This window comes from Muntiacus reevesi, chromosome 1 (assembly GCF_963930625.1).
Source record: "Muntiacus reevesi chromosome 1, mMunRee1.1, whole genome shotgun sequence".
NCBI lineage: Eukaryota > Metazoa > Chordata > Mammalia > Artiodactyla > Cervidae > Muntiacus > Muntiacus reevesi.
Window position 1 is genome coordinate 91367761 of NC_089249.1, and position 143562 is coordinate 91511322.

The 143562-nt window shown below is 48.0% G+C and overlaps 1 protein-coding gene across 3 annotated transcripts; it reads left to right on the plus strand.

The window, feature by feature from the left end:
* Window positions 1-27112: 27112 nt before the first annotated feature.
* Window positions 27113-92843, plus strand: SYT6 (synaptotagmin 6). Of its 3 annotated transcripts, none has more exons than XM_065927234.1 (7): window positions 27113-27275; window positions 39453-39801; window positions 41153-41708; window positions 79063-79183; window positions 84021-84192; window positions 85370-85520; window positions 91358-92843. In XM_065927234.1, the coding sequence occupies exons 1-7, from the start codon at window positions 27113-27115 to the stop codon at window positions 91427-91429; spliced, it is 1584 nt and encodes a 527-aa protein (XP_065783306.1). In that variant the 3' UTR covers window positions 91430-92843. The 3 variants fall into 3 exon arrangements, with proteins under 3 accessions (XP_065783306.1, XP_065783310.1, XP_065783315.1); XM_065927238.1 differs by lacking the exon at window positions 91358-92843 and adding an exon at window positions 89291-89322 and having other exon boundaries at window positions 85370-85499; XM_065927243.1 differs by lacking the exon at window positions 27113-27275 and having other exon boundaries at window positions 39530-39801; window positions 85370-85499.
* The last annotated feature ends 50719 nt before the right edge of the window (window positions 92844-143562 follow it).

Below are 143562 nucleotides of genomic sequence, written 5' to 3' on the forward strand. Positions count from 1 at the left end.
AAGATAAAGCACTTGCCTTTGAAGTATATCTGCTCTCATCAAATATAGTATAACCTCCCACTGGACAAACCACAAATTTCCATGCCTCTAGAGTAGGGATTCTCAAACCTTAACATGCACACAAATTACCTGGGGATCTTGTTAGACCTGATTTAGGAGGTCTGGGATGGAGCCTGAGGTTCTGCTTTTCTAACAAACTCCTAGGTAATGTCCACAATGCTGGTCCTAAAACATAAACATACTTTGAGTAGTAAGATTCCTGAAAAGTGGTCCCCAAAAGTGATCACAAAACATTCCATTTGGGTCTAGAGAAGATGATTCTAAAATTTCTATTTCTTATATTTTATTTACCAAAGAAGCCATTATTTTGTGTACAGTGGGAAGAAAATTGTTAAAGCTATACCAATTAAACCATGACATGCTATCAGTTGTAGGATACATCCTAATTTCTGAGATATTAAAATGTAAAAAAATCATCTTTGAATCAATAAAATGCACTGTTTGTATTTTATTGTTAAAAAATAAGATATTACACTTATCATTATTTAATATTTTAATGACATCAGAACCCTTACATGGCCTACATGTTGGACGGTTCTGAATTTTGAATGGTCCAGAAAGACTCAGAAACAAAAGCGGGGGCCCCACACCCAGAGGGTCCCCACAGAAGTGGTATCCTCACCTGTCAATGTACTGTTTTGTTTTCCCATAATATTTAGTTTTTATTGAGTTAGAGATTATGATATCCAGTTTTAGCTAAAAGAGCCCTCATAAAACAGACAAATGGTTTAAAAGGATTCCTGTGGTTAGAAGTTAACACCAATAATAGAAGACTGAATGAGCAATAAGAAAGGCAGAACTGACATTTCTGCTCCTGATACGCATTCTGCATCTGCCACATTCCACTAAAACAGCGATGATCTAATCAGGTCTGACAAGACATTGCCAAAAACCAAAAGAAGGGACAAGAAAGAAATGATCAGGAACACTCTAAAATGCGGGTTCACATTCAATTTTATTAGGGATGAATCCCACCCCTGGGAACTTGGAGTGTGTGTTAGTTACAGTGATGCGTGTGCATAATTCACACTAGGAAGAGCGGGTCTGCTCATCACAGGAGCCCGAGGATCCTTACTGATGGAGCCGCCGCCAGCTCAGAGCTCTGGAGGCTCTCACACCAGCAATTAATTGCCCTGGTGTAAAAGTGTTACATGTTTCTTTGGTTTCCAACTCATTGGCCCAAACCACCACGTGAGCCCAAACACAAGGAGAGCTGGAAATGCCATCCTGGCAGACAGGGCCACTAACTGCCCTGGCTCCTGATTCCTTGTTCTTGTCCCATTGTGCTGTCTCCTGCACGTTTGAGGTCAAGATCATTGCAAAATACAGACAAGTCTGGAAGCTCTCTGCCAGAGAAAGCTGCCCAGATAAACCTGTATAGCTCAGAAAAAATCCTGCCTGGGCTAATAACGGTATTTGAGTACGAAGATGTCTAACGTTTGGAGAAATCTCAAAGTTTCTGAACAGATGATACAGTCAAATCATGAACACAACCTACAAGGCCTTCAAAACTTGCCTGTCTCCCAAGTCAGCGCTGTTCTGTGCCAGAAAATGACAGTCAGTTCAGTCGCTCAGTCGTGTCCGACTCTTCGTGACCCCATGAATCGTAGCATGCCAGGCCTCCCTGTCCGTCACCAGCTCCTGGAGTTTACTCAAACTCATGCCCATCAGGTTGGTGATGCCATCCAGACATCTCATTCCTCTTAGCCTACACCAAAACCTGAGCTAAAAAGAGATCTTTCCTCACCCTTCCCTTTCTGGCTCCAGTGGCGTGAAGAGTCAACAAACTTGGTCAATATCACACTGAAGAATGGATTTAATCAGTGAAGAGGATCATGTCAAGCAGAACCTGGAGGCAAGGAAAAAAAAAATCCCAGTGCAGATCATCTGTCCAAAGAGAATCCAGAGTTACAAGGGAAAGTTTTCCACCTACAAAGAATACATATACATTCTGATTTTTAAGAGCACCAGGTGGTATGATAAGCATCACAGGAGAAAAAACTTATTGGAGATGCCATTGGAAGGTGTCAGAGCTGAGTCCTATATGAAGCAAACTTCATTCACATTTAATACTGAATAAATGAGTGGGGAAAAAAGGCAGTGTTTAATTAGGAGGTAATTATTCATCCACAGTGGGATCTCAGCTCCATTGTGTTCATTAGAGGAACATCATCTCTTCATTAGCAACCAGATTCGTGTCCCAATTTTACCTGCCTGGGGGCCAGTGATGTTTGGAAGCAGCAGCAGCTGCTCCTCAGGGAGGAGACAGCATGATGGGCAAGGAATAGCAGCTCTTGAACTATTTACAGTGATGCTGGGGGCTGGCAACCTCGTGAACAGATGAACAAGCGAGTCTTTGCTTTGAGGAGTTGTGTTGGGCCAAGAGTATGACCAGTTTGGGCTATTGAATTACTACCAAAGCTGGGATTTAAAGACATTTATCTATCCTTACAAAGAAGAAAGGGACTCAGACTTAAAGAACGAACTTATGGTTGCCCGGTGGTGGGGGTGGGGGTTGGAGTGGGGGAGGGATGATGGGGGAAGGGATAAGTTAAGGAGTTTGAGATGGAGATGTACACACCACTATATTTAAAATGGACAATCAATAAGGATCTACTGTATAACGCAGGAAACTCTACTCAGTGCTATGTGGCAGTCTGGATGAGAAAGGAATTTGGGGAAGAATGCATGCATGCATAGGTATGGCTGAGTCCCTTTGCTGTCCACTGGAAACTAACACAACATTGTTAATCGTCTATACCCCAATACAAAATAAAAAGTTAAAAAAGATAAAGACATTTATTTAAATATGAAACTTTGGAGGACTTAACAGTCTCTTCTTAAAAGTCCTTCTGATATCAATGACATTTTCACAGAACAGGTAGCTCTAAAATGTATATGGACCCACGAGAGACCCAGAATGGCCGAAGCAATCCTGCACAAAAGGAGCAAAGCAGGAGGCGTCTCTCCAAACTTCAGACAAAACCACCAAAGCTACAGTAGTCAGACCAGTGTGGTATTGGCACGAAAGCAGACACACAGATCAATGGAGCAGGGTGGAGAGCCCAGAGATAAACCCACACACCTATGGACAGTTCATCTTTGACAAAAGTGGCAAGTATACACAATGGGAAAAAGACAGCCTCTTCAGCAAGTGACGTTGGGAAACTGGCACAGCCACATATAAGTCAATAAAACTAGAACATACCCTCACACTATACACAAAAATAAACTCAAAATTGCTTGAAGACTTAAATATAAGACATGACACCATAAAAGTCCTAGAAGAGAGTAGGCGCAGAACACTCTCTGACATAAATTGTACCAATGTTTTCTTAGGTCATCTCCCAGGCAATAGAAATGAAAAGCCAAAATAAACAACTGGGGCCTAATCAGACTTATAAGCTTTTACACAGCAAAGGAAGCCCTAAACAAAACAAAAAGACAATCTATGGATTGGGAGAAAATATTTGCAAACAATGTGACCGACAGGGGCTTAATTTCCAAAATATGTAAATAGCTCCTACAATTCAATAACAGAAAAATAAATAACCCAACCGAAAAATGGGCAGAAGACCTAAACAGAAATTTCTCCAAAGAAGACATACAGACGGCCAGTAGGTACATGAAAAGGTGCTCAACACCACTAGTTATTAGAGAAATGCAAATCGAAACAACAATGAGGTACCACCTCACAATAGTCAGAATGGCCATCATGAAAAAGTCTACAAATATAAACGCTGAAAAGAGTGTAGAGGAAAGGAAATGTAAATTGGTGCAGCCACTGTGGAAAACAGTATGGAGGCTCCACAAAACACTAAAAACCAGAGTTGCCATATGATCCTGAAATCCCACTCCAGGGCACATACCCAGATGATACTATAATTAAAAAAAGACATGTGCATCCCTATGTTCATAGTAGCACTATTTGCAATAGCCAAGACATATAAGTGGGCTTCTCTGGTGGCTCAGATGTTTAAGAATCTGCCTGTAATGCAGGAGACCTGAGCTTGATCTCTGGGTTGGGAAGATCCCCTGGAGAAGGGAATGGCAACCCACTCCAGCATTCTTGCCTGGAGAATCCCATGGACAGAGGAGCCTGATGTGCTACAGTCCATGGAGTTGCAAAGAGTTGGTCACGACTGAGCTGCTAACACACACACACACACACACGTAAGCAACCTAAATGTCTATTGATAGATGAATGGATCAAGCAGATGTGTTAGATACAATAGAATATTACTCAGCCATTAAAAAGAGTGAAATAATACCATTTGTAGCAACATGGATGAACCTAGAAATTATCATAATAAGCAAAGTAAGTCAGAAAGAGAAAAATAAGTACCATACAATATCACTTATACGTGGAATATAAAACAAATGAACATATCTGCAAAACAAAAACAGATTCACAGACATAGAGAACAGACTTATGGTTGCCAAGGGGAGGTGGTGGGGGAGGGAAGGATTGGGAGTTGCGATAAGCAAATGCAACCTGCTGTATACAGGATAGATAAACAAGGTCCTGCTGTATAGCACAGAGAATTACATTCAATACCCTGTGATAAACCATAGTGAAAAAGAATATATATATTTGTGTGTGTGCATGTATAATTGAGTCACTTTGCTACATAGCAGAAATTAAACACAGCATTGTAAATCAACTATCCTTCAATAAATTAAAAAAAAAATCCTCCTGGAAATACCCAGACAAGGTTACAAGCCTTGTTGCTATGTGTGCGACATCCTTATACCTCTTATAGTGTTGTTATAACAGCATAATTGTGTAAGCATGATTGCTTACTTGTTCTCTGCCCACTGGACTATAAACTTCCCGAGAAGGGAGATTGCATCCTATTCAGTGCTATCCCCTGGGGTGTGACACATGACACACAGTTGATATATTTGATTGAAAGGATGGGTAGACGGGGTGACTCATTTCAAGCCCTCAGTTGAAAACTCTTTTGAAATGCCATGGAGGACCTAACGCTGAGCTGTGTAGGCTTTGTTTAGAGCAGGACTCTTGGTACCCCAAGGGAGGTGGTGTGGTTAATGCATGGGATTCAGGGTGAAGTAGATAAATTTGATGAAGTTGAATACAATATTTTATGTATATACTCATTTTTTTTTTTTTTTTTTAGAGAAGGTGCTCAGAGCTTTTTATCAGCTTTTCAAAATGATTCATGACCACACACAAAAAAAGCATAAGAAATTCATGTGCTTATGTAATCTTTGGCCTTGACCCGTGTGGAGGAGGAGGGATGGGAATGAGTTCTGGTTTTGCAGGGCAGCACCAGCCATCTGCTGGAGATACTGAGCGGTAGACAGTCACTTTCAGGCCCTTATCCTCTGCAGATCATGTGTCACTCTGCCCAGTATGTCTTCTTCCTTAACACAATGAGATCAATAGAGGTCTAAAGTGGAGTTGCAATCTTGGAGTTTTACCATTTTGGATTTTAGAAGGCCATGAGCAGCAGAAGAGACCTTAGAAAATGGCAGAGAAGTAATCAGAAATGCTGGATGCAAGGGAGATGGAAAAGTTGCCTTGTGATCCATGAAGAATTGCTGTGTGGGGAAGGCTCTGGAGGATAAAACTGGAATCCAGAGGTGAATGTGGCAGAAAGTTCATTTCTGTCTTTATAGAAGAAGAACCTTCTCCTAGTTAAAACTGCTTAAAAACAGAATGGTCTGTCTTCTCAGGGCGTGAGTTCCTTGTCAGAGAAATTCAAGCAGAGGCTGAATGAACAAATATCAGGAATACAGTGGGAAGGGGTATTAATTCTAAGGCTCTGAGTTTTCTTTTCAGTCTCTGCTTCTCAAGTAATTCTATTCATTTTGAAAAGCATTTCATTTTTCTTAATTTGGTTTCCGTAAGAGATTCTCTTTCACCAGCCTCACCCACAGTTTCTAAGCTTTTGTCTTCAAGTTGAAGTCAAGGGCTTGTGCAGGCAAGCTGACTCCAAATAAACTGATAAGATTCTGAGCAAAATCTCTCTGGAAAATGTACTGAAATATATTTTTCTAAACTATGAAACAGATAAGCAAAATAGCTTTTATTTCAATGTACTGTTTTCTTGAACACCCTAAAAGCACCCACTTTTGAAGAGTGAGCTGCCAGAGCCAGTCTCTGAAATTAATAGAATGCAATTTTCCACCATTTGTGAAAAATTTTTGGCTTTTCTATGCATATGAAAGTCATAGGGATGAGCAGAAGCAAAACTACTAGCCAGGAGGTTATTTTGACAAGGTTCCTCCAGCCATCCCTCTATTGCCTTTTCATGATCACAGCTTTTTGTTTTGCACTGAATACCAATAAAATAAAAAATGAGAGAGAAGACCAATGACACAATGTTCAGCCAACAATGAAAAGAGAATAAAAATGTTCTTCGATTTTAGACAAAGAGAGAAGAATTTGGTTAAGGGCAAAAAAAAATGTGGAACTTTATAAAAAGCAAGGATTGGGAATACTGTAACTTTTCAGAGCCACACAGAAATTCAACTAGAATGTAATATATCCTGAAGCATTCTGGACAAACAACTCCAGCTCAAATCCTTGCTTCTTAGGGGCTCTGTTTGGCTAAGTTCTGCTTTCAGACTTAGAGTCTAGCCTCTTAATTCTGAAGGATCCTGATCTTTTCTGATCTTGCTTCAAGCATACCATGCTTTTGAACTTGTCTTTGCACTTGCTTTTTCCTCTTCCTGGGATATCTGATCCCTACGGCCAATTCGCTGAGACCACTCTCACTAGAAGACAGCTCCCTCCACTCCCAAGAACCAGATACCATCAATAACAACACTCTTTTCATTTATATCAAAACACTTCTCATTTTCTTACATTCTCTTGTATATTTATTTATGTACTTGTATATTATCTGTCTTCCTCGGTTGAAATTTAATCTCCATAAAAATCCATGCCTGTCCGGATCACAGCCCAACACCAGGAGTACAACACCATGTACCCTCCCTTGACCCAGACCTAGGGTCCGTGCCCTCACTCCTTTTGGCCACTTTCAGACGTTTTTCTCTCTTTCCTTCTTAGGCTTCTCAGCTGCCTTGGAGCACAGGTCATCAGATGACACTACTCAGTATCCTCCCTTTTTGCAGTTGTCACTGTCCCTCCTGGGCCTCCCAGGTATCTCAGCAGGTCAAGGATCCACCTGCAATGCAGGAGACACAGGTTCAATCCCTGGGTCAGAAAGATCCCCTGGAGGAGGGAATGGCAACCCGCTCCAGTATTCTTGCCTAGAGAATCCCATGGACAGAGGAGTCTGGTGGGCTACACTCCATGGGGTGGCAGAGTTGGACATGACTGAAACGTCTAAGCATGAATGCACAGTCTCTCCTAGAGACTGCTCCTGTTCACTGACTACTTTATCACCTGGCTTACTTGCCCTCTACCTGTCATGATTCCTGGTGACTTCCACAGCCATATCAAAGTCTATGGCCTTCCAGCTCATTGGCTTGTTCACTGCCCTAGTCCCGTCCTCCTCAACCACCTGCTCCCATTCATCTTTACCTATAATGTCACTCTGACTCTATCACTCCTCACTCTCCATTCCCCAGCTTGTGCCTGCCTCATGCCTTACCTGGCTTCAATTCTCAAGTCCATCCATAGAAGTGTCACCTTGCATCCTTGTAATAAACTCTCTTGCCCCTATCTCTTTCTTCGTTTTTGGCTGGCAAAATTCCAATCCTGATTAAATCCAACTCTGCCTACTCCTCCCTGCAATCATGGCTAAACACCCCCCCACCACACACACATATTGATTTGTCTCATTTTAAATTCATGACCACAAACATCAAGCGGGTCCTCAGTGCCTCTGGGAAGTGCTCCTACATTCACCTAGTTTGCTTATATGCTCCAAGAGGACTTTTTCATACTTTCTCCACCTCCTCAAACCCCGCTTTTCCCATGACCGCATCCTCACTCTCAGTTAATCACTTGGCATCATTAAAGAATAGAAATTCCCATGGCTGTGTCCATCTAGCAGCCTTCACAGTGAATGCATGGAGTCCATCTCCCTCCTGTTACCAGGTATGGAGTGGCCATGCTGCCATCAAAGGCCAAGCCCTCTTCCTCAGCAATGGATCTCCTCCATTCCCGCTCAAGGTCACCATTCCTGCACACACTCCTCTTTCTGCTGCATCATCACTTTCCCCTCCCTCCTGGCTCATCCTTATCAGCATACAAACATGCTGGAATATCTCTCATCTTAAAAATAAAGGTATCCCTTGATACCACAATCTTCTCCAGCAGCTGCCTCCTTTCTCTGTGCCCCTCTAAAGCAAAAACTCCTTGAAAAACTCGACCATACTCATAATTTCCACAACCCCACAACTACTCACTCTTATATGCCCCCAATCATGTTTTCTTCCAACCACTCCACCCATGGAGTCATGCTCCCCACTTGTCTCAGCTCAGGCTGCTACTTGAAAAATGCCAGAAACTGGGTGACTTAAAACGTTCATTTCTCAAAGGTCTAGAAGCGATAATGTCCACGGCTGAGGTGCTGGGTGACTCAGTTCCTGGTAAAGGCTTTACTCCTGGCTTATAGACAGTGGCCTTCCTGCCGTATCCTCATCTGGTAGAGGGAGAGCGAGCATGCTCCGGTGCTTTCTTCTTCTTCTACGGCACTAATCCCATCTCAGGGGCCCCACTACCATGACCTCATCTTAATCTAATCACTTACATCCAGAAGTCTGTGGGAGATAACAGCACTGGCCACAATTACTTGTACAATGTGGAAGATCCTGTGGGAAGTGCTGGCACCTCCACTGCAATCATTGAGTGCAGTGTAGTTGGGAGGTTCTGCACAGATTAACATGGAGAGCAAAAAGTGATGCAAGAGAAGCTTTCCTAAAGAAGAGTGTATGAGGGGCAGGACATGGTTGAAAGGTTTTAGGCAGGGTCCCTAAGCCAGGATAGCACCTTGAGCAAGGACACAGGCCATAGACTGGACTGGATGCCTTCCTCTCTCTTCATGTGTGAGACCTCCCTGAACTGAGGACCCATAGCTTCTCCTGGTCCATGCTAAGATAAACTTCCCAACATCACTCTCCAGGGTCCACTCTAATGAAGTTCTAACATGTTTACAATAGCATTTTACAAACTGCCTGTAATTTCTTTAATGTTGCATTCTGTTCTCTACATCCTCAATGCTTCCCTATTGCATTTAGCCTAAAATCACTCAGGATGAGGAGCAGGTAGCCCTTCAGGACTTGGATCTAAGCTGTTTTCTCCAATTCAGTGTATTGTTCCGTCACTAAGTCATGTTCGACTCTTTGCAACCCCATGGACTGCAGCACACCAGGTTTCCCTGTCCTTGGCTATTTCTTGGAGTTTGCTCAAACTCATGTCCATTGAGTTGATGATGCCATCCAACCATCTCATCCTCTGTTACCCCTTCTCCTCCTGCCCTCAATCTTTCCTAACATCAGGGTCTTTTCCAATGAGATGGCTCTTGCCATCAGGTCGCCAAAGTATTGGAGCTTAAGCTTCAGCATCAGTCCTTCCAATGAATATTCAGGGTTGATTTCCTTTAGGATTGACTGGTTTGATCTCCTTGCAGTTCAAGGGACTCTCAAGAGTTTTCTCCAGCACTGCAATAAAAAATCATTGATTCTTTGGTGCTCAGCCTTCTTTATTGAGAACCTCAATTCAGCTTCACCTGTATTAAAGTAGATATTTGATTCCTTTCTGATTTCCAAGTCTGTTTCTGATTTAAAATCTAGAGATTTGACTTATTGATTCTCTTGGAAACTTCAAAACCTCCAGAATCAGTTCACAGTGTGGCGCCTTCTGGAAGTCTTCCCTGACTCTCAGCAGACACAGGGGCTCCCTCTGCTCTTTGCACACACTTGCCAAAGGGCTTAAGACATTTCTTGTGGCAAGCTCCTGTAGCACCGTCTATGTCTGCTTCTTGTCTGTTCCTCAGCTCTCAGCTCAGAACACATGACCATAACCATCCCTTAAATACATGAATGGAAGACACAGATGCAGCTTCTAAGATAGGAGCAGCACAAAGGCTCTGGCAAAGCCCTCAGCCCAGTTTACAGTAATCATGTGATACTTAGCCAGAAGGTGGCTATTAAACTGATACTACGCCAAAGGAGTATCTCTGCTCCCAAGGCTCCAAGTCACACCCCCCAGCAACCCAAGCATAAAACAATTTTCTGGGGCTCAAGACTTATCTTTGAAAAATGTAAATTTTTCCCCATGTCTCCAGCCCTACCCTGTATTAATGACTACTGGACTTTTCTCTAGGTCATTCTATCAGATCACCAACTTTAAATAGAGAAAGTTATTGAAAACCAACCACTTTGGATCCTAATTGAAACAAGGCAACTATAAAAAGACATTATTTTTCAGACCACAGGGTAATTTGAATATGACCTGAGTAATACTAATTACTATTTTGTTAGTTTTATTATGTATACTTAATATATATGGTTTTATTAGAAGCACATGCAGAATTGGTTGACAGGTGAAATGACATAATATCTGTAATTTGCTTCAAAACACTTTAGGAAAGTAAGGAGTTGGGGGAAGAGATGAAATAAGATTGGGAGGATGTTGATAATCTTTGAAGCTAGGGGAAAGGTGCATGGAATTTTGTTTTACTCTCTTACATATATTTGAACTTTTCTAGTTTAAAAAAAAAATTCAACATCTTGGTTCTTTCCTCTCAAAGCTGCAAACTAACAGAATCCCCCTCAGGTTCCAGAGGGCCGTGGAGTGCCCTGTGAATTTTTTGTCTGAATGTGCTTGTTTCTATGCATCAATTCAAGAACCCACAGATCTATTAGTATCTCAGCTTCATTAATAACCTTCAGGTTCAACTTTTAAGAAATGAACTGGCAATGATATCAAGCTTAAAAGAATGATAAGCCGATTCTGCAAAGGTCAAGGGATTAGGAGAGCCCAAAGGGGGCCAGCTACTGACCTAGGGCGTGACCTTCATCACAGTGAGAGAACTTTCCTCCCACAGAAATAACTGCACAAACCAGAGGGGATGAAAGCAGAAGCTCTATGCCCCGGGCTTTGCTGACTGTGAGCAAAATTTGCCCCCCGGGGACGTAGCACCGGAGCCTGGACCACCCAGCAGAGGGAGTAATTAAACTAGGAAAGGTCACCGATTCATAATTCATGTCAAAGGGCTTGATTTAACCAGAAGCCCCCTCCTCCACCAGTGCCTATCTCAGTGTTGAGCGAAAGGGACAGTCTGAAGATTTCCAGACCTGCAAAGACACCTGCCTGCATTACCTGGGGGCAGAGTACTCCTGCTGGACGTGAGATCAGTCTGGGGCCAGGGCAGGAGTGTGCATGACTGTCCCTACGTGGTTAATGTGTTCAGTTGGGCATCTGGAATAGTGCACTTTATCAAGGCCATCCCCTTGTATTTGAGCTCACTCAGTAATCACTTACCGAGTCTGAATAATCTTCACAGAGCTACCATTTAATAAGCGCTTACTGTATGCTAAGTCTCCCAGGTATTACCACATTCAATCCTCCTGATAGTTTTAGCAGGTGGCCATATTATCCAGTCTTACAGAAGAGGAAAAGGAGGTTAAGTGGGGGGTGAGGTGGTTTATATACATTGAATTAACCAGATCCCCAGAATTTATAACCATCTTTGACTAACTCCAAGGCCCCTGCTCTTAACTTCTGATGGGTCTTGCCCAATGACAACTGTCTTGGGCTGAAAATGGAGGTCATCCAACTCTCTGGGTAACAGTTTGTTATTGTTTAGTCACTAAGTCGTGTCCAACTCTTTTGTGACCCCATAGACTAGACTTCCAGACTCCTCTGTCTATAGAATCTCTAGGTAAGAACACTGGAGTGGGTTGCCATTTCCTTCTCCTGGGGATCTTCCTGACCCAGGAATTGAACCCATGTCTCCTGCGTCTCCTGCATTGTTGGTGGATTCTTTACCATTGAGCCACCTGGGAAGCAGGTGAAAGTTTACTGTGGTCCTATTTATTTGATGTTTTGATTAGAGAGGTCAGTGTAGCCTGATCAGTTCATCCAAAGATGGGCAGTGGCTGGAAGGAAAGGAAGCTTTCTGCTCGGCGCTAAACTCTCTCATCTTGCTTAAACCACTCAACCACATAGCTCAACACCACCTCCCAGTAAAGGCGAGTTGTGAGCATTCTTAAGTGTCTGTGGCACTTGCCTAGGGCCCAGCCTGCTATGTGTTGACCCTACCCCTGTTGGCCTCTGGCATTCTGGGTCTACAGTGGGGGCCTTGGCTCCCTCTCCGGTCCTGGTGGCTTTTAGTTTTAGACTCTGTGGTTGGTTACTGCACAAGCAACCCATGAACTGCCGCTGCAGACCCTATATTGAATGTCAGGAACCATTCACTGGATGGGAAGGACTCATTCCTGGCATTTTGCTGATGACCCCTGAGACCCCAGCCCTACTGGCTCAACTCCACAAGCCCAGGACCTCTGTGAGTGCCAATACCAAAAGCACATGCTCTTTCTGGTTTAAGTGTGGTAACTCTTTTCAGAGGTTCTGCTTTGGGAATCTAACTACACAAAACTTTTTATATCATCTAAAATTCCTTCCTTAGTTGTTCTGGAGGCTCTTTTTCAAACTTCTGGACTGTCATTGCACCCTGAGAATTCTCAAGAAAGAAAATTCTGTCTTCATTTGGGTAGGGCCATTAAAGGATGGAGACATTCCTCTTAAAAGCACAACATAGAGGTGGCAGTAGGAATCTGCAACAGCTCCCAGGAGAAACTGAGCAGAAGAGATGAGGTTCCTGGTCCAAGAATAGGATTTCCAGAATGTGGAGCCAGGGTTTCCTGGTAGCTCAGATGGTATAGAATCTGTAGTGCGGGAGACCTAGGTTCAGTCCTTGCGTTGGGAAGATCCACTGGAGGAAGCATGGCAACCCACTCCAGTGATCTTGCCTGGAGAATCCACATGGACAGAGGAGCCTGGCAGGCTACAGTCCATGGGGTTGCAAAGATATCAGATACGACTGAGTGAGTAAGGGCTGAGTGTGGAGCCAGTCAGGCAGCACCCACCCTGAGTTACATCTCTGGAGGTACCTAGCATCAGAGCCAGTGAGAACAGGGGAGGGAGGCAAAGGCCTCCTAGGAAGGTTGCCCCTGGCTTTGGTCTAAGAGCTTCTGAGAAGATCTCAAAGCTTTAGTTGTTAGATCTTCAAAGCAGTTGCTCTCACTGTGCAGCCTATTGTAGGAATTTCAGGTTGTGGACACACCCTTCTCCCATCCTGTGGTTCACAACTATCCTTCGCCTTTAGACACTTCATGGCTATTCCTTCCTTTCCTGGCAAGGAGGAATTGATCAAATTAAAAACAACTCCTTCTATCACCACCACCAATGTTGAAACTCTTATGTCAGTTAACCCACCTGATTAAAATTGATTGAGCACCTACTATGCAACGGATACTAAGCAAGGTCTGGGAAAACAGAAGTGAACAAAACTGATGCATGATTTGCCTTCACATCACAGATGGTCTGGTCCCTCTCTGGTCTAGGAGTTGGATCATTAAGTAAATCATTCCTGTGAAGTCTGAGGGCAGTTAAGGCAGCAGAAATATAGGGGCTATAAAGGGCCCTCAGGAGTCTAACCAAGATAGGAAGATGGTACCCTTCTCCTAATGCAGAAGTGCAAAATGAGGAAAGCCTCAAGGGCCTTGTGGGGAGGGTGGGGGAGAGAGGAGCATGGGAGTTGCTTGCTTGGCCAAGGAACTGTCTGAGGGTAGCCAGAGGGGACTGAGGAAAGCGGGACCCACATTCTGGTCACAAACCCCAAGGCAGACTCCGGGACGATCAGGATGGCTTTCGGGGAGAGGAACTGACTTCCCTTTGTTGTGCCATTTGGCTGCTCTAACAATTAATCCAATGAATAATGGAAAGCCCCCTGCCTCCCACCCACCCCCTCTCAGCCACCTTCCACCCCAGGTGACCACAGCTGTGAGGAAAGCGATTGGTATTTGGCAATTTTCATGTGCCAGAATCACAGAGAATTGAAAGAGATGAGACAAGCCAGGCTGTCCACCCCCTCTCAGTCTGTGGACTCCCCCCGGGTTGCAGAGCCGTGGCCCCACTGCTAGCTCCATGTCTTCTCAATCTGGAAGTTTCCTCTGCATCCAGGCCACACTTCAGCAACCTCCCGTTCCTGGTTCCTCCTTCTCAAGCCCTAGGCTTAACATTTCCTCCTCCTGCCTTGTCTCTCCCTGGGGCTCCAGTGTTGAGCTCCATCAGCCACTGTTGGTTTCTGCTCACTGGGGTGGGTCAGTGGGTGGTTCTCCACCTCCCCCCCAAAAACCCCATGAAGAAGCTCACTCAGGAACCAAGACTTCAGTGGGCTCTGGGCCACTCCTCCATGATTTTCTCAGCACTTTGGAAGCTTCCCACTTCATCCATTCTACAAAAACTGCTGAGGTTTCCTAAAAGTTCAATAGCCTTCCAGAAGCAAGTCAGAGAAACTGTCAGTGCTTTCAGGAGCAGGGCTGAAAAATCCCCGAGTACATGCGTCTGAATGGGGCCTCTGTGTGTATGTCTGTGTGGTAGACTGCGCGTGTGCGTGTGTGTGAAAGAATTACTCAGAATGAAACAAAACATGTTCCTGTCAAGCTTAGCTGTTGTTCCTACCAGCAGCCTAGACAATGCATCACCTGGTTTCAGCACTAGGCCATCTCCACACTGCTGGGGTGAACCCCTTTAGTACCAGGGCTCTGGCACAACAGGTTCCTTGGTGGGGGTGGCAAATAGTCATTACGTACCCTGAGGGGCAGGCTGCCCTCACAGGCTACGGGGCCCCTCCCTTTTGAACTTTACAGATATTCTCCCTGAGGCCAACTTTTACCACCCTCCCCATCCTCCGCCCTTTGTTCTCTGCCACCCTCCCAGCTCTGGTGCACTTTTCTAATTTGGGAGGCCTGAGAGTCCCACCCTCAGCCCTCTCTTCTCCCACAGCCAGCTCAGCAGTTGGAGGGAGAGATGGAAAGAGAATATGTGTGCAGGAGTGAGAAAGAGCGTCCGAAGTAGAAAGGGAGGGAGGCCACAGGAGGTGCGAGGGTAGTAGGGGAGTGGACTCCGCAGTCCCCATTCAGTTCAGTTCAGTCACTCGGCCATGTCTGACTCTTCAAGACCCCAGGGACTGCAGCACGCCAGGCCTCCCTGTCCATCGCCAACTCCCGTTGTTTACCCAGACTCATGCCCATTGAGTCGCTGATGTCATCCAACAATCTCATCCTCTGTCCTCCCCTTCTCCTCCCGCCTTCAGTCATTCCCAGTGTCAGGGTCTTTTCCAATGAGTCAGTTCTTCACATCAGGTGGCCAAAGTATTAGAGTTTCAGCTTCAGCGTCAGTCCTTCCAATCAACATTCAGGACTGATTTCCTTTAGGATGGACTGGGTGGATCTCCTTGCAGTCCAAGGGAGTCTCAAGAGTCTTCTCCAACACCACAGTTCAAAAGCATCAATTCTTCTGCACTCAGCTTTCTTTATAGTCCAACTCTCACATCCATACATGACTACTGGACTAAATGGACCTTTGTTGGCATAGCCTTGACTAAATGGACCTTTGTTGGCAAAGTAATGTCTCTGCTTTTTAATATGCTGTCTAGGTTGGTCATAGCTTTTCTTCCAAGGAGCAAGCATCTTTCATGGCTGCAGTCACCATCTGCAGTGATTTTGGAGCCCCCCAAAATAAAGTCAGTCACTGTTTCCACTGTTCCCCTATCTATTTGGCACAAAGTGATGGAACCAGATGCCAAGATCTTAGTTTTCTGAATGTTGAGTTTTAAGCCAACTTTTTTACTCCCCTCTTTCACTTTCATCGAGAGGCTCTTTAGTTCTTCTCCACTTTCTGCCATAAGGGTGGTGTCATCTTCCTATCTGAGGTTATTGATATGTCTCCCAGAAATATTGATTCCAGCTTGTGCTTCATCCAGCCCAGCATTTCTCATAATGTACTCTGCATATAAGTTAAATAAACAGGGTGACAAAGTACAGCCTTGACGTTCTCCTTTTCCTTTTTGGAACCAGTCTGTTGTTCATGTCCAGTTCTAACTGCTGCTTCCTGACCTGCATACAGATTTCTCAAGAGGCAGGTCAGGTGGTCTGGTATTCTCATCTCTTTAAGAATTTTCCAGAGTTTGTTGTGGTCCACACAGTCAAAAGCTTTGGCATAGTCAACAAAGAAGAAGTAGATGTTTTTCTGGAACTCTCTTGCTTTTTTGCTGATCCAGAGGATGTTGGCAGTTTGATCTCTCATTCCTCTGCCTTTTCTAAATCCAGCTTGAGCATCTGGAAGTTCATGGTTCACGTACTGTTGAAGCCTAGTTTGGATAATTTTGAGGATTATTTTACTAGCATGTGAAATGAGTGCAACTGTGCAGTAGTTTGAGCATTCTTTGGCATTGCCTTTCTTAGGGATTGGAAAGAAAACTGACCTTTTCCAGTCCTGTGGCCACTGCTGAGTTTTCCAAATTTGCTGGCATATTGAGCGCACACTCTAACAGCACCATCTTTTAGGATTTGAAATAGCTCAACTGGAATTCCGTCACCTCCACTAGATTTGTTGGTAGTGATGCTTCCTAAGGTCCACTTGACTTCGCGTTCTCCATTAGCAGTCCTCACTAGCAGTAGTCCCCATTAGCAGCACTAATTGGACAGTAATTGGTATTATCATCAGAAACGTCCTGGAAAACAGTTAGCTGCCCCAGCAGACACACTTGCTTTCCAGTGATGCCTTGATACTTGGAAAATGAGCAATTTCCTCTCATGAAGAAACTTTTCAGGACTTAGACTATGGTGTGTTCACAGAGGGGCTTGGATCTTGTCCTCCCCAACTTCCTGCAGTTTCATCATACTCCTTCTGAGGGCCAGGTTCTGGTCTTCCTTGGCTGGCCTCCTGACTGGCCGGAACAACCTGGGCTCTTGGTAAAAATCCAGGCAAGTGAGACTGAGCTTCCAGCCATGAATGTGGGGATGCATGAGGGCTGATGGTCCTCTCTCCCACCTGTCCTTAACCGTGCTCCAGCCGAGGAAATTTGCTCACTCCTGCTTCACTTGGAGTGCTTATTTTTGCCTGAAAGCCTTGTCCCAGGCTGTACCTGGAGGGTGTTCCCACTCCCCTATTCCTTCCAGTCTCACCTCCCTAACAAACTCAAAACTCTCCTCCTCCAGGAAGCCTTCCCTGATTTGGCTATTTTAATTCTACTCTGGAATTCCTTCAGCACTCATACCCTTGCTTTACACCGTATTATATTCACATATCTACCTGCCTTCAGAGCAGTAGTCACTCACTGTGTGAATTAGGTTTAAGGTACTGAGGAGAGGAAGATAAATGAGACAGAGACCCCAGCTCAATGAGCTCACAGCCTACTGACAAGTCAATGATGTACTGTTGCTAAACTCTGTGGGAAAAAAAATGAGCATTGGGCTGATGACAAAGGGAACATCTGAGACAGCTTTGGAACTCAGGGAAGGGGCTGTTTTGAGTGCTTCATGTATTTCAATTCATTTAAACCTCTTGGTAATTGGTATACAGACAGGAGAGTGCACTCTGATACTACTATTATCAGCTCCATTTTAGGGGCAGGAAAACTGAAGCACAGAGTGGTTTAGTAACTTGTTCAAGGTCACACAGCTATTACATGGGAGATCTAAGATTCGAACCCACACAGCCTGGCTCCCAAACCCACAGTCTTAACCTCCATGCCCCACTATGTCCTCTAGGAACCAGCTGAATAATAAGCAAAAGAGAAAAGGTGTTCAAGGCAGAGGGACAAGCAATTGCAAAGTTCCAGAATCTAGAGAGGGCTGCAATAGAAGAGAGAGGATCTACAGCAACCATCAGCAAAAACACAGAGGTTGGGTGGGATGTGAGGATGAGAAACAGGGATTATCACTCTATAACCCTAGCACAAGCAGCCTGTAGGGGTATAAGAGGTCTCTGGGAGAGAAGGCTAAATAAGTGGACCGAGGCCAGGTTTGGAAGGGACTTGAGTGCTGTATTAGAGAGCGTCAGCCTCATCCTGAAGGCCCTGAGAAGTCAGTAAAAGGTTTTAAGTGAGAGGGTGACATAATTAGAATATCCCATAACGTGACTTCCATGATCCAGAAGAGGGATGTTGAGTGTCTGTGCTGGGGTAGTGACAGTGGTGAGGAGAACAGAGGTTCATCATTTTAAAGATTAAAACAAGATGATTTGGTGACAGAGTGAATGTGGGTGGATATGGAAGAGGCAAGAGTCAAGTAGCGCCCTGAGATTTACGGTGTAGTTTGGTTTAGTTATGTCCTTCTTTAAGGAAGCAGAGCAGGTTTGTGAAGAAAAATATGAATTCTATCTTGAACAGGTTTGATTCAGGAGGCCTGGGATAAAAGTGTTCACAAGAAGAATTTAGGAATGCAAGCCTAGAACCAAGGAGAGAGTGAAGAGTCAGATTCAGAATTGAGAGTCTTTACAGTCTGGGCTCTGGAGTGAGACTTCCTGGGTTCAAATTCTGGCTCTATCACTTGATACCTATAAACTGCAGATACTAATAGGGTTGTTGTAAGAATTAAATGATGCAATCCATATTAAGCAGCTTCCCGGGTGGCTCAGACGGTAAAGAATCCACCTGCGATGCGGGAGACCTGGGTTCAATTTCTGGGTTGGTAGGATCCCCTGGAGGAGGGCAAGACAGCCCACCCCAGTATTCTTGCCTGGAAAATCCCCATGGACAGAGGAGCCTGGAGGACTATCGTCTGTGGGGTCACAAAGAGTCAGATACAACTGAGCAACTAAGCACAGCACCGCACATGTTAAGCAAGCAGCATAGATTTGGAGACACAATAACTCTGTGTTTGATACTGTTAGTGTTATTTAGTATTTAAAGCCCTCGGAGTAGATGAGATCACTCAGGAGAGTGTGCAGGGACAGAAGGGATGAGAGTTGGACCCTGCAGAAAACGGAAGGGTTGGGAGGAGGCAGACAGAGAGTGAGAGAATCAGGAGAGGAAGGCGATCCAGAGGGAATCATGTCACAGAAGAGAATTTCACAGTCGATGTGGGCCTGGGCACCTCTGCAGCAAAGAGGTCAAAGAACTCATTTTAAACCAATTTCACGTGTGGCCTCTCTCCACAAGTGATTATGGGCATTCTCTCAGGACAGAGTGCGTCATGGGCTGAGGGCTCTGCACACTGGTGGTCGGAGGCCAGTGCTTACGGGAAACAACATAGGACTGTATCTCATGTGCCTGCTACAGAACTGGGTCTTAGTAGGACCTCAATGAACGCTGAATCAATGAATGATGTGAAAACACAGGCTCAAGTTCTGGCTCTGCCACTTGCCAGTGTGGTCCCGAGACAGTTATTTTTAGCCTCTCTTGAGACCTCACCTTGTAAAAGAAAGATAATAGTATCCACTTCTTAGGGCTGTCGCAGGTATGAAGTGAGACAACACATGAGAACGTGCTGTGTAAACTGTACCAGTTTACAAATGTACAGGAGTGGGAATGAACGTGGGGGCTGAGTCAGTAAAGTCATTCACGGCACCTCTAGCAAACAGAGACACATAGATGGGGCTTGGGAGCTGGGATCAAAAAGGATTTTTATTTTACTGAATGGATGGAGGCTACAATTTAGGAAACAGATTTGTTCCCTCCAGGGGGTACAACCCTTCAATTACACAGAAGGTGGTAGGCCCCTGACCCAAAACTCACTCTCTTTAGTCCTCCTGCTTGGGTTCTGTTGAAGTCAAGGATTAAGACTTTCTAGTTTTGACAGGACCTTTTGTGGATTTGTCACTTTAATTAGCTTTGGCATTTTATCTGGTTTCTTTTCATTAGTGGAACAGCCGGAGTCCTGAGATTGCAAACCCCATCCAGGCTCCTGGGGGGTAATTCCAGTCTTTGGGGTCCTGGTCTTACAAGAGTCTTGACTTGGCCCTTCCTGGAAGCTGTGCTATGACCACCGGACATAAGCCAGCTGCAGCAGAGTCTCCCTGAGCTGCCCTCGGAGGAGTCTTGTCTCTGTCAAGAGCGGAGCAGCGAAGCATGGCCCGAGCCATGAAGCTGTCTGGCCCCAGCCCTGTGTTCCATCAATGATGCTGTTTTCTCTAGACCAGCAACTGGGTCCAAGGGGTAATTGGATGACTAAGGTCAGAGGGCCAAGACCTTTGCAAAGAGACAGGAGTTAATCTTTCACTGCTCTGTAACTTCTTTCCAAGTATTTTTCTTTATTATGAAGTCAATTTTAAAATATTATAACCTTTTTTGTAAAAGAAAAAATTATTCATACTCTCACCAGGGATCAGAAGACCCAGATTCCAGTTATCTGTTACTTCTTAGCTTGTGTGACCAGGGACCAGTTACTTAATTTCCTCATTTACCAAATGGACTACCAGCACCCTTACATTCTAGCCTCAGGGTTGTTATAAAATTAAATGAATGAGGGGACTTCCCTGGTGGTTCGATGGTTAAGAGTCTGTGTTCCCAATGCAGAGGGCCTGGGTTCAATCCCTGGTCAGGGAAAAGATCCTATACACCACAATGAAGATCTGGCACAGCCAAAAAAAATTAAATGAGAGAAATTTTCTCTTGGCAATCTTCAGTTTATGGGTTAATCTCTAGACAATGCGCCTGCTGGCTTTCCCTCTATGGTCTGAAAGAAGAAGAAGAAAGAAGAAGGGGTAGGAACTGTTGTTTGTTTGAACACCTGCCATGAATCAGCCATAAAAAAATAAGCATTTAACTACAGGCATTTAATCCTTGTATACTATAAAGCAGACCTTATATGTCCCAATTTACAGATGAAAAAGTTGAGGTTCAGAGAGCTAAGATACAGTGCCTCAAGTGATACAGTTGGTAAGTGACAGAGCCAAGAGCTGAACACAGGTCTGTATGGCTCCAAAACCCATGCGCTTTCTTCTACACAAAGTCAGTGTGAAGAGGAGCACACTTGGATTCTTTCCTAGCCCTTCCCGTCCAATATCATTCTCGCTTCTCAGGTAATGCAGAGAGTGTCCTAGGCTCACCATTGTTAGGTCCAGCTCTAAAACTGCTTTCAATTCAGTTCTGTTCAGTTCAGTCGCTCAGTCGTGTCCGACTCTTTGCGACCTCATGAACTGCAGCATGCCAGGCCTCCCTGTTCATCACCAACTCCTGGAGCCTACGCAAACTCATGTCCATTGAGTCAGAGATGCCATCCAATCATCTCATCCTCTGTTGTCCCCTTCTCCACCTGCCCTCAATCTTTCCCCAAATCAGGCTCTTTTTAAATGAGTCAGCTCTTCTCATCAGGTGGCCAAAGTACTGGAGTTTCAGTTTCAACATCAATCCTTCCAATGAACACCCAGGACTGATTTCCTTTAGGATGTGCTGGGTGGATCTCCTCGCAGTGCAAGGGACTCTCAAGAGTCTTCTCCAACACTACAGGTCAAAAGTATCAATTCTTCTGCACTCAGCTTTCTTTATAGTCCAACTCTCACATCCATACACAACTACTGGAAAAACCATAGCCTTGACTAAATGGACCTTTGTTGGCAAAGCAATGTCTCTGCTTTTTAATATGCTGTCTAGGTTGGTCATAACTTTCCTTCCAAGGAGTAAGTGTCTTTTAACTTCATGGCTGCAATCACCATCTGCAGTGATTTTGGAGCCCCCCAAAATAAAGTCAGCCACTGTTTCCCCATCTATTTGGCACAAAGTGATGGAACCAGATGCCAAGATCTTAGTTTTCTGAATGTTGAGCTTTAAGCCAACTTTTTCACTCTCCTCTTTCACTTTCATCAAGAGGCTCTTTAGTTCTCCTTCACTTTCTGCCATAAGGGTGGTGTCATGTGCATATCTGAGGTTATTGATATTTCTCCCAGCAATCTTGATTCCAGCTTGTGCTTCATCGAGCCCAGCATTTCTCATGATGTACTCTGCATAGAAGTTAAATAAGCAGAGTGACAATATATAGCCCTGACATACTCCTTTTCCTATTTGGAACCAGACTGTTGTTCATGTCCAGTTCTAACTTGTTTCCTGACCTGCATACCGATTTCTCAAGAGGCAGGTCAGGTGGTATGTATTACAGATGATGATTTCTGACCTTGAATCTGTATCTGCTTTCCTGGTTCCCAGACTGCTTTGGCCTACAAGTGTTAGTTGCTCAGTCGTGTCTGACTGTGTGCGACCCTATGCACTATATATAGCCTGCCAGGTTCCTCTGTCCATTGAATTCTCCAGGCAAGAATACTGGAGTGGGTTGCCATACCCTTCTCTAGGGGATCTTCCCGACTCAGGGATTGAACTCATGTCTCTGTCTCCTGCATTGGCAGGCGGGTTCTTTACCATTAGCCCAACCTAGGAACGAATGAGAGAGGCAGATATACCCTTGGCTTAGGTAGTTTGAGGAGGCTTCCCTCATAGCTCAGTTGGAAATGAATCTGCCTGCAATGCAGGAGACCCTGGTTCGATTCCTGGGTTGGGACGAGTCATTGGAAAAAGGATAGTCTACCCATTCCAATATGCTTTGGGTTTCCCTTGTGGCCCAGCTAGTAAAGAATCCACCTGCAATGCAGGAGACCTGGGTTCAATCCCAGGGTTGGGAAGATCCCCTGGAGAAGGGAAAGGCTACCCACTCCAGTATTATGGCCTGGAGAATTCAATGGACTGTATAGTTCATGGGGTCACAAAAAGTCAGACACAACTGAGTGACTTTCACTTTCACTTTAGATAGCTTGAATTGTTGAGGACCTTTCTTAGAAGAAAAGCAAGAATGGACTCTCAAAAACACCTGGGCATTGACTTAGAGCTCTGCAATGTCTTCTCTATCTTTCAGCAAGAAGGAATTCCTGGAAACTCTTATGATGGCTTGGAAGGGCAAGGTTTGCAGAAGTCACAGAACTTTGCCTAAAGTTGCTATGTTGGTGTGGGGGTGAGGGGTACAGGGTGACATCTGCTGGAAATACTGATAAAGCTGTTTTGGCAGAAACCCCATTGGGATTCCATGGAAGAGTGTGTTCCAAGTAATGGTATAAAGTTACTCCCACTCCTCAATTCAGGACATCAACTTAATTCTTCACCAGCAGAACAGGTTGAGCTGATGTCTGTTTTCTTAGAGAAAATTGAAAACCTTCACAAAAGTGGCCAGATGCTTCAGTAAGCAGGAGATGGGAGAGGTGGAGAGAGGGGAAATCAGTGGTCCTCAAGGTTGGGTCAGAGTCCTCTTGGCTCCAATCTGCTTGGCAGAGTAGTGGGTCTGCTTGTGTCTATTTCTCTGTATCTATGAATGTCAGACTGCTCCCTTTACATCTCTGCTGGGGGTATGGAGGGGAGGAGGGAATGGGGAAAGGGTTCCCTATTTAGAAATTGCATTGAGATGGAAAGACAATATGACACATCGGCTCATGTCAAAGGAGCTCATTCTTCCCGCCTACAGCATTAGCAATTTCCTACTGAGGTTTAATTTTTTTAGAAATTATTATTTTGTTTTAATTTATTTTATTTGTAGCATAACTCAACAGGACATTGCAGCTCAGAGCAGGGTGGGAAGTTTCCAAGGGCAATCAGGCCACTGCCTAAGAGACTTGGGGTGGGGGGCAGGAGAAGTGTACTTCAGTTATTTCTGATCAGAGGAGAGCATAGGAGAGGGAGGCCGCTGACTTTTGCCTCAAACCTCTCACTTTGCCTCTTGCCTCACCTCCACCTCCTTCTCCTTCTTCTGAGCAGTCTGGACTGGGGAGTGGGATGGGGAATCCAGCTAACTATGCTCCAGCCATGACTGTACAGAAATGAGAGTAATGAGGGAGGAGAAGCCCAAAGTGAGTCTGGACATTTTAAACTCACCCTCTTTTTCAGAGCCAGAAAAACCTCACTCCCTCCTTCTTTTCTCTGCTCAGCTTTCTCCTTTCCTCTCATGTAAAATCCTAGAGTGTGGTTGCTGGAAGAAGCCTCAAAAAGCTTCTCATCCCACTTAGTCATCTTGTCGATAAAGAAACAAAGGCTCTTACAGGAGCGTGACTGTCCCAGGACTGGTTTGGTGCACCAGCCCTGGGACCCAGCCCCCTCGGGGTGGGGGGGCAACTCTGTGCCCTTGTTTGCCTATGCCTTGCTGGCTCTGTGCCTCCTTCACTTTCCCATCTTGAACCCAAACACTTCCTGGGACTTCCCTGGCAGTTCAGTGGTTAAGACTCTGAACTTCCACTGCAGGGGGTGTGGGTTGGATCCCTGATCAGGGAAAGGAGATCCTGCAAGCCAAAAAGAGGACAAAGAATAATCTTCTTCTGAGAGATAAGAGTTGAGGGATAACAATTTCACTTCTTTCTCTCCTTCCCTACCCGGGTCTGAATAGGACCATGGAGTCTGAATTTAGTCTTTTCATATGGAAAGAAACCTAGATGTGTTTTGGGAGTGGGCTTGCAGTAGAAAGGGATTCTAAAGAGGAAAGAGTTCCATCTTTACATGAGGATTTTTTCTTTCTGCTTTGTGACTGGTTATGTGACCAAATGTATCAGCAATTAACTGTGAGGGAGAGGGCAGGAAGATGACAACTAGGGCAGAGCTTTTCTCTTAATGTAAGAATTATTAAATAACTACTTTTCTCTTTTATCTCTCTTTCTGAATCAGTGTTTCTTCATGGGTCCCTTTATATACTTGCCAGTTCTATGTCTCTCTGTTCTCTGTCTCTCTTACATTCGTCTCAGTACATATCCCTTTCATCCCCTGCCTCTCCATGTGTCTCTCTTTCTCTTATCTCTGTCTTTCTCATCACTCTCATATACACACATGATCACTTACACAGTCCAAATTCAATAGTTATTGACTGAACGGGGAGCCTGAGACCCCTGCCCACAGCCCAGTCAGAGCGAACCTTTTTCTCCCAGTGTGGTTGAGAAATGCCAGGTCCGGAGCTGCTGCTGGGGCGCCAGAGACGCTGCAGAGCTGCCTGCCGAGTGTGGAGGCAGAATCCGGGAACAATGAGAAATTATCTGTTAATTTTCGGTTCCTGCCACCTGCTCTGCTCCGAATAGGCTCCTTTGCCTTCAGTTTAGATGCAAATTCCCCCACTCGTTGTAAAGCAAAATATTGATTTCCCTGCATCACAGGCCTGGGCCCTTGGAACGGGCCAGTGTTTTTTTTTCATTCTCTGCAAAGGCAAAACAAGGCGCTTTGTACTGCAAATTTCCCCAGGAACTGGAGAAGGGGAGGGAGAACTCGCTGCTGAGTAACAGAGCTGCCATAAACAGGGGCAAAGAGCGGTTAGTCTCCATTTGTTATTTTACATAAACACAAACCTACCCCCTCAGCAATTGCTAATGAGTGTGTGACAAGTCTGAGTGTGTGTGACTGGCCTCTGAGCTCCAGTCTCTCCAGGTGGTAGAGGGAAAACTGATGGGGCCGCTGGGCTCCTCAGGTGGGTTCTTAAAGCACTGGGAGAAGAATGGGGACTCGGCAGCCGCATTCGTTCTTGGCACTGCAACTGAGCACCTCTCACGGGAAGGTGGCCTGGATTGCATTGTGTGGCCGGGATCATGCCTTCTCAGTCACTCCCGCCTGAGTGCCAAGTCCTTCCCTATCGCAAGCTCCTGAAGTCAGAGTAGAAGTTTCCAACCCGCCGTAATTGTCCGGCCTACCTCCCTCTCCTAATGGGGTGCCCATGCCACTAGTTGCACCAACTGAGCCTTCAGCACCATGGACAGAGCTAGGAAGCGCAGGCGGTTTGCCAGGGTCCTCTTAGGCACCGTCCTGACCCTCCGTACCCGGGGCACCAGCTGCCCAGGGCTGTCAGGGGCCGGCTAGCGCAGATGGCGCACGATGGAGACCGCCAGGAGCTGGGGCTCCGAATCTCCTCTCTCCGGGAAGTGAGTCACCGCCGGGCCACTTCCAATTACCGTGTTAATTAGGAGGAAAGACCCTCCTCCTCCACCCGCCACCCGGACACACACACACCAGCCCCCTGGCTTCCAGAAACTGCAGCTCAAGTTTCCTTCTCAGCTCCGGGAAGGCAAAGGGACTTGAACCTGGAGTTTCGGGTGAACCCCACAGAGGAAGAGGCCCACCAGCCGAGAATGCAAGATTTTTGTGACAGGCCCCACAGGGGCCTGGCGGCTGTCCACAGACCTCCAGGTTGAAAGGGGCACCTAAGAGCCCCTCAGTCAACCTGCTTCTGGACCTTACGCCACAGTTCCGAGAGGGGAGTTCTGCCCAGTCTAGCCTCAATCCTTCTGTTTAATTTTCGGTCTTTTTGGCCCTTGTTATGCTTGATAGCAAGCGTAACATCGGTAGTGTTGCACCGAAGCGGGCAGATGGGTCTGGCGGGAACGGAGGGCCCTCTTGAAATGCCCCCCGTTCTTATTCGCCAGAAACTTTCCCCTCCGGTTGCCATGGAGAGAGACGGCCGCTGCCTCCCGTCGCCATAGTAACGTGCGGGTACCGAGGACAGCAGGAATGCGGGGCTCAGAAAGTCTTTTTGCAGTTCGCATCGCCCCACAGTCTTGGGGTCTTCTGCCTTCGAAGCTGGGACAGGGGGCGAGTCTGACTAACTTCCCCGATTAGGAACCTTGGCCAAGGTCCTCCCACTCCTAGCAGGGTCATCCATCATTCTAGAATAGGTTTCTCCATTTCGTTGCCACTTGTGTGGCATGTGGCAATTTACCGTGTTTTCACAACCACTGTCTTCACATCTCCCCGCAGCCCGTGAAGCACTCGTTTTCATTTGTACCCCTTTCACAGAGAGGAAAAATTGAGGTTCAGGGAGGCCCAAGGTCACACCAGGCCGTGAATGCGGAGCTGGATCCCAGGCTCTTTCCCAGGTCTTGAACCCTTCGGGATGCGGGACAACTCGGTCCCTCCGTCTTGAATCGCCCGGCCTCAGACCGGTCGCAGAGTGTAGAGGGGGCGGCCATGAGGCGCCAGACTTGCCAGCTGCCGCGGGATGCCACGTGAGGGGCGGAGACCCTGCGGGGAAGTGATTAAAAGCCGAACGGAGCCGGAGGGGGCCGCTGCGGGGAGGGTCTTCTTGGGGCCGCCTTGCCCCGCCCCAGTCCGGCCGCGGCGCGGGTTCCGGCAGCAGCTTGGAGGGCTGCGGTGTCCGGGGCATGAGTGGGGTGCGGGGGACCGGGGAGCCTCGGTGCCAGGCGGCGCTCGCGGTCCTGGCCTCTCTGTGCCGGGCCCGGCCGCCCCCTCTCGGGCTGGACGTGGAGACTTGTCGAAGCTTCGAGCTAGAGCCCCCAGAGCGGAGTCCTAGCGCTGCCGACTCAGGTAACAGGAAAGCAGAGGGCCCTTCCCTTTCTGGAGTCTCGCCCTGGCTGTCCCTGCTCTCCAAAGCCCCAGCCTCGGGAACCCCGGAGCCTCGGTGGAGAACTCTAGCTCAGGATCCTGGATTCGGATCCAGCCCCGGCTAGTGCACTGGCCATCGCTCGCAGGACAAGCATAGAGACGCGAAAGGGACCCGGGAGGGAGAGAATACCCCTGCTCCAGCCTGTGTGACTCTGCGGGGCCCCCGCGGAAAGCCGGGCTCCCAGGATGCGGCTCCCCGAGGGGCCTCAGTTTCCCTCTTGCTCTCTCTGCTCGCCCCGCGGGCGATCTTCCAGGGGAGGGGGTCCGTGGAGCAAGCAGGAGACCAGGGACATCCTGGCTGAGGAAGTAACTCGTCTCTTCGGAGGGTGTCGAGTTCCCTGGGTGCGTCTGTCGGTCTGTCCCGTCAGTTGGTCTGATCTCTCGGGGAACGCGGCCCCAGCTCCCTGGGTCTCTCAGGGAGAAACTTGGGTCTGCGCCCGGCACGAGGTCTTTGTGTCCGGTGTCTCCGGCTGCGAGTCGCTTTCTGCGTCTCCGCTGGGGGGCGGGGGACGGGGGGCGGGGTGGGGGAGGGTGTCTGGCATCCTCTCCGCCGCACCCCCCACTCCCCACCCCTATAACTCGCTCCCTCGGTCTCTCTCTGACTCACTCGGACTCGGGGCCGAAGAGCGAAGGAGCCGGTGTCTCTTGCCGACTTCGCCAAGCGGGCGCCTCCTGCCCGAACGGCGCGGACCCTGCGCCGGACGCAGTCCCAGGCGGCTGCCGAGCCCAGGAGGGAGCCCGAGCCGGGTCGAGCTCGCCGGAGCCGGTGAGTCCGGAGCGCGAGCCCCGCGGGGCCCGGGCCTGGCGCGCAACTGCGGCGTCTCCCTGGGAGTCGCGACAGCGGGAATGGCGTGTCGCGCCCTGGCGGCGGGAACCGCGGGAGGGTGGGCGGCGTCGCGGCCGGCCCCCGGCGGGTATTTACCTGCCTCACCCTCGCCGCGCGGCCGCGCTCGCCCCCGGCAGCCGGGCTTCTTTGTCCGGATCCCGATGTCTGGAGGGTCCTGGGCGGGAGGGAGTAACGGGCAATGGGGAGAGGCTGGGGGCAGTGTGAAGCCTCGAGAGAGGATGTGGAGTGGGGGTAGGGAGGTCCTGCAGGGACCCGGGCTCCGGGGTTCCTTTGGCTCCACAGACTCCATCCCTCCTTGTACCCCAACCCTGACCCCCGTGGCGCTGGGCCTAGAGTTACGCTGGGGTCGCCCCGCGGCGGCGCATCATCCGCGCGGGAGAGCGAGGAGGGGGCCCCAAGAGGCGGGAATTTCATCTCCACGCGCTTCTCCTGGGACCAGAAGCGGGGACTGGAGCCGCGGCTCTGGGAGGAGGTACAGGTGGGGTAAGCTCTCCAGAGGCCGTAGGTTCCAGGGCCCTGTTTTCACTTGAGGTTAAAGGTTGGAGATGTAGCTAGGTCCTAGGTTAGGAACAGGGCCGCTGGGGAATAGGGGAGAGGGAGGAGGGTAATGGGCCCGGGGGAGGCTTGTGTGCGTGAGGGGGCTGTGTCCAACCGTGGGGCGGGTGGAACCCACTTCGGCTCTGTGTGGGTTGTAGGGGGCGCTGCTCCCCCCAACTCTGGTCCTGGCAGTGTTTAATCAATGAGCTGATTACTGCAGCAGAAAGGACTGAGGTTAGATATGCAGAAGAACTTTTAGAGGGTGGTACGATGATGGAGGTTGATTCTTCCTGAAGAATCTCTGAACAAATTAGGCCCAGTAAGTATTATCAGATTTTCTGTTCTCAGGTGCCATCACCTCCTTCACTACCCAACTCCGTATGCCCGTCAGACACATAATTTTCCCCAAATCAGGGAGTCTCTTCCTACTGCCTCCCCAGCTCCCTTCCCTTCTTTGCTCCAGTGATCCTTCTCTAGTGGGTCTCTTAATGCTTGCTCTGACCCCCTCAGACCCTAAAGGGGCTAATTCAAGGTGAGAACACACCTGTCGAGTTCTGCCTGGGATGGAGACTGTTCTTCCTGTCTGTTTAGAGCAGAAATGCTAAGGGTGAGGGGCAGCTGGCATACATGTGTACACATCATACAGGGAGATACAGGGAGGCACTGGTGTTCTGACTCCAGAGGGACACGCCGTAGTCTGCAATGACAGGTACCTGGATGGCCAGGCTGGGTATGAGGGAAGGCTGAGGAGTAAGAGCCAGCAGGCCCAGATGAATCAGTATGCCTTCCCTGCAGGCTGCTTCAGAAAGGAAGGTTGAGTTGTCAGCCCTGGGGAACTTTAACTTTGGCTGCTGAGTCACAAGCCCTGGGGCCAAGCTGTGGGGGGAGGGGTCTGAAAGGGATGGGAGAGGCAGAAGAAGACCCTTGATCAGAACAGGAAAAAGAAAAATGGTTAAGTGTGGCTTTGGGATCTTGGAGGCTTAGGTTTGCTTGGAGTCTGGGGTGATGCTGTGGAATTTGGGATCAGGCCCCGAGGTACCCCACCTCCCAGGCATCCCAGAACAACTGCATTCCAGAACAAATGTCTGGGTCCAGATTTTCCATTCAGAGAGATGCTGCATCTTTTTAATTGCAGTTTCATGAAAAATCCAAGTGATGGGAGTATTCCCAGATCCCTTTGCCATTGAATGTTTTCCTCTGCCTTTCTACTCCTGTAAGTCTCTATCTCATGGGATTTCAAGTAACACCCTGAGATTCAACAACTGAGATTCAGACTCTACTATCATTTTCAGGGACCCTCTTATATGCCAAGGTCTGTGATATCAATTGCACAAGAAATCTCAATCAGACCCTGAACTAGAAACATCTGTACACAGCTGTCTGAGCTTAAAGCAAGTCCCATCTTTTCTTTAAAAACTCTAAAGGTAAAGGGTCTGCTTTCCTTTTTATTATCCACCTACCCTCACCCCCCACCCCCACCCCAGGGATACTAGCAGGCAGTTCTTCACTTTTCTTTGTGTCCTTTGCCTTATGGAGGTGAATAAACTTTTTTTCATAAGCCAAGTTGCAGAGTGTTAGGTGTGGGTAGCTTGGGTTCTGATAGCATTCTCAAGGTAGTAAGAAGTACAGAGTTATTCCAGAAAATGCAAGAATCTGTTGAGAGAGCCTGAGCGGCCCTGCCCCTCCCAGGCTGGCATGCAGGAATGATTTTCTCTGGTGTACTTATGGCCATGAGATGTATGTGATGTTTGTTCACTTTTCTAATGATTCTGGAGATGTTCTGTGATTCAGCCACCTGGCTTTGAAGTTGGCCTTTTGCAGCACAGATAATATTTCTTCTGCTTGTGATGCCAAATTAAATGCACAGCATTTCATCCAAACACACAAAAAAATTCTGTTTTTGTAACTGAGTCAGTCCCTCACTCCTTGATGGAAGGAAGGAACTCTGCAGATTTTGCCCTCTCTGGGGAAAAGTGCAATACAGAATCCTTTAGAACCCATGATGATGATATTCAGACTATGGTGTGTCTTGGGCTTTAAGATTCTAGAACCAAGATTGAGGATGTAGGACTTGTAGAGCCTTTGGATTTACAGTTCTAGAAGTTACCTTCTCTCTGTGTGGAAACGTCAAGAGTGGGGATGGTAGATACAGATTGTTCCATCCTCCCAAACTCTGCACAAAAGATGTGTTCTTTTCTAAGTGTTCTAGCATGACTGTGTCCTCCCTGTCTGCAGAGTTGGGGTATGATGTGTGACTGAAAATAATGAGGACTAGGATTGAAGCATGTGGATCAGGCCAAGTTTTTTAGGTCTGTGTAGGGCTTCCCTGGTGACTCTTTATGGTAAAGAATCTGCCTGCAATCCAGGAGACCCAGGTTCAACCCCTGGGTCAGGAAGATCCCCTGGAGAGGGAAATGGCAACCCACTCCAGTATTCTTGCCTGGAGAATTCCAAGGACAGTGGAGCCTGGTGGGCTACAGTCCATGGGGTTGCAAAGAGCCGAACACAACTGAGTGATTAACACTTTCACTTTCCCACGGAACTGTCTGGAGTGGGGTCGGAGGTAGGGGGAACATAGGGTAAGAGAAAAGTCCTGACCCAGCTAAGTGGCACCCCTGCCAGTCCAACTTAGGAAAAGATGCCTAAAAACAGAAGGTGGAGAAAAAAGGGGGTAAAAAAATTAAAAAATAAATACAGAAGGACCCAGCCAACTTAGGAATTGAAAGCAGAGGGACTGAAAAGTGGAAGTGAGCAGTACATCCAGCCCTGGATTCTCCAGGTATATGACACTACTTTATCCCTCCCTTCTCTCTATGCGGGGGCTGAACTGTTTTTCTTGCTCCATGAGGACCAGGCAGACCTCTTTTCTCACCGGTTGCAGGTATAAACAGGGAGATGGAGGTAGAGGAAAAAGAATCCACCTTTCTGTCTGCCCCTCTCCCCATCATCCCAGCCTTGACTGCTCCATTCATAGGGGCCACATGTGCTGACCACCGACCGGTACAGTTACCATCCACCAAAATAATAATACTAAAATAATCCCTAAATTAATGCCAATGCTCTGTTAGCTATGACACTTCATATTGGTCTCTGGTTTATCCCTGAATCCTCTAATGATGTGGAAACAGGCACCCAGTTATAAAGCTTGGTGCGGCCATAATTACTCCAGCATTGTCTCTCCTCATCACAGCTTTTCCAAGAGCATTAATTCCTTCTCTGTTTGTGCTCCACTAATTATCCCCATCGGTAGTTCAGCCTGGATCTTTGAAAGACGGAAAAGAAGCAAAGGCTTCCTGCTCCCCCTCCCCCAACCCTGAATTTTAATTACACCAGGTTCTTCTAATAAATTTACAAGCAGAGCTTATTATTAATGGAAGATGTCTGTGAGCCTCAGAACAAAATAGCCTTCATTGCCCCCGCCCCACACCCCCCCCCCCCCCACTCTCTCTCAGGGATTTCTCAGGTACATTTCCTGGTGGGACTTTTCCAGGTGCCATTGATTATTTGCCTGAGAGCTATAGTTTCTGCATCTTCCAGGGAAGGAGAAAGAGATAGGGGATGAAGAGGCTGGCCCCCAGAATTCTGCTCAGGTTCAGAGGGTCAGGCCAAAAACCTGAAGGATGCTCCCCACCCTCTCCTAATTATAGTGAAGAAATGCCTCCCCAGCTTCTCTGCCCAGACTTTGCCTCTGGAATACTTCAGCTCCACCTCCAGACCCCTTAGGGAACTGCTCAAGACCCTGGGCTTCGACATCAGAAAGTCCCCAGTTCAAATCCCAACTCTTCCGCTTAACTGAAGTACACTCTATACAAGTTACTACCTTAACCTCTCTGAACTTAGTTACTTTATCTTTGGGAAAGTGAAAGTGAAGTCTCTCAGTTGTGTCTGGACTTTTTGCGACCCTGTGGACTGTAGCCTGCCAGGCTCCTTTGTCCATGGGATTCTCCAGGCAAGAATACTGGAGTGGGTTGCCATTTCCTTCTCCAGGGGATCTTCCCGACCTAGGGATTGAACCCGCGTCTCCCACATTGCAGGCAGACCCTTCACCCTCTGAGCCACCAGGGAAGCCCTTCTTTGAGAGGTGAATACTAATTTCTTAGGGAGGATGTAAAGATTAAGAGATCTTGTAAGGGGCACAGCACTTACTATATAGAAATAAATAACAGATACTGTTACTAGGGCTTCCTTGTTGGCTCAGACAGTAAAGAATCTGCCCACGATGCAGGAGATGTTAGAGACATGGGTTTGACCCTGGGTCAGGAAGATCCACCGGAGAAGAGCATGACAACCCACTCCAGTATTCTTGCCTAGACAATCCCATGGACAGAGGAGCCTAGTGGGCTACAGTAGTCCATGGGGTCACAAAGAGTCAGACGCGTCTGAGCAACTAACACTTTCATTACTAGTGTTCGTATTAATGGTTCTGACCAGAGTCTTTTCCCTTCCTAGATTAGACACTGCACCTTCCAGGGTTTGGGGCCTCTGAGTTTCTTGCTGGCTGCTCCCTGAGTTGTGCAGGTCTGTGCCTCCAGCTGTGTCTGCCTGGGACCTCTTTCACTGAGGCACCTTTCGCTCTGCAGAGACTGACATTGCTCATTTCTGAGGGTCCATCAGCAACCCCAGACCCTGCAGCCAGCCTTCTCCAGCTTTAAGGGAAGCAGAGGAAATGGTCCTTTCTTTTCACTTCCTCTCTCCAGTTTATCTTTTCAATTACAGTCTGTTAGCAAGAATGTCTGTTACCATTACAAAATGGATCTTCCTGACACGGAAGCCCATTAGAAAAATGGGAACAATAGCAAGCGATGAGAAAGGCTGATAAATCCTAACACTATGGGTGGAGAGAAGAGGAGGGAGCCCTGGAGTATCAGGGCTCTGTCTCTGGAGAAAGAAGTGTCAGTGGGGAGATAAGAAAGGCCTGGGTTGCTAATTAATAGCTTACCATTTTCCAGAGAGAGAGGGAGGCCATGAGCCATTGCCCCCTGTCAGACAGTCTCACTTAAGGTGACAAGCAGGTCCTGCCCTGATGGCCTTCAGGGAATCATCAGGAAAGAACGGGCCTGATCATCATCACCAGGAAAGAAGGGTCTTCAGGTCTCTCACAGGTTTGCCCCCGGTCCCATGTCTCCCTCCCCTGCCTCAATGGCCAAGCTTTGGGTCCATTCTGTAAATGGAAGCTTTGGGTCCACCCAGTAAACTATTATCCACCACAAAAGCAAACACCAGGAAGAAATAACAGCAACTTACCTTTGGGCACTTTCACTACATGTTGGGCTTCCCCGATGGCTCCGTGGGCAGAGACTCCACCTGGTAATGCAGGAGACACACGAGGCGCGGTTCAATCCCTGGGTTGGGAAGATCCCCTGGAGGGGGAAATGCAACCCACTCCAGTATTCTTGCCTGGAGAATCCTGTGGACAGAGGAGCCTGCTGGGCTACAGTCCAAAGGATCACAAATAGTCGGACACCACTGAGCACCTAAGCATACACACACCATGTATCTAGCATTGTGCTCAAAGCCTTACTTTATTTAATATTTACAGTGATCCTTTGAAGTAAAAGAGGAGACCAATGTTTGGAGAAGTTAAGTAACTTGTTCAGGTTAAGTAACTTGTTCAGTTGATGGGCGTGCTCTGTGATCATTCTGGCGCTGGTGCTCAGTGAAGATGTCTGCCTCGTGTCTCTGAGCAGTTCCCCAGTCCAGACTAGATCCCACATGCCCTGCACAGCACCAGATCACTGGGTGTGTTTCCGAAGCCAAGTCCCATCACTATCTGCTCTCCCAGAGGCTGCTGGGTAATTGGTCAATATGGTTCCCCAAACCAAGTGCCCATAAAATACTGGTCTCCTCTGATACCTAATACTGAGTACTGGACTTCTTTTCCCCCAGTTTCCAAGCAAACTTTGCAAAAGCATAGTATGTTCTGAATTGTACATTTTTCTTCCATGAATTTCTTCTTATTCCTTTGGAGCTTGCTTCTGTTCACCAGCTGGTTGGTGACAGTAATGGCAAAACAACTGAACAATGAGTATTGACAGAAAAACTTGGAGATGTGAGATCTTTCATATAGTATGTATTACATCTTGAGATACAGGGAGATCTAGCTATAATATATATGTATTATAATACATATTATAATATATATAGACAGAATAATTGTATTATATTAATATATATATTATATAATAGAATAATTATATTCTTTCTACTGGTAAAATTGTTCCTAGTTTGTAATGATAAAGTTAAAGCGATCTCTCTTATTAGTATTCATGGTTTGCATGTGTTCTGCCCACTAAACAAATTTTAAAGTTAAAAGATGTTCAAAATCAGACTGGGCAGAACTAGATAATTCTAATAAAAATAGCAAATATTTATTATATGGCTTACTACATTCTAGGCACTGTCCTTTGCACTTTTGATACACTTGATCTCATTTAAATCTCACAATGACCCTATGAGGTAGATACTATTACTCTACCCATTTTACAGATGATGAAACAGAGGCTGAGAGAGATTAAGAGTCACAGTTGATAACCAGTAGAGATGGACATTGAATGAGCCCAGTCTGACTCCAGGACAATGCTTCTTTCTCTCCAGGCTGAAAGGGAAATAAAGAAGGAAAAGGAGAGGAAGGAAGAATATGAATACAAACACTCAGGAAGTTCGTCCTCTTTTTCAATGTGTAGGACTTTCTCCCTTACCAGAGGCTTACCTCTCTTTCTTTTATTGGAGGATAATTGCTTTACAATGCTGTGGTGGTCTCTGCCCTACCCTCTCCTTCCCCCACTGTGTCCTTCCTCTCTCTTACCATGAAGCTAGTGTATGGTATAATATGAAGAGCACTGGGTCAGAACTCAAAAGGTGATTAAACTGCCCATCAAAATGCTATCTGCCTCACAGGGTTGAGATTCAAACAAGACTTGAGCGGAGAAAAGGCTTCGAAGGCTGTGTATGCACTTGCAGTTTACTAGAGGCAATGCATCCTGGTGGGTTGGTCCCAGCAGGCCCGGGGCCGGAAGGCAAGTGTCTTAGGTCACCTGGGCCTTTGGACAGCCCTTTGTGACACATTTTCAGCCAGGCTCTGCGGGCAGGCTGAATTCCAGGCCACATGCAGTGATTTTAAAGGAGCTAAATCCGCTGCAATCATACCCACCGTGGCCTAATTCTGGTCTTACCAGCCTTGCCCACCACCTTGTTCCCCTGTGGTGTGAACCCATTCAGCATCGGGACCTAATTCTCTTTGCATGGCCCGCCTGTGAGGTATCCTGGAAGAAGAGTCTCCAGGCAGAGGAAGGGCCTCCTGGCCTTATATAACCAGTATTGAGCACCGGGTGCCAATTCCCAATAATCTCACAGTGCTGAGGGAACAACAGCCAGGGGTCATGTGGAGACACATTCCAAATAGCAAACTTGCCGAGGAAAAATTGATTCCTCCACCTCTCTTTTCATTTATGAATTCAGTTGTTTTTTTTTTTTTTTTTTGTCAGACTGAACATTTAAATGCACGCTTTGCTCTCTGGATTCCCCCTATTTCTCCCCCTTTCTCATTAAAATTCTAATTATTACCAGAGCAAGAAAGATGTATGATCAAAGGAAAGCAAAACCCTAGAAATACCTTTTGTTTTAAGGTGACTCATATTGCAGAGAATGCACTCTGAACCACTGTAACAAAGAACAGATGTGGAGGGCTCAGAGATGGCCAGATACTTTTAAATATATATACATACATATATATTCATATATATATGTGGTATATACTTAGCTATATCTGTGGTAGCATTCCTGTGAATCCCAAGGGTATCAGGGCTTAAGGAAACAGTCTCCAAACTATTTAGATCATGAAATCATAACAGCAAAATTTGTTTTTATTTAATACTTCCAATATGTGTTTATTTGCTCCCATGTTCTATACACATATACAAAAGGGGTATTGTAAAGGTGACTCTCCAAACACTTAGCAGTTGTGTGACCCTGGGCAATCTATTTAACCTTCTGTGCCTTAATTTCCTCATCTGCAAAATGAGGATAATAATCTTCACCTATTTCACTGGAGAGTCTTAAATGAGTGAATACATAAGAAGCACTTTGTGCCTTGGATATTGTAATGTTCATAACTTGACTAAATTCAATAACAAAATTCATTACTATCAGTTTGTATATTACAATTCTGATTTTTTTATTTTTCAGATAATGAATAAATATTCAAGAAATCTGATATTTTTTTTCTCTAACGCTCCCAGGATGCATGCACACCGTAATTGGAGACCTGTAGTCTAGAAGTTAACTTAGAATCAGTTTGTCTGGTCCCTAGCTGTCTCTAGTGGACTAACCTCAATTCCTATGCTGAGGAAAGGCTCCCAGGTCTCTGTGCAGGGGCCTAGGGGCTGAAGAAGGTGGCAAAAGGCATGAGGGTCCAATGTTCCTATTCCTTAGTCCTGAAGGTGGTAGCTGATCAAGGCCAATACCCTACACAGCCAGGGAGTCAGGAGGCAGTGCTAGCTCCCCAGAGAGGATGACTGATGTTTTGGCCTCTTCCTCAGGTCCCTCTGGAAGGAGGAGAGCTCTCCCTGCGGCCTGTGCTGTGAGAGTTCTCTTGATCCCCCAAGAGGGACCAAGCATCTCCCAGCCTAGTTTAGTACCAGGAACATGGCAAGTGCTCAGTAAATATTGGTTGAGCGATAATGACAGCTGTTTTATTTGACATTGATCGGCTGATTCATTCATTTATTCTCATGTATCAATTTCTATGCTGAGCCCTGAGTCAGACAAATAAAAAATAACACAGGGTTGTAGTAACCTACAGTTTAATCCAGGACAAACAGTCTGGGACAGTGGAATGAGCACCAGGCTGGGCAGGCAGTGGACATCTGGACCCTGGTCTAGGCTCTGTTCTCTGACCACAGGCAAGTCCCTCGTCTGGAACACTGCTCCCACCTGCGAAAGCACAGCCTGACCTCAGTACTTGCAGGGTCACTCCTCACTTTAAATCCCAAGATTCTTCAGGCTTGGGACAGGATAATTCAGAGGCTGCAAGTTATAGGCCTGCAGCGGCAGGCAAGTAACAGGGACAGGAGCGGGTGAGCACACAGCCTTCCGAAGGGCATCGCCAGTTCTCAGCATGTGGGAGCACAGGTCCAGTTACCAAGTCCTCAGGGCATTTCCAGAGGAGCCAGGAATCTGGTGTGATGATGACAATGGTGATGATGGAACTGCTTGATTTTTCAGTCACATGCAAGCCAAACAAGTCTCCTCTGCTGGCTTGTCTACAAGTGACCTTTGTGCAAACCCGTTGGTTCAAGGCTTCCTGGTGTCTCAGAGTAAGAAGAGGCCTTGAAGTCAAAGGTTCATTCCTAAAGGTGGGATGGGGGTAGGGGGGCGTGCTTAGTAACTTCTCCCATAGAGAGGCATCCTTCACAACTCTCCTGGGGTAATGGACATCCTGCTTGGGGCAGAGGGTGGGACAGTGAGTGCCCGCCTCTGAACCAATCACGACATTAAAAAATACCAGTGTTACAGCAGAGCTCTCACATAGCCACAGGAATGGGGACAAAGAACAGCTACTGGAATTGTCTGTATTTACCTCTGAAGTAAACTGTGTGGATCAGATTCCAACTTGGTGTGGTATGTGCGGGCTCAGTCATGTCCAACTCTGTGCAACCCTATGGACTGTTGCTCTTCAGGCTCCTCTGTCCATGGGACTTTTCCAAGCAAGAATACTGGAAAGGGTTGCCATTTCCTTCTCCAGGGAGATTCCAACTTCATACAAGTATTTGTTGAGCCTACTATGTGCACACTTCTGGGAATACAGGAGAAGCATTAGACCTAATCCCCACCCTCAAGGAGATTATGCCTGATCTCGTTCACTTAAAGTCAACCTACTCACTAATTATTAGCTCCTGTGGTGGGCTTGGCGGGCTTGGGGTGAGCGAAGAGAATGAAGTATCTCAGCCTGGGGCCCCTGGCTGCCTCACCACCTGTGGAGGAAGAGAGCTGTCTGCAAAAAAACTACTCTGCTATAAGTCTGGCCATAGTAACAGTTCTAATAGAAATTCAAGCAGCATCCAAATGTGAACGCTTCACGAATTTGCACATTTGCTTAGGCTGCTATTTAAATTACTTTCCCTTCCCCGGGCACATGCCGGTAGGGAGATGGGGAGGCAGCCCAGGTGCTCCCCAGGCTGGCGGTGGGGGAGGGCCGAGGCTGGAGACGTCAGCCTGAGGTGGACAGAAGGCTGCAGACGCTTCACAGGTTGGATGTGGAGCCCTGACCCGACAGCCACCCCTCCTCTGCCTGGGCAGACTTCTCATGACCACTCTTTTCTCTTCTTCCGTCTCTGTCCCTTGTGTGTGGCCCCCTGAACACCCTCCCCGGCTGCTCCCCGCCTCTGTCTGCCCCTGTCCCTCTGTCTGTCCCTGTCCCTCTGTCTGTCCCTGTCCCCCCCGCCTCTGTCTCTCCCTGTCCCTCTGTCTGTCCCTGTCCCCCCCGCCTCTGTCTGTCCCTGTCCCTCTGTCTGTCCCTGTCCCCCCCGCCTCTGTCTGTCCCTGTCCCCCCCACCTCTGTCTGTCCCTGTCCCTCTGTCTGTCCCTGTCCCCCCCGCCTCTGTCTGTCCCTGTCCCTCTGTCTGTCCCTGTCCCCCCCCCCGCCTCTGTCTGTCCCTGTCCCTCTGTCCGTCCCTGTCCCTCTGTCTGTCCCTGTCCCCCCGCCTGGCTGGGGGCAGGCACCCCTGTCAGCCTCCTCGCAGTGGTGGTTATTGTGTGTGGCGTGGCCCTGGTGGCAGTTTCTCTCTTTCTCTTTTGGAAGCTGTGCTGGATGCCCTGGAGGAACAAGGAGGCCTCCAGCCCCTCCTCTGCTAACCCCTCCCCGGAGGCCCTCCAGAGCCCCAGCTCCACAGGCAACATGGCGGACAAGCTCAAGGACCCCCACAGCCTGGGCTTCCTCGAGGCGGCTGTGAAGATCAGCCACACGTCCCCAGATATCCCGGCCGAGGTGCAGATGTCCGTCAAAGAGCACATCAGGCGTCACACACGGCTGCAGCGACAGACCACCGAGCCGGCGTCGTCCACCAGGTGAGGGGTGGACCCCTCCCTTCCTTACCTCCACATTCCTCAACCCACACATGAATGAGATTCCAGCCTGTGAGGACCAGAGACTGGAAAAAATCATATGCGTATTCTGGTTGGAGAATATGTCAGATGATGTCTTCCATGGTGGGCGATCGGCTTGGAGGTGGCCACCAGGAGGGACTTCAGGAGAGGGGAACCTTTGAGGTGGGGTGCTGTGCAGGTGGTCAACCCTGAGATGTGTGTGGGTGGGAGGTGTTGGCTTGTCCAGAGGGAAAAGAATACGCAAAGGTGCAGAGGCATAAGAGTTAAGGATGTGGCTATGTCCGTACCGCCTCTGAGATGGAGTCTGCAGTGTGTGAGAGAGAAGCAAGAGATTCCTAACATTTTGAGGAGAATAGCTTTTGACAGAGTTCCCTGCCTTACAATAATTGTATACATGACATTCTTTATCTGAACAAACAAAATGACAAAAAAAAACCACCATGTAATGATAAACACACTAAATTCAGAAACTTTTAAAAGATGTGGAACATGCACGCGTAAGGCATTGTATTTATTAAAAATTGGGGGGCTCCTATGGATTCCTGGGTCCAGGATCCCAGCAGACCGGCCAAAGGGAAGCAGGCCTGGTCTTCAGATTGAAAGCCAGAAATGGTGCAAGTGCTGGGTGACATTTACAGAGTTTGTTTTTTGACATCAGGCAAATTGCTTATTTTCCTAAGCCTCTGTCTTCCCAACTGTAAAATAGGGCTAATGATGCTCATAAGGTTGCTGTGAGGAGCCAATATAAGAATCCATGAGATAATAAGAGCTTATTATATACCTGGCTCTGTTCTAAGCACTTTGTGTGTATTCATTTCACCCCCACAGCAATCCTATGCAATGGCTACTTTTATTTTTCCTTATCTTATAGGACAGAGAGATTAAATAATGTGTCCCAGGTCATGTAGCTAGAAAGTGGCAGAGGGAAAGGGGGTGATGATCGTGGTGGTGATGAAGGAATGTTGTAAGGAGAGTGGGAAAAGATGGTCCTTCTAAATAAGGGAGCTTGTCTAATAGGCGAACCAGAGTCACCTCTACCAGGAAAGAAACCTAGAAAGCCAGAAGCAGAAAAGCAGGGGGAAAGATAATGATCACAATGGCTAACATTTACTAAAGCTTGTTATGTACCAGGCCCCATTGCAACACTTTACATGGATTAAGACATGCGCACAAAGTGCAGCGGAGGTAAAGGGGGTCAATTAGCAAGAAGTAAAGGGGGCCTCACGGGGGGTGGGGGGCGGGTAGGATGAGTCAGCCTGCACCCCTCTCTCCCCTCCCCCGACCTCACTCTCTCACCCCTCCCCCCCCCCAGGCACACGTCCTTCAAGCGCCACCTGCCACGGCAGATGCACGTGTCCAGCGTGGACTACGGCAACGAGCTGCCCCCAGCGGCGGAGCAGCCCACCAGCATTGGCCGCATCAAGCCCGAACTCTATAAGCAGAAGTCGGTGGATGGGGACGATGCCAAATCCGAGGCCAAGAGCTGCGGGAAAATCAACTTCAGCCTGCGCTACGACTATGAGAATGAGACCCTGATAGTGCGCATCCTGAAGGCCTTCGACCTCCCAGCCAAGGACTTTTGCGGCAGCTCCGATCCATACGTCAAGATCTACCTCCTGCCCGACCGCAAGTGCAAGCTGCAGACCCGGGTGCACCGCAAAACCCTGAACCCCACCTTCGACGAGAATTTCCACTTCCCAGTGCCCTACGAGGAGCTGGCAGACCGCAAGCTGCATCTCAGCGTCTTTGACTTTGACCGCTTCTCCCGCCACGACATGATCGGGGAGGTGATCCTGGACAACCTCTTTGAGGCCTCCGACCTGTCCCGGGAAACCTCCATCTGGAAGGACATCCAGTACGCCACAAGTGTGAGTACCGCCGGCCACAGGGGCCTCTTGAGGGTTTATAGTTCTGGATTTGAGTGGATGTGTCCCTGAACCCCTGAACCTCTAGAGACAAATGGGCCTCTGCCCTTCAGGATGTGAAAGGGGACCCTAACTCATATACCAGCCCACCCCGGGGAAATCCTTGCACTGGGCCCCAGATTGGAGGGTGAATGGGGAGGGAGGTTGAGAGCAGAGCTCTCAAGTGGTTGGGAAGGGAAGGAAAGGTAATTTGTATCTATTGCTTCTGATGCATCCTCTGCAGTGGTTGCCTCTACCTGCTAGGCCTCAGGACTACCACCTATAATGTATGTCTTTAATCATGGGTGAGGATGGGGCCAGGCCTGTAGACTGACTCAGACAGCAGCATGTGCCAAGGGCTTTGATGTGTACTAGAAGCCTGGCACAGACGATCAAAGACAGGCTATATTAATCAGGATAAACCAGGTTATGCGGCAGCAATGAGTAATCCTAGGATTTGGTAGCTTAAAGCAGCCAAGATATAGTTCTCGTTCATGTTACGTGTGCTTTGCTGCTTGACCAGGGTTCCATTCTACCTTGCCACTAAGTTTACAGAGGCTCTGTTTTGACCCTGTGCTCCTAGTTACCACCTCAGGAAGGAGGAGATGTGGCAGATCATGCACTATTTCTTAAATCTTCCATGCTGAAATGACACACGTCACTTCCACTCACGTTTCATTAGCCCAGGCAAGATACATGTGACTCCTAATATTAAGGGGACCGGGCAAAGCAATCCTACCACATGTCCAGAAGGGGGACTGGAAGTACTTAACAACCAGAACTAGAAACTACCATGCCACAGAGCCCCTGCTCTTAGGCCCTGCCTGCCTGGGCCATCTAGAAGGTTGTAGGGGAGGAGGCCAGCCTGAAAGGAGACCTAGCTAATTCACATACTGCCTCTGTAGAGGCAGATGCTGGGCTCTTCATGATCAATTAGAATTAACCAGGAAGGTTTCAAGGCGCACAAGGAAAGGGTTATGTATCGGTATACAAGGAAAGGATTATTAAAGAAGCAATGGGAGTTGGATGCGGTTAACCTGGGAAGACTTCTTGGAGGAGAAAGTCAAGCACTATTTTGAAAATGAGTAAGGCTTGAGTTGGCTTTTTAAGAGGGGGGTAGGTTTGACACAGAGAATTAAGAGGGCATCTCCAAAACCCTTGGGTCCAGTGTAGACAGTGTTCTCCAGGGCCCTGGGTGGCTGTTGAAGAAGCTGTGTAGTTGCATCCCGCAGATGTAGGTGTGGGATGTGCCTCTCTCTAAGTCCAGCCAGGCAGCTGAGAGCCCTGAAAGGTTGTTGCCACCAAATGCCAATGGCCTTGTGTCTGGTGTCTTGAAGGACAGGTTGAGTGTCCCCTGGGATATTTCTTTCACTATTTCTCTGGGTGCAGACTCTCCCACTCTCTGGGTGGACAATCAATGCTCAATATCTATGTATTGAATTTGTAAGGAGAGAGGCTGGGAAAATCAACCCCACTCTGGTGGGAAAAGGAATTGAGAGAAAGCTTGGTAAGGCTCTGTTTCTGCTCCGGGAAGTCTCTGGGATAGCCCATTCTCCTAGCTGGTGCTCACTTTGGTCCAGTTTGCTATCCCAGCACCTCCCCTACTTTTGCTTTCCTGAAATGTCATCGCCGAGAACACAGAACAGCGCGGGCAGGGGGGCTTGCAGACGGGGCGGGCAGACGGGGCCGGCTGGAACAGCAGCTGTGCGCCGGCCCCAAGCTCAGGCGCTCTGCTCTATAAATCACTGTGAAGTTTACATCTGGTGCAGCTCTTCCCTTGTGGTCTCAAGTGGCAGCAGCTTCATTATGGTGACTGTGCAGGTAGCAAAGAGCGGCTTAGACCTCCCCATACTGAGGCTGAGGCCCAGGGGCTCAGGGAGAGAGGGGCGTGGGGGCCAGGGGCTGTGAGGAGCAGGACTCAACTCAGCCCTCTGAGGAGCCTCCCTTCTCCTCCCCAGAGACCTCCCTTTCCTGTGACTTTAGCTCCAGGCATGATGGACGCCCCCATCCTGGAGCAGGCAGTCTGCGCTCAGGGGTGCCCCTCACCTGAATGGTAACTTCCTAAAATTCCGTGGCTGTCCCTACCCTCGTCCCACACCTCTTCCCCAACCCAGCTTGAGAAAAAGGACAGACCCTCACCATCCTCATCACCCTCAGTCAGTACCATTATACTCCTCCTCCATCTTCTCTTAAGCAGGACCCTGTGCGAAGCACTGGGGAGCAACGGGGGTCTGGGATAGAAGACAGCCTCTTTGACCCAACGCAGAACTTGAATTATAGAGACAAGAAATGTTCATGCAGTAGCTAGTGATGCAAAGTAGCAAATAATGTGAGAGGTTGTAAGATCTGAGAGTTAGGACAGTCAGGGACGGTTTCTTGGGTGAAAGAGAATTTAGCTGTGTGGGGAGGGGTTGGTACACATAACTTGATATGCAAAGAGGAGGGGGAAGCATTCTAACCAAGGGCAGGAGGAGTCTGGGACCAGGAGTTTCCGAAGCTGAAGGTGGGGTGACTTGCTCATACACCCATCTTGCTTGCAGTCTGTGGGATGAATGTTCTGTCTGGCGAGGCCACCAGGGCCCTCCTCTCTGCAGCTTCTCAGCAGGCTGGCTCTCAGGGGCAGTCTCTTTATTCTGGTGGGGGTGAGCATTCAGGCAAAAGAAGGGAAAAGGAAATAAAGGGCTGGTGCTTTTGCCTGAGCTGACTCTAAAATTGTAATTACGTTGAGGCCAGAGAGGCCCAAGTCGCAGTGACGGGGAATGATTGAGCACTCCGTGTCAGTAAAATCCTGCAGCCAGTGCCAGGGGGGCCGGTGCGGATGAGCCCAGTTGACTCCCATCTCTCCTGCTTGCCAGATTCCTGCCAGATTCCATTCCTAGAGTTGCATTTTGGCCTCCTCTAATCTACAGGCTGGTCCCTGAACACACCTGGCATGTCTGCCTCTTGCCTTTGCCCCCAAGATTCCCTCTGGCAGACAGGCCTTTCCCCCACCTCTCTGACCCAAACTAACCCACCTTTGAAAGCTTCCCCCAAAGTCCTTCCACTCTTAGAACAGTCACGCCTGGATTTATTCTCTGGCTCCCTCAGTTATACACCAAATCATATTCTGTCTTGCAAAGTCCTCCCAGTGGCTTAGGAATGGTTTGTGTCCCACATTTGACTTTTTTATTTTCCCTCAGGGCTGAGCGTGTCATTTTATGCAAACGTAAGAACTCAGCACCTTCTTGTTGAATGACCGATGGCTTAGTTAATCCAAATAAAACTACTTATTGGTGCACAGGGAAAGGATTATTAAAGAAGCAGTGAAGTTAATCTAGGAGGCCTTCCTGGAGGAAAAAGTCAAATAGTATTTTGAAAATGAGCAGAGCTAGGCATGGCTCTGCATTCCTTCAGAATGATGGTTCAGGTAGATGGCTTATGTCTGGAGTAGCAAAGAAATGAACCAGTGGGATCAGGTGGTCTGGACTGAAGTGGAGGGTCAGTGACTCACAGTCTGGTAGAAGGAGAGGCCCTGTGAGAAGCGGGCTGGGGAGGCTGCTCTGAGGTCACACCAGTCTATGAACGCGGTCCGCTTGTTGCTCCTTGCATGCGTGGGGAGGATCAGGTGCAGCCCTAGCAGGTGGATTCCTTATTTTGGTCCCTGCCCCAGTGCTTAAGGTGGTTTAGAGTAGCAAAGCCTGGAGCATTTGTGTTGTTTCCTTACAAGCACTGAATGTGGAGCTTCAAAGCTAGTGAAGGGAAGGTATGCATCCGATTAGGCGAGCTTTTTTCATCGCAAACCCCTAAGGCCCAAGGGACACTGGCCTCAGCATCCCCAGGTTATTCTGGGCAAAGCTTAGGCTATAACAGAGTTATCCCTCCCCCTCAACTGGAGGGTGAGAAGCAGGCACAGCAGACGTGTTGGGGCCATCGGAGCCCTCTTCTGTTCCCTGGAATAAAGATGCTCAGGCTGCCACTGAGGCTTCCCCCTGTCGCTGGCTTGACTAAGGTCCCCTGGAGGTCTCCTGAGAGTTCCCTGAGGTTTGCCATTTTTCTCTCCACCCAGAACTTCCATTGGCTGAGATCATTATGCTCTTCCCTTCCCCCCCTCCAGCCCCCAGTCTCATTATTTCTATATAAAGCTGTAGATTTATCATTATAATAGAGCCGCCATCACCAAGGTTTGCTAACGTCTCTGTAATCTTGTAGTTATTGCTACAGAGGCCTCAGACCCCAGTGCATACAACTGTTCCTGTCCCCATTCCTGCTCCTTCCTGGAGGCTGTAATTGGGGCCATAAATATGTGCCATGTTTGGTGGTGTTAATGGACTTGGCCGTCTTTCTGCCTTACTGGGTTCCCCATAGGTCAGAGTGAGCGTGTGTGGTCATGTGCGTGTGCATGTGTGTGTATGTGTGAGTGCATGTATGTGTGTGTTTTGGTGGCAATGCAGTACTCCATAGATTATCAGGCAGCCTGGACTCAGTCTGCAGGGGGGAAGGGAGGCCTTGTGTGGTGGAACAATCTATTCTCTAGCCCGGGAATGAGCAGAGCTGGGTACAAAGAGCTCAGGCTTTGGTACCAGACAAACTTGTGTTGTATTCTAGCTTTTGCACTTTCTAGCTTTGAGACCCTAGGGACATTGTCTAAACTGTGCCTCAGTTTCTCCATCAGGAAAGTGGGGGTAATAATGGTACCTAGCTTGTATTATATGTAGTCAATTAAATAAAATGCACAGATGCCCAGGGCAGCCCTGTCACAGGGCAGCCTGCTGAGCTCCACCCTTACAGTGCCTTTCTTCTAATGCAACCTCCAGGGCACTATTTATACCACCCGCAGGTCTGAGCCCCAGCTTTGGTCCAGACCATCTATTCCAACAGGTGGTTGGCTATTATTCATTCCTATTTTATTTATTTCTCTCTTTTATGTATTGTCCTGCCATGAGTTCTCTGTGTGACCTTGGGAAAATGACTTAACCTCTCTGGGCTGCACTTTCCTCGGAAACCAGTCTCAAAGTTATGAGATTCTGAGATGCTCAGCTTCTCCCATGAAGAAGGATTTCAGAGCAGAAACACCCAGTGTGCAGGAGTGCGGTCTCCCTAGTAGAGGCCTAATCCCTGGGTTGATAGGCCACCGGGCAGAATTCCCTCCCTTCAGTGTCAGTAAGCATCAGTCCTCTCTTCAAGCCCCTGGGAAACGTCCTCCAGGGAGTTGCTACCACATGCAAGGCCCCGTCAACAAACTGCCTGCCTCCTTTTCCTCCGAGATACAGTCCTGCACCTGGGCGCAGTGCCCGCCCCACCTTTCAGGCCCCGCATCTACCAGTTATTAATATGCAGGTTATTACTTGAGTTCCTACCAGGAGCCAAGAGCACAAGCAACTTTATCCCATTTCATCCTCACCATAAACCTTATTACTGTGCCCTGTATGTAAGTAAAGAAATGAAGGTTGCAGGCTCAATGACACCCACTATCACCCAGACAGCTAGTGGTAGAAAGAGCCTTCAGAAAGTCCAGGCCTTCAGCAGAGCCCACATCCTGGCACGGCTAGAGGGGAGTAAGTGTGATTATGTTGCTCATTGGGCAGAAGACAGACCCTGAAATTGTGCAGCTTGTCAGGAAATCCAGAAGAGTGTCTGGTTTGGATTTTTCTTCGTGACCTGGTTCATTCCTCTTGTTCCAGGGGACTTTTGTGCTGACACTTGGATTCTGTTACCATCTCCCCAGTGTTCTTCCTATGGGCACTGAGTTTGACATTCATTCCTCTTTCAGTCAACAAACACGTACTGAGTGTCAACTCTGCGCTGTCAGTTTGATCACTGAGCACATGTTGTGTATAGAAGCCGGGCTGGGGTGTGGAAAGGATGACAAAGAAATAGCCCAGCTCCTACAGCTTAGGCTAATGGGAATTGTGTCCCGTGACCCCCCTGCCAACCTCCCATCCCTCTCACACAGAGGGCACACACCTGGGGACAGAGCAATTCAGATGTTCACAAACAAAATTACCCAAGCTGCTGTACTGCAAGCTGTAAGCAGAGATGGAGAAAAGAAATCAGAGTCAGATGAGATTGGTTTGGGAAAGTTTCTAGAAAAAGAAAATGTTAGGCCAGGCTTTGATGGCTGTGAAGGAAGAGAGTATTGAGAGAGAGTCAGAGGGAAGGGAGTGTTTCTCTATTTCCTTTGGATTGGGGGAAAGATCTAGAAAGAACGTCTCTCGCATATGGTGGGTTTCTTCTCTTGGTGCAGTAACTACTTGTGGTGTAATTACCGTGTACCAGACATCAGGCTAGCCCAGAGGATACGAAAACTTCAACTCGGTCCTGTCCTCAAAGCTTCACAATCATCAGATTGTGGTCTCCCATCAGATGGGGGAGGTAGGAAGGCAATTCTCTTGTCCCAGGGGGACATGCAATTCCCAGTGTGTTGGTGAAAGACTGGCCTCCTGGGATGAAATTGCTTTCCTTGCCAGAAAAGAGTTAGTTGCATCCTTTTCTCACACCCATGTGCTTGAGTCCAACGGGATCCAAGGGTAGCTTACAAAAGGCCTTTTCAATTAGAGTCAAAGAATCTGCAAAACTGATTCACTGTGACTCATTCAATCACCCTGGGACAAAGCCTCCCAGATACTCATTGACCAGCAGTTTGATGCAACGCCTTCGAAGTGCCCACCTTGGATCTCAGGCTCCCAGTTCTACCCTGGCCAGAGGGGAGGGCAGAAGCAAGAGGGAAGCATGGTGAAATTTCACCCACATGTCTTCAGTAACCTCTTAAGAACTTATTTAGGTCCAAGAATGCTGGGTATTGAAGGACAAACATAGTCCTTATTTTCAAGGAGCTGACGGTTGGGTGGAGGTTTCAGAGCAAGTAAAAATGTAACCAAAAGAACACTATTTAACTTGGCATGAAAAGAGAATGGGGGAAGACAGAGGTGATACTGAAGCTGGAAGAGTGAGGGAGTGGAATGGGGGATGCAGATGGCGAAAGAGAATTCAAGAATAAGATTTGAGTTTGGGGAACAGTCACAGTCAAGAAGAAAGAGGAGAGGGGCCAGCAAAGGATACCAAGCAGGTGGAGAGCACAGAGAAAAGAGAACTGAGGAGAGCCAAGGAGGGACGGTTCAGGAATTGTTCATCCAGCGGTGGTTTCTTCAGGCATCTGCAAGGTACGAAGCACAGTCCTGGACATTGCGGATGGTTGTTGCTATTCAGTTGCTAAGTTGTGTCTGACTCTTTGCGACCCCATGGACTGCAGTGCGCTAGGCTTCCGTGTCTCTCACTATCTCCTGGAGTTTATCCAAGTTCATGTCCTTTGAGTCGGTGATGCCATCCAAACATCTCATCCTCTGTAGTCCCCTTCTCCTCCTGGCCTCAATCTTTCCCAGCATCCAGGTCTTTGCCAATGAATCAGCTGTTCACATCAGGTGGCCAAAGTATTGGAGCTTCAGCTGGCAAACCACTCCAGTATTCTTGCCTCCAAGAACCCCATGAACAGTGTAAAAAAAACACTGTGGATGCATGGTAAATGAAGCCCCTGTTCTCAGGGAGCTTACACCCTGGTGTGGAGAGACAAATGAGTGAGTGAGATCAATAGTATGTTTGAGAATGGTGAATGGCCTGGAGAAAATAAAGCCTGGAAGTGTGGTGGGGCATGTTGAGTTGGGAGGATGGCTGGAGGAGAGGTCCTGTGCTTGCATACTCAGCTGCTCGGTCATGTCCAACTCTTTGTGACCCCAGGGACTATAATCCACCAGGCTCCCCTGTCCATGGAATTTTCCAGGCAAGAATACTGGAGTGGGTTGCCATTTCCTTCTCAGAGGATCTTCCCAACCCAGAGATCAAACCCATGTCTCTTGTGTCTTCTGCACTGGCAGGTGGGTTCTTTACAACTTGTACCACTTGGGAAGCCCAATCACAGTGTAAAACAGGTTAGTCAGGGGAGATGTCCCCAAGAGGAGGCCAGCTGAGTAGGCCTGAGAGTTAAGAGGGAGAGAGCCAAGCAGAGGTCCAGACAGAGAAAATGCCAAATGCAGAGATCCTGACGTGGGAGAACACCCAGCTTGTTCAAAGAAGTAAGGGTTCAATGTGGCTGAAGCAGAAATGGGGTTGGAGAGGAGAGAGAATAAAAGGTGAAGTGAGAAGGGGAGAGGGGCAGGAAAAGTTCATGGAGTTCCACAGTCAAAAGTTTAAAAGCATCACTAGGGCTGACAGGTTGGAAATAGACTATGCAACCAGGGCAAAGACAGGGAAATCGTGAAAGAGAGACAGTGGTGGCTTGGACAGGGATGGGGGTAGAGATGTAAGCTGTTCTTGATTCTTAATGTATTTCGAAAGCAGAATTAGCAGCATTTGCTGACAGATTGGGTGCAGGGTCTAAGGTGTAGAGAAAGAGAAGAATCAAGGTTGTCAGCCTAAGCAACTCAGGAGGGAATTGCCATCAACTGAGTTGGGGAATTCTGGAGGAAGAACCCATATGAGGAGGAAGATCAAAAACTCAGATTTGAACATGTGGTAGTTGAGATACTTTTGGGATATCCAAGTGGAGGTGTTGGATGGTAACTTGGATAAAGAATGTACCAGAAGAGAAGCCTTGGCTGAACAACTCAGTATAGGGGATATCAGCATGTAGATGGTGTTAAAATCCATGAGGTTAGTTGAGATTCCAAATTTAGAGAAGAGGAAAGACCCAAGACTGAACCATGGGACACTCTACTGTTTTATAGACCTTTGAGACCATGAGGAAAAGTCAGCAAAGGAGGCTGATAACCAGCAACCAGTTAATTAGGAGTAAAAAACCAGGAAAGTACAGTTTCCTGGGAAACCAAGACTGTGTGTTCAGGATGAGAGAGGGAAGGATCCACAACATCAGACCCTGCAATAGATCAAGTTGACTGAGATGTGACCATTTTGCTCAGCATCAGCCTGGCCAAGAGCTGTTGGAGCCCCATTGGAGATGAGGTCATTGGTGGAAGATTGGGACATGGTTGTATGTATCATTTTAGGGGAACTCTTGTTTTTCATTTATGTGTCATTTAGGGAAGTGAGCTCTCAGTGACTTGGCAGACTAGTTTTGCAGTGTGCATGTATGTATCTGCCACACTTGGGGAGAAGTGGGATGGAGCTGGGGGAGTGGGTGAGCGGCCCCAGTCCACTCAGAGCAAATCAGGCCAAGACAGCACATTGCATCAGGAATTTGCAGCAAGGCTAGGTATCCCTGGAATTCTGCCTTGAATTCTGGACTGGACTCTTGCAAGCAGGACCAAGCCTGGAGAGAAGCTGAGAGAGAGACCCTTCCAAGAGAGGTGCACAGGGCAGATCAGGGTCCCATGGAGGCTCCAGGAGGTGTGAAAGGAGCAAGGCTGGGCCCGGGCCCCGGCTGCCCATCCATACCCATGAAGACTGCTCCCCAGGCCCTCCAGTCAGAGCTGCACTGAATAATGTATGAAGCCAGCCAGCCCTGCCCACTGTTTCGGTGGCCTGGCCCCTGTGAGCCCTGGTTGTGCCCTCCTGGCAGCCTGACGCCAGCCTGAGTCAGAAGCCCCCGCGTGGCTTGGGGCTGCAGGCCTCACTTGTTTTACTTGCTGCTCAGCTGGAGCTGCCTGTCTCGGCTAATGTTCACTTGCCCCCACACTCCCTGGGGCGTGGCCTCATTATTCTCATTATTCTCAGGAATGCTGAGTTCTCCTGCACCTCCACCCTCAGGCCATTGTTTGTTGTTGTTCAGTCTCCATGTTCTACTCTTTGCGACTGCATGAACTGCAGCATGCCAGGCCTTCCTGTCCCTCATCATCTCCCAGAGTTTGCCCAAGCTCATGTCCATCGAATCAGTGATGCCATCCAACCATCTCATCCTCTGTCACCCTCTTCATCTGCCTTTAATCTTTCCCAGCATCAGGGTCTTTTCCAGTGAGTCAGCTCTTTGCGTCAGGTGGCCAAAGTATTGGAGCTTCAGCATCAGTCCTTCCAATGAAGATTTAGGGTTGATTTCCTTTAGGATTAACTGGTTTGATCTCCTTACTGTCCAAGGGACTCTCAAAAGTCTTCTCCAGCACCACAGTTCAAAAGCATCAATTCTTCAGTGGGGGGAGGGGCAAAAATGTCCAGACCAGACCCCCACACAGCTGGTTCCTTCAGCCCCTGCCAATGTAGAATGCAGCCAGCCAGCATCTCTCCTCTGAGAGGGGAGGAGAGGAAGGGCCTGGTTGCTTGCCTCCCTCAAGGATGCCAAGTGATGATGGGGATGTTGAAGCCGGGAGTGCTTTCCCTGCTCCAGAAATAAGACCTGCAGCCCTACCTTCTGAGCTCTTGTTCTACTTCGGGAGAAAGTAGGAAGGGGGTGCACCAGGAATCCTACCATGCTCAAAGCTCAGGTCCTGAGAATGTGACTCACCCCACAGGCCCCAGGTTCCACAGCCAATGTGACCTTGACTCTTCTGGGAACTACTCAAAGGGCCAAGGCTCCTCCACACAAGGGTTGCTGAAAAGCCATCAGAAACCCAGCAAGGGAGAGAGGCGGGGCAACAAGTCCAACTCACAGGCAACAAGTCTTTTCTGGGGAGAGAGGGGACAGAATGCCAGAATTGCCGCAGGGTCCCCACACTGCAAGCAAGAGCTCCAGACCTGCAAGTTGTCCCTTCAGCAGAGGTGATGGCTGCACCAGCCTTCCACAACCTCTCGCTTGGGTCACCTGGGACCAGTAGCCTTTCTTGGGTACATGGGGTTAAAGGTTTCCCAGTGGGGTTGGAAAACAAAGCTAATTGGTCCAGACAGGGCTCTGACCCAGTTATAAGCAGAGTTGCTCAGTAACCGCTCCATTGGCCTTGGGTGTTCTCTTTCAAGTCATTTCTAAACTCAGCCTTTCACAATAGGTCCATCTCTGCAGCTTCAGATGAAATGGCCTTAAGAGGCTGCCAGAGGCTCAGAACGGTGGAGACAGTTCCCTCCTCACCCTAGCATCCAGACAGCCCCAGTACCCACCCTAGTCAGCTGCCTGCAGAACCCAGCTTCTACAGGCAACCAGATCACAGCCCTGTTCTGCCTCCCTCCGCTGCTGGCACCTTGCGATAGCTCCGTGCTGGCTGGGCCAGCTGACCCTGCCCTGCCCTGGCCCCATGTGCTCCTCATTAGTATGCTGTGCATCTCAATGGTATAAATACCTAATCTTCCCCTTACAAGAGAATGAATGGGAAATCATTAGGCAACAAGCTCATGCATCAACCAACATTTATTCCTCCAACACTGGTGCATTTGATGTGCTTCCCCCGACCTTGCTGTGCAGAGCACACACTTGTCTTGTGGCTTCTACCACCTGATAACCCACAGTGACATTTTTTCCTGGAGAGATATTATTTGGCCACCAGCTTCCCAGGTGGCACAGTGGTGAAGAATCCACCTGCTAGGGCACGAGATGCAAGAGGCTCACATTCGTTCCCTGGATTGGGGAGATCCCTTGGAGAAGAAAATAGCAACCCGCTCCAGTGTTCTTGCCTGGAAAATCCCATGGACAGAGGAGCCTGGTGGGCTACAACCTATGGGGTCACAAAGAGTCAGACACAGCTAAGCAACTGAACACAGACGTGCAGGGAAGCAACAGGCAAACATCCTCTCTGGACACTGTCAAGGACATTCAGATTGCAGGATTCATTCCAGAGGAAGGGATTACAGCGAGTCCCCTAGATCAGCTGCAATCCATAGAGACTCAAATCACTGGGTGTAGACATGGCTAGAATGACAACCAGCTGGGAAGATTTGGGGCCGTCCCTGAGGGGTGTCTAGTTTCTTTGGTCCTTGGTGTTATGACTCCGTTTTCTCGAGGACTTAGGGAAAGTCAGAGCTAGAAAGGGCCTTGGAGATAATCTGGCCCAGTGTCTTCCTGTCACAGATGAGCAAGACGAGACCAGAGAAATCATAGAGCTTGTCTGGGGTGGCTCCGTGAGTCTGTGCAGCTTGGGACCCCAACCTCGGTCTCATGAGACCCAGCCTCATGCTCTTCTCACTGGCTTCCTTGTCTCTAGGCTTTTACAGGGAATTCTCTTCCCCTAGCTATTTCACTCATTCCCTCTCCCCTTCCCTCCCAGGCCTCTGCCCGTTCCCATCTTCATTCTGTGCCTGTGAGCCTCTCTGTCCTGTAAGGGAAAGGGCCAAGACTTGGAGCCCAAGGCATAAAGTTCAAGAGGCTCAAAGACGACATTCTTTCTGCCAGTTAGTCTCTTCCACGCAGGAGACTCCCAGTCTCTACTGGGAATGGAAATAGGCAAACCAACAAGCAACGTCAGCAAGAAAACCAAGGAGGAAAGAGAAGCTATAGACCAAAGAGCCTCAGATCCTAAGCCAACTAACCCCTGACCACCAAGTCTCCCACCGCACGTACGTATTTCTTCCTAGGAGAAGGAAGGAAACAGAGCTAGCTGTAGAGTCTAGGTCAACCTTGCCCAAGTGTTAGCATATTTTTATGGTGTTTCATTGTCAGCAGCAATGTAGATGACTGTGGTCTCTCCAGGAGGCAGCCACCTACTACAATCCCCACCCCCGCCAACCCCATGCCCATCTGGCCCTCATTCATCCTCATCAATCCACCCCTGTAGCTGTGTTTTCCTCTCAGGTCTGAATTGACACCTACTCATTCTCCATGAATGTTTAATGCCTTCCTTTCTGGACAAAGTCTCCGAGACCTTGAGGGTGTCTCTGTTGTGCTTGTTCAGTCACCAAGTCACGTCTAAGTCTTTGTGACCCCATCGACTGCACCACGCCAGGCTTCCCTGTCCCTCACCATTTCCCAGAGTTTGCCGAAGTTCACATCCATTGCATCAGTGATCTCTAAAGACAGTCTCTCTAGGGCTGCAGCAAAACTTGGGATGAGAGTTTTCCATGGAGTCCACTTGGCCTTGGGAATTAGAGTAGAGAGACAGTACCCAGGATGGGAGGGACTGAGCAGGATGTTTAAAAGCCCATCCCTCTCTGAAGTGTCCCTCTGGCCAACATGGCTGGAGTCACCCAGTCTTGATGGCCTGAGAAGCACCAGTGACTGCTTCAGAAAACTCCCTGTCTTCCTGCCGATGCTCTGGACTTAAAGCAGCTTGGTACTCAGGGAGGGCACCAACAACATCCTTAACAATAAACCTTGTTTCTCCAGGAACTGTTTCCTACTGTGATCAGAAATCATGAGTCTGAGCGTGTGTGTGCCCAGTGGGAGGGAATCGAGGTGAGATGGTGCTAGATGAGAGAACTAGACTCACAAGATCACCGTCTGTGTGCAGAATTCCAATTGCAGGTGGAAGCGGGGCATCAGCTGGGGCCTCTCTGTCTCCACATGCCAGGCTCTACGTGCTTATATTTAATCCTCACTGCCACCCTGCAGGGCAAGTACTGTTATCTGGTTTCCAGACAGGAGAACTCAGGCAACCTGCTCAAGGTCACAAAGCCAGTGGGAGGCGGAGCCAGGAGTCAAACCGGGTACATTGGCTCCACTGAATGTGTTCCTAACTCCCCTCTTTGCTGCCTCAAGGCTGGCTCTGGGAGGGGGGTGGTTGGGGGGCTCTCCCTGAGAGCCTGCCTCTTCCTGAGATGGGGACAGCAGTTGTTCTCCTAGTCCCCTCTGGCTCTAATTTCCTGCCTCTTCTGAAGGGTCCTGCTCTTGGCCTCTTCTTTCACTGACTTGCTCATGGGATGCAAGCCTGGTTCCACCCCACCCCAAGTTACACAAAGTGAATAGCAGTGCTCTGATCAGAGGTTTGTTCTTGTGGGAACTGGATGTCTCTGCCCCATTGCCTGATCCATGGCCACCTGGGAAGGCTTCAGGGGGCACTTGCTCCCCGAGGTTTTTCCTGCCGTGCCTCCCATAGAATGCTGCATCCATTAGCTGGCTGGCTCCTCTCCACCTTCCCCAGCTTCCCTGCCTCAGTCACAAACAAAGCATGCCCCTCTTTAAACTGCCCTAGGGAATTTAGTTCTCGCTAGCCTCTAAGCCCAGACTCAGTTCCAGGCCCCTCTTCAAACATTCAGAACCAAGAAGGTGTTCAAATAAATGATGGACCATCTTCCTCACAAGTGGTGGGACCTGATCGGTATATTGTTTTTGCAGTGTGGAAGGCTCCACTCTCCATAGAAGGCAATTGTGGTTTTAAGTAGCGTTTATTGCCTCTTGTTACCTAAGAATGGCTATGGCCATTGGCCTTCTGCGAGCTCATAAAGCAGCAGCTAGGGCCATCCCTGTAGATGCAGGAGAGGCCCTTCTTTGGGGAGTGCAGATGAAATTACTACCTGAGATAGGAAGTGGGACTCACTCTCCGTCTCAGCCCTCCTAGTTCTGCAGCAGGCTGAGAATGAAACCACCCTGCCCACCAAAGTGAGGCCTAAGAGGGAGGCCCCAGGTGGTAGGAGAATGGGATGAGGTTTCAGTCAAGAAGGATACAGGCTCTTAGGAGTACACAGACAAGTATCCAGAAAAGAGAGAGTGCTGCGCGCCAGAAATGGGCAGAGAGCTGCCGGGGAAGGGCCTGAGAAGTCGTCCCAGCCTTTGGGCCTGGAGTTCGGTGGTGAAAGATTCCGAAAGCACCCTATTAGTGTGCCGTTGTGTCCTCTGTGGTTATTTCTTTTGTTCACCGTTAGCATTCGGAGAAGTTCTTTTTCACATTGCCAGGCCGTCTCAGGGATGCGATGGGGACCAGGAGTAGGCCAGGCTGGGGTCTACACTTGGGTTGGAGCTTTAAAGAGAGTGAGAAAAGGGCACAGGGCAAAGATGACACCCTCTCTGCCACAGTTAGTCGCTTGCCCACAGGAGACTCCCAGTCTCTACTGGGAGTGGAAATGGGCAAAGCAACAAGCAACGTCAGCAGGAAAACCAAGGAGGAAACAGAAGCTGTAGATCAGAGTGCCTTGGACCCTAAGCCAACTAACCCCTGACCTCCAAGCCTCTTCCTACACATACATTTTTCTTCCTGGGACGAGGGAGGAGACAGAGCTAGCTGTAGAGTCTGGGTCAACCGTGCCCACGTGTTAGCCTATTTTTTATGGTGTTTCTGTTTCAGCAACAATATAGATGAATGTGGCCTTTCCACTAGGCCTCCCCCTACTCCACAGCCAACCCCTGGCCAACTCCGTCCCCATCTGGCCCTCATTCATCCTCATCAGTCGTCCCCTATAGCTGTGTTTTCCTCTTAGGACTGAACTGATTCTCATTCTCTACTCTGAATTCTCTACTCATTCTCCATGATGGGGCAGCTAGTCCCAAAGAGAAAACCCAAAGAGGAAGATGGGGTAGCTTGGGATGGGGATTAAGGGCGGTACTGCTTCAGGCTAGCCCTCTCCAGAGTCCTTGTAGGAGGAATGGGGAGCGGGGTTCCCCCAGCCCAGCCCTGTAACAGCACTGGCCTGGTGCTCCCTCCCCCCGGGACCCAGTGAGTCCACCTTCTCCGAGAGCCTTTGGTGTTGACTCATATCCCTGGAGTGACACATTGGATCATGTGGTCAGATCAGTCCAAATTCCAGAGAGAGAAAAACAGCTCTGGTGGTGTGTCAAGAAAACACGAGAAGTTGGGGACAGGCTGGCTGTGTGACTGGAGGCACCTGCTTGAAAATGCCTCCCCCACACTGTCAGAAACCATCTCCCGCTGAGTCACTCCCCGAGGGTCCTGCTAGAGTGACAGTTCAGGGGCCCTCCCCCCCAAGCCTGGTTCCCCAAGACCAACACATCAGACTAACTGAGAGTTAGCCAGCAAGTGAAGAAGCAGGAGGAAAAGACGCAGAGCAGCTAAGCTTTGAGCGCCTGGAGGGCAGTGGGGAAGGGCAGTGTAATTAGGAAGAATTCTGCAGCCCGCGTGCTGTCCGGCGAGGCAGACCCCGCACAGGCATTTTGAAAGTGCGGGTTAGCCCTCTGAGGTGACTTTTAAGAGAAAAAACAGGGGAACAAACTTTCTTCTTGCTTCTGGGCCATTTTGGTAGGCGTAGGAAGAAAAAGAGCCCTGAGAAAAAGACAGACAGCAACTGCCTTTGTAATTCCAATTCCTGCTGACAGGGCTTTTTTTTTTTTTTTGTATTAGTAAATCCCATCCAAGGCTGGGCAGACACCCAGCTCTCTTTCGAAAGTGAGAGTTCCCTAAGGAAAAATATTCCCCCAACCCAATTTGGGCAGTGTTTACCAGAGAAACTCTGGCTGAGCAACTTGTTTTCTCTTGCATGAGAGAGGAAGCGAGCCTCTCAACAGAGTCCCCTGACCACCTTGGGTCTGGTCGGCTGGAGCTGGCCTGGTCTTCCCTGGGCCGGACACACACACACACACACGCACACAGTCGCACACACGCACACTGTGTCCCTCAGACACTAGGGACCCAACAAGGGGCTTCTACCCATTCGATCTTGCTTGATTGACTCTTGTCACCTCCCCTCTGAGGACTCCAGGCCCCCAGAGAGGGACATCTTTTGGTTGCCCTGAGAAACTGCATTTGGAAAAGAAAAATTTCAGGAAGACCTTGTGTCCCAAAGATCATTCAGCTTGTGACATGCCCATAAGGGTGACTGTAATAAGCCCACAACTGCTTCTACATTAGACTGTCCCCCACATGTTGAGAAGCAGGGATAAGGATTATCTCTTCACTTCTGGGGAAGCCGAGGCATGGATGAAGGTGCAGGACTGTTCAAGGCCACTTGGTCAGCTCTGTTCTGTCAGTCAGGCTCCAAGAGGCTTCTGCAAGGCATTTGGCAAACACGGGGCCAGCCTGCAAGAACCTGCACGTCAGCAGGACTTGGAGTCAGGAAACCAGCTTGTGAATCCTGCCTTTGCCGTGTGGCCTTAGACAAATCACATCACCTGTCTGTTTCCTCATTAGTAAAACATGGGAACTAGCCTTTATTTCACAAGGTTGAAGTGAACTATCCATGAGAAAGGGCCTCCAGAGGTTCTTGCCACAGTTTATTGTTCCCATGTCTAACAGCAATACCTAACATGTTTATAAAGCGTGTTCCAGGTATATATCTCATTTAATCCTCTCAACACAGTAAGAAATCAGCATTTCAGTTTATAGATGAAGCACACTGAGGAGACTCCCTGGAGTCAGTTTGAAAGTGGTAGAACAGAAAACCAAAACTGAGATCGTTTTCTTTAAAAGCTGCACGACTGTAATATATTTTACCCTTCCTTGCCTCAAGGCAAAGCATTATTTCTTGTTTTAGATATTCTGGAAAATACAGAAAGCCACAAAAAGAGAAATCCAATTCACCATAAGCCCATTATCCTGAGATAACCGCCATTAACATTTTGATGAAATCCAAAATCTTCCTATTACTTAGAAAAATCACACGAATGCAATGAGGGGCAGGAACGCTGTGGAGGCTGAGAGAGGGTTGACACATTGTCTAATTTAGGCCTGGAAGTTTCCGAGATGAAGATTCTGGAGGAATGCTGGCCTGAAGGGAAGGATGTGGTGTGGAGAACAGGAGGAGACTGTTAGGTGAGCAGGGTGGAGGAGTCGAGGGTGATGACAGACCCGGGAGTCTGGTGCCCCTCCCACACCTCCAGACCTGCCTTCTCACTCTGGACCGTGGCCGCTGCTCATCTTTGTCAGTAAAACCCTGAGCTCCCTGGTGAGGAGTGGTTTCCTCCTCCTAGCTGATGAGATTGCAACATCCTGGAAGACCCTCAGGGGGAGACCAACAACCTCACAGTGAACACTTGACCTTCTGGGGACTGGGGGTGGCCCTGGCGGTATCATTAGTCCTTCTTCGGTCAGCTGGCTTCCTAGTGACCAGAGACCCGGGGACAGCCTCCAGGTAAGGGCGGGGTGGTCTAGCACAGCTCTAACCCCACCACGGCAGCCTGGGGCCCCTCCGAGAAACCCGTCCACAGCTCTGAGTATCTTCCCAACACGGAGGACTGGGTCCCAGCCACCCAGGGCCCCTCACCAGCCTCCGGGTCAGGTGCCCCAGGGGCCGGGATCCCATCTTGTTACCATATTAAGAACAATATTACCAGTAAGTCCACCTGGCCCTGACATGGCATGATTGAATTTACAAAGTCCTTTTGCACACATTGTCTCATTCAGTCCTCAGCAAGTCTTTGTAGGGACATTATCCTAATTCTGCCGATAAAGAAAATCAAGCTGAGACAGAGTGAATTGTCTGAAAGTTGCAAAACAAACACTATAAACTTTCCTTTTTTTGTGTCTGTCATTTTGTGTTGCTCTAAAAGGATTTAGCTGGCTCACAAGACCTATATGTTTCAAATTAAACTTAAGATAGCATTCAAACGTGGCCCAAAAAAAGAAAGAAAGTCAAATGGAGTCCAAGGAGGCCACTACCCAGCCCCCATGCCCCACCATCCAAACGCTGGCCAGAGCCGACTCACACTGGGCCCAGAAGCATTCTAGCAGCTACGTGAGAAAGGAAGCCTGGTCACAGAGTTCTGTGTCCATGAAATAAATATAAACCAGATGCTTGAGGAAAACAAAGCTACTTCTGCTCCTAGGACAGGAGAGAATAATGAACAACATCACAGGGACAGTTCAGAGCATGGTCCCCAAATTCAGAAACCCTATGAATACCTCTGGGCTTCAGTTTCTTCATTTGCAAAGTAGGGGTAATCATAAGACCTAGTTCATGAATTTGTGGGGCACCAAATGAGGTTCTTTTTAAAAGATTTATAAAAACAAGTAATTGAGAAAACAGATGTAAAGCACTGTCACGCACTGCTTAACCAGAGCTCCAGGAGCGTTAGAGGAAACCAGAACACCGGGTAATGAGTGGAGCTATATGATTCCTGAGGACAACCTTTCGGCAAAGCAGCAGGGTTTGGCACAGTGGATGAGAGGCGCGGAGCTCTGGGGTCTGGCTGCATGGGTTTGAACCACATTTCTCTTCTCTTTAGCAAAGTGAGCTGGTTAGTATCTTTGTGAGTATCTCTCTGCTTGCTTCCTCATCTGTAAAATGTGGGTAAGACTAACCCCCGACCTGTAAGCCCAGAGTTCTTAGCCAAATACCCGGCACGCAGCTAGCGCATGATGAATGTGAGCTATGAGTGGCATCTTGAAGGCTCTTCTTTGTCATCATCCTCACTGTGGTAGAGGTGTGAGTCTCTGAAATCCAGGGTTCTTGACTTTCCACTGCCACCACTCAGTCTTATTTATTTGTACATCTCCTGTGGTCCTTAGGGCTCCCCAGGTGGCTCAGTGGTAAAGAATCCGCCTGCCAAGGCAGGAGACCTGGGTTTGATTCCTGGGTCAGGAAGATCCCCTGGAGTAGGAAATGGCAACCCACTCCAGTATTCTTGATTGAAAAATTCCATGGATAGAGGAGCTTGGCGGGCTACAGTCCATAGTGCTGCAGAGTCAAACGTGACTGAGTATGCAATATGTGTACATGCTGTGGCTCTTAACCTTGGCCTTCATCCTGCAGATGCTTAATTTATACATGTGGAATGATATTGGAAAGTGAGAGACAGGGGCATTGAAGAACTCCAGCTAGCACCAACTGGCCACCCAGCCTTTCAAAGCCTCCATTTTCTGATCTGTAAAATGAGAAGGGATCTTTGTAATATCCAAGGCCCCTTGAGCTCTTATATTGATTAAATCACAGAGATTTCTTTACTCTTCAAACTGATAATTGCAGTAGTTGCAGAAGGTGCTTGGCTAGGAATTCCATAAGAGACCCAGTTCCCACCCTAATCTCTAAGAAAGGTGTGGGCTAGAACCAAGTCCAGGGTGCCCTGCAGAGTCCTGGGGCATGTGGATGGTGGTGAACAGAGGTCCCAGAATCAGTGATTTCCCATGGCCTGGCCTGGAGGGAAGGGGCCTGGGCTGGCCTGGACATGTCCTACCACCTTGAGGAAGAGTGGCCTCTCTGACACAGACAGGAGATGGAGCTGTCTGGTAGGAGGGGGAGGCCGATGAGGGTGGGGTGAGAGGAGGAGGTGAGAGGATGGCTCTGCCCTGTGTGGGAAGCAGGGAAAGCTGGGCAGTGACTTGGATAAGGAGCCTGAAAGTTGGAGGGGGCAGTGGGTGGGGAGTGTGTCCAGGGAGCAGCAGGCCTCCTTGTCAGCAGCAGCAGCCACATCAGGAGAAGTGAGAACCCTGGGGATGCCCAGTCTGGGGATGCCCTGAGGCTTGAGGGAGTATGGCCTTGCCTTGATGCCAGGCTGGCCTCTTCCTGAGCCTGGGGGCTGTTCAGGCCCATTCAGTGCCAAGAGGCAGTCCTTCTGGGAGAGGGAAGGAAGGATTTGAAAGAACTTCCCCTGTGGAGCTCAGGCCTCACCAGTGGTGGCCCTAGTACGGGGTCAAGCAAGAGCCCCGGCTCCATGATCCCCTCCTCCCCGCCCCGGGGGCTGCCTCCCAGCCTGAGCCTTGCTCTTTGTTTCTGCCACCGGGCACTCGGTGCCTGGAAAAGAGGAAATAACCATTAGTGTCACCTGCTCACCAGTGGGAGACATTAGCTTCTCTGGCAGAGCATGCGGCCTGTAATTTTTGGAGGAGTTACAATGATGGAGCTAATTTGGTGTTTCATCATTATGCTCCTGGGTGAGCATCGGGGGAGGGGAGGCCCGAGGCCTCAGGATCACCTCCCAGCACAGAGCTCTGTGCTTCCTCGGGTATCTTTAGGCGTCCTAGAGCCAGGCTCCCTCCTCCCTTGCCCTCCTCTGCCACCAGTAGCTTCTCCTTCCAGAGGTGGATTGTCAGAATGCAGCTTGGAGACCACCAAGGCCAACCCCAGACGCACATCCACAGCAGGACAGAGCAGAAAGGGGGCCGAAAGCTGGAGGAGGGGTGTGAAGAGCCTGGGGCTTCCCTGGTGGCTCGGATGGTAAAGAATCAGCCTGCAATGCAGGAGACCTGGGTTCAGTCCCTGGATCAGGAAGATCCCCTGGAGAAGGGCATGGAGCCCACTCCAGTATGTATTCTTGCCTGGAGAATCCCATGGACAGAGGAGCCTGGCGGGCTACTGTGCATAGGGTCATGCAGAGTCGTCAGACATGACTGAATCAACTTAGCAAGCAGCCCTGAATGAAGAGTCTGCTCTGTCCTAGACACCATCCAGGGGGTTTAAGTGCACACGTCTGTTCATCTTCATGGTTAAGCCCATTTTATAGATGAGAAGGTGAGGTCATCTGGTATGATGCTTTCGTTCTACAGCTGAGAAAACTGCAGCTCAGGGAGGCCCAGTAACAACATGTAGGCTATCAGAGCTGGCATTTGAAGCTAGGCCTCCTGGCTCCAAGTTCAGTACTTGTTGTTCAGTTGCTCAGCTGTGTCCAACCCTTTGTGACCATGAGGACCGTGCCATGCCAGGCTTCCCTGTCCTTCACTATCTCCTGAAGTTTGCTCAAACTCCCGTCCATTGAGTCCGTGATGCCATCCAACCATCTTATCCTCTGTTGCCCGCTTCTCCTCCTGCCCTCAGTCTTTCCCAGTATCAGGGTCTTTTCCGATGAGTCAGCACTTCGCATCACCCCTAAGTTTATCCTGTTGCTGGGGACACATGAGCTGGAGCCTAGAGTCCAAGAAGTCACCCACAGATGCCCTTCCATGGTGCCCCACGTCTTAAAGATGCTGCTGGGTAGGGAAGCCCTGGGACAGGAAGAAGAAAGAGGCAGCCTGTCAGCCAGCACAGCTTCTCTTGGGCCTTGAAGCCAGGAGCTGTGGCCTCTGAAATCCAGACTAGGAGATGTCCTTGTTTCCATCCTCCACCTAGGAATGCGCCCAAGGCAACTGCTCCTCCTGTTGACTCAGACATCCCCAGAGCACACGTGGCCCCTCAGCCCACCAGGTGCAGGGCCGTTGCCTGCCCCAATAAGGCAGGAGAATGAAAGATTTGCAACCCTTGTGAGCTTACTGCACATAAGTCTTGATTTTTTTCTACTAGCAGCTGGCAAAGTCTTGTGATTTCCTCATATGCCTCCAGATCAGGGGCTTTGAGCAGCTGCTGCATAGGGGACCACCTCTGATGCTTGTTGTCAGAGAGGGTTAAGCAAGTTCAATGACATGCACAGCTATGCAGCTGGAATGCAGTAGAGCAGGGATTTGAACCCTGCCCCAAACCCCATGCATTCGCCATTGGGTTATATGAAGAGCCAGGATCTCAACTTCCCACCAGCCCAGCAATCAAGAGTTCTTTATTGATGACTACTGTGGGTCTAGAAGAAGGCTGCCGAAATACCTGGAAACTTTAGAAGTCCAACGACCCTGGATTTCTCAGTTTTAGAGAAGGGAAGGCAGTCGAAACTGATACTGTCTTCAAGACTCTGAAGGCATAATGACTGTGTTATGATGAAATAGCAAGTGTGGACTAGGAGGGAAGGGCATAAATGATCTGGGAGGCATAGGATTGGACATCAAGGAGAATTTTGAGTTCCAGGAAGATGCAACACTGGAAAAGGTGATAGTGAGTTTTTTTTTTTTTTTTTTTTTTTTTTAAGAGACCACAGTTGTTGAATTTGATGTGGTCCTGCTTGGGAGCTAGGACTGGGTGAGTTGACCAATCACTCGTGGTCTCTTGCTGCCTAGTGACATGTGATTGGGGCTGTCTTGCTCCAGTCCACAAAGATCACACATCGAAGGAATGAATCCACTTGCAGCTCTCCTAGGAGGCCCACAAGGACTGCAGACTGTCCCCTTGCCCCACCTCAAGACCTAAAGAAGCAAGGAGACAAAAATGAGGAAAGTAACTCCAACTCTGCACGAGACAGAGGGAAACACTTTATATGCCCGAAACATCTTTGTAAAGGGTTTCATCCTCCCAGACATGGTGTCTGCACCCCAGAGAAGCTCAGTGGGGAAGTTCATGCCGAGAGAGCCCAGGGTTCTTCCATGCTGGCCCAGCTTCCTCCTCACCCATCTTCTTGCACGAGACAGTGTCCATTGGAGCAACTTAGCACTGGGTGAGATGATGACATACAGGGGTATTTCATGAGGAACGGCTGACTGAGGCCAGGATGTGGGTGTTGGCTGGCTGAAGTGAGCAGGAGATGGAGCCCTACATATCATACTTGTCCCCCTTCAAGAGGAAGCAGGCAGAGGGAAGCCAGAACTTTAAATCTTAGGGGTTTCTTCTTTAGTGCTTCTTGCTTTCGGAACACCAAGAAATTTTGCTTTCAAAACCCACACGGGTCCTTAGCTGATCTGAGCCTCATTAACCAGGGGCCAAAGGTAGCTGGCACAGAGCACAATTCCAAAGGAGCCTGGGTGGCATGGAGGAGAAGAGCAAGGCCTCAGAGTCAGCAACTGGGAGTCCACATCCAGACTTGGTGGATCACTCTGAGACCCTAGGCCATTACTTAACCTCTGTGATCCTCAGTATGGCAATAATCATGGGTCCTCCCAGGAATGCCCTATGAACAAAATGAATTAAGTCCAGTGTGTTGCATGGTCTCTACACACAAGCTTTTGCTGCATGTCTCTCAGTCCCCGTCTCTCTTGACTTTGGCTTTGATCACCAAAATAAGTAGATGAAGTGGAAAAATGTCAGAATCCTGATCAGAGTATGTGTGCTCAATTGCTTCTTCTAACTCCACATGGCAAAGGTTCTCAGCCCCTGAGACCTTCCCTGAGTGCATGCTAAGTCACTTCAGCTGTGTCTGACTCTTTATGACCCTATGGACTGTAGCCCGCCAGGCTCTTCTATCCATGGGATTCTTCAAGAAGAGACTTCCCTAGAGCACTCATTAAAACGCGGAGTGCTGGGCCCCACACTGAAGAGGGTGGGCCCAATAATTTGCATTTCTGGGAAGCTCTAAGTGCTGCTGCTGGTGGTAGTCAGGGAACCACACTTGGGGAACTACCACAATAAGGAATATTTACAAAATGGTGTCATACATTTTTAAAACACTATCCAGTTTTCTTAAACCATCTAAATTTGGGTGAGGCACCTTCTTACTAAAATTCAGCTAAGCAGTATGCCTGAGGTGCAGAGGGAAAAGGTGGAAGGCAAGAGTGAGCAAGCCGTCCAGGGGAATTGACATGGCTTTGATCCATTGCAACCTTGTTTGCACCTAACAGAGGAGAAGAGGCCCTTCTGTGATGCTAACTTTTCGTTGGCAGCACTGATACTGAATCACTTTGCTCAGGGTCATGGAGACTCTATACTAGGGTCTCATCCAGGGCAGCCTCGGAATCTCCTTGTTTGCGTTATGTTGCAGACCAAGGATACATAAGAGTCTCTGGGGAAGCCTGTCAGTCCTTCACTCATGCAGGCCCCAGCCTCAGAGATCCTGACTCCACAGACCTGGGATGCAGCTCAGGAGTCAAGTCCCCACCTCCCAAGGGAATCCAGAACGCAGCTCCAGACCACTTCCTGGGCAGCACCGTATGAGGCACCGCCTTGAGCTGTTAGCCACAGAGACAAGGCTGGACAGGCCTGAGGCTGAGGTTAAGCAGGGGCCCACACCCGTTCTTTTCATCACCTTCTAACTAGGTGTACCCCACAAAGCCGAGCTGCTCATTAATTCAACAAATATTGGTGCATGTGTGCATGCTAAGTCGATTCAGTCGTGTCTGACTCTTTGTGAGCCTATGGACTGTAGCCCACCAGGCCCTTCTGTCCATGGGTTACTGCAGGCAAGAATACTGGAATGGGTTGCCATGCCCTCCTCCAGGGGATCTTCCCAACCCAGGGATCAAACCCACGTCTCTTATATCTACCTGCAGTAGCAGGTGGGTCCTTTGCCACTAGCGGCACCTGGGATGCCCCCAAATATTGGTGAGCCTGTGTTATAGACCAGGTACTGTGCTCAGTCCTGGGAATACAATGATGAGTAAAATACGGGATGGGAGGGAGAACAGGGTAAGCAAGGCACCGAGGGGCTGGGATTCAAGGAGGCATTCACGTTGCAGGCACTTATGAGTGAAGCTGAGTGAGGGCCTCCGCCAAGCTTGCCTTTGTACCCGGGGCCCCGGGTTTGCTCGGCCCTGTCCCAGTCCTGGTCAAATAGGCCCAGGCCCTGTCTGTTGGGAACTCACAGTCTAGAGCAGGAGGTATGGCTTTGGAGGAAGTGCCGGAACAGTGAGGGGCTGCTGTGTGTGAAGAGCTGGGGAAAGAATGGTGAAGCAGGGGGCATCAATGTGCAGGGTGGGGGGGCACACTTGAGGGGCTGATGGAGCCTCAGGGGCCACCACTCGGTGAGGAGGCCTGGGCGAGGGGAGGAGGGGATGCGCCCTGATCACCTAGGGCCCCGCAGGTCATGGTACGGGTTTTGGCTTTTATTCTACCACAGGAGGAAGTCACTGAAGGGTTTTAAATAGATGAGTGGCATGGTCCATCTTACAGTTTTGGAAGCGCTTTCTGCCTGCTGAGTGGAAAGTGGAGCAGGAAAATCAAGAGAGACAAGGGGTCCGTTAGGAGGTGTGGCATGGGCAGGTGAAAGGTGGTGTTGTCCTCTCTGTGGCGCTGGAGGCAGAGACAGGTGGGTAGACTCGAGATCGGATTTGGAGATAGAATCCACAGGACTCCGTGATGAGAACTGGCAGGGCTTCGTCATGAACTGATGCAGAGGAGAGAGGAAGGCAGGCATCAACCGTGAGAAACTGGGTGGATGGAGGGGCCGTTTCCCGGGTTGAAGAAAACAAGAGGAAAATGTAAGCAGAAGCTCGGAGTTCTCCCTGAGAATCTCAAGTTTGAGTTTCTCAAGTTTCTGTGAGATGTCCAGGTTGGGATGTCGTGTTGGAACATATGAGTGCGGAGTCTAGAGGCAGAGTCTGTGAAAGCACCATAAATTCTGGGGTCATGAGCGTGGAGGTGGGCGTTGACATTCTGGGTGAGTGAGGAGAAAATGACTGTTTAGAACCCACTGCTTAGAGGCAGGGACGGAAGGATGGTCCAGCCGAAACTGGAAGGAATAGCTGCAGGAGTGGGAGGATAACTGAAAGAAGAGAATGCTTCCAGAATAGCCTGGGCAACTCCACGCAAGGCTGCAAAGAGGGTCTTCAGAGAGCAGCCTCATCATAGCAAGGCCCAGAGGTCAGAGTGTCTGGAACAGGAGATAGGTAAAAACCTAAACCTTCCGGTCAGCAAAGAGACGGAGAAGCTAAAGCCCGCATCACTGGTGGTTCAAGCTGGAGCTCTTGTCTGGAACCAGACCCTGCCTGTTGGCATCTCCAGGACACCTGTTTGCAGAAACATTTCTCTGTTGCCCCAGGAGACCATCCCGCCGGGACCAAGGCATCTATCTTCCCTCCTCTGAGAGACCTGCTGCTGCAGCCCTGCCCAGGCAAAGAGCAGATCACTCGCCGCTGAGCCACCCGCCCCCTCTGGAGGAAACTGACAGCTGTTTGACAGCCACACAGCAAGACCATTTGAGGCAAGGAATGAAGACAGATGCTCATCATTAAGTTCATTTATGTGCCATTTACTCCTTTCTGTCATTAGTGAAGATGCCTGTGGATGGATCAGAGCAGAGGTGAGGTCCTTGGCCTTGGCATCTCCAGAGAGGCGTGAGTGGTGCAGACTCTCCAGCTTGACCAGGCATGGCCTCCCTCTCTTCTGGAACTTCCCCAAACTCTGCTCTCCTCAAACTCCTTCTGCCCCCTCGTAGCCCATCTCACTCTCCGCCCACCTTTTAAAAAGTCGTTAGGAAGAGATCTGTACCTCCCAGTGTGATTCTGACTCATGGATATTTGCCCAAAAGTAATGGTGCATGCCAAACGCTAAACCTCTTTTCAAGGGCAGGTTCCTAAAGGAGAGGCTGTGGAAAAGTTTCCTAAATAAAACCAGCTGTTTCCCTGAAGATGCTCAGATAGAGAAGCACTTGCCACCCACTGATGTCCTGTCATGTCTGGAGGTGTCCCCGGGACAGAGCCCACCTTGAGGATCTCACCCACTTCCTCTCTCCCCTCCCCACCGTCTGTGAGCCCGAGGGTCTCTCTCTTCTCCACTGGTCAGTCCCAGGCTCTCTGTCCACAACATGGGCTGCAGCTGGAGTGTATGAAGTTCGTTTAAAGTGCCTCCATTTTGCTAGATCATTTATTCATCACGCTGCAAAGCCCTTGGGGCAAAGAGCACTTGAGAGAAAAAGCAGGCTTGGAAGTTAGAACAAACAGAAGCAGCCCTGGCTCCCAGCAGGGATCCCGAGCAACACAACAGATACAGCCCGCCCTTCCACCCAGGCCACCCCCAGCAAGTGGTGTTCTCCCCAGCCCTGCAAGCCCAGGCCCCCAGAGGAGCAGGGAACAGCCCATGTCAGCCAGCCTGGTGCTCACAGCAGGAGCCCCCCTCATGGCACCCCAGGAGAAGCACCCACCCTCTTGGCTCCTCTCCCCCAGCAGAGAGTTGATCCAGCCTTGGGGGATGTATGTGGTGGATGGAATGTTGATTTCTGCCCTCCTCCACTGCAGCCCCCTCTTCTAGTGGGTCACTGGATCCTGCTGATGGCATCTCAGATGTGCCTTGCCTTGCTTCAAGGCCTTTGTAACCCCTGTCCCCAGGCCATGAGACCCAGGGGCCATGGGAGACACCCCAAGCCTGACCAGAGGAGTGAGGAGAAGGGACCCAAGAGGAGAGAACGGGACAGCTGGACTGGAAAGACGAGTGTTGCCAGGACAGACAGGAGGGAGGAAAGGTTATTTCAGGCAGTGGAAAGAGCAGGGCCAAGGCATGAAGGTACAGAAGAACCTGGGCTTTGGGAAGGGGAGCTGTAGAGAGACAGGATATTGTAGTAGCCGAAACTGTGGGCTCTCGAACCTGGCAGCCTGGGGTCACATCCCAGCTCTGCCACGGAGTAGCTTGTGCTGGACTGGTGGAACAGTCTCGAGGTACGTCAGGATCCCCATGAAGAAAATGCAGATAATCATAGCATCTATCTCATAAGGCTTCTGTGAAATTTATGACTCGGCGTGTATGAGCACTTAGGACAAAATGGCCCATAATAGGGCACCTGGGCTGGAATGATTGGCAAGAAAGGCAAGAGCCACATCATGAAGAAGCCTGAATGCACTGGATGCTGTGGGTGAGTGATTTTCACCCTGACTCCTAGACGCTCCAAGGAGGCAGGCTGAGGGGTTTAAGGTAGGAATTCTGGGTGGTGGTGGTGGTGTAATTGTGTCTGACTCTTGGTGACAGTTAACTCTGGGTGGTGGTGTTCAGACGTTAAGTCTTGTTCCACTCTGCGACCCCACGAACTGCAGCATGCCAGGCTTCCCTGTCCTCCACTATCTGCCAGAGTTTGCTCAAACTCGTGTCCATCGAGTCAGTGATTTCATCCAACCATCTCATCCCCTACACAGAGAGATCACAACAAACTGTAGATCAAAACAAACTGTGGAAAATTCTTAAAGAGATGGGAACACCAGACCAGCTGACCTGCCTCCTGAGAAGTCTGTATGCAGGTCAAGAAGCAACAGTTAGAACTGGACATGGAACAACAGACTGGTTCCAAATAGGAAAAGGAGTTTGTCAAGGCTGTATATCATCACCCTGCTTAAACTTATTTGCAGAGTACATCATGTGAAATGCCGGGCTGGATGAAGCACAAGCTGGAATCAAGGTTGCCAGGAGAAATATAAATAACCTCAACCTCATGGCAGAAAGCGAAGAGGAACTAAAGAGACTCTTAATGAAAGTGAAAGAGAAGAGTGAAAAAGTTGGCTTAAAACTCAACATTCAGAAAACTAAGATCATGGCATCTGGTCCCATCACTTTATGGCAAATAGATGGGGAAACAATGGAAACAGTGACGGACTTTATTTTTTTGGCTTCAAAATCACTGCAGATGGTGACTGCAGCCATGAAATTAAAAGGCGATTGATCCTTGGAAGAAAAGCTATGACCAACCTAGACAGCATATTAAAAAGCAGAGACATTACTTTGCCACAAAGGTCTGTCTAGTCAAAGCTATGGTTTTTCCAGTGGTCATGTATAGATAGAGTTGCTGTAAAGAAAGCTGAGTGCTGAAAAATTGATGCTTTTGAACTGTGGTGTTGGAGAAGACTCTTGAGAGTCCCTTGGACTGCAAGGAGATCCAACCAGTCAATCCTAAAGGAAATCAGTCCTGAATGTTGATTGGAAGGACTGATGCGAAAGCTGAAGCTCCAATACTTTGACCACCTGATGCAAAGAATTGACTCACTGGAAAAGACCCTGATGCTGGGAAAGATTGAAGAGGGGAGGAGAAGGGGACGACAGAGGATGAGATGGTTGGGTGGCATCACCAACTCGATGGAAATGAGTTTGAGTAAGCTCTGGGAGTTGGTGATAGACAGGGAAGCCTGGCGTGCTGCAGTTCATGGGGTCACAAAGAGCAACTGAACTGAACTGATCTCATTCTCTGTCATCCCCTTCTCCTGCCCTCAATCTTTCCCAGCATCAGGGTCTTTTCCAATGAGTCAGCTCTTCATATCAGGTGGTCAAAGTATTGGGGCTTCAGCTGCAGCATCGGTCCTTCCAACGAATATTCAGGGTTGCCTCATTTCTAAACCACTTTTCATCCATTGTGTATATCTGATTTGAAGAAGAGTTTTCCAGCTACAAAACTAGTTTGGAATGGGGGGCCACTGAACGATTTGGGGCAGGAGAACCCTCTGACTACAGCAAGGAGGATAGATCCGAGGGGCTGGGGGCTGTGCTTATGCTTAGTCGCTCAGTTGTGTCTGACATTTTGCAACCCTATAGACTGTAGCCCCCCAGGCTCCTCTGTCCATGGGGATTCTCTCCAGGGAAGAATACTGGAGTGGGTTGCTATTTCCTCCTCCAGGGGATCTTCCCAACCCAGGGATGGAACCCAGGTCTCCCTCATTGCAGGCGGAGTCTTTACCAGCTGAGCCACCGGGGGCTGGAGGAGGGAGTCAGAAAACTGGGAGGTTCCTGGTACGGGTCAGGGCTAAGGCAGTGCGGAGGGGAGGGGAGGAGCAGGCCCCAGAGTCTGCAGACTCTTACGGGGCAGAACGGCCTGGCTGGGAAACTGACTGGGTATGGAGACCACGGGAGCGCTAGAAAGCTGGGATCCTATCCACTTCTCTTCCCCGTGCGTGTGTGCTAACTCGCTTCAGTCATGTCCGACTCTTCGTGACCCTATGGACTGTAGACCGCCAGGCTCCACTGTCCATGAGATTTCCCAGGCAAGAGAACTAGAGTGGGTTGCCAGTTCTTCCTCCAGGGGATCTTCCCGACCCGGGGATCCACTCTTCCCCGGCCACCCATTTTTTTCTGCAATTCTGCTGAAGTCTTGCTTTCCACAGGGGAGAAAATCCAAACACCCCTCAGGGCCTCTGAGACCTGGCCCTGCCTCCCCTCCCCACTGCTCCCCAGCACACCAACCACCCCTCCCCTCTCCGCGTGCCACTCCCTTGGCATCACTTGCTGTCCCCTCGTGGCAGTCCACCTCCCCCCTATCTCAGGTCTGACTGGCCTCCCAATCACTCTGTCTAAACAGCCTCCAGCCTGCCCCCCACTCTCTACCCTCTGTCCCTGCCCAGGTCCACTCAACACCCTACAATACCCTCTTGCTTACTTTAGTTTTGTCTCCCTCCCCTAGAACACAAGCTCCTGGAGGGCTGGGACTCTGTCTCATTACTGTTGTCTCCCTGTATTTGGAAACATTTGGTAGGCAGTCGCGAATGAATGACACAGTGCAGATGGTCTCTGGTGTGGGCGTCTAGGTGGAAGGTGATGCTGTGGGCTGAGAGGGAAATAGGGATGGAAGAGCAGGTGGAGAGAGGTCTCGGTCACCTGCTGAGTCAAGGGCAAACTGTGAGATGTGGGCCCCGATGCAGACACGCCAGCCTGGTCTGGGCTGCTCTCAGCCTGCCCTGTGGTCCTCACTGCCCTCTAGCCTCGCTGGACCTCCATGCCTCTGCTGTCTTTACGCACCCAGTGACGCCTGCCTGGGAACTGCTTGCTTGTTTCTTCTCCCGTAAGCTCTTTTCACTCACCCTCTCTGGGAAGCCTACCCTGAAATTCCTGGCAGAGTTTCTTCTCTCCTCTAGGTCCCACGTCTTGTCCACAGCCCTCTTCCAGCACTAATCAAGCCAGACCCTACTGCTTACCCATGTGCCTTTCTCTCTCCTGCCTTATACCAAGACTGTGAGTTCTTGGTAATAGTAGTTGTGGTAGCCATAACAAATTATAATAGTGGCTAATGCTTACTGTGTGCTAGGCACTATGCCAAGTACTTGGCACAGATTACCTCATTTAATCTTTATTTAACAACCTTAGGAGGTAGGTACTGTTTTTAGCCCCATTTCACAGATTAGAAAACCAAGACTAGAAAAGGATTAAAGTAAGTCACACTCCTCATAAATGGAGCTGGACCCTGGGCCCAGAGTTGCCTGTCCTCAGGTCCACAGGCTCAATCATCAGCCAGTATTTCCTGAGCTCTTACTGTGAATCGGGCCCTGGGCTAGACATGGGGGATTGATGATGAGTAAAACCAATCCGTATCCCTGCTCCCACAGAGCCCCCCATCCAATGAGAACCTGCATTCATCATAAAATCTCCACAATCAAATAGAAGCTATGGTCGTGGCGTGGGCTCTGAAGAGGTCTAGGGGGCCGTGGGGGTGGATATCAGTCCCGGCGTCCAACTTGCACATCTGACTCATCTCTGCCCCCAATTCCAAGCCCCAGGCCTACACAGAGGGATTGCTCACTGGCTCTTTCTTTACCCATTGAAGCCAAATTGGCTTCCACCCCATTTCCCTTCCAGCCCCCCCTGCCCCAGGGTGACTTAACAGCACTTCCTGCCCAGTGCTTCAAAGATCCTTATACTCTCCTGTGACTTTTCTGAAAGTGTAGCGGATACTTCTCTGCTGATGCTGAGTGATTCAGACAAGCCACTTAATGATTAAGAGACTAGAAGTGTTCTCTAAGAGATAGGGAAGCATCATTCTTGCTTCGCTCAGCCTGGATTCCCCAGACGGATGCAGAGGCATTGACGCCACTCATTGCCTATTTAAGAGGATGAAGGCCAGCCCTGGAGAGGAACAAAACAGGTGGGGGACAGTGGGAAATGAAGGAATGATAGCACATGAATTTCAAAACAAAGTTCCTGGATACCTTGAGGTGGGTAAACAGATACCAGTTAAGCATCCTTGAAAGTGTGAAAGTGAAAGTGTTAATCACTCAGTCGTGTCTAACTCTTTGCAACCCCATGGACTGTAGCCCTCCAGGCTCCTCTGTCCGTGGAATTCCCCAGAAAAGAATACTGGAGTGGATTGCCACTCCCTTCTCCGAGTGTCTTCCCTACCCAGGGATCCAACCCTGGTCTCCTGTATTGCAGGCAGATTCTTTACCCTCTGAGCCACCAGGGAAGCCCTTAGGCATCCTTGGACCATCTTAATTGGTAATGGCTGATGATGGATTTTTCCAGTTTGAATGCTTGGTTTTTATGGCTGGCAGGGACCTTAAGGCTACAGCATCTGGGGTAATGCTCTCATTTTCTAGACCGAACCCCAGAGATGTGAAATGACAAGCCTGAGTACTTAGTGGTGGAGGGACTAAATAAAGTCCTGCTCTTTCCTGGTCAGTCCACAGATAGAAAAACTTTTTTTCTATACCTAGGGCTGTGTGAGTGCATCAAGAAGAGAAAAGTGCTTTAATGAGCTGTTGCAGATGGACTCCTGGGAACCAGCAAAGGCAATGCGGTACAGTGGATGGGCCTTTACAAATCTTACTGCCCAGACGTCTGGGCATGGCAGCTAGGGGAGATTGCTACTAGAATGGGCAATGATGTAGGTGGACAGGCTTCGTGCAATTAAGGACAGGATTCTCCAAGTCCCAACATCCTGGCTGCAGGCCTGCCCCCCTCCAAGCAGTAGCCAAGACTTTCACCAGCTGCTGCTGGGCTCAGACCCACCATATCAGCCCCTTGGGTCAGAGTCCAGAGGGCTAAGTTGGAGTCTGCTGCTTTCTGGACAGCAGTGACCTCTTCTGCACCAGGGAGCTCATTGCCAGTCAGGGGCCCTATGGTGGCCTCTCTTGACAGAAGGTGAAGATGAAAGCAGTAACGAGCTGGCTGTTCTGCAGCCCCTGGTCACCCCTGGTTTTATTAAAGCCAAAGCTGCAAACATCCTCAGTGAGGATAAAAGGCTGGCAAGTGTGCAGGATCTGGGGCTGAAACCTCCTGAGAAAGCGGGTGGTGCTGAGAGGATGCAGCAAGGCTGCCCATGGGGCCAAGCTGGGCCTGGCTCTCCAGAGATGCTGACTTTCTGTCTGCTTAGCCCCATCTATGAACTCAAAAGTAAACTATTTTCCTTTATCAAGTAACCCGGTCCTCTGCTGTCTACAAGGGCTTCCCAGGTGGTGCTAGTGGTAAAGAACCCCCCTGCCAATGCAGGAGACATAAGAGATGCGGGTTTGATCCCTCGGTAGAGGAGATCGCCTGGAGAAGGGCATGGCAACCCACTCCAGTGTTCTTGCGTGGAGAATCCCCATGGACAGAGGAGCCTGGCAGGCTACAGTCCATGGAGTCACAAGAGTTGGACATGACTGAAGCGATTGATCACCCACCACTGTCTACATGTACAGAGGAATTAATATTTGCCTTGACCCACTGAGCCAAGAGTAGCTGTTTTGCCATCAGGCCCAATCACCCACAGCAGAAGGTCCAAGATGGGACTTCAGGCCACTTGGCACCAGTTTCCTCTCTGCCCCCAAGTCATAGGGGACTCTTGACCCACTGCTTTTGCCTGCTGGGGCCCAGGGATGGAGGGTGGAGCTCACTGTTGGGTGCAGGAACCAGGAGGGGGCTGGGGAGTTCCAAATCTGGCTTCAGACTCAGCACCTCGTGTGCCCCCAGCTGGTGGCTCTCCTGAGGAAGGAGGGGCTCGCTGACTCTGCGCTGTCCCTGCAGGGAGCCATCTCTGAGGGCGGCCTAGAGAGCCTCAGGGGATTCCGCTCACCCTGAGGGCTCTCCCACAGCCCCAGGCAAGTCTCCCAAGCTCACAAACAAACCAGCTTAGACTCCTGCAGAAAGACTGCCTTTGAAGGCTTCACTCTGCATCTGTCAGGTGGCTGAGTGGGAAAATGTGACAGCAGCCTCGTGCTCACTCCTCTCACAGGAAAGAGCCAGACATGACTGAGCACATGCTCACAGGAACCCTGGGAACTTCCAGATTGCTTACCAGGGCCCTAACTTGATGGTAACATTGATATGGAGTACCATTCCTTTCGAGGGTTCTTCTGCCTAAAGTGTAACCGTCTGTGTAGCTCCTCTTGGGCTATCAAGCATCTCTGAAGCACAGTAGGTGTAAAGCAAAGGCCCTGTCTCAAAGGGGCCTTTAGTCCCTGGACGCTATAGGAGGGCTTGGCTGTAGCAAAGCAGGGACTTGTTCACCCCTGTGAGCACTTCAGGGGCAGAAAGTGCAGCAGGGACACATACTCAGTATGGGCTGGACCCTGAGCGAGGGTCCCTGTGAGGGGCGTGGCCCTGGGCCCTCCAAGATGCATGGGATTGTCATCCAAACAAAGACAAGAGGAGGAGGCATGTTGGCTAAGCGGACCAAAGATACACCAGCCGGTTGGAACAGGGTTGGCAAGGAGGGATACAGAAAAATAATCAGGTGAGTGGTAGGACAGGACTAATCGTTAAGTGTCCGGCATGCAAGCTAGGAGGATGGGTCTTGATTCTGGAAGCCACACAGGGGGCGCTACCGAGAGCATTCAGCCCTGGCCTATAAAAGTCTGGCCCCAGAGCACTCATTGGACCTCGGCAAGTCGCTTAACTTCACCAGTCATTTCCTCCTGCATGCAGTGGGGGTACTAAGGTCACCCATCCCACAGGGCTGTGGTGAGACTCATGGAGTTAATTTAGCAAAGGACTTGGCACGTGGTACGCATGCAGTGACCTTGGTTCTTCTTGCTGTTGTTGAGGCTGAACGGGTTTCTTAAACACTGGGCAGGATTGGACCTTGGAGGGTTATAAGGAAATCAAGGGAGCTGGGGGCCTCCTTGTAGCTCGGTGCCTCCTCTAGAGATGGAACATTTAGCCAGGTGCACTGCTGACCTGACCCCTGCTGCCCGAGGGGACAGTCACGCTCCCCTGTGCCACTTGCCATGAGCCGCTTCCTGTTTCTCTCTCCCTGGACTAGGGGACTCCGGAGGGAGACAGGAGATGCACCTGAGTGAGATGGAGATCCTGGCTCCTTCTTTCCTCCCTCTCTCCCTTCTCTCCTTTCTCCTTTCCTCTCTCCCTCCTCCCTTCTCTCCCTCCTCCTTTTCCCTCTCCCTCCCTCCCTCCCTTCCTCTGCACCAGGTCTTAGTTCTGCCATTTGGGATCTTTAGTGGCAGCATGTGGGATCTAGTTTCCCAACCAGGGATCAAACCCAGGTCCCCTGCATTGGGAGCACAGAGTCTCAGCCACTGAACCACCAAGAAAATCCTCTTGGCGCCTTCTTTTAACTGGTTACACCCCTCTAGGCTTCATGCATGCTGAGGGAGACAGCACACTCTCCACAGAACATGGAGCGTCTAGCAGGGTCTCAGTAAATCCGAATGGCAAGAACAGGTGAAGTTGTAGCCTAAGGTCTAGAGGAGCCAGGGTCACCTTGAGATGTTCCCTAGGTGGGCTGCTATCCTGAGGGTCGGAGTCCAGCTGTGCCTCCCACCAGCTGCACAGGCCTGGCCAGGACGTTACACCTGAGTTTAACCTCTGAGTTCTTGTCTGTGAGATGGAGGGGATAATGACAATACCCCCTGCCTTGCACGGTCACTGTGAGCCTCAAAGGTGGAAATGCCCGTCACAGAAGAGCTTCACAGGGCACGGTTCATGGGTTTTGGTCTCGGCTCCATGTACTAGGGGGTGTGTGAGGGGGAGGGGGTAGCTCTCTCTCTGGCAGTGCGTCCAGCTCTGCCCCAGCCAGACACCCCCCTTCCACCCCTCACCCCCACCCACAATACCCCCACCCCCTTCTTTTCCAGGGAGCTGGGTGGATTCACCTGCTACTCCTGGGACTTGATTTGGGAGTGGGTTGAAAAAGGACAAATCTTGGGCTAGGGAAAGGGTGGGTGTAGTGCCACCTAGAGGAGAGCGTTGGGACCACGTATTCTGGAAGGGATGGGGGAGTTATTCTGCAGGAGGCGCCAAGTGTCAGGAGCCTCTCAGAGTCCCCAGAAGAGGGTGGTTCTTTGTGAGGAGAAGAGACAAAAACCTTGGTGTGATCCTTGACTGCTCTGTTTCTCTGAAGTCGCCTCCTCCAGGAGGCCTCCCCAGCCAGCCTGAAATCAGAGCCAGCCCAAACCCTGACCTCTTCCTCTTCCACCCTGGATCTGGGGGCTTTAGGGGAGGAAACATCTCTACGTCCTAGAGCCCCACGTCAGCCTCAGAGCCTGAGAGAGAGATTTTGCGGTGATAGCACCCTCCTCTGTCAGCTGGGGAACACGAAGAGGAGGCAGTCCAGCAGAGTGCTGTTTAACTCAACAGTCGGACATGCTTACCATCTTTGATTCCCTGTTGCTCAGAAACTTCCTGGGATCCCTGGTCATGATGCTTCTGGGGTCAGAAGGGGCAGCAGGGTATATGCTCCAGGCTGGGTTCATAGCTGAAGCGTGACCACACATAAGGACAGGGTGGATCCAAGACCTGGCACAAACATGGAATGGCAAGTGTGTGTCTTCTTGGTCAGTACCATGTCCTGAGCAGGTCCTGATTGCTTGTGCTTCCACGCACGAGCCTGGAAGTTGGAGTGCTAGGTGTGTTTCAGGAGAGGCAAGGAAGCTGCCAGGGCTTCCCAGGTGGCCCTAGCAATAAAGAACCTGTCTGCCAATGCAGGAGACTCAAGAGAGGAGGGTTCAATCCCTGGGTCGGGAAGATCCCGTGCAGGAGGGCATGGCAACCCACCCCAGTATTCTTGCCTAGAGAATTCCATGGACAGAGGAGCCTGGAGGGCTATAGTCCATGGGGTCACAAAGAGCCGGACACAGCTGAAGCGACTTAGCACACAAAGAAGCATCCAAGGCAGAGAGCCTCGTGACCAATGACTGAGCCGAGAGCTAGAATCAGATATGCTGGGAGAGGGGACCCCTGCTGGCCAGAGTGCGTCTTGTACAGGATACTGTCATGACCACAGGCCGGCGGGGTGGGGAGTCAAGGGCTCACTTGACCGAGAAAGGAAAACTGGAAAATAGGGTTGGGCCCCCAAGGGCTTGGTGGCCTGGAGGGGCTGCAGCCAAAAGGCAGAGGTAGGGCAGGTGAGGCCAAAGCAGGAGGGAGAGGACCAGGACCAGAGTCTGATCAGAGCTGAGAAGGAAAGGAAGAGGACAGTGTCTGCTGAAGAGTCAATGTCGTTATCACTGCCTTTTATACCCAGTTACTCCCAGGACAGAGGCCAGACCATCCGACCTTACAGCACTCTGCCTCAGAGAGCTTCTCCGGGGCTCCGGAGTGGCCCTGCGGCTGGACAGGAGCTGTGTGACCCTCACCTGCCCTCCTGTCTGCTTCTTTGCAGGAAAGTGTGGATTTGGGCGAGATCATGTTCTCCCTCTGCTACCTGCCCACAGCAGGCAGGCTCACCCTCACCGTGATCAAATGCCGGAACCTCAAGGCAATGGACATCACAGGCTACTCAGGTACCTCTCCTACCCAGGTGCTTGCCACGTGGCCTCCCCACGGTCCCGACTTTAGGATGTGGAGAGATGTTCAGAGAGAAGGGGGAGGAATTGCCAGTATTCTTCGATTGGAGCACAGCCCTGCAGGCAAATGACCCGGCTTTGAGTACCAGTCCTACTGTTTCCTTGCTGTGTAATGTTTTGGTTTCCTGATCTGAACAGGACAGAAAACCTTACACAGGTTGCTTTAAGGATAAACAAGTTAATTCATGTAAATGCTTAGAAATGAGCCAGACACCTAACAGGCAGTCAGCTGTTGTTCAGTCACTCAGTCGTGTCCAACTCTGCAACTGAGCAGTCAGTAGATATTAGCTGTTACAATCATTCTTTCTCTTGGAGGATGGAGAGGATAAGAAGCAAATAAATAGGAGGAAAAAATCAGAAGGAAAAATCTTTCTAGTTGTTGTGAGGCCTCAGGACTTCCAAGGGTTATGTCAAGTTTGAGTGTCTGAGTGTTTGTTGAACCACGAAGCCCTGCAGCAGCCCTATAGTGAGTCAGAGGAACAGAGTCACTGAAAAGCAAAGTGCATTTGTATTTGAGGTTTTCCTGCAGGGCTCTGGGCCTCCGTCTCAGCACCAGGAGAGCCGCTAGGTACCACAGGAGAGACAAGTGCTGTTCTAGCAACTGAGGAAATGCTTGTTTGGAGGCAGCCTCAGAGCCTGCAGGCTGGACACAAGGTCAGAGGTTTGATCCTTTCCCATGATTCCGCAAGTTGTTGTCATTGTGCAGGGTTTTGGGTTGTAATATAACAGCAGAGTCTCAGGAACCTTCTGCCCTGAGTTGACTCAAATTTGCCCAAGAAGTGGAAGAGGGTGGAGCATTCCAAGAAGCAGGCAGGTAGAATAGCCTGGGCTGCACTCAAAGTAGCAAATGCTTGGTTTGTTTCCCTAAAACTCCCTCCTAAGAGGCTCTTCTCCAGATTCTGATTACAAACATAAATCCACTCCAGAGGTGCCTCTGAACTTGGCTGGGAGTATATAGAAGATTTTCCCTTTCATTCCTTATTTCCTTAGTATAATCACACTTGCTGCAAAGAGGTGATGATCCAGATGAACACATCTGGGCCCAGACCCAACCTGGTGCAGTTGGAAGAAGACACGATACTAGGCTTTGGAAAATGAAATTTCAGGGAAGGGTGGCCAAGAAACGCTAAAGTCAGGTGTATTTGTGGCAGCTTTGAATGCCTCTGCTCCCAGACCTCCCCCCTACTGCCCCCCGCCACGTCTCTGTGCATCACCCACGCCTTCCAGGCTGAAAGCTGCCCCTGAAAACGCCTGCCCTGATGCTTTTCCTTCCACAGAAGCTATCACCACACATCAGAACGTGGTGGGGAGCTTAAAGAACCTCTTCCAACATGTACAAGGCTCTTAGGCATCAGCAAGCTGGCTTCCTCCAAAAATGCAGCCAATGTAGATTTCATTCTAATAACAAAATAAGTATGTGCAGGGACAGAAATTCACTGAGGCCTCTCAAAACTGCTGAAGGAAATAGGATTTTGCTGCCCAAGTCCCCACACTATCTTCTCTGGTTTAATTAAATTGATGTGCTAGAGAGAGAGTGCTAACGGCGAAGCCACCAAGATAATCGTGTGGGTTGTTGCACACCAGAGGGTTGGGGGTGAGAGATTTTTCTCATGCTAAGTTCCAACCTCTCTCTCACGATTGCCTCTCTTTTCTACCTGGGTTTGGAATTGGGTATTTTGTTTGTTTTCATTTGGAATCTGGTATTACATCTCAGCTTGATTCTGAAGATTCAAGGGTCCTCTTTTTGCTAGGAATTTCCATCTTGTTCATTGATGTAAGCAAGTGTCTGGGACAGTTCATGGAACATAATAAATGTTAAATAAGTATGTATTGAATGATGATTGAATGGGTAACTTTGTCAAAGGGTGATGCACCTGGGACACTCATACCAGGGGTCTCTCAAACTCGATCTCCTGTTTTGGAGGATAAGTGTGAGTTTGCCTTCAACCCAGATTTGCTTTGCTGTTGGTCTAAACTCAGGGGTGCATGAAGCTCATTAATTGCCTGTTCTTGATTTATATGACATTGACCTCTAAAACTTCTAAAACCTCTAAAACCAAGGATCTTTCTGTTCTCCTTGATCTAAACTAGTCATGAATCAATTCCCTAAGCCTATCCACTGGAACCATGACCATAAAAAACAATACAAAATAATCATAAGTATCAGTATCCCCCAAAAGGATGGTGAGTGAGTACACCCACCTATCTCTGCCACATCTAGTCTGCACTACTTTGAGTCTAGTGGTTACAAATGTAAACTTTGGAGTCAGACCTAAATTGAAATCTTAGGCAAGTTTCTTGATCTCTCAAATCTCAAATTCTCTATCTATAAAAGGGGGATAATCATAAACATTTTATAGGATTGACATTTAAATGACATGATATACATAAATCTCTCAGCACAACGCCTGGCATATACCAATTGCTGGATTATGATGGCCCTCATGACAAGGAGGCTGAAACAAACGCTGGGCTTTGTGCCCCTCCCTCAGCTGCATCCCGGGTTACTGGAGAGGAAAGGACCTCAAGGTCGTTTGGAGCCAGCATTCCACTAGAAGCTCAGGCTTCTGCCCCAGCGCAAACCACCCAGGGAACAGTCCTATCTCTGTTTAGCCTCTTGGACGAAACTGAGATTATGTGGTCCTTCAAAGGATATACACACGGAATTTCATAAATTAGATATGCCTCATAGGAGTGAATAGAGATGGGGAAGGAAGCTGAGAATCTCCCAGGTAGTCATCAGGCATTTGCCTAGTGGCCCTGGGGACAGTGGAGAAGGCAATGGCAACCCACTCCAGTATTCTTGCCTGGAGAATTCCAGGGACGGGGGCCCTGGTGGGCTGCCATCTATGGGGTCGCACAGAGTTGGACACGACTGAAGCAACTTAGCAGCAGCAGCAGCCAGGGGACAGGATTCAATCTCTGGGTCGGTAAGATTCCCCTGGAGAAGGAAATGGCGACCCACTCCAGTATTCTTGCCTGGAGAATCCCACGGACAGAGGAGCCTGGCAGACTACAGTCCACTGGGGTCGCAAGAATAGGACACAACTGAAGTGACTTGGCAGCAGCAGGGGCAGAGGGCTCTGTCACACATTTCTAAGTCTGGCCACGTGGGCATTTGCTCTGCTGTGGGAGTGTATGGACATAGGCTTGGGAGGGGATGAGTGGCCCTTGGCAGCCTCGAGCCTGAAGACACTCTCCAAGGCAACGTTCACACTTGAGGAGCGTAGAGGTTGCCATGTCAACAACCTGTCTTGGAAGTAACTTTCCCGCTTGTCTGCTTGGACCTGAGCGCTGTCCAGGGCATGTCCATAGAGAACAGAGCCTGAGGACACGATCTCACGGCCGTTCTAGGAACTCCTCCTCCCTTTTTACTGAGCATCCTCCTGAGAGAACCCTGCCAATGGGTTATGAGACCCAGCAGGGTGACCTCCCCAGGTCCCCCATAAACAAGCACCCCCGTGGCTAAGGCACAGCTGCCGTCGTCATTAGTGGTTAGTCGGCGGCGCACCTGGGCGACTGTGGAACTGCCTTTAAGCCTTGAGTTTCTGATCAGGTGTCGAGGTTCTCTGTAGCTTCCCCAAAGCTGTGCACCTCTTCCACCACCTGAACGATTCCCCAGGGAGCATAAGGTCGTCCTGGGTACTTGGGTGCCCAGGAGTTAGAGTCACCTGCTTGTGAGTGAGGAGCCAGGGAGCAGGCTGCTGGGCCTGCATCTCCTGACGGAGTCGCATGAGCCCTGGCTCCTGGGCAAGAAGGCGTCTCAGCACATCAGTGTCTCAGAAGCTGTTATTACCTGTGAGCTGCCCGCCTGAGCTGTGCAGCATAAATAACAATTATGATGGTGACCGAGACACCTGCACGGTGAGATACAATAGGTGTCGCTTCACTTGGATGAGTAGAAAATTTCAGGGTAGGAAGCTGACTGTGAAATACCCATTCAGAAAACTAAAGAAGAGACCAGGATGGGAGGTGCATGGGAGGTCAGTAAAAAGACATCTCTTTGAGGGCTGGAGAGATTTCAAGATCACAGTGAGAAAGGAAATGGCAGCTGGCCACCCCGAGTCCCAGACGGCTGAGGCACTCAGCCCCCCAGCCACGGCCCCCTCCTCCTCCTCTGCCAAGAGTGGGCAGGAAACCGCTCCCAGGGAGGCCAAGAGCAGGCTCACTCCTCTCCTCCCTGACGCCCGGGAGAAATGAGCTCGAAGGAACAATGAGACCCATAATCCTGTTGTCAGCTTGGGAGGACCCCACAAGCATCGTGACTGTTGCTGTTCATTTATTCTGACTTGTGGCTACTCCTTGGGTGTCATCAATTCTATTTTTACCCACTTTATCCTCTGGTTACTAATGCTGACAAGAACCCCTTAGAGAAAAGCCTCCAAGTAGGTAAAAGGAGGAGAGTGCCTTTGTTCAGCTTCAGCACGCTTTGGAGCCAGCCAGCCACCATGGAGCTGAGATTTAGGGTCATGAACTGTATACTCATGGGCAGGTTTCCTGTCTGATTTGGGGCCAGCTTCCCCATTAGCGAAAGTCCATTAAACACTCTCCTAGAAAGCCTGAGGTCGCTAAAGACTCTGTGTTTATGAAGCACAGAGCATCCACAGAGACAGGTGTGTGACATAAATACAAGGTGGTTTAATTATTTTAACATCCCACTGATACCATCTGAGAACAACAGTAGGTCTGGGGCTCCCATCCCTCTGCCACACATGGTGCTTGAGGACATCTGCTTAACACGCTCCCTTCCCTTCCCGCTGCCCCATGGGCACAGATCCATATGTCAAAGTGTCCCTGCTCTGTGACGGGCGGAGACTGAAGAAAAAGAAAACCACCATAAAGAAGAACACCCTCAACCCTGTCTACAACGAGGCCATCATCTTCGACATTCCCCCAGAGAACATGGACCAAGTCAGCCTGCTCATCTCCGTTATGGATTATGATCGGTAGGTAAGGTCCTAGGGGGCCATGATTGCCTGCCCCTCATTCCCACCCCAATGCAGCACAGGGCTCTTTGACCTTGGACCTTGTTGTTCATGTGGCTCAGGCAGTCAGTGGCCTCAAATCTGGCTCCACCCAGGGAGGTACAAGAGTTTGAGAAAGAGTGTGGATTTCCAAAGAAGCTCAAGCTTCACTTCCCAGAGGGCTCATTGCCATCAGGGGCTTCTCCACCCATCAATTTCCCTGAATTCACTCCTGACTGTTCCCAAGTTCCTCCTTCTGGCATCTGTCCTTGAGAACCCCTCCTTCTCCTCTCCATTCCCACTGCTGCTGCCACTCCCACTTGGGGATGTCTGTGCAGCCTCCAAACTGACCCCTGCCATCATCACTCCCTGCCTCAACCCAGCCACACCTTCCTAAAAGATCACTTTGTTCCTGGGCCTGCCCTTCTCAAGAACCATCAGTGGCTCCTGTTGTCTAAACTTTTCTCCTGAACTCTCAAGACCTTCCAGATCTGGACCCAGGGTATCCATCCAACTTGACTTCACTCACCTAGTATGAGTTTTTTCTCTTCCACTTTTCAAATCCTGCTCTCCTGTCAAGGCTGGCCCAAACAGATTCTCCAACTACTCCAGCCTCTGTGCCTCCTTCTTTCCAGTTGTCACTTTTGCTTGAAGGAGGAAAAAAGAAACCATGCAGTAAAGCCTCAATCCAGGATCTTTAGCACAAGCTCTCAGGCATAGTAGGTGCTTGGTGAACAAATGTGAGTGATGATTGATGCTCTTGCTGAGTGAATAAATCAAGTCATAGCTGCTGGGTGTGGAGAAACGGTACTCAGAGCAGGTTGATTTATTTCCAAGTAGTGCTGATGCCTCAAGCACTCGCTGAGTCAGATAAAGGAAGAGACTTAAACTCCCACTCCCCAAAGTCAAGCCATCTGCCCACCATTCCTGAGATTCCAAACAAGGTTAGAAGTTTTTGCCTATCTGTCTGTGTCCAAAGCCCATCCAAGGAGGCCGGGGAATGTCTCACTGCAGCTGGCACCCTGAGGCCCTGCCAAGCATCTGTTTAAAGAGCTCAGTGCTCTGAATTAGACCAGCAGGGTTGAGACCCAGACTGCAGGACCTCCCTTTCTGAGAGCATGTCTGATCACTGATGCCAGGCCCTCTGTTTCTCCCTTAGAGTGGGTCACAACGAGATCATTGGAGTCTGTCGTGTGGGGATCAACGCTGAAGGCCTGGGAAGGGACCACTGGAACGAGATGCTGGCGTACCCACGGAAGCCCATCGCACACTGGCACTCCTTGGTGGAGGTAAAGAAATCCTTCAAAGAGGTGGGTGAGGTCGCACTTGGCCCTTGGCATGTTTGCTGCATGGCAGCGCGGGCTAGAGAATGGCAGTCGGCTGCTGCAAGACCTCACCTTTGTGGGTCCTTGGTGGGGGTGGAGGCGGCTGGGTGCAGGGGGGCACACGCTTTTCTCCCAGGGTGTAACAGGCAGGAAGGAAATGGAGGAAGATGGTGGGAACCTGCTTGACAAGAAGGCTTTGATGTGGACTATATTGAAAGCGACTCTGAGTTCTAAATGGAAAATAAAAACTTGGAGGAAGCCTGGCCAGCTGCTCACCATGCCAGGCCAGGAATGCTTTCACAGAGCCCCTGAGCCAAGTCAGCCGTTTCGAAGAGAGCCCCAAGAGGGTGAGATCAGAACCTGGCAGGAAATGCCACCCCTATCCAAGCAGTAAGTTCCCTGAGGCTCTATCCAGGCCGTCCTGCGGCGGTTTTCACAGTATAGATGGAGCTGGCCAGAGAGAGGATTCCGCTCTCTTGAATGTGGGTTCTCCCCACTGCTGGAGAAGAGAGTGTGGCTTCAAGGACCCACTTTCCAGCCAGGTCCTAACAGAGATGTAACGGACACAGCACTGCCTGGAAGTCCCGAAACGGGCTCCAGGCCTGGCCCTTTTCCACTTGCTGCATAGTCCTGAGCTAGTTATTTCTTTCGCAACTGCAAAGAAAATGTTCCTTCCAGTGACACCTACAATCTGCCCCACCTCCACCAAACTCCACCAGTTTAAGATCCTGCCATTTATCGCCTCGCTGGTCCCTTGGCCTGTTTTTTCTTAAATGGGTTGGGACATGGGTTGGGGTGGTCGAAGCCTACAGGCAGGAGTTTAAAACTTTGAGGAAGGTTTTAAACCTCATTTTGAGTCTTTCAGACTCCAGTCCATAGCCTAGAAAGCTAGGTGATCCTTCACTCATTTTATTAGCAATAGGTTTCAAGCCAGGAAGTCTCAGGAGTTGTATAAAAATTGGAAAATCTACTAATAAAAAAATAAACCACATGGCCCCTCAGCTTAAAAACAGAGTCTCCTTAAAAACAGAATAACTCCTCCCCATGTTCTGTGACACAGAAAAGGTGCAGGCAGAAAACCCAGAGGAGCTACCAGCTCCCTTCCCTGCTCAGGGTGGTCAAGCGAGTTTCCAGCAGCATTTGTTGTTGTTGTTCACTCGCCAAGTCATGTCCAACTCTTTTTGGCCCCATGGACTGCAGGCCTACCTGTCCCTCACCATCTCTCAGAGTTTGCCTAAGTTCATGTCCATTGAGTCGGTGATGCCATCCAACCATCTCATCTTCTGTCACCCTTTCTCCTCCTGCCTTCAATCTTTCCCAGCATCAGGGTCTTTCCCAATGAATTGACTCTTTGCATCAGGTGGCCAAAGTATTGGCACTTCAGCATCGGTCCTTCTGATGAATATTCAGGGTTGATTTCCCTTAGGATTGACTGGTTTGATCTCATTGCTGTCCAAGGGACTCTCAAGAGTCTTCTCCAGCACCACAGTTCAAAAGCATCAATTCTTTGGTGCTCCAGCAGCATGAAACTTCACATTTACATCTCCTGGTTGCCTGGATTTTACCACAGCTCTGGAGCTTTCTTGAGGGAGCCCAGCTCTTGGTCCCTCCTGCTTTGCCAGAAGGCCCTCTCTGCAAAGTGTGGGTAAGGTACCCACAATCAGCCTCCACCCACACATGAGCCTCCAGTGGGAAGCCAGCACCTCACTGACTGCAGTGCTTATTCAATCTAGGGAGGGGGCGTGGCAACTGTCCCCCTTTAAAATCCTTAGGAGATATTTAATGATAGAATAGGTACACTAAAATGCTCAGGAAGGCAGAGAGGTAGGGGCAAGGAACGGGAGCTGAGAGGTCTCAGGCACCTCACTGCCCCACCTGGTCTTCAGTTACCTGGTTGGTAAAATGAAGGGGTGAGCTTTTCCCATCTCAGCTTTTCTAAGAAACTCTGACCTAAAATGACTGGGCAAAGAGGGAACCCACATCTTGAAGATGCAATAACCTTGAAGATGCAATAACTCATTGCTGTTACTGGGTTAGTCTGTCCACACGAACTGGGGTAACCGGTCAGCGGTGGCTGGAGTTGGAAGTGGGGTGCAGGGTAGTACAGTGGGACTGGGACTCTGCCCCAGAATCGTTTTCCATAATGAATACAATCTAATTAAGACAAATAATTGATTCCACGTCCTGTTCCTTTGAGAACTCTGACTCCCTGGTCCAGACTACAAAAGAAAGATAAAGTAGAACCAAGCCCTTGAAGATGAATATTTGATGAGACAGCAAAGGGAAAGCAACTGTATATGGAAAACGAAAAGAGAATAAATTGATTCATATCCTTTGGGTTTACTTTTTTATTGACCTCGCGCACCAGGTTCCCGAGACTGCCCCTCCCCAACTCCCCAGCCTTCCGTTTCTTGCTCAGGCTGATCATGTCTCTGTATGAAGAAGCTGAGAATGGCATTCATCTTGGCAACTTAGGATTTCTTTAGTACAAATTTATAAAAATGTGTGCCTATGCTTTTAGCACCCACAGTTGAAGTCCCTTTATAAAGATGCATCTAAAAACCCACCAGGATAATATAAAGTAAGCCTTTTTTGTATTCATGTGATGCATTGTACTTGAATATTTATCATCTCAGTCATCCTTAGAGTTTACATCCTGTCCCCTTTTTGGTCCTGTTCTGGACATTGAGCAAGAACCTGGCTCCTGGAACTTGTTTCTCCTGTTTGTATAATACATTTAAAAAAACCAAAACCTTATTCTCCCACTCTCAGGAAGATGAATGGCATCATATCTAGAAAACACTGTATTTATATTACACCATTTTTAGAGGGGTTTCAAGCTCTGTGATCATTACTTTTTTATTAACGAGAACAGAGGGCACCATACTTACTTGTTTGGGGTTTAAAATCAGGTCAAGGGAACGAATTAACTGAAAAGGTATTTTTCCCTGCTGGGATTTTTTTTTCATGAATAAAAATTGATTAAGCCACAGCGAACAACCTTCCCCCTGCGGTGACTGTGGCCGCTCGCCTCTCAGCACTCCTGCTCAATGCTGCGTGTCATCGCTGTCACCACATACAGAGCCCAGGTTGGCCAGCCATCTTCTCCAAAGCGTTTTACTATGAAAGGACAAATCCAAACCGCCTGCCAGGGATGGGACCTATCTGTTGGAACCTGACCCATTTCAGACAATAAAAGATCTCACTGGACCACAGCCACCCTGGACTAATCACCTTCCTTGGTGTGCTAGGGACCAGTTCTCTGCTATTTCAGAGCCGCCACAATAAGCCTGCCAGGAATCATTCACCTTCCCATTGTTCGTGAACCCCGTCTCCTCCCTGTTTATCTTCACAGGAAAAATCAGAGGCTGGCAGGGGAGCCAGTGTGCCTTCTTCGTTTGTTCTGGATAAACAATTATGCTCTGTGTGACTTCTCTTTGAGCTATTATCTAAAGGGAAAAAGAAATACTCTATGTGGCCATTTCGTTTTTTCTCCTGTGGACTGGCCTATCCATCAGGTGGTTTAAGTGGCATGCTTACCCAGGGGAGAAGCCAGTAATTGCAGTGTACCTTTCAGCGACGTTAAAAGTGACGTTAAAGGTGGTAACAGAAAAAAGCAGAACTTCTAAAATGAAGGGCTATTTAATGAAAGCATTGGTAACCGTCTTTTGGCACCTTCTGGTTAAGAACTCTTGAGTCAGAAGTCACAGTGGGCTCAACAAACAGGCATTTATTTATCTAAAATATTTCACCAGGGAAACCCTCGGTTGTGATTTCATTCACGTGGATGCTGGGAGCAGAGAGACTGCCACCTGGAGTTAGGAGTAAGTACCTGGTGTGGACCCAAAGAGGTTAGGTGTCTTATTCCATCATGTGTCTCCTTCTCCTGGTGTGTTCCGGTGGGAAGGTGGCTGCAGGATGGAGTGGAGGGAACACTGAGTGTGGAGTTAGTAGACCTGATTTCAGATCCTAGTTCTGCTCCTAACTGGCTGTGTTGGCTTCCCCTGCATCTTTGTTTTCTTGTCTGCAAGAACAAAAGAGCCAGGGCGATCTGCCAGCTGGTTTCTGGGTCCCGCATGCTAAGATAGCTCAGGCTCAGGTCGTGTAATGGTGGTCGTCAATACCTCCAGACCAGCCGTTTTTGGCTAGCTGTAAAGATCTGCAGGTTGGCCTGTCCAGGGGTACAAAGGGACTATTGAAGGACTGAGCCTGGGGACTGAAAGAGAGGATTTCCTTCAATCTGGGAACATGGAGGTGATCAATAGGCCTGGGTCTCAACTCCGTGTTGTGGGCTCCCACAGGAGATGCTGACTGGGATGGTCTCATTCTTAAGTGGCTCAACTCTGTCTAGAAAGGCTGTGTTGTGAGGTAGGGGTTAGAGGCGGGACCTTCTCCTTCCCCATTCCACCCCTACACACTGCGCAAAGGCATAATCCACTTCTCCTCAGTCCCGTCACTCCACATGGAGACCCAGAAAGCCCGAGAGAAGCAGAAGGGGCTGAGCTTCAGGTTCAGAAAGGCCATCTCAGGACTTCCCTGGTGGTCCAGTGCTTAAGACTCTGATCTCCCACTGCAGGGGCCACGGGTTCGATCCCCAGTTGGGGAACTAAGATCTTGCATGCCACATAGTACAGCTGGAAAGAAAAGAAAGACAGAAGCGGCATCTCACCCACCTGCCTAACTTCTCTCCCTGGAGCCTTGTCCTGTGTTTCCTCTGCTCCCAGAGAGGATGGAGTATGCAGTGGACATTGACTCACTTTGAGGTTATACAGCAGGTCCAGAATATTCACGGGGTCAGATCCTTGCCCAGAAAGCATTGCTCCAGCTCTGCCTGGCTTTGAAGTGTAAAGAAGTGTTCAGTGACCAAGTGTGGGTCATCCACTCTCAGTCCTCTCTTCCCTCCATTACACCTCATTATACCACCATCTTCTCAGAGGGGTGAGAACTGGCCTGAGGGGCGGCAGCCTGTGGGACAGGCGAGAAAGAGGGGAAAAGGTGGGGGTACCCGAGAGGGGCGGGGGCTGCCATCTTCTCCTGTCTCCTGCCTCTTCATAAGTCGAATGTAAAGCCCCCAGGAAGCGCAGAGACTGAAGAGGAGAGGCCGGCGCTGAAGCAAGATCAGAGTTTTAGCTGTACTAACAGCTCCCAGACAAAGTGCTAATAATTCATGATTGCGGGTTCTTGGCAGTAAGGGCACACTCTGCAGACGGCCTCTTCTGCTGCTAACAAAATCTGATTTTCAGTGTGAAAAATGGCTGAAGCATTCAGAAATGGTCCAGTCATAGCACCTCATTAACACACACACACACATACACTCCACACGCTAAAGAAAGCTTTCATTATCTCTACAGCAAGTCTTTTTTAAAAATCAGGTCTTCCAAACCAGAACCTCAAAAGCTGTTTTCTTTTTTTTTTTTTTAATTTTTATTGAGGTGTGGTAGCTTTACATTGTTTTATTAGTTTCTGCTGTACAGAAAAGTGAATCAGCTATACATATACACAATCTCCTCTTTTTTGGATTTCCCTCACATTTAGGTCACCACAGAACACTGAGCAGGGTTCCCTGAGCTATACAATAGGTTCTCATTAGTTGTCTATTTTATACATAATATCAATAGTGTGTATATGTCCATCCCAATCTCCCAATTCATCCCCTTGCCCTAAAGCTGTTTTCCTTGTTTTGCATGGCTAACAGCAAAATTCACAAAAGCTTACAAAAAGCTGGAGAAAAGTGGATTCAGTGCATGGGCCAGATGAGTTTGGCAAGTTGAGATGTACATTCCCTTGGCATTGGCTAAGTGTTTTTCTCCCCCTCTTTGCAGTGGCAAGGCCGAGCCGCCAGCTTCGACAGCGAGAGTTCGTGCCCGTCTCCGAAACCACCTCCGACACCATGAGCTGCACAGCGGTGGCCAGGCTACACAAACAAGACTCAGCAGTGTTCTTTTTGCACTTGTTCAACCGTCCAAATGCAGTGTTGTGCCGCAGCGGCCGCGGGGGCAGCGCGCCCCTCACTCCGGAGTCTTAGCTGCCCCTGTGTCAGTCAAGGCCGAGACACTTGTCGTGTGGTCAGAGCTGTCTTAGTCTTTTCTGTCTCCCACGGTGATGTTTTCATGGTTCTTTCACTTTTTATGGATCTGCTGTCAAGAAGAAAAGCAGAGAAAAACGGAGGGGAGAGCCCAGATGTTGGTTCTATTAAATATAATGTAAAATAGTCATCTTTGGTGGGAAGGTGGTCTGACTTTCTGAAATTTTGTGTCTCCACCGAGCTCCATAACCCTGGAGGAGAAGGATGAGCAATGGCTGCTTTGTTCAGTGGCCCATGGGAAGTTGCAGATCTGGCCAAGAGACTTTACAGAGGTGACTTATGACTCTTAGAAGCTCTTTGCTGTTGTGACATAAACCAAGGTTCTGACTCCTGGTCCCATGTTGAAATCGCGAGCACTCAGAGCTACCTGTGAGCCTTCAACTGGCTGGTTGTGCAGAGCTCCTGGCTCCCGATCCTTGGGACTTTCCTCCTGAATTGAACATGACTTGATCCCTCATGGGAACCGAGTTGCTTTCTTTAGGAACAGTTCTGCTGAAACAAAACATGCCATATGTTTTCTGGCGCGCCACAGTTAATGACCACATTTGTTTGAAAACAGAATCTTTGTTCTCAAAAATAACCTTCATTGTAAAAAGAAAAAAAGGAAGCACATATGTTCTGGAATGATTTCTGCATTATACATAGCTTTCTAATTCCATGAAGTATCAAGCAGCTGTTTAAAATGCCTGAACAGATCAAAGAAAAACCTACATAAAATGTTCTTTTCTGAATGGGGAGTTTTGAAATTTAAGTAATAGGTGGAGTGTATCTTTCTATGAAGAGTACCTTCTTGAATGAAACCAAGTCAGTTTAAGTCTATTTCAGCCGCCTTGACTCTGGGACAATGTTCATCTTAACTTTAGTTCTATAAATTATTAAGTATTTCAGTGTTTGTTTCAGTGGTAGTGGAGGATTTTTTTTTTCTTTAAATCTCTACTGTAGGTCAGATTCAGTTTAGGAAAAAAGTATGTTTGAACTATTCTGTATTGTAATCGTACATTTCTGTTGAGTTAATTAGTGGCCTTCCCACCAACCCCCTAGCACTAGGTTGATTTGCTCCATCAGTCTGGTAAATGTGTGGGTGGGTCTTCACTTCTGTGTGTAGCTGAGAAATGCCAGTTTCTAGAGCTGTGTGTGTAACTTGCAAGAGGCAGGTCTGCTGAAGAAGTGCTTCTTTCAACAATGGAAGGTCAAGAATGTAAAAACTGTTCACACACCTTGTGTCTTACTCTTTATATGTGACACATGCTTTAGGAGCAGCAACTCAATAAAGCTACCCTTGTTTTAAGTCAAGTTATCGGATTTCTGTGTTGATATAACATTGAGTAGTGTCTTCTAATCCTCAAGATGACCAAATTGGTAGCAAGATATTGTGGCAAAAGAGGTTTTCAGCTTTAAAAAATGTAAATAAACCCAGAATTCACCCTGTACTGAGCTTTCAGTTCAGTTCAGTTCAGTCGCTCAGTCGTGTCCGACTCTTCGTAACCCCATGAATCGCAGCACACCAGGCCTACCTGTCCATCACCAACTCCCGGGGTTCACCCAAACTCATGTGCATCGAGTCAGTGATGCCATCCAGCCATCCCATCTTCTGTCATCCCCTTCTCCTCCTGCCCCCAATCCCTCCCAGTGTCAGGGTCTTTTCCAATGAGTCAACTCTTCACATGAGGTGGTCAAAGTATTGGAGTTTCAGCCTCAGCATCAGTCCTTCCAATGAACATCCAGGACTGGTCTTCTTTAGGATGGACTGGTTGGATCTCCTTGCAGTCTAAGGTACTCTCAAGAGTCTTCTCCAACACCACAGTTCAAAAGCATCAATTCTTTGGCGCTCAGCTTTCTTCACAGTCCATCTCTCACATCCATACATGACCACTGGAAAAACCATAGCCTTGACTAGACAGACCTTTGTTGACAAAGTAATATCCCTGCTTCCTTCCAAGGAGTAAGCGTCTTTTAATTTCATGACTGCAGTCACCATCTGCAGTGATTCTGGAGCCCCAAAAAGTAAAGTCTGACACTGTTTCCCCATCTATTTCCCATGAAGTGATGGGACCAGATGCCATGATCTTAGTTTTCTGAATGTTGAGCTTTAAGCCAACTTTTTCACTCTCTTCTTTCACTTTCATCAAGAGGCTTTTTAGTTCCTCTTCACTTTCTGCCATAAGGGTGGTGGGTGTCATCTGCATATCTGAATTTATTGATATTTCTCCCGGCAATCTTGATTCCAGCTTGTGCTTCTTCAACCCCAGCGTTTCTCATGATGTACTCTGCATAGAAGTTAAATAAGCAGGATGACAATATACAGCTTTGACATACTCCTTTTCCTATTTGGAACCAGTCTGTTGTTCATGTCCAGTTCTAACTGTTGCTTCCTGACCTGAATACAGATTTCTCAAGAGGCAGGTCAAGTGGTCTGGTATTCCCATCTCTTTCAGAATTTTCCACAGTTTATTGTGATCCACACAGTCAAAGGCTTTGGCATAGTCAATAAAGCAGAAATGGATTTAGGCTGGGGCTAATGTGGCACTGATATAAAGACAAGTTTTCTCCCCAAATGTCTTGTGATTGATAGGTCTCCTCAGTCGAATCGTCTTGTGGCTGGATTCTCTTGAGAGTGAGGAAAAGCTCAAGGTCATGGAAAGACTTCCAACAGGCCATGAGCTTCATTCTTGACTCTAGAATGATCCCATCAAGACGGCCATTTCAATCATTAGGCAAATGCTACAAGTCCTGCAACTATGAAGGGGGCAGCGGGCTTCCTGAGTCAGGAGCCCAGAAATTAATGTGAAGGGGTCCTTCTAGAAGTAAACTCGAAATGCACATGCAACTACCCATCATCTTCAAACCTGGAGGCAGATGAGGATGCTGCCTTAGAGTGGTGTCTTCTTGGAAAAGGGAGTGTGATCAGTGTGAATCAGGAAAGAGTTACTGCTCTTAGACATTCCTTTTATGTCCAAGCAACTGTCTCACATGAGTGAGCCTCCCAGTGCCTTTGGAAGTGCCTTTGGAGCTGCTCCCTGAGCAGCTTACAGTCAGCCTCCACACCACCCTGACCAACTGCTACCACTCCTGCTCCAGCAGTCTTGGTAAATGTCTGTAGGCTGGAAAGCCCACCCCAGGGAAGCTCTCAGCTCTGGAACCCCATCCCCAGCATCCTCAAGGGAGACCAGTACTCAACCCAAAGCGTGAATTTATGCCAATTTCACTGTCTACCCTGTTCTTTCTCCCTCACAGATGAGAACACAATGATTACAAGTTGCAGAATGACATGAAAGTCAAGGTTGATTCATTTGTCAGCTTCCTCTGCTAGGAGAAACGTCTTTCTTGGGTTGGTGATGTGAGCTTTGCTGAAGTCATGATGTGTGCGTGCATGCATGCTCAGTCACTTCAGCCATGTCCAACTCTTTTGCAACCCCATGGACTGTAGTTCACCAGGCTCCTCATGTCCATTCTTGACTCTAGAATGATCCCATCAAATGGCCATTTCAATCATTAGGCAGATGCTGCAAGTCCTGCAACTATGAAGGGGGCAGTGGGCTTCCTGGGTCAGGAGTCCAGAAATTTATGGGAGGGGATCCTTCTAGAAGTGAGCTCAAAATGCACATGCAACTGTCCATCATCTTCAAACCTGGAGGCAGATAAGGATGCTGCTTTAGAGAAGTTCCTTCTTGGAGAAGGGAGTATGATCAGTGTGAATCAGGCAAGAATACTAGAGTAGGTTGTCATGCTCTCCTCCAGGAATCTTCCCAACACAGGGATCGAACCTGCATCTCCTGTGTCTCCTGCACTGGCAGGCGGTTCTTTAACAGTAGTGCTACCTGGGAAGCCCCAAAGTCACAATAACCAGGGCCTTTTGCATATCAGCTTTTTTTTTTTTTTTAATGTGAAAGTGAAAGTCATGTCATATCCATTCTCCAGGACAGAATACTGGAGTAGGTAGCCTTTCCCTTCTCCAGGGGATCTTCTCAACCCAGGGATCAAATCCAGGTCTCCCGTGTTGCAGGTGAATTCTTTACCAGCTGAGCCACAAAGGAAGCCCAAGAATACTGGAGTGGATAGCCTACCCCTTCTCCAGGGGATCTTCCTGACCCAGGAATCGAACTGGGGTCTCCTGCATTGCAGGCGGATTCTTTACCAACTGAGCTATCAGGGAAGCCCTTTAAATGCAAAGTTCCTTTTATTGAGCAGTATTTCCAGGCTGAGGAATACCTCTCCCCTCCTCTCCCCTTATCCTCAGGATGTTAATTAATTGCATCGTCATTTAAAAAATTATTGTTAATTACTGCTTTGTGTCTGCCCACCCCTGTCACAGCCTGGAGTTTTTATTCAATTAAATCTCTCTCTCTTGCCCATTTCTCTTGTCATTGTACATTCCTGAGCTTTAGCAGTACACATACAGGATACTGCAAATCTTTTACCTTTAATCTCTGTTTCACATAGGTAACCCACTTCCCTTCAATCAAGGTACAGCAAAGGACTTGTTTGTTTTTTATTCTGCCCAAGGAATACCTGCATGCCCTGGAAGGCTGGAATCCACCTGGAGTTTTGTCAGACTTGTAGCTCACAGAGCATTTGGTACACGGGGCTCTGCTGTTTTCCTCAGCTCTTCGGCTCAACAAGCAGCCCTTCCAGATGCTGAAGCTTCTCCAGGGAAGTGGGTCACACACTCATGTGGGGAAAGAGCAGTGCTTTCGTTTACTTTGCAATACTTGATGAGAAAATCCTGTTGCAGACTCGGGGGGAAAAAAAAAAACTTAATGAAATAGCCTCTGTGCTCACCCCCAGCTTTTAATTAATTTAGAAAGCAGCCCATAGAGTGGAAAGTTCTCTCCCTTCCTGCACATCTGCATCTAAATTACTGGCACTCCACAATGAGATGCCACCAAGGGAGCTGAACTGCTGAAAGAAGCAATCCACTGCCCATAGCAGCAGCTTCCTCTTGCTCCTGCCTTCCCATCAGATCACCTGCCAGCCACCGGCATCTGATGATGTGCTAGTCACATCTAGAGCAGATAACCATCAGGGTTAATGGGTTGGGCTGTCTGGGCTGGGTTATGCAATAGTGACAGCCTTCATATTTCAGCGACTGCAAACAACAACGGCTTATTTCTCATTCAAGCTTAATGTTCGTCACAGAGGTTCTGTTCATGGGATTGATTCAGGGGAACTCGGGGCGACAAAGAGGCCAACACCTTAGACAGTGCCAGTTGCCATGCCTTAGGGTAAAGAGCATGCAGAAGGGTCTCATCCTGGGTTCAGTGCTCTGACTTAAAAGGAACACGTGTCACTTTCCTTCACAGTTCATTGCCCAGAACTATTCGTGTGGCCTCCAAAACATAAGGGGTTCAAGCAACCAGAGGAAGAGAAAGTAGAAATATTTGATCATCAGCATGTGGGAAGACCACAGTGAACTCCGCAGACCCGTGAAGGGTGACAGCTACTGAAGGATTGATACAAAGACACTAATAAAGGGAAACTGTAGTCTATTCATTTTTGCATGAAATCAAGAACTGTATCTCGAGTCTCACCGATGTATATTGGGTCACACAACTGTGCTAGCCTCAGATTTAAATCTTGCCCACAGAAAGCTTTCTAGTCTAGTAAGTTGATAACATAAGTAACTCTTAGTCCAATGTACAAAGTGTCAGTACAGGAAGGGAGGTGAAATAAAAGACTACGGAAGTACAAAAAAGATAACATAGCTCTGCAGATTGAGTGACAGCTCAAGGAATGAGGCACCCTTGATCTAGGATGGGTAGGACTGGCGGATGTGGAAGTTGTGAGGAGGAGGCACATTCCAGACTGAGGAGTCTGTACAGGTAAAGACCCAGAGCAGTGGAATTCCCAGAGCTGCCACGCAGCCTGCATCTAGGGGCGACCAGGAGCCCCTGAACACAATGCCCCCCTTGCTTGCATTGTCTGCCCAGGCAGGATGCTGGACTGCTCTCTCCCACGGGGTACTCCTTTCCCCTGCCCTGGCCCTTGCCTTGTTCTTGCCAGCTGCCTCCCCTGGGAAATGGACCTGCTGCCCCTCCCCTCTCCATTTCAGGCTTGACTTCTGCTCCCAAAAGGGCTGATCACCTGGAACTTCAAGACTCGCCTGAATCTGAGACTTGGTCCAACTGCCATACCTCATCCACTTACCCAGCCTCACCTCCTAAGGGTGTTACTCAGCCACAAGCCACTCTGTTTAGTCGCTCAGTCATGTCCAACTCTTTGCGACCCCACCGACTATAGCCCACCAGGCTCTTCTGTCCATGTGATTTCCCAGGCAAGAATACTGGAGTGAGTTGCCATTTCCTTCTCCAACAAGCCACTTGGGACTTCACAATTTGTCCCGTGTCCTGCTCTGCTCCTCTTTGGAGTAAGCCCTATCCAAGTGTCTGATCTTCTACTGGAGGGAACAGGACTGGCCTCTTCCTGGCTTTCCTCTGGCTAGGTCACAGCTGCACCCCCAGCACGGATGTGGCAAACCCACAGGGAGAGGCTCACGAATGGACCTAGGGTGGGGCTAGCATAGGCAGTGAACAGGGAAACAAGGACGTCTGTGCAGGATGTGATGCTCACAGATAGAAAACCCCACGGTGCTGATCGCTGAGCAGATCTGAAAGGAGGGAGAGGGAAACGGGATTCAAAGTTGTTGGTCTTAAACTTGAGGCACCAGAAAAATGATGGTGCCTTCCATGGAAGGCAGAAACTCAGCAGAACAAGGGATAAACTGATGAGTCCAATTTGAGCCCACCTGAGTTTGAGATGCTGGAGGACTGTCTAGCAGACAGCTGCAGTCAACATGTAGCTTGGCAGGGAGGTCAGGCATGAGATGTTAATTCACAGAAAGCTCACACAGCAAAAGGAGACGTGAAAACAGGAGGCTGACACTGCCACGCCAACACCAGCAGAAAAGGAGAGTCTTAGAGAGAGTTTCTTCAGGACCCATCAACATTTAGAGGTCAAGGAGAATGGAAGGGATGTGAATAATAACGGAGGTGTGCCCAAGCAAAGCTGATCGATGAAAATGTTAATGAACAAAAACATCAATCAAGGGTTTCATAAAATGATTCTTCATAACAAATTAATCCAAAATGCTTTAATGTAACTTGACACCCATCTATTTTCACCCTATCCTTTTTCCCCACCTCAGCTATGCTCTTGCCTTTTTTTTAAATTGTAGTAGAATATACATATCATAAAATTTACCATTTTAACCGTATTTAAGTGTACATCTCAGTGGCTTTAAAGATATTCACATTTTTGTGCAACTATCACTAACATCCATCCATAGAACTTTTTCATCTTGCAAAACTGAAACTCTGTACCTGTGATTCAGCAGCCCCCGTTTCCTCCTCTCTCCAGACCCTGGCAGTCATAATTCTGATTTCTGTCCGTAAATCTGACTACTCTAGGCACCTCATAAGAGTGAAATCATATGACGTTTATTCTTTTGTGTCTGGATTATTTCACTTAGCATAATGTCTTGAAGGTTCATCCATGTTACATGTCAGAATTTCCTGCCTTTTTAAGGTTAAGCAACAGTCCATTGTGTGTATGTACCACGTTTTGTTTTCCATTCATCCATGGTGGGCATTTCACCATTTGCTCTTGGAATAATGCTGCTGTGAGTACAGGTGCACAAGTATCTCTTCATGATTTCAATTTTGAGGAGGCATATACCCAGAGGTGGAATTGCTGAAACTTGATAGTTCTATTTTTTAATATTTTGAGGAACTGTCATAAAGTTTTCCATAGCAGCTGCACCATTTTATACAAGCAGTGCACAAAGATTCCAGTTTCTCTATATCATCACCAGTACTTGTTATCTTTTGATTTTTTTGATGTTAGGCATCCTAATACATAGGAAGTGGTATCTTGTTGTTGTTTGGATTTGCATTTTCCTAATGATTAGTGATGTTGAGTGTCTTTTCCAGTGCTTATTGGCTGTCTGTATTTCTTCATTGGAAAAATGTCTGTTCAAGTCCTTTGGTTACTTTTGAATTTTTGCTGCTGTTATTGTTAATTTTTAAGAGTTCTTTATGTATTCAATATATTAATCTCTTATCAGATTTATGATTTCCAAATATTGTCTCCCATTCTGTGGGCTGACTTTTTACTCTGTTGATCATATCCTTTTGATGAACAAAAGTTTTTAATTTTGATGTCCAACTTGTCTATTTTTTCTTCTGTTATCTGTGCTTCTGGTGTCATATTCAAGAAATCATCACCAAATCTAATGCCATGATGATTTTCTCCAGTGTTTTCTTCTAAGAGTCTTAGAGTTTTAGTTCTTATTCTTAGGTCTTTGATCCATTTTAAGATAAATTTTGTGTAGGCTGTGAGGTAAGGGCCCAACTTTATTCTTTTATCAAGTGAATATCCTGTTTTTCCTACATCATTTGTTGCCAAGACTGTCTTTTCCCCATCGAATGATCTTGGCAACCTTGATCATTTGACTGTACATGTAGTGGTTTATTTTAGGGGTCTCTGTTCTGCTTCACTGGTTTTTATTTCTGTTTTTTAGCCAGTATCACATTGTTTCAATTACTATAACTTAAAGTACTAAGTTTTGAAGTCAGGAAGTATAAATTCTCCAAGTTTGTTCCTTTTCAAAATTGTTTTAGCTCTTTGGGGTCCCTTGGGATTCTATATGACTTTTAGGATGAATCCATTTCTGAAAAATAAAAATAAAAAAGAAATCATTGGGACCTTGATGGGGGTTACAAATTGATTGACTCTGTAGAGTGCTTCGAGTAGTATTGATATGGATCCAACTCTTAAGGACACTATAATCACCCACAAGTGCCAGTCACTGGCAATCTGTCCACAAATTCACCCTTACATCTGGGGTTTCAACTGATAAGCAGTGGTTGTGATAAGCAGTACTGTTGTAATACTTGGTGCTAGACCAAGTCATGGAGGTCAAATCAGCTAACTAGACCTCTTACACTAAACTCTATTCTTGACAAGTTTCTGTAGAAGTCGTCTCCCATAACTCTCAATGTCCTGACCCAACTCTCAACCTGCCGACCCAGCTCAGCCCTATAGCCCAATTTCTCCTTCCTGCCCTGTTCAGTCCCAGAAGACACAAGAACTTCAGCTGGACTCATTCCCATGAATGAAGACTCATCTCTCTCTGCGTGAACATAGGCATTCACTCAATGAACACATATTGAGTCATAGAGTGTATCAGGTAACACCCTAGGGCTGAAGGCACACAAATGAATAATCATTAACAAACAAGAAGCATTTCCTATATGCCAGACACTGTTCTAAGGGCTCTATATCCATTATATCACTTAATTTTTCCTCTAGCCCTAAGATATTAAGAAACTTGAGATGGGAGGGAGGTTCGAAAGGGAGGGGATATATGTACACCTATGGCTGATTCATGTTGAGGTTTGTCAGAAAACAACAAAATTCTGTAAAGCAATTATCCTTCAATAAAAAATAAATTAAGAAAAAAAAAAAGAAACTAGCCCAAGGTCACACAACTGAACCAATCTAAATTCCAGAGTTCACATGCTTAAACATGATGCCAAGCTGCCTTTAACATAGCTCTTCAAGGAGCTCACAATTCAGAGGAGGACACAGATAAATAGAAGATTACAATTTGGTCAGGGCAATGCTAGAGATAAACCAGAGATCAGGAGATGGTGAGGGACAGGGAAGCCTGGCATGCTGCAGTCCATGGGGTCGTGAAGAATTGGACACAGCTTAGCGACTGAACAACAACAGAGAAGGATTGCCTAACCCCATTTGTGCATATCTCCTTCAGGATGCATCCCAAAATGTACCCTTTGAGACTTCAGCCTCATCCTTTCTAGAGAGAGCCCTACAACAGCCTCTTCATGCACCCTCAGTCACACATATTAATCTGATTCCCTATATCGGTTACTCCTCCAGAGACAGCCAAAGACCTGGGGAGTCTGCCCATCACACCCAGCTCCAGCCAGTCAGCCCATAAACATGTTCCATGTTGGACAATGCAAGGAAGAGTGAAGGCTGTCCTTCAGCAGCTCTGCTGGAAAGGGCTCATCACTCTATGATGTGCAGCTCCCAACAAAGCCCGCACCATTAAATGATGAAAAGGGAAACTGATGCTGAACTGCCATGTTAGAGGACAGACAGAAGAATTCAGAGGAAGCCTGCAGACTCAGGCATGTGAGATGTCTTCTTGCATCTCTTTCCTTTCAGAACCAGAGCAGTGAGCCTCCTCCTGTAGGGATCTCAGCTGAGGATGACTAGCTTGCGGTAAATTAGTACCGGGGAAGGAGGAGTGGGGAGCTACGTGACTCTTTCCCCTGAGGTGCCTCTTTTTTTCTGCACAGATTGGGGAGGTTTGGTGACACATCAGGGATTATCCAGAGAGACACAGCACGCCAGTGTGGGCAGGAGCCTCAGGCATCCTGAGACATGTAGCGATTCTTTTCTCTGTGACTTTACCTTGCAGTCTGTGCCTGAGTCAGGTTTGTGGGGACACTTTCAGCTGTGGAGCAATAAGGTCTGAAAACCCGTGGCTAGAAATTCTAAGTGTTTTTAGAAATGTGAGTCCCTGAGATGACAGAGGACTTGCTAATCATGGTTGAAAGGGCTATGGCCCTTTATACCATGGTCTTTCATCTCCATGGAGAAATTACTGACAATGACACATGGCAGTTAAAATGGATCATGAAATCAAAAAGCCAGACGAGCTTCAGACACTGCCTTCCTTCAATTACCAGGAGCTTTCTTTCCCAGATGATCCAAATATGAGTGACTTACTATGCAGAGAAGTTCTTCCTGTAACCTCTGGTCTCAAAGCTGGAGCTGCCCTGATGCTCCCAGGGGCACTCTCCCCAGCAATGAAATAGGGGTGGGGGTAGAACTACATTCTCCAGTCTTTTAATCTCAGCAGCTACCTGTTTTCTGCCAGATTTGCCAAGTGAGGGTGGATTCATCTATGACTCCAATACATCCAGAAAACCCAAGAGCCTAGAAGCAAAAGATCTGCATTGTCCTGTACTAAGCTTCGAAAGCTTCCCCAGTCAACCCTGAGTGGATCACAGAACCTCTCTGAGCCTCATTTCCCTCATTCATAAAACTGGGCATAGTTGCTTTGATGGCAGTGGTCAGGCTCTGCCTCAAATCTGCACCCTGAGAGCTTATTGCAGTGAAGGCCTGTTTCTTTCACAACTGGGTGACTTGAGAACAAAGGGGCTAAGCCTCTGTGTGGCTCATAAGCCTGGAGAGGGTCTGAGGGAGCAAGAAGTGGGGAGGTAAGGAATAAATCAAGTGGCTATGTAATTAATTTAGAATACCTTAAGCTCTGAACATTGAAAAGAAACAAAAGTGGTGACATTTAATGAATGTGTCAGTCAATATCTCACTCATTCCAGCTGTCTTTTTAAATGTCAGATCTCTCACAGTTTTGGTTTTTTTTTCTTCCTGCTAGAAGGCTCATGCTAACAACAACCAATTCTGGTTGATGCCCAGTAGTAGGTCCGCAGGGGCAGGCAATGTCAGAAGTGGGAGGTTCAAGAGGCTGGAACAGAAGACAATGCCGGTCACCGCCCAGAGAGCCAGGCACCACAGCTGCTTCCCTGGGGTCCCCCAGTGATCCATCCTCTGTTCTCTTGGCCCTTCACCCACCTTCGGGCCATCAACTCCAAAAAAAACACACAGGGTGTCCATACCCAGAGAAAGACAGTCAGTGTGTGTTTTCATGTCCACCCCCCATCTGTACCTCCTCAAACTTCTCAGAACTTCAGAGTTTTCAAGAGAAAACCTTAGCTGAACTCCAGGAAGAGAGAAAGCCAAGAGCCCGCTTGCTCCAGAGAACTCCAGGCTCAGGAATTTCCATTCCGAGCTGATTGGCCCTTGGTTCAGTCCTCTATAAATACCAGACACAGCTTCAGAGGCAAACGGCGGGGGGAATGAGCCAGCTGGATTTTCACTTTGGGGAGAAAAAACGTGAAACCAAGCAGCGCTGATCGGTTTTCCTCCCCAGCTCCACGCCTGCCCCCTGGAGCGAGCCTCCTTGCTTTCAGCCACGGCTGAGCGGCCAGTCTCTTCAGCCTCCCCAGGCACCCAGGTGGGAGGAGGGGCGACTCAAATCCAAGTGGAAAACTGGCTGGTCTTCAACCGACCTGGAAGTTTAAGTGTCCTAGGCAGTCCTGAAAGTTCCAGCAACTCCAGCTCATTTAGCAGAGTGCAGTTTCTGGCTGGAAGAGCAGAGAAGGGCCAGGCTGTTCTAGACCGCCTGTGGGGCAGGGCAGGGGAGCCAGCACGGGATGATCACGGGGGAACAGCTCAGGCTTGGCCCAGCCCAGCTTCGCAAGAGAGCACGGTGACATGCCAGAGGAGGGGCTACCGCCCGATTTGCAGCCGGATAGTGGGAGAGTCCATGCCAGCCCCTAAGGAGAGCCAAAGGCGCAGGTGCTCCACCGCCCAGGCGTACCCCCTCCCAGAGCAGAGCCAAAGCTCACCAACACTCGCCTCCACAGTCTCCTCGCCAGGACACAAAGCCAATGGTTTATTAAAGTAAATGTTCCCACTCCATCTCTGTGGCTCCCGGATGGAGTGTTTCCTGCATAATCAGCCCTCCCTTTTAGAAGTTCTCTCCTTACCTGACTCTGGTCTCCTCCATGGGATGCTGTTTTGCATCCATCCCAACTCTTATACCTACGCCCCTAGAACTAAGAAGGTCCCCAGGCCCAGTGCTTGGCCTCTCTCCAACTCTCTGCCCTCCCCCTGGACGATTTCACCCACCACCACCTTCACACCACCTACTGTCTGTGCAGATGTTGGTGGTGGTCTCAGCTGCCAAGACCCACCAGGCCCAAACTGTCAACTGCCACAGACAAGACCTTTGATGACCAGCTGCAGCCTAAACCCAGTATTTCCCAAAGCAAACTTCTCCCTTGGCTTTCCGTGAACTTTAGCAGTAGCCCATTGGTTTAATCCTTGGCTCCCAATTCTCCCTCCATCAGTGACCAGGGCGGTCACTGCAGCTTCCCCTGCTCCCCTGCATGTCCCAGTGCCCCATCGTGGCAGGCCTGGCAGAGAGGAAACAGCTACTGCCAGAGCAGGAGGACTTATGATCCAAGACCAGAGTCAGGTACCCATATCAGAACACAAGCCTGTGCTTCAGGAAATGGTCTACGGAAAATCAAGAGTCATGGTAATGAGGATGGTCTCCAGCAATGACCCTCAAACTTCACTGTGCATTCAAGCCACCTGGAAACTTTGTTTAAAATGTAAATCACTACCACAAGGATTCTGATGCACTAGACCTGGGGTGGAGCCTAGGAATCTGTTTTTCAACAAGCCGGCAGATGGGTCTGATGCCGGTGAAGTCCAGGCCCATGCATGGAGGACCATTTGGTCCCAGTATTAGAGACTGGCTTTACCTGGAGTAGGACAGCTGTTCCTAATCAAGGAAACCCTGACCCAGACCCAGCTCATAGGGTGGCTGTGCTTTGAATTCCTGGATTCCACACGTCAGGCAGTCACAGAGGGCTGAGTTCATAGACAGTCTTGGGGTGGGATTGTGCCCCCCAACCCAGGATCTATCTGGCAGTCCCATGGGCAGCACACTGTCATCTGACCCGGGAAGGGGTATTAGCAGCAAAGGCACCCTCTCTGGAAACTCTGCCATGTGCCCTGAAGGTCACATCCCCACCACCAACAACAACAATACTGCAGCTCAGGCACAACTACTGAGGGCAAACCATCTGCTCCCCATTTCACACCCTTGCTCTGTCACCACAGAGCAAAAACAGAGGCTGGACATGACTGAGAACATCTGCTCTAAACCAGGCTAACTGCAAGCTGGGCGTGGACACAAGAGGTGATGGCAGAGTGCTGTCCAGAGCTCCTCCACCCACCTTGCTTCCTAACCCAGTCTTGGCCTTCTGGTAGTCAACAACATGGGCTTCCCAGGTGGTGCTAGTGGTAAAGAATCCACCTGCCAAAAAAAAATAAAAGAATCCACCTGCCGATGCAGGCGACATGAGACGCAGGTTCGATCCCTGGATCAGGAAGATCCCCTGGCGGAGGGCGTGGCAACCTACACTAGTATTCTTGCCTGGAGAATCCCATGGACAGAGGGGCCTGGTGGGCTACAGTCCATGGGGTCGCAAAGAGTTGGACATGACTGAAGCGACTTAGCATGCACTCACACAGTCAACAGCATGGTCCATGTGCCAAGGACGATGCAGGAGAATTGGGGGAAGTAGACTCAGTGATCAGGGACTGTTTGGAGAAGATGGTAAGAGATAAGGTGGAGGTCTGTCCAGGAGGGCACTAGTCCCGACCCCTATTATTGTACATTGAGCCTGAGGATGAGAGGGCAATAGAGCCCCAGGTTTTCTGACCATGAGAAAAAGTCTTGCAATACCTCCCAAGCTCCCAACTTCCTGCTGGAGAACTCCATGTGGATGACTCTAGGAACCTACAGTCTGCTTCCCTCTCTCCACTGACTCTCCTCCCTCCCAGCCTCTAGGGCTCCTGGGCCAACTCCCTTGATTAATACACCACTGATGTCTCATGCCCAGGCCTCTGCATCTCTGAATTTGTATTCCTCCCTCCTCTCGGCCCCAATTACTCACATGCCCTGTTCATTGTACCCACAGACTGCCTCCCACCTGTGCCCATCTTTCTGCAGCCCTGCCTTAGCTCAGGGCCCCCTGACACTGGCCCAGGAGACTGCAGACATTTACCAGGGGGTCTGCAGATCTCTGTTCTCTGAACTGTCTTAATGCCCTTGGTTTCCAACCTGGCACTTTCTGTTTATCTATGGGTCTTCAGTATTTAAAGAAACTTCTAGAAACTGCACACTTATCTCAATATAGCCTCATGAACTATTAATAAATATAATTTGGTAAGTGGCCGAAATCAAACTGTGAGATATATGGAGGTAAATTAATGAAAGGGGTTTCCTGGTGGTGAGATACTGGGACCCAAGCTATCTTCACACAGACCCAGCTAGCCAACTCTCCAAACTAAATGTCACATTCTGTCAGAGTCACTTCTCTTTGTCTGCACACCCCCACCCTGATCCTTCAGACTCCCTTTCTGGGCATTCAAATCTAGCACCGTGTAGCCCTCTCTCTATGCACGCTGCATTTCCCAAACACCTATGGATCTCCACTTCTCCATGAATTTGTTAATGTTATTCCCTCATTCTGGAGTCTTCTTCCATTCTTCCTTTGTCTTGAAACCTTTCTTGTCCCTTATGTTGCTGTTTAAATGTCTCTCCTCCATATTCCCTGAGTTCTGTACCTCCCAGATCAAAATGAACAGTTCCTTTTTCCTATTCCTCTAAGGCCAGTGTTTGTATCTCCTTCCTAGATCACATTTGATTCTGATGCACGTCATAGTTAGGGTCTTCCGATCAGAGTAGCTGGAGAAGGCAATGGCACCCCACTCCAGTACTCTTGCCTGGAGAATCCCAGGGACAGGGGAGCCTGGTGGGCTGCAGTCTATGGGGTTGCACAGAGTGACTGAAGTGACTTAGCAGCAGCAGAAGCAGCAGCAGCTGAATAGAGGGTGCTTGAAAGCGGATGTCCCCACTGTGCTTTGCATAGTAGATGCTCGATAAATGTCTCTTGGATAAGTTGGGATGTGAGTGAATGAGTAGATGACTTCTCCTCAGACTGAAATCAACATCATCAACACGACCCAGAATTATTCTACACCATCCACAGAACACAGGGTCTTCTCTGGAAGAAAAAGGCTAAAGAGAATATATATTTGGAAGGTTCTCTAAGTGTTCCTACTACCCTTATGGCCCAGAGTGGCCAATAAGGACCATATGGCCAAACACTGGCAACTATTACCTGTTAATTGATTATGATGGGCAAGTCATCATGCCAGTTACTTTACATGCATTGCCCGATTAATTCTGATGTCAATCTGATGAGGCAGGTATTATTAGTATTACCTCTCTATACAGATTAGGAAACAAGAGAAGTAAAGTCACTTGCCCAAGGCCAAGGGTAACTGAGAATAAAACCTGGAAAAGGGACTTCTCCGGTGGTCTGGTGGTTAAGATGAAGCACTTCCACTGCAGGGGGCACTGATTCGATCCCTGGTCAAGGAATTGAGATCCTGCATGTCACACGGCACAGTAAAAAAAACAGAAAAATAAAAATAACACCTGGAAAGGTCTGACCCTAACTATTCTCTCCTGCTTCTAGAGAGTGGGGGGTCACCACAGCCTATACCCCTGAGCCTTCAACACAGACGACAGGTTTTTCTCTTGCCGGGGAGCCTGTGAGGTCCACAATGCAAACTGGGCCTAAGCCACGAAAGACGGACTACTGACTGCTTGCCCTGCCCAGAGTGCTGCTCCTGGACAGACCCCCAGACACCGCCCAGGAAGCATCTTCCTTTCCTCCCTAGAAGCCTGGACCGTGCCACCACCAGATTGAAAGTGCTCCTTCTGCCCCACACCAGCCTTCTTTCCTCTGCAATGTGGTCACCAGGATCGATTCCTCTGATGATGTGTGTGTGTGCTAAGTCACTTCAGTCTGTCCAACTCTTTGTGACCCCATGGACTGTAACTCACCAGGTTCCCTATTTCCATGGGATTCTTCAGGCAAGATTACTGCAGTGGTTTTCCATTTCTTTCTCCAGGGGATCTTCCCCACCCAGGGATTGAACCCACATCTCTTAAGTCTCCTGCAGGTGGATGCTTAACCAATAGCGCCACCTGGGAAGCCCTGCCTCTGATGATAGATGCATTTAATACTTTGGCCGGTCCCACTAAGAAGGTTTGAATGTAAACTAGGCCAGCAGGAGAAGGTAATTAGGCAGCACTTTTCTGATGAGATGAGAGGATCAGCAGGTGTAAGATCAGGGATCTAAGTCCTGGTGTGCATTTAATTAAGCATCGGCTGTTTTGTTTACACATTGGATGGCAAAGCTTGAAAAAATCCCAGCCAACCTCTTTCCTCATAATTTAGGTGAGGGTGGAAGAAGGAGCCTAAGGATGCCCCCCACAAAAAAAATCAACAAAATGAACACACAAAACAGAGCACCCAGAATCTCAAGCCTTCTGCTTTTACAAATTCAGTCCTTGATTATGAAAAAGAATAACCAAAAGGAAACAGAGAGAACCCTGGGGAGACAGGGCTCTAGACAACCCCAGGGGGCACACAAAGGTTGTAGGAAAGGAAGGGAATGCTTAAAATCAGTAAGGCCAGAGCTAGGAGTCATCCCATTTAAATTCTAACAAGGCCGGTGTTCAGAGATAACAAAGGCTATGGTGTTTAATTAAGGGTATAAATGGTAGAAATATGAGACAGGAGCTTTTACTGACTGTTAATGAGGTGGATGGGAAACCTCTAAAAATAAACCAGAGCAAGTTGCAAGGGTAATTAGGGGTGCAAAAATAAACAGAGGGTGTCATTTTGAGTGCAGCTTCCTGCAAGGCTCCTCCCAACTCATCCTCAGTAGGTAGGGAAGACCAAAGAAAGGGCCCCCAAGGGGTCAGGGCCAGCGGCAAGGGTCAAGGTGTCCTCTCACCTTGCCTGGTCTCCTTCCAGGCCTCTTCAGAATGAAAAGCTCTTCTGCCCCGCCCTGCTCCGCTCCAACCAGCCAGAACCCCTCACAGCCACACCCTGTGAGGCAGGCTTCACCTTCTTTAATAGCGAGTCCACCGAGTTCTCAAGGGTACCCAAGCAAATATTAGGGGATGGAAGACCTTAAGAGCAAAGTGATAAAAATCAATCTGGTTCCTGCCTTTGAGCTGATAATCAGGAATTCTGTCTGCCTGCATGAGTATATAGACACAAACACACACTGCAGTCGGGAGATTTCTGGTCAAGGCCAGCAGTTTGCAAATAGGGAGAGGTGGTTGCTTACCTTGGAGGTGAATTTGAGGTGTCCCACCTCCAAATGGCTCAGTGGTAAAGAATCCGCCTGCCAGTGCAGGAGACTTGGGTTCTATCCCTGGGTCAAGAAGATCCCCCGGAGGAGGAAATGGTAAATCACTCCAGTACCCTTGCCTGGAGAATCCCACGGATAGTGGAGCCTGGCATGCTGCAGTCTATGGGGTTGCAAAGAGTTGGACACGACTTATCGACTGAGCACATGCACACACATTCCTCCACAATATCTTTCTCTCCTCCCCCACTAGAAAACAACCACATTCAGAAGTGTTCTGTGGTCAGGTAGGTTTAGGAAATTCTTCCTGTAATATGCCCCTTGGGGAGATGCACATTAACGCATTTAACACTCTGAGAAAAATTATGGCTAAGAAATCTCTATGTGTTTACTTAACTCGGTATTTCCCAAACTAACCCTTTGTCCAAAAAACACATTTTCCATCTCTCCCCACTACCTACCCCCAACTAGTAAAATGTGAGGGCATTAAACACAGCTCTGAGAGACTGGGAATTGACCCTGGGAAGGACAAGTTTATTGGGGTTTTTTTTTTTTGGCTGTGGGGCAGGTGGGATTTTAGTTCCCTAAACAGGGATCCAACTGCACCCCTTGAAGTGAAAGGGTAGAGTCCTAACCATCTAAGAAAGATATAGAGGGAAACAGAAAATGTTGCTATTTTGATGGTTTTAAAGACTTTACTTGCTGTTAAAGACACTAGCACAGAGGTCAAGAATCTGCCTGCCACTGCAGAAGACACTAGAGACTCGGGTTTGGTCCCTGGGAGAGATAACTTTGAAGGACAAGCCACTCCCTCCTCCTGTGTTGGGGCATCAGTGGTCTTCCTCAAAGGCTCTAGAGAGCAGCAGGCTGGTCATGGGGACCAGAGAGGAGGGAACCTACAAAGGGAAATGAGGGGCTCTGGCGACAAATGTCCCTTATTTCATTTACTGTCTTAGCAGCTTCTCTGCAAAGAGCAGGTGAACAGTGGTACCCACCTCAAGGGAGAATGACTCCCCTGGATTCCAGTCCAGACCAAATAGAATGGTTCTGTGGATCCCTATCTGTTCCTAATGGGGGATTAAAATCGGATCAGTCAGAAGACAGGGCCCATCACTGCTATTGTTATAGGCTGTGTGACCTGGGCAGAGTGATTCAACCCATATTATCACCTTTCCTTATTTGTAAAACTATGTTAATACTAATAGCTACCTCACAGAATTGTTTAGAAGAGAAGTAAAACAATATACACAGGCACTTGCTCATGCACCTGCTCGGTCTCTAAGCCATGTGCAACTCTCTGTGGCTCCATGGACTGTAGCCTGCCAGGCTCCTCTGACTGTGGGGTTCTCCAGGCAAGAATACTGGAAGGGGTTGCCATGCCCTTCTTCAGGGAATCTTCCCAACCCAGGCCCTGAACACGAGTCTCTTACGTCTCCTGAACTGGCAGGCAGATTCTTTACCACTGTGCTAGTGTCTTTAACAGCAAGTAAAGTATTTAAAATGATCAAAATAGCAACATTTTCTGTTTCCCTCCATACAGTCCTGTCCAACTCTTTGCAACCCCATGGACTGGGGCCCCCCAGGCTCCTCGGTCCATGGGATTTTCCAGGCATGAATACTGGAGTGGGTTGCCATTTCCTTCTCCAATACCTTTCTTAGGTGGTTTCATCTCTCACCAAGTCTTGGTTCCATAGAAATGTGGAGGGCCCGAAAACCACATCTCCACCCAGATCTGTCTCCCAAACTCTAGATTTCTGTTACAGTTTGGAATTTACTTTAAGGAAGCAGAAATCCAGTGAATTCCCATGACAGAAAATGAAACATTGTCAGAAATGTGAAGATCTGGAATTGAAGTCAGGAGGAACCTGATAGGAACAGAAGCAGCAATTTTGTCTCCCACTCTCCAGGGTCTATTCTGTTATCATCTGAACTCCAGAGCCCATGCTGGATGGCAATAGAGTCCATGAATCCTTGTTCAAGTGTTAAGAGAGAGAGAGTCTGCTTGAATGAGCATATCCACTAAACCCAGACAAAGTCATAGGACTGGCTGCCTGAGGTTAGGTGTCCATCACAGGGCCAGGAGCTGTGACACTATAGAGGAGATCATGGGACAGATAGAGCTGTCCCTTCCAGCATCCCTGGACAGGAAAAACAACAAAGGCCTGTCAATTCCACTCTTGTGCTTGCCTGCCTGGCACACAGAATCTTTCCCCTATTCAAACATTTTCAAAGCTGCTGTCATCTAACTTGATCACATTTACAGCTACAAATCATACATCTCCTCAACAGAAACAACATGAAGTCACTCTCTGCTCTTCATCCAGAGTCAGTGAGTTATCAGTAGGCTGTCTCAAAGACTGCTTGCTTACCCCAGAATCTATAATGTTCAGCTTCTGTCTGTTCCTCTTCTTTTTCTGTGAGATCGTGCCCAAATAAGACTGCTCACTTTCTCACAGTCTGTGAACTACATGGTATGTGTAACCTCTGCCATTTCCCTAATATCCAACAAAGGAGCAAAAACAGGGTGACAGCAGGGGGGAAAAATGATTCACTTAGCAAAACAGAGGAAGAAAGCAGTCTCTAGGGAAAGAATTACACTGTGACTCCTGATCTAAGCATCTGTGCCTGCGTGTGTGTGTATTCTCAGTCGCTTCAGTCGTGTCTGAGTCTTTGCGACCCTGTTGACTGTAGCCCACCAGGCTCCTCTGTCCATGGGATTCTCCAGGCAAGAATACTGGAGTGGATCGCCATGCTCTCTTCCAGGGGATCATCCCGACCCTGGGATTGAACACGTGTCTCCTGAATCTTCTGCACTGTAGGCAGATTCTTCATCCACTGAGTCATCTGGGAAACCCAAGCATATATTAAATCCTATCAGATCCCAAAGCAACGGGGACCTGTAGCTGGCACAGTAAGGCCAATGTCCTCGAGAGGCTGCCTATACCTAACATCCCAAATGAATCCTGAGGACCAGGCTCATACATCTTCTGTTGTTTAGAACCCAGTTCTTCAATCTGACCATCCTTCTCTTAATGGCTGATGTCATATGGTACAGAAGGGATGTAGCTGAAAAAAACAAGACACATCTTTTCTAAGCTGAATTCCAACTCCGGCTGTGAGACTGGCCTCTTGGTGGGAGGGTTCTTCTTGGGGAAGGCAGATTGGGAAATGCCTAGGGGGAGCTTGTGGGGATATCATCTTTGCCAGCAACTCCTTCTCCTCCCAAATAATTCTTCCCCAATGGCCTGAACATCCATCTTTGTCAATCAGAGCTTTCAACTTTGGCACTAAAATCTCAATGAGACAGAAAATTAGGACCAGACCAAAGTCTGGCAGGGCCCATTAGTTTCTGGACTTGACTCTAAGTAATCAGACAGCTCCAGCTACAGGCAAAATGGGCTTCCTGCACCAGCATTACATAATCACCCTGCTTTTCTTATTTGCTAATAGACAGACATTCTGGACATAAACCTCTTTGCTGCTGGCCCTTATCTAAGGTGACAAACAGTAGACAATTTGCTTCATTATCCTTACAGTCAGGCATCAAGCCTCCTAAAGCTTCACCTTTGGTGTGTCTGTGATCAGGGTCTCAAGTGATAGTAGATGACAACTTAATTAGCTATTTTTCCACCAAAAAATCACAGACTGCAAACTTCCTATCCTGAATGAAAAAAAATTTTTGTATTATATCTCATTCCAGTGATACCATAGCTGGTTTCAAACCTCAAGCCTTAAGGTTCTAGCACTTTGAAATGCCACTCCTGGTACCAGTTTCCATTCTAATTACAACTTTTTTGGTTGTGCACTTTTAAAAGAACTAAAGTAAAATTTTAAAATATGTTTTGTTGTTTGTTGTTCAGTCACTAAGTCATGTCCAATTTTTTTGTGACCCTATGGACTGCAGCACACCAGACTTCTCTGTCCTTCACTATGAAATTAAAAAACACTTGCTCCTTGGAAGGAAAGCTATGACAAACCTAGACAGCATATTAAAAAGCAGAGACATCACTTTGCTGACAAGGGTCCATATAATCACAGCTATGGTTTTTCCAGTAGTCATGTATGGATGTGAGAATTGGACCATAAAGAAGGCTGAGCACCAAAGAAGTGATACTTTAGAATTGTGGTGCTGGAGAAGACTCTTGAGAGTCCCTTGGACTGCAAGGATATCAAACCAGTCAATCCTAAAAGATATCTGAATATTCATTGGAAGGACTGATGCTGAAACTAAAGTTCCAATACTTTAGCCATCTGATCCAAAGAGCCGACTCACTGGGAAAGACTCTGATGCTAGGAAAGGTTGAGGGCAGGAGAAGGGGGAGACAGAGGATGATATGATTAGATAGGATCACCAACTCAATGGACATGGTATGTTTATCTAACACAATCATATATGTGTATATGTGTGCACATATGTGTGCGTACATATATGTGTACATGCGTGTGTACATATACATGTGTGTGTGTGTGCGGAGAAAGAGAGAAACTAAAGGAGTGAAAGTGCAAGGACAGTCAGGCTCAAGGAAACTGGAAGTAAAAATTAGAAAATAAACTAGGCACCTTCTCTTTCTCTGTCTCTGTATTTCTATCTCAGGGGTGGTGACATGACACCCAGGTTTTCATCAGTTTTCATCAATCTGTGTCTGTTCTATCCTCCTCTCTTTTCAGGCCTTTCAGGAAGACAATGGGAGGCTAATTCACTTCCCTCTTAGCAACTTACATGGCTGCTACCATAGACCCTGATTCCATAAGACCTTCAAACACCAATGTCCATTCATGACCTTCTGTGCTCAGTGGTTTGGTTGAAACTCTCCAGAGACAAAATCTGATTGGCAAAACTCATTTGTTTGAGCCAGACTACACACATAAAGTTGCTGGTCAGCCAGTGTGCAGGCATGCCTGCTTACTCAGTCATGTCCGACTTTATGCGACCCCATGGGCTGTAGCCTGCCAGACTCTTCTGTCCATAGGATTTTACAGGCAAGAATACTAGAATGGATTGCCATTTCCTCCTCCAGTGGATCAGCCAGTGTAGTCTCTGCTAAATCCTGTGTCGAGCCAGCATCAGCAGTCATTTAAGTACCATGCGCTCAGTAATTCTGTCATTTGCTAGAGTTAGAAGCAGCCAAGCATCACATCAGAACATGCAAATACTATGTCTGTCTCTACATGGACTCCAAAGACCCTGAAAGCAAGTCACAGCCCAAACTGAAATTATCATTTTTCTGTATGGCCATCCTCCTTCTGTGATCTTGACCTGAGTGAATGGCACCACCATCCATACAGCTCTTCAAGCTAGAAATAAAGGTGCTACCCTTTACTGTCTCTTCTATTCTAACCCTCATATCTAATTCAACATCAAATTTTATTGACTTTTACCTCCCAAAGATCTCTTGAATCCACCTACTTCTCTTCATCCTTCCAGCATTATCTTAGATAGTGCTGTTATAATCTCTTAGCTCGCTTATCCTTGTAGCCTATTAACTGGTCTTCCTCATTCAGTCTTCTCTTTTCCCAAAATATTCTTCAGATGGCTTTTAGACAAATCTGGTCACATCACTCTTAAAACCTTTCAGTAGCACCCTAATGTTCCAACCACCCCCCCACCCATGATCTAGTTCTGCCTACCTCTCTAGCCTTTACCACTGGCCTCCACTCTCAGAACCACACTGAGCAACTGTCTTCCCGTCTCTCTTTTGGTTCAGCTTGCATGTACCCCACACCTCTTCCAGGAGGTCTTCTCTGAGGTCTCTTAGTCTAGGTTAGATGTGTTTTCTGTGCATTTGCATAAAGGACTTAGTATTACCATAGCTCTTATCGCTCTGAATTGTGAGCACCTGTTTTCTTGCCTGTATACAACATAAGATTTTAAGTTCCTTAGGCAGGAATTGTGTCTTACTGATCATTGTGCTTGGCACATACTCAATAGAGGCTTTGTTAATTTAAAAAGACTTGCGTAGCTATTGCTGTACATACACTTCCCACCTCCTAGAGAGGCTTCTTGGTTATTATAATGATTGCTAGTTTTAGTGCAGGGTCTTATATTTTGTAAAGGATAGCCACAAGTCCTGTCTCAGATCATCCCAGCAAATGCCCCCAGCCCTGGCACAATGCCACGAAAGAAGGAAGAAGAGTCCCCTGGTGGTACAGCATATAAGAATCTGCCATCCAATACAGGGGACATGGGTTCAATCTCTGTTCTGGGAGGATTTCACATGCCGTGGCGCAACTAAGCCTGAGTGCCACAACTACTGAGCCCATGAGCTGCAACTACTGAAGCCCACAGGCCTAGAGCCCATGCTCCACAACAAGAGAATCCATTGCAGTGAGAAGCCCATGCACCAAAACAAAGAGTAGCCCCCACCTGCCACAACTAGAGAAAGCTCCCTCGAAGCAACCAAGACCCAGCTCAACCAAAAATAAATAAATTTTTAAAAATTATTTAAAAGAAGAAAGAAGGAAGGAAGGAATGTTACTCTTCTTTGCATAAGAAGGAAATATGATTCAAATATAAGTGACTTGCCTGATGGCAGGTGGTTAGGGATCATTCCCACTGGGGAAATCCCATAAGTGACAGCTGGGGAGGAGATGCCAAACTCTGGTAGCAGAAAAAGCACACAAATAAGCCTGTTCTAAGGAAAACTATGTGATGAGGCGTGAGATTTAAGACCCCAACTCAGGAGACGCTGTTCAGGAGGCATTGAGGGACCTATTCCAGGAGCTTACAACTGCTACTTGGACACAAGGGAGAGGGCGACCTTGTGTTCTAACCATTAGAGTGGATATTATGGTCCTCAGGTGGTGCTTTGTAGTATTCTCTGATGGCAGCACACAGGGCTGGGCTGAGCAGGATCAGATGCAACACAACAAGCTCAGTAAGCAGCTAAACTCATTGGCCGGGGAAAGTTAGGTACAGGGTGACCTGATTTTTCTAGAGAACAACATGACAGGGTAGGCCAAGCAGAGGGAGGAAATCAAGGATCGGGGAGGACGGTAGAATACAAAACAGGCTAAGCAGCTGCTGCCTATGAGAGATGAGGTCTGCCTAGCTCACAGGACACCATCACAACTGCATTCCAAGCATCATTCGGAGCCTCCACTCTTTTTTTTTTAATGGTATGACATCTTTTTTATTGGAGGATAATATCTTTACAGATATGTGCTGATCTCTTTCGTACAATAATGCAAATCAGTCATAATTGTATGTATATATAGCCCCTCCCCTTGAGCCCCGCCCCCATCCTGCCCATCTAGGTCATCACAGAACACCATGCTAGACAGAGCCTCCACTCTTGATGAGCAATAAAAGCACTCTGTGTGTGTGTATGTGTGTGAGAGAGAGAATGTGTGTGTATTTTGTATATTTTAGTGCCAGGATATCAGAGCACATTAGCAACAAAACAACAACAATGCTCTACACATAGGGAAGAAAAATCTTAGGCAATAAAAGACCTGGCTCCATTAAACAAGATTACATCCAGAAAATCCAAGCCATTGATGGATCCATAGTGACAGATGTGCATCTCCATTTGTCTTACCAGTTGTACAGAAAGGAAAAAGAAAAGGACGACACCAAAACCAAACAGCCACCCACAAATAGCTTTGCCTCTGGGCAGATCACAGGCAGTCAGGAGTTCCTTTGCTGGGACCAGTACTTGTGGCTGCATTAAAGCTCCCTAAATGCTGACACAGTGGTTTGAGCGGCTAAACAGATGTTTGCACCCTTGATCTCACCAAGAGTAAATGTGAGGTCTGTGTTTCTGGGTTTCACTGCAGAAATGCACTATGGAATGGCCTAGTGTGGAAAAAATCATTTCTTCCAGGAGAGGATAAGCTAAGGGTTTTACCTAAAGGGTAGAACTGCAGCTCCTAAGGGAAAATAATTTCTTCCAGGGACCTTTTCTTTCCCCCTTAGATTTTATGCATTTATTTTTGGTTGCACTGGGTCTTTGTTGCTGTGTGGGCTTTCGCTAATTGTGCCAAGCTAGTCTTTGTTGTGGTACATGGGCTTCTCACCTCGGTAGCTTCTCTTGTCGAAGAGCACAGGCTTTGGGCACTCAGGCTTCAGTAGTTGCAGCATGCAGGCTCAGTAGCTGTGGCACATGGGTCTCATTGCTCTGCAGCATGTGGGATCTTCCCAGACCATGGATTGAACCTATGTTCCCTGCATTGGTAAAACAAACTCAAGACCGTCATCAAGCCCACGGTCCTGCATGATCTGGCCTGCTCACTTCTCCAATGTCCTCTGCATCACTTGCTCCATTCAATCCCAGCCCGTGGCCTTCCTTGAACACACCAAACATGTTTCCACCTGGGGTTCTCTGCTGGCTGTTCCCCCTGCCTGAAATCCTTTACCCTCCCTCACTTCTCACACCCTCACATCTTGGCAGAACTGGCTGCTTTTCCTTTAGGTCACAGCTCAGCTTGCCACGTCCTCACAGATAGCTGCCTTCCCGGATCACACATTCTAAATGAGTTCTTCTTCCCCCAGGCCACCCTCTGTCACATCACCCCATTTTCATTTCATCATGCAGCTTATTACAATCTGAAACTATCTTCTCTTTACTTTGTTTGTTCACCTGTGCAGCAAGACATTAAAATAGAAATTTCTACCAAAAGACCAAGGAAGAACAGATGTGAAATTTCAAAGCTAGGTAACCATAGGCAAAATCTACAAAGGAGGGCTTCCCTGGTGAAGAATCCACCTGCCAATGCAGGGCACGTGGGTTTGATCCCTAATCCAAGACAACTAAGTCTGTGAGCCACAACTGCTGAAGCCTGCATGCCTAGAGCCCATGCTCCAAAACAAGAGAAGCCACCGCAATGAGAGAAGCCTGCGCACCACGACTAGAGAGTAGCCCTGGCTCACTGCAACTAGAGAGCCCGCACGCAGCAACAAAGACTCAGCACGACCAAAAATACATGAATAAATAAAATAAATTTCTAAAAAAGTCTACAAAGGAAATGGCCAAGGACATTTCCATTATTGTTGGTCCTCTCAGCCAGATCACGAAAAAACAGGTAAGAGAATGAAGAAAGAGGGATTTACAGAAGGTTTCTTTGGAAGGAACTGTCGATTTCATGAGAGAACCAACTCCTTCCACCCAAGGGGAAGGGATCAGATGGGGAGTGCTACCTCCTTCAAGCCTGGAGACTGGGCTTTAGAGGACCACTTAGAGGGCTTACTCTGCGTTCTCTCAGCTTGGCAAGAGAGGAGGAGGAGTGTTAGATATTGGACTTGTGCCTGACTCTCACCCAAGAAAACCCAAGTGGTCAGCCTAGGAAAACAGGGTGGAGGGTGCTGAACTGGCTTCAGTCTACATTTCCAGAGCCTGCTGGCTTATGAGATGCTTGAGTATTTCTTAGGGACCAACGTGAACCAGGTGAGAAAAATCAGAGACGTGTTGTCTTGGGTTCTTCTGCCCAGTGGGGACCCCCAGAGGATTTAGTGATTCCAGCAGCAAGAAGCTGGAAGAGAAGGCCAGGTTTCTAGGGATCAAGAGAGAAAAACCAATTAACTTCACAACTGAGATGCATTTACCTGGGTCAGAGGATTCCAGTGCTTGGAATCTCCTAAGAAAGAGTCAATTGTAAGTATCTATCTGGCCTAAAGAACACAGAATCTCCCAGTCTAGTAAGAACCCTTACCACATGTTCCCTCTCCCCTTCACCCCACTGAAAGGAGCAAAATACCAGCCAGGAAGAGGTGAGAAGGTGAGATGGGGAAGAAAATGTATTAAGAGAAAGCATAAACTGGCTACGTGCCTCCTTTTCCCTAGAGCAGGAAGCCAGAAACAGGCCAAAACTCAGGGTCTTTAATTCAACCTTTGGATGAAATTGGAGCATTTAGCCCTAATACCTCAGTTGGTAAAGAATCTGCTGCAATGCAGAAGACCTCAGTTCTATTCCTGGGTCGGGAAAATCCACTGGAGCAGGGATAGGCCACCCACTCCTGTGGGCTTCTCTTGTGGCTAAGCTGGTAAAGAATTTGCCTGCAGTGAGGGAGACCTGTGTTCGATCCCTGGGTTGGGAAGATCCACTGGAGAAGGGAACAGCTACCCACTCCAGTATTCTGTTCTGGAGAATTCCGTGAGGTCCCAAAGAGCCGGACACGGCTAAACAACTTTTACTTCACTTCACTTCACTTCAACCGTTATCTTGCACCAGATATCCCAGTTTTCAAGCCTGTGATAAAAAGTGAAGTAAGTCTGAAAAAGAAAAACAAATATTGTATATTAATGCACATATATGGAATCTAGAAAAAATGATGCTGATGAACCTATTTGCAAGGCGGGAACAGAGACACAGCCAGAGAGGACAGATTTGTGGACCCAGCAGGGGAAGGAGAGAGTGGAATGAATTGAGAGACTGGCATTGAAACAGATATTACCATATGTAAATTAGATAGCTAGTGAGAAGTTGCTTTATAACACAGGGAGTTCAACCTGGTGCTCTGTGACAACCCAGAGGCCTGGGATGGGGAGGGAGGTTCAAGAGGGAGGAGTCATATGTATACTTATGGCTGATTTGCGTTGTATAACAGAAATTAACACAACATTGTAAAGCAATTATCCTCCAATTAAAAATAAATTTTTAAAAATTGAGGCTGTTTTTACAACAGAAGTGACCAAAGGATTATCTATAACTTAGGAATAAGCAGAACAGTCCTAGGAGATGCCCACATTCCCACTGCAGGAAAGATCACCACCATTGAATTTACTTTGCTCCTATAAAAGTGTGAAAGTTGCTCAGTTGTGTCTGACTCCTTGCAACCCCATGGACTATATAGTCCATGGAATTCTCCAGGCCAGAATACTGGAGTGGGTTGTCTTTCCCTTCTCCAGGGGACCTTCACACCCCAGGGATCAAACCCAGGTCTCCTGCATTGCAGGTGGATTCTTTACCAGCTGAGCCACAAGGGAAGCTCAAGAATACTGGAGTGCGTAGCCTATCCCTTCTCCAGCGAATCTTTCCAACCCAGGAATCAAATCAGGGTCTCCTGCATTGCAGGCGGATTCTTTACCAACTGAGCTATCAGGGAAGCCCCTTGCTCCTATAGTCATGCATTTATCACATCCTCTTGATATCTGTCTCCCTCTGCTGATATGTAAGCCTCAAAAGACTGTGGACTTTGTCATCCTGACATTGTATCCCCAAATGCAGAAAGAGATCTGGCGTGTAGCAAGCATGCCCTAGGTATTTTAAAATAAATATCATCCAAGACTTATCAATGGGCTCATCCTTAGGTTTCCCAAGTTGTAGATATGCAAAACTGAGTGTCTGCTTTGGAACTCATTGGAAGTTTTTAGAATGGTTGTACTAGATAAGACAGGATATCTGCCATGACAACAACCCTCAAATGTGATGGGACACACACAACACAAGTTTATTTCTTGCCAGTGAAAAGTCCGATGAGGATGTTGCTGAGCACCTCTCCTCCAGGCAGTGACTCGGGGATCCAAGCCCTTCCCTGTCTTAATGCTGCCATCTGTGCCATGCAGCCTCCAAGGCAGTTGTGGAAGGGAAGAGAGGGGGAAAGGCATAGCTGATAATCAATCTCCACTGCTGAGAACTGACACATTTCATTTCTACTTATGTTCTTTGGGCCAGAGCTTATGCTATGGGCCTTGGTACAGATAACAGAGTGTCTGCTTAGATAGCTGCACCCTAACAATACGTCTACATCGTGGGAGGAGCTCGAACGTTTGGTTCTCAGTAGTGACCTACCATCACTGTCTCAGTAACCACCTGAAGGACTGACGAAAGCCCATCTTGCTTGCATAGATAAGTCCTCTTCCCAGCAGAATGGTGTCCAGATGATGACCCCAGCCGGATATCTGGGCCCAAATAATCCCAGACTCACCTCCCTTGTGCCAACTGTTAGTAAGTCCAGCCTCCCCTCAAGGTCTTTACTATTTTGAAATCCTGCTATTATTCCATTAGGGGTCTCAGAATTCAATGTCTGACTGCTCCATCAGTAGAGGTTTTCACTTTTTGTTCTGTGGGGCTAGAAAGGGCACCTTCACCCCTATACCTGGGTTAGCTGCCAAGCGCTAGCTTCACCTCGTGAGGCCCCTCTGCTCAGACTTACCCAAGCCCCTGACAGCCTTGAAATACCTTCTTCATTTTACAGATGAGGAACTTGGACATGGTGCTTGACTTCCCCAAGGTCACAGCTGGTCAAAGGCAGGGCTGGAATCAGAGCCCGGATTTTCACCCGCTCTTGCCGTCACATCACATGCCTTCAACACCTCGTCTCCACTCCATCCCCAAATGACCAGCTGTTCTACACAAACCGAGTGTTTCTGGTCCCCACGTCATGGAAGCCTCTCCATATCTTCTACCTCAGCTATACCTCCTTCACTTAGCCCCCAAGTCACGCCTTCCCTAGGAAGCCTGCTCCTTCCCGCTAGTCTTGTATCTGGCTCATCCTTTCTCCTCAGGTCCCACTCGGAAGTTAGCTCCATGTGGAATGTTGAAATCAAAAGGGGCCTTAATGACTGAGTTTACTGCCCCACCTCCCCTTCCCTCCCACCTTATAGATGAAGAAACTAAAGCCAGATGCGCTGAAATTACCCTCCTGAGATCGTGCTGCTGGTTGTGGCTGTTTGAAGAAGCAGGCACTGCAGACACCCCTCTTCAGACCCTCTTGGCCTTACTGAGCTCTCTGTAGGCAGGAGTCAGGCCTCAGTGGGCTGGACCACCTTCAGGCTGTTAGCACTGCCTGCACCCCAGCCAGGACTTCTCACCTTCAAAGAGGGGAACTTGAATGAGCTGGAGAACCAACAGTTGGCTAATTGGGTGGAGGGATGAACCTCTCAGACCAGAGAGGGATGGGAATCGATGGGGAAATGCTTTTCCTTTCCTTCCTCCAGATAGAATTCTCAGACAGTCCCACACAAACCAGGAAGTAGCCCGCTTTCTGACGTAGGCCTTTGAAATAGCTCTCTCCATCCCTCCTTCACACCCTCTGATCCTCACTCACACTCTCTGGTTTCCACTTGCCAATAGAATCTCACATCGAAGACTTTGACTCATCTTTCTGCAGAACCCAGACTCAGACAGAGACAGGAAAGGTGACCCCGAGGAATGCCTGGCTGCCCAGGTTAGGCCCATAACAGGGCACTGGTCTTGGTTAATACCAATCTCCGTGTCCTGTCCTCAACCTTCCTGGTTCAAAAATTTGACTCTTCCACCAAAGAGAGGATCTCTCCCAGGGGAAGCTTATATGAACCAAGCTTGCCAGGATAGGGTACCCATCTATTTAGTTACCATACAAAATACGACTGTCAAGCAGGCCAGAGACCTGAGTGTACCCAACCTGTCTCTCTGTGGATGAGAAACTTGAGAGGCCACATGTCCAGGAAATCCCTTGGCTAACTAGACCCCCTAGCAGTTCTAGGAGGTCTCATAACCTTAAGGCATACCTCTCAGCTAAGTATTAATAGCTTGAGGACCCCTCAAGGCATCACAAGTGTCTTTGTCAACTGTTTCATGGCAAGTTTCATCCGCTTGTCCTAACAGGCTCAAATGGGAAGCATGGGGATCGGGAGGGAAAGTGTGGATTAGGGCTTGGAAGGTGATTTCACAGAAACATTGTTTGATGGCCTTGTCTGTTCTAACTGCAAGTAATGTAATAACATCAGAGATTAAAAAAGAAAGAAGTAGCTTTGTCAAGAAGATCTTAGCAGTAAAGTCTACCTGGTCAAGAGCTCCTTTCCCTACACAGTGTTCAGATGGGTACCATCCATATTTGCCTCTGTTACCTTCTTATTTCTACACTTTTATATTATTAGTATTGTTATAATGATGATGATGGTGGTAAGAAGTCAATGTTTTGTAAAATTATTAATGTGGCTTTCTCTTTCACCTTTCAGAGGATATGATCTTCCCTTTACTTAGCCCCAGGTATCTGCCTGGGGCAAGAGTAAATTGTTGCAGAAGAGTGCAAAAAGAAATTAAGAATTAATATTCTGTGATGGACATTTAAAATGAGATTTCTCAGCAAGACACTAATCTTTAGATCCAGGCTATTATCTTAAAAGTTAGAATTGCCAATTAGCTAAAATGACAGATTCAGAGGCATAACATCTGGATTCAAATCCAGGTTCTACAGTTCACCAGTTGTGTGACCTTAAGAATGTTACTGAATTTCTCTTTGACTTGGTGTCTTCCTCAGAAGATTGTTATAAGAATTTAAGCTAATACACACAAAGCATATATTCAACAAATTGAAATCATTTTTTATTTGTTAAATATTTATTTATTTATTTTATTTGTCTGTGCCAGGTCTTAGCTTGGTCATGCAGGATCTTCGATCTTCATGGCAGCATATGGGATCTTTAATTGTGGCATGCAAACTGTTAATCGTGGCATGTAGGATCTAGTTCTCTGACCAAGGATCGAATCAAGGTCTCCTGCATTGGAGTGCTGAGTCTTAGCCACGGGACCACCAGGGAAGTTCCTTGTATTCCTTTTAGATAATAAGATCTGTAATACATTGAAGTAGTTGGAAAGTGTCTGGAACATAATGAGTATTCAATAAACATAGGCTATCACTTTCAAAGTTCTCTTTTCTTCCCCTTCAGTGTATCAAGAACCAGTTCTTAGAGTGTCAGTGAAGCGGCAAAGTTCTCTCTGTGGTAGATGAGGGACATGACATAGAGAAAGTGAGGGAAGGCTTTCCTTTCATCCTGAGGGATTACGGGAAGAGGGAGTGAGAGATAGAGAAAGGAGATAACTTCCCCCTCTCATCACACACACACCCTACACTCATACACCCCACAAAACACACACGCCCGACTGTTGGGACTGACCTCCTCAAACATCCAGAAAATGAAAAACACTCAGGACATGAAGACTTTATGAGGCAAAGCATAGACAATGAGGACCAAGCAGCCGTGTCAGGCAGAATGAAGGTCTAGAGAAGACTATGAACCCCATCAGGGTTGGGGAGCCAGGTGAGGGACGTGGTAGAAACTCAGAGGGACCTCCACCAGGCCAGGATCACTCAGGGAAGGCTGAGTTAGCCAGGGAGTAACTTAGGGCCCTACCCAGCCTGAAAGGGACCCCTTCGCAAACCGCCCAGCTGCTGGATTTAGCAGAGCAAGTGGCGAACAGGGCCACAGACAGAGAGATGGCCCTGGAGACTCAGGAAACAGGGACACCACCACGTGATTCTAAGGGGGCCGCTGGGTGGGGAGACAGGCTTCCAGAAACTGGGAGAAACTGAGCATGTTCACACAGAGAGATTATTTCCTGGAGGTATTGTTTACATTGTTGCCTGGATTGAACCAAATCAAGGTTTTTCTTCCAGCTACACAGAAGCTAGAGACAAAGAAGACTCCAATTGCCTCTGCATTTGTATGCTGTAAGTCTCATCCAGGATTCATAGTCAGCACTGTGATTTAGTGGGTGCTATCATCTGCAGAGCTCTTCTTCTATGGGAACTGCCCCCCACATTCACAGGGCAGACGAACAAAACAGGTTCCCATGAAGAAGTCCTGCTCCCTCTTCCTCCCTCCCTGTCATCCCAACCCCAGGAGTTGGAAACTGGGCTCAAGCTGGCTCAAGCTGGGCCAGCTGAGATCTGGGCCAGAACTCAAGGCTCTGCCTTGAGCTTTGGAGGTTTTGATCCAAGGAAGAGGAGTGTGCTGTTAGTTGCTGGAAATCATGATAATTTTCCAGAGCAGTGACTCCCAAAGTACTATGGGTAAGCCTCAAACCTTCCCAGAATGCAAGGCCTTGCTTCTATTCTTATGTGCAAATGACATTTCTATACAGTGCCATAAATTCTGTATATAATGAGGGACTCTTCTCTAATAATCTACTGAATGGGTCACTGTGGATCACTAAAATGTAGGGTCTGCAAGCTAAAGTGACTGTTATAAAATAAAACTCTAATCTGATGTTCCACTGAGAAAGCTGTCTGCCGGGCCAAGTTGGCAATAAGGACATGCTCTCACGGAGCAGGCGCCCAGAGAGTTGGAATTCCTGCAATTTGGAGTAATGCCACTTTATTGTTAGTGCTTCATCAGTGTTGTTTTGAATTGACTGTGGGTTTTGATAGTTTACTTATTTTGAGCATTAATTATAAATTACATTCATTATAAATTACTGTAAATTTTGACTTCTTGATTGTTTAGCTTTATAATTACCAGCTTAGTTTATTGTGATTGCTGTGTGTAGTGATCTTTTAGACCTATTGTCTTTCAATACTTAGGTCTATATGTAATTCAGTTAATATTATCACGCCTCTATATATGCATATGCATGCGTATTCCCCCTTGCAATTTTATTAGTGCAGTGATAATTCATATAATACCTTTATCCTCTAGAAACTGGGAATCATTGAAGGGTTTCAGGATTTGGGGTCCTCTTTGATGGGTCACAGTAGAGGAGGAATCACTAATGTGAAGACCCTAGAGCTACACTTTTTCTTCCCTTTTTAGGAACCCCATTAGTCAACTTTTCTTTTGATTCCATGAATGTATGTCATAAGTTCTCCTTTAAACTTTACTGGCTTGAATTGGTTTTGGTTGCTTGTATCCAAAAAACCTTAACTAATAAAGTCATCATATTTTATTTTTAAAAATATTTATTCATTTATTTATATGGTTGCTCCATGTCTTCATTGTGGCACATGGGGTCTTTAGTTGCAGCATGTGAAATCTAGTTTCCTGACCAAGGATGGAACCCAGGTTCCCCACATTGGGAGCATGGAGTCTTAGCCACCACACCACCAGGGAAGTCCTTAAAGTCATCACATTTACATAGAGATATAAATATTAGTGAATTCACAATCATTCCTACCTCTATGTTCTAAGGAAAATTCCTCTACTTTTTTTTAAGGGATGAGTGGAATGGAGAAGGTAAAAACTAATCAGATTTATTTTATAAGAGGCACCAGTAAAAACAGAGAGAGAGACTCAGAAGGCAAGAGGAAGGAAGTTGGAATAGAGAAGAATAAAGGAGGTGCCAGATGGGCTGGAAGATTCTGGAAGGAGAGTGAGAAGAAATTTGTGAAGTACAGCTGCCATAATGAGTGGGGCGATACAAGGATTTTTAGGAAGTTTTGCTGTGTGCAGAGAATACCTGAAGCAGCCAGGTTTGAACCCAACCAATCCCCTTCCGTGTATACAGATTTGTCTTAAAATGAGTGCAATGATTAGCATCTCATTACTAGATTACTATCCACTAAATTGCAATCACATTTTGTCCTACTTCCCTGGGATTCCTCCCATAACACCTGGAATAGACTTTAGGGTGTTCCCAAATTCTTCACTTCCATATTATAGACAATCTGTTAGTTTATTCCCACAGATATACAGTCACATCTATTGATGAGGAGTTCTTTTTTCTCTTTCCACTCCTCTTCCCTCTAGAACAATTCAGTCCAAAAGCCAGTAGATGGGCCAAACAAATTTGGCATCTGCACTAGAGGAGGGGAAGAAACTGCAGTGTCTCAGAGCGGGATGTCAGAGCCCAACTCAGGTGAGGTTGTCTACGCCAGGGAGGAAATGGGGGGTCCAGTGCAGAGTGTAAGGGCCTGAGTGGGGTGAGGAGAACACCAGCAAGGGGAGGTGGGTGACGCAGAATAATGGAGCCTGAGCAGGGTAAGGAAGGCGGTGTCCATGCAGGAGAGAGTGTGTCAGAGTCCAAGAGGTTGAGGATGGCAAGCAGGCGGGGTACAACCCCGTACAGGGCGTTGAAACTTGTTAACCGGGGCTTTTGCATAAGAAGTTGACCTGGGGCAGAGGCTTTAGAGCCTGAGAGAAATGAGGATATTCACACAGGGGTGGGGACATGCCAGAGTGAGTATTTGAGCTTGACAGGAATGAAGAGGATTTGGATATAGGGGGTGGCCCAGTACCCAGTTTTGGAGCCCAGGCAGGCTGAAGAGGGCATCCACACAGGGGGCAGATGCCGTGACTCAGTACTGGGTATCAGAGCCTAGAAGGGGTGAGAAAGTGATCCTTGCTGTGGAGGGAGGAGCAGTAGGAGAGGGGAAATTGACCGAATAAGCTAATTAATATTAAGCATAATGGAGCTGTTTCTCACTGTTGCAGGTGGGAGTTACAAACATGAAAAGGGGGAAAACTAGAATCAACACTGTGGTTTGAGACTTGAAATGGAAGGATCGGTGTGAATTCATTGTTTTCAATATAAATAGAGAAACAAATACATATGTAAATATGTGTATACACACACACACACAAACGTGCATGTGAGCACATACATGAATCCTCAAGCCCAAGGTCCTGAGAGAATAGTGACACCTCCAGTGTAATGAGCACCTGCAGCACCCAGATAACAACTTCTAAATACCATTCTCGAGGTAAAAAGCTAGACCTTCTTAGAGAAACAGCTAATTCCATGATACGGTAGTCTGCCTGGGCTGCTATAACAAAATATGAGAGACTGGGTGGCTTAAACAACAAAAGTGTATTTTCTTCTAGTCCTGGAGGCTAGAAGAAGTCCAAGATCAAGGTGACTGTTTCAGTTCCTATAAAGTCTTTCTTCTTGATTTGCAGAAGGCTGCCTTCTCACTGTGTCCTCACACAGCAGAGAGACAGAAAGGAAGCTCTCTGGTGTCCCTACTTATAAGAACACTTATCATATCAGATCAAGACCTGACATTGATGATCTCAGTTCAGTTCAGTCACTCAGTTGTGTCCGACTCTTTGCGACCCCATGAATGGCAACATGCCAGACCTCCCTGTTCATCACCAACTCCTGGAGTTTACTCAAACTCATGTCCATTGAATCAGTGATGCCATCCAACCTTCTCATCCTCTGTTGTCCCCTTCTCCTCCCGCCTTCAATCTTTCCCAGCATCAGGGTCTTTTCAAATGAGCCAGCTCTTCGCATCAGGTGGCCAAAGTATTGGAGTTTCAGCTTCAACATCAGTCCTTCCCATGAACACTCAGGACTGATCTCCTTTAGGATGGACTGGTTGGATCTCCTTGCAGTTCATGGGACTCTCAAGAGTCTTCTCCAGCACCATAGTTCAAAAGCATCAATTCTTCAGTGCTCAGCTTTCTTTATAGTCCAACTCTCACATCCATACATAACTACTGGAAAAACCATAGCCTTGACTAGATGGACCTTTGTTAGCCAAATAACATCTCTGCTTTTTAATATGTTATCTAGGTTGGTCATAACTTTTCTCCAAAGGAGTAAGCATCTTTTAATTTCATGGCTGCAGTCACCATCTGCAATGATTTTGGAGCCCCCCAAAATAAAGTCTGTCCCTGTTTCCATGGTTTCTCCATCTATCTGCCATGAAGTGATGGGACCAGATGCCATGATCTTTGTTTTCTGAATGTTGAGCTTTAAGCCAGCTTTTTCACTCTCCTCTTTCACTTGATGATTTCATTTAACCTTAATTACTTCCTCATAGACCCTATGTCCAAATATAGTCACTTTCAGGGTTAAGGCTTCAGCATATGAATTTTGGGGACACAGTTCAGTCCATAGCACGTAACTGGGACAGGGAATCTATAAGTTGAGTCTAAAACATCCTGTTTTTCCAAAATGAAAAGAAATGTTCAAAGAATGATGGAGATGTGTCCAAAAAAATTCACAGAAGTCAGTTTAAAGGGGATCACAATGACAGAATCTGGGGGAAAATAATATCATAGTAACACATTATAACCCTTTAATTAAAATGGAAAATAATGAGTCACCACTGATATGAAAAATAAGAATAAATTGAAAGTTTGATAAGGAAGGAGATAATTACATAGTCTCTAGGTACCGCCTCACAAAATATTAATTACAAAAGTAATAAAGAATAATTTTATAGTGGAGAGGGCTGGTAGACAGCACCTTAAATCAGTGATCAAAGTTAATACCAACAACAGTGGAATAGAGAGAAATCTTGTGCCACCTGGTAAAGTGCAATGAGAGTAACATAACATCACTTTTGTGATGTAAGTACCAAAGTTTCAAACCTATGCAATAATGAAGAAACAGCAGATAAACCCAGTCGAAGAAATGTCTACAAAATAACTGGCCTGTAATCTTCAAAAATGCTAAGGTCATGAAAACCAAGGAAAGACTGAGGAAAGTCTTCCAGATTAAAAGACATGAAAGAGGCATGACAAATAACACAAACTGTGACCCTGAGTTGCATCCTTTTGCTCTAATGAACACTATTGGAACAATCAATAGTGAACAGAGTCTGAGAATTAGATGGTAACGAAGTATCTACCTGAGCTCTTCTGTTTTGAAGGCTATGTTGTAGTTATATGAGAGAATATTCTTTTTGTAGAAAATAATAAAGAATGTGAAGGTGATGAGGTACCTTGTCAGCAACTTCCTCTCAAATAAATCAGAAAAAAAAGTTCTTCAGACTGTACTTGCAACTCTCCTGTCACTGTGAAATTGTTTCCAAAAAAAGAGAAAATTTTAAAAAGGAACCAGGGAACTATAACATAACAAGTGTATACTCCACATCCTACGTCACATTATTTTCTCATGATTGAGCAGCAACCTTACTTCCTCCTCAGCAGAGAGTTGGGATTGACGTCTTCTACCTCACATCAGCCATGCAACTTACCTTGCTTCATATCCTCCTCCACTGCCTTCACTGTGAGTCAGCGAGAGTGACATCCCTCCCCCTCTCCTAGGCAAACCCTGCCACTTCCACATTAGATCCTACTCCTCCTTCCTCCTCTCAACAGCATCATTCCATCAGCCAGTTCTTTTATCTTCAACTTTCTATTAGTTCTGTTCCTTTAACAACAAACCACACTTACATATCTTCCCTGTTGTATTGTTTCACAGGCCTCTCCCTTCCTCCATGATTACTATTTCAGATCTTCATCAATTTTCTCAGGCTCACTGTTTCATCAGGATTATTAATTTTAGGTAGAAGAACCTACCCTAGTAGTTAACTAGCAAAAAAAAAAAAAAAAAAAAAAATATATATATATATATATATATATCACATATGATTAGGTAATTCATACTATCTTGAGTGACTCTTTGCAACCCTATGGACCGTAGCCTGCCAGGCTCCTCTGTCCATGGGATTCTCCAGGCAAGAATACTGGAGTGGGTTGCCATGCCCTCCTCCAGGGCATCTTCCTGACCCGGGGATCAAACCTGTGTCTCTTACATCGCCAGGCAAGTTCTTTACCACTAGCACCACCTGGGAAGCCATGCTATCTTGGGACTACTGGAAAGTTGGACTCCAAAGGCATGTGGCTTAGAAATAACACCTGCAAGCCTCTGGCCAGCCCCCTCCTTCCCTTCACGACCAAACTTTTGGTGAAATAAGTCTACCTTTACTGCCTGCACTGTCTTCCTCCCCTTTACTCTCTGCCCTCTGTAATTATCTTTGTCCAAAATTTCTTGCAGCCTCCCAGCTGCTAAGTATGTGGATTATATTTCATTCTTATCATCCCTGAAACCTCTCCAGCATCTGAGGCTATAGTCTCTCCTGACACTTTCTCCTCACTTGACCTCCCTAATCCTTCCATTCTCCTCACCTACTACTGGTTTTCCTCCTACCTCTCTGGCTGATCTTTCTTATTCTCCTCCACAGGTTCTTCTTACTCACCCAACTCAGAAGTCGTGGTGTTCCTCAGATTCATTCTGTCACTTTTGTCTCCTGTCAGCGTGTACTTCTTCCTGGGTGCACCTCCTTCCTAGGTGCATGTCTACTCCACTGGCTTCAACTCCTGTTGTCCCCCAAGTCTTTCTCTCTAGCTCAGATTGCCCTGAGTTTCTAATAAAAATAAGGTACCCAGTTGACACCTAACACTTCCACCAAGATGGACCCTGAAACTGCTTGTGTCAATGTTGTAAGTGAAAGAAAATCCAAAACATTTTAAGTGGAAAGGAAATTCATTGGAGCAGCCATAATACAGCTATGTGAAGCTGCTCAATTTGTGGTAATTTGCTACACAGCATTAAAAAACCAATACAGCCTCCCTGAGGGGGGCAGATTATTTTGCAAGGAAGCTAAACCATGCATGTGCAAAAAAACACTCACTTCTCAGATCACTGAAAGAAACCAGGACAGTTCATCTAAGGAAGGTACCACCACATGGAAACACGAAGCCAGTGATAAGGAAAACTGCCCCCACTCCATCACCCTGTCTCAATAGGAAAGAGAGTGGAAAGAGAGATAAGTGTGTGGAGGCTACAACCATAGTCTAGGCAAGAGATGATGGTGGCCGGGATGGGGAGAAGCAGATGGATCTGAGACATATTCGGAAAATACATAAATTGCCAGAGTTGCTAATTGACTAGTTACAGAGGGTGAGAGAGAAGAGAAGTGGGATGACTTTCAGGTTTCTGGCTTGAGCAGAGTTTCTGGAGCCACTAACCAAGATATGAAATGCTGTAAAAGGGACAGTTTCGGGGAAGAATGGAAATCTAAGGGTTTCACCCTGGACATGTTATGTATGAGCCCTGTGAGACATTTCAGTAGAGACGTCAGCTAGGGGGTTGGGTATGTCAATCTGAAACTCAGAAGAGAAGTAGGGGCTGGAGAAATAAAGGTATGAGTCATCAGCATAAAAATGTTATTTAAAGCCATGGAAAGGGATAAAACCACCAGGGGCGGAGAAGTACAATATAATCGTGCCCTTCCACTCTCTCCTCCATCTTGCCCTCACATTTGTCTTTCTAAAATGCAAATCCAATCTTGTCGACCTGCTTAAAATTATGCAATGGCAGTCAAAGGGTTTTCTTTCCCTTCTTCTTTTAAGTTTCAATTTTACTAAAATGTTGTTTAAACTGTAAAAGGAAAGTTATGTTAACACATTGTACATTGACCTAGTTTCACAGGAGAAATTACATAGCACTGATTAAAAGCCAGTACAATATTTGGAAAGTGGAGGAGAAACGGGGAACGTGAAGAAAATATAATGAAGGCAAGCAAATAATTAAATTATAGCAAATGTGTCACTTTTAATGTTACTTTCTCAGAGTAACTGTGATCATCTATATACCCAGCCATAGATTTTAATTGTTTCAAAGGCCACCTGCTCACTGTGTGACCTAGTAAACTGCTTTAACCTTTCTATGTCTCCTTTTGCTTTTTCTATAAGGTGGGAATAATGATGCCGGTGCTATTTTCCTAGAAGTTTGCTGAGAGGGCCAAGTGAGACCATGGAAATAAAAACACTGAAAAGTTTACAGGAGGAAGGGGTGGTCAAGAGCCCCTCAAGTACAAGGACTATGATGTATTATTTTTGTATCCTCCTTGCCCAGCAAAGTGCCCAGAATTCATTACAGGATTACTATCAGAAAGGAAAAAAAAAAAAAAAAAACCACATCAAGGGCTCCCTATTGTCTTCAGAATAAATCTCAGTGGGGTTCTCTGAGAACTGAGTTGAAGATTGAGACTTGGGTGCAGATAGTGTGTAAAACTGTAGAGAGAAGTGAGGGAGCAGGAACAGAGAGATAAAGGACACATCTGCCAAAGGTAACAGGGCTCAGTTCTGCAGAGACCCCTGGGATGCTTGCTGGGTCAGTCCCAGAATTGTCCACCTAAAAGACAGGGGACTAAAACACTTACCCACTTGGGCTTCAGCCCCCTCCATTGCATGAGGTTGTCCCAAAGTGTATCTACCACCCACCCCTCCTCAACTGGAGCAGTTCCTGTGGCCTCAGAGATACTCAGAGGCAGCAGGTGGAGTGGGTCTGTGTGGAACCAGTCATTGAGCTGTGAGCCTGAGCTTGCACAGAACTGATATGGATAGAGGATAATTAAAGTCAGCTTAGAAAACCCACTAGGGGATTAAGGACAGAAAGGGAATTTGAAGGGAGTTTGGGTGACTGTTGTAGGTTAATGACCACTCAAGAAAAGAATCCAGTAACCTAGCAACAACCTACACTACTTTGAAGGAAGACTAGGTGTATCCAATGCCAGACATACTCAAGCCACAAACCCTGAGTGTTAAAACACAGCACAGTAGATATGGGGTTTGAATCTTGTTACATGAAGTCAGGGAGTTAATAGTCCTTGAAGAATAGCATTTCTGCATGTAGCCAAGACAGAAATATGGGTGAAAGGGGAAAGAAAAGAGGTGAAAAGGGATATTATACCAAAACCTGAGATGAATTACCCTATTTTAGTATGTTACCACCCTTTTGCTAATATACATGATTTAAATAGCACCATGGCAGTCCCAGTTAAGTCACGCAGGGCCAAAGGAGGAAGTAATGATGTAAGCCTTGACGTCTGTCCAGTGATGAGGAAGAAGGTGATCTTCTCCCTCCCACTTTTTCTTTGATTGCAAAAATGTAGCCCTCTGTTCTCAGAGCTGCTACACTCCATTGCCAGCCTGGCTGTCTCTCTCACAAGTATCCTATATTAATAAACTCTTTGTCTGCCACTTTGCCTATTGCTAAATTCTTTCTGCACTGAGACAAAAGGACCGGAGCTTCAGTATGTCTTGATACCAGCTGAGCGGTTTCAATTAAAAGACAGTGTGTGCAAGTCCCCTCCTAAGTCAGGGGTTATGGGTTCAAGTCCCAGCCCACAGGTTTGAGTTCCAACCTGAGTTTTGGATGGGTTTGAGTCCCACCCAGGAAGGAGTATGGTTTCAGAACCACCAACCCCCACAGCTACTGAAGTCAGAGTTGGTCCAAGGGATATGATTCAAGACACCACAGCTGTCTGCTACAAGATCCAAAACGAGGGACTTCCCTGGAGGTCCAGTGGTTAAGACTCCATGCTCCCAGTGCAGGGGGTGGAGGTTCGATTCCTGGTCAGAGAACAAAGCTCACAAGTGCCGCACAGCATGGCCAAAATAGAGATGGAGAGACTTTGACCTGGCATCTGTCCCCCCATAGCTCACAGCCCCTCCAAAGGGAGCTTTCCTGCCACTGGGCTCTGACGGCTCTTTTGTACCTCACAGCTCTGCCTGCCTCCCTGCGCCATGGCTGACTGGACCAAGGACAGATACCCATCCTGTCTCAGTCAACTGGCTCTTATAACAAAGTACCATAGAATGGGTGGCTTGAAAAATAGAAATTTATTTCTCATCCTTCTGGAAGCTAGGGAGTCCAAGATCAATGTGCCATTTGCTTCAGTTCCTAATGCGCTCTCTCTGCCCGGCTTACAGATCTTCTACATCCCTTTCACTACATCCTCGCATAGAGAAGGCAGAGGTTATTAGCCCTGGGATTCCCTGAAACCACTACACCCTCAGTTCCATGGCTCTCTGACCCCTCCTACCCTTAGAGATGGTCCCACAGGGGAGCCTGTTCTCATCCTGGAGATCTGCCTGCCCTTCCTGTCTGCTTGGACAGCAGACTAAGCTACTTAGCTTTAGTCCAAGAGTATCTGTTGTGACACCTCTTCTACATGTGATGAAATTTTTGGTCTCTTCCAGAACCTTCTTCCAAATCTCCTCACTCACTGTGGGTACCTTGAGCTGTTCTGCTTGTAACACCCATGTTGGCACCTGTGGACCATGCCTTGATCCCTGGACACTGGGAAAGGAAAGTCAAACCACCTACAGACATTTCTCCCCTGATTTTGGGGTGTCCTACACAGGGTTGCAGCAACATCATCTCTTGCTTAAAACTTCACAAGTCCCCTAACTGGTCTCCATCCAGACTACCCTCCACACCTTAGCCAGAGTGACCTTGTTAAGTACAGTTCTGATCTTCCTGCTCCTTTCTAGAGACTCTTAGCAGTCTCTTCATGACTTCAAGTTCAAGTCCACACTCTGACAAAGTCTACATGATATTGCTTTGGCTCACCTCTCCTGACATCAGCTTTCAACCAGACATTACTAGGTTGTCCAAGTTCAGTTTCACCCATGGACCTTGATACATGCTATTTGTTCCACCTGGAAAGTTCACCTTCCTGCCTCTATGCCCAGCCCAGCCCACCCCCACCCCAGCCTATGCCAGGCTCACTCCTGCCCACTTTCAGATGTTAGCTTGAACACCACTTTTTCTGAAACCAGAAGACTGACCTGTCCCCACACCAAGCTAGTATACTTGCTCCCACTTGTCATACTCAATTGAATTTTGCTTGTTTGTCTATCTGTACTGTTAAAACCTTGAAGGCAGAAACCAGGTCCTGAATCTTCACCATCTACCACAGTGCCTGGCTCATAGTACTTGCTCAATGACCATTTCTGATTGAACGAATGAGTGAACAAAGGCCCTTCACCTCTCTTCTCCAGGGGTCTGTGGCTCCCATCTCTGGAAGGCCTGCCTCCTCAGCCCTGGGCTGTTTCTGCCCCATGCAGCTGCCTGCAGAGGGTTGACTTAGTAGACGGATGAGTGCTGAGGTGAGCTCAGCTCTCCTGTACTCTCTGCTGTCCTGGGCACTGTCACAGCTGTCCTGTCAGCTGCCTTGTGACGTGTCAGACTGGCATCGCCATCACCAGCTTGTGTCCAGCCCTATAATCCATGCAACCATTCCCTCCAAACCTCCAAGTGGCAGGGGAATTACCTGCCGTCTGGTCATCCTCTCTGCTTGGGTAATCAAAGCTGTCACCCAGGGTGTCAGATGACCACTGGAGTGTGGACTCTCCCTTTCCTGACCAGCCATTGCCAGGCTGCAGAGCCACGTTTCTGATGGCAGGTGAAGCAGTTCTTTATCTTTACCAAAGGGATCCAGAGCTGGCAAGACCCTGAGCGTTGGAGTTGCAACCACGTTGCTTCTGCCTCCTTGTACTGGTTCAGTATGGGGTTTGAGAGTTGAGGTCCAGATTCACACAGCCCGAGATGGATCCTGCTTCCACCACCCACTAGTAGAATGACCCTGAGCAAGTCTCATGAGCTTCTTCATCCTTTGATGTCCCCATAGTGCCTTCTTGTGGGATTGCTATGTGGGTTAAGTGAGACCACGGCTGTATTAACAAAAGCTTAGAACAGCCTATTGTATGTGCCCGTGCTCAGTCGCTCAGTTGTTTCTGACTCTTTGCAAGCCAGGACTGTAGTCTGCCAGGCTCCCCTGTCCATGGGATTTTCCAGGCAAGAATACTGGAGTGGGTTGCCATTTCCTCCTCCAGGGGATCTTCCCTACCTAGGGATTGAACCCACATCTCTGGCATTGGCAGGTGGATACTTTACCGCTGAGTCACCTGGGAAGCCAGAACAGCCTCGATCTTCACCTAGATGAGAACCAACAATTATCTGCCCATAAGGGAAGCGATACTCTGTGGAACATTTCTCAGTCCCTCTCCTCCTTGTCTATTTCTTCCCTCTCACTTTCCGTCCTCCCTTTAAGCCTTTCCTCTGGGGGGATATTCTTCCCTTCCCACAGGAGGATGGACCCAGTCCATTTTCTTCCTGGCCTTCCATTCTTTCAGGAGAACATCAACCAGGTCTTGTCTTCTGGGGCTCTGCTAGTCCTCTGAGAACCATGGACGCACTTCTGTGTGTGCCGAAGGAGGGTAGAGGAGCAGGTTACGGGTATTACAAGCCCGTGTCAGCTTCTATCCATGAGCAATGCTGCAGTCTGCTTTTCCCGGAATGACCTGAAAGCAAACACTGCTTGCTACAGCAATGGTTAGTTGTCTTCTAAAGACTACAGTCTAGGATATGTAAGGAATGCATATTCCTCCCATTAACACAGCTTTGACCCCCTTCTTTGGCAAGTAATTATCCAGGTCTTCTTATGCTAAAAGATCATCCACCCAATTCTTGGCATGGTTTTTATCACAAGAATCTCCTGTTAATGGAACAGGCCTTTGCCTACACCATTTCCTCCCTGTAATTTCCCTGATCCCTGTTTCTTTTTTTTTATTAATGGCTGTTTTGCTTTCTGCTTATCCCACCGTCCGCTTTCACTTTCCTAATTCAAAGCACCAGCCCCCTGTGGGTACTCCCCCTCAGTTGCAGTTGTCATCCTGAAGGGCATCTCTCGAGCCTAGCTCACTGCAGAGAACATTAACGTAACCTAAACCCAACGCTGACTCACTCAGGTTACCAGCTCCAGCCAGCTTTCTCACCGACCCTGGGATCCGGGAGGCTCCCACCACATCCCAGCACTGTCCCTTAGAATTGCGATGCTCAGCTTTATCCCTGTCCACCCATCCTGTGTGTATTTGTTCCCACATCCCTAGCATCCCTGGAGTTTTTTTCCTTTATGCCTGTTGCATTCACAAGACAGTTTTGAGGTAGTGCTCAATTCCCAGTTCTGAGTCTAATTCCAAATCCTTCCACAGCTGAACAATATACCCTTCCCCCCTAGCCCGGTGAGATCCTTATCCTTGCTCTCCATCTATTGTATTCTAGGGCTACCACCTCTAAATTTCTAAACATACTATAATAACAAATATTCCTTCCAGGGGAAGAGAAGCCCCACTTCTAGCCCCCAGGTATCCAAGAGTTAATTCCACCTGAATCCCAAGCCCCACACACTTCCAGGGGCTGCCAATAACCAGGCGCCCATAATGGGCATTCCCTCTGCCCCAGTTTTCTAAGATTGCACAGCAATCAGAGCCATTAAATCCAGAAGCTAATTTGTAAGGAAAACAATGAAAAGAGTAATAGTCTCTCCATAGGATTCCAGTGGAAGGTCCCGCCCCGACTGGTGCTCTGTAAAGAATGGAGAAGGGCACCTGGAGAGAAATGCTGATTAATGTTCAAAAGCCCCCTGGTGGAATGGAAGCTGACCCGCTGCAAAATGGAAATCTGCCCCGGCCCACGGGAGCCCACCCTCAGGATCACTTTATTTATCCTGCAAACGGAGTTGCTAATGGGAAGTAGCAATAGCACAGCCAGGTCCCAGCTCGGGGGCAGCCGGCGGGCCTGGGTGCTTTGGAGCAGTGTTATTTGGGAAAGAGGAAAAGGAAAAATCAAGTGAAGAGGTGGGAGGGGAAGAAAGAGCTGGAAAAACTGAAGAGTCAGCGGCTGTCAGAGGGGACAGTCTGGAGGTCTTTGCAGGGCCCTGAGGAGACAGCCAACCTTGCCGGAAGGGAAGCATGGTTGCGGTCTTCTGTTGCTCATGGTTGGGGGCCGGGGCCTTGGAGAAGGGTAGACAGAGATTCACCTTGAGTCATCCCATGAGTCAGAGGCAGGAGGCAGAAATAGATCTTATGACCCGCTGTTCCTTGTCACAGACGTCTTGGAGCATCTTTAAGCAGGACTCCTGAGTGGGGTTGGATTTGGCTGTTCTTTGAAGCCAGGTTGGCTCATTTGAGGAGCTATCTGTCCTCTCCCATGCCAAAGGCAAGTGATTTACAGTCAAGAAGAACCAGGATCTTCAAACAGACATTCGTGGCCAAGGCTCCTGCTTGCCTTACATCAAGGACACCTGTTTGCCCTCACGGCCAGGTGTGACTCATCTGCTCTGTCTCTCCTTCACCTCCACTGCCTACTCGCTTCCACTACGGTACCCAAGTCCTCTAGGACAGCGGTCCCTGACCTTTTCGGCACCAGGGATTGATTTCTTAGAAGACAGTTTTTCCACAGACTGGGGGCGGGAGGAGTGGTGTAGGGATGATTCAAGCGCATTGCATTTATCATGCACTTTATTTCTAATCTAATGCCACTGCTGATCTGACAGGAGATACCGGTCCTCAGCCCAGAGGTTGGGGACCACTGCTCTCAGACTCTCAGTTCTCAGTGGAAACTCTTGCACTCAGAAAGACTTCCTTGATTCATTTCAGTTCAGTCACTCAGTCGTATCCCACTCTTTGCGACCCCATGAATCGCAGCATGCCAGGTCTCCCTGTCCATCACCAACTCCCGGAATTTACTCAAACCCATGTCCATCGAGTCAGTGATGCCATCCAGCCATCTCATCCTCTGTCGTCCCCTTCTCCTCCTGCCCCTAATCCCTCCCAGCATCAGGGTCTTTTCCAAGATGACTTCCTTGATTAGTTCCACCCAATTCTGATCTTTTCTGTCACTCGTATTCTTGTAGGGCTCATGAAGAATGTCTGGATTACCTACTTGACAACCAAGCTTCTTCCCACTGCCCTTCATCAGAACTCAGATTTGGTTCTGATACTCACCCTCCTCAGGTGCTCAAGGAAGGGTCCCTTCATGATTTGAACTCCCTGTGTGAGGATGTTATTGTTTTTAAAATATGGGTTGTATTGTTTTTCAGATATGGTGAGGCCAACTGATCAGGACCTGGTGCCCGTTGAAAAGACAGCTGCAGCTTCTAAGAGGAGGGAACATGCTTTTACTGGGGCCGGGGTGGAGGTGGGGAATGGGGTCACATAGGGAAGCCCCGAGGCAAATCTGGAGGTAGAGGGAGGAGGGGAAGTTGGGCAAGAGCTTTATTGCAGTTTCTGCAGGCAGTACAGGTGAGGTAGGGTAAGCAGGCTTAGGATTGGCTAGGTGAATATTTCTGGCTCTGGCGATGTCCTACTTGCCTGATACCTAGCCCCTGGGAGGATTAGGCAGGTGGCCCAGAGGATGGGGGCTCTGGGAGAGCCTAATGAAGGAGGTGGTTGGACTATGAGATCCAAATTAGTTGGTTTGCAAACAAAAGGCCTGTTTGCAGGCTAGCAGTTTACTCTTCTCTGGGAAATGAGCCAGTCCTGAGAGGGGGCAGTTTCTCTAGGGTCAGCCAGAGGTCAGCCAGATTGACCAAGAGATCAAGCCATCAAAAATACAGAAAATGGAACTTTGCCGGTGGCAGAGTGGATAAGAATCCACCTGCCAATGGAGGAAACATGGTTTTGATCCCTGGTTCAGGAAGATTCCACATGTCCCGGAGCAACTAAACCTCTGCACCACAACTACCAGAGGAGGCTCTAGGGCCTATGAGCTGCAACTACTAAGCCTGTGCTCTGCAACAAGAGAAGGCACCGCAAGGAGAAGCCCACACACAGCTCTAACGAGTGGCCCTTGCTTGCCACAACTAGAGAAGACTCACACAAAGGAATGAAGACCCAGTGCAGCCAAAAAATAAACAAATAAAATACAGAAAGTGGAAGAGTGTGATTAATACCGTTAGACTTGAGGCTGTGGCAGCCATCTTGGGACAGACGCAAAAGTCAGCAGGACTCGAGAGAAGCCACTTCAAGCCCCTGGACCTTGTTGAACTTCTGAACTAAGCAACCCTGAATTGCCTGGCTCTGATGTTCAACTTGTTCTGATGTTCTCATTACATGAGATAAATCCTTTACTGCTTTAGCCACTACTATTCAGCTAGCACGCTACTTGCAGCTGAAAGCGTCTAACTCACATGGCATTTAAGCCTTTGTTTTACTCCAAAGGTAAAAATTCTAAATTGAAATTGTTTTGTTACACTAGAATTTGTTTTTCTAGCGAATGAGTTTCTTGAAATACCATCATTCCCAAGTTGCAGGAACTATAGATGAAGTTATAAGAACCTATTACATTTGTTTAGAGTTTTATATTTTATAACCTCTCAGTTGCTACTTACCCTCCCCAGAGTCGAAAGGGAGTGAAAAATAAGAGTTTTGAATCCAGTTGGAAAAGGAGAAAGGTATCTTTTTTCCTCTTCTGATCCCTGGATCTTCTCATATGATATTCCCTCTCAGAGAAAAGTTTGGAATTTAGGTAGGTGGATGGCTGGAGAGGGAGACTTGAGTAGGGAGGGGTGAAGGCAGTGAAATTCAATTGTTACTTGACTGCAGGATCAAATAAGCGTAATGGGAGAAACATTATTTTAGAAGAGAGAAAACAAGCTTCCTAGAGCTGGCTTGGCTCTTGTCCAGATATGTGCCCTCTGCCAAATCACATCGCACTTCTAGGCTTTGGTTCTCTCAATCACAAAGTGAAGGAGTTGGGCTAAGTTATTCCTGGTCACTTCAAGCTCCCAAAATGCCACGATTCTAAGTATAGATAGATTTTCTCTACTTTCGCCTGAAATGTCAACCACGAACCACCGAGTTCTTTATTAGAGACAAAGACTATCCCACGAGTTGAAAGAACTGGTTACTAAGTGTTTCTGTTTGGCAGGCCCTCTACCAAGATAGAGCTTCCCCGGTGGCTCAGACAATAAAGAACCCGCCTGTAGTGCAGGAAACCCAGGTTCAGTCCCTGGGATGGGAAGAGCCCCTGGAGAAGGGAATGGCAACCCACTCCAGTATTCTTGCCTGGAGAATTCCATGGACAGGGAAGCCTGGTGGGCTACAGTCCGTAGAGTTGTGAAGAGTCAGGCCCTACTGAGCCTGACTTTACACACTTTAACACTCTACCAAGATAAGGATGGGCTTCCCAGGTGGCACTGGGAACCCACGCCTGCCAGTGCAGGAGATTTAAGAGATGCAGGTTAGATCCCTAGGTAGAGAAGGTGCCCTGGAGGAGGGCATGGCCACCCGCTCCAGTATTCTTGCCTGGAGAATCCCGTGGACAGAGGAGTCAGGCGGGCTACTGCACATTATGTCATAAAGAGTCAGACATGACTGAAGTGACTCTGCACGCACACGTGCTAGATAAAGAATTTATCAGTGGTATTATGAAGACTAGAGTTATGGGCTGAATTGGGTCCCTCTTCCCAACCTGGAGCACCTCAGAACAGAACATTCCTTGAAAGTAAGGTCCTTGCAGAAGGAATTAGTTAAGATGAGATTGTACTGAAGAAGGGTGAGCCCTTAGTCCAGTGATTGGTGTCCTTAAAAGGAGAGATGTACACACAGGAACGGAGCACCATATGAAGACACAGACACGGGAAGAAAACAGCCAGTGACAGCAGAGGCAGTGACTGGGGTGATGCACCTACTAACCAAGGAAGGCCAAGGATCGCTGGCAAACACCAGAAGCAAAAAGCAAGGAAGGACTCTCCCCTACAGGTTATTAGAGGCAGCACAACCCTGATGATACCTTGATTTCAGACTTCTGGCCTCCAGAGCTGTGAGACAATAAATTTCTGATGTTTGAAGCTGCCCAGTTGGTGGTACACTGTTTTGACAGACGTAGGAAACTAAATACAATTACTAAGAGCTAATATTTATTGAATGCGTACCACGTACCAAGAGCTGTGCTAAGTACATGCAGAATTTCTTTTAATCTTTTCTACAAGCGTGTGAAGTTGATGCTATTTTTATCCATGTTTTACAGGTGGGGAATATAATGATTTTAGGAGTTAAGTACATAACGGCAATCATTAGGCAAATAGTGAGCTTGGAGTTTTGAGGATCCTTTCTTGTAGACTCTTAAGTGTTAAGGGATTTAATATACTCAAGGCCTCTTGTGAATATTAAACTTCTGCACTACTTGAGTTGTTTTGTCTGTGTATGTTCATCCAGCCAAGCAGTATGATATGAAATTTAACATGTCCAAAATGGTGTTTATTTTCCCCTCCAAACTTCTTCCTCTGTGTGTGTGTGTATACTCAGTGTGAGACTCTTTGTGACCCCATGGACTGTAGCCTGCCAGACACCTGTGTCCACGGGATTCTCCAGGCAACAATACCGGAGTGGGTTGCTATTTTCTTCTCCAGGGGATCTTTCTGACCCAGGGATTGGACCCCAATCTCTGGCATCTACTTCACTGGTAAGGCCAATTCTTTACCACTAGTGCCACCATGGAAGCCCCCAAACGTCTTCAATTTCCCACTAAAACATCTTCCCACTCTTCCCCAGTCTTGGTGATGGCTCTGTGCTCAGACCAAAATCCTAAGAGTCATCCTCAGTTCGTCCACTCATCCCCAGCGAGGAACCTCCAGCAGGCCCTGTCCCCTCAGGCTATGTATTAAATCCAGTGTGGTCTCACTGACACTCCGCCACCTCCCTAGTCCCAACCACCCATATCCTGCTTCTGAGCTCACTGCTGTGGCCTGTCTAATCTCCCTAGGAATAGCTTCCACTTCTGCTCTCCTGGAGTCCTCTCTCCACAAAGCTCTTTCCCAATTTAAAACAAATCAGATCATATTTCTCTCCTGATTAAAGCCCTCCCAAGTTATCTCTTTCCACCTAGAATAAAATCCAACTATTTCCACGGTCTGCAAGGCTCAGATAATCTGGCATTTGGCCCCTCTGTAGCCCCATCAGTTGTCACTCTCTAGCTGTGCTGCTCGTTTTTGTGGTCCTCCAATATTCCTTGGCTTTGTTGTTTTCTTCCCATACAAGGTTCTCCTCGGACTTCCATTGGCTCTTTGCTTCCTTCTCATGATTTAGACCCCAAACCACATTTAAAATGGTCTCTTTGCCCAACCCCACTTCATCC

Excerpts from the sequence above, each read along its gene's own strand:
- SYT6 (XM_065927234.1), top strand. The coding sequence starts at position 27,113 with ATGAGTGGGGTGCGGGGGACCGGGGAGCCTCGGTGCCAGGCGGCGCTC. Across the intron at positions 41,709-79,062 it reads ACATCCAGTACGCCACAAGT|GAAAGTGTGGATTTGGGCGA; the intron begins GTGAGTACCGCC and ends GCTTCTTTGCAG. Across the intron at positions 84,193-85,369 it reads TCCGTTATGGATTATGATCG|AGTGGGTCACAACGAGATCA; the intron begins GTAGGTAAGGTC and ends TTTCTCCCTTAG.